Below are 111547 nucleotides of genomic sequence, written 5' to 3' on the forward strand. Positions count from 1 at the left end.
ATGTGATCTATGGAAAGGGGCTGCCTACCATAGCATGTAATAGAACTGTATTGCAGACAGGCCTGGGAGCTTTGAATAGGTTTCGGTCTGTCTCTGCAACAGATTGCCTCCCCTGGATCTTGTTCTGAAGGATGGTGAACTTCCCCAAAATAGCATCCAGTGAGTAGATGTCTTGGCTATGTTTGACCTAGACATTTTGAACAGTTCTCTGCTCTTTAATGCAGTTAACACCCGGTGGGTATGGCTGTCGATCAGGTCCTGAGTGGTTGTCATGTTTAAAGACCTGACATTCTTTGTAATAGTACGGCCGATATCAGGAAAGGGTTAAAGCACATCTCATAATTTTTCGTAATTGAATAGTGCATTCGAATATAAGGAATTTTGTATTACATCTTATTACAGAAATCTATTTCCTTCTCCTTAGGCTGCATTGATCCTCTTTATCTTCAAACAGACTGTTTACATAGAGATCCATCTCCTTACACACAAAATGCTTTGGAGAGGGGATAGTGGAGGAGGTGACTATTAAATAACTTATTGCCTCATTCTGTGCATTATAGTCGTATCTGGAAGATACAGCGATGACAAAAGAGTTGTCTCTCACACCATAAAAGTATGTATCTTTTCTATCAGCCTTCTCCTTCCCCCTCTTCAGAAACTTGAGACTTGTAACAAACATGTCTGAAAACATATTAATAAGATAGATTTCAAAGCTATATTACCTGATCAGGTGTGAGTTAGAATGGAAATCAATGCATCTCTTCATAAATTTATGGTTCCCTGCAACAGTCTGGCTGTTTATTGAGACTTAATACATTTTTAATAATCTCTTTCCTATCCAAATATTGCTATTAGCAAGCAATAAAAATTTATCAACATCACTTGTCTGAGAGATTAAGTGTTTAACTATTACACTTGTTCCAATACAGAGTGCAAGGATAACATGTGCGACCAACAAGATGAAGAAATAGGTATGACTGTTTCAGAATGCTGACAACTTACTTAAAGTGGACCTTTCATGTCCTTGGGCACATGCGGTTTTATATATCGCTGAAAAACCCCCGACAGTGCACTGAATTCAGCGCACTGTCGACTTTCCCGTTATGTGCCCTGGGGCAAGAGATATCAGTGCAGCTAAAGATATCTCTTCACTATTAGAAGGGAGTTTCAGACAATCTAGCAAAGCTGAGAGGAACGCCTCTCCTGACATCCTGACAATACTGTCTGTAGCTCTGTACTGTCAGAGTGGGCGTTCCTTACTGCCCAGGAATGAACGGTAAGGAATGCCCCCCTCCCCAGTACTAGTCTATGGCCAAGTATTGTCAGGAGAAGGGGGGGGGGGGGGAGGAAGTGTTCCTCACTGTTCAGCATCATTCCTGGGTGGTCTAAAAAGACCCCAGAGTATAGTCATTGTTCATGTGTGATCCACCATGAGGCATAATACTGGTGCAGGGGACACTGTGGGGCATAATACTGTGTGCAGGGTCCACTATGGGGCATAGTACTACGTGCAGGGGCCATGATGGGACATAATAGTGTGTACAGGGGCCATGGTGAGACATTATGCTATGTGGATGGGCTGCTATGGGACATTATACTGTTTGGTGGGGCCGCTATGAGACATTACACCACGTGGAGGGGCCACATTTTACTGTCTGGAGGCCACTTAGTACACTATAGTGTGTGTAAATGGGGCTTTATACTGTGTGGGGGCCAGGAAAGGGGGCGCTATGCCATGGGGGGCCCAAGTCAAATGTTTGCTGGGGGGACCAGTCTTTGCTAGTTACACCACTGGATATATACACTATATGGAGAACGGAAGCGGAGTCAGTGGGGGGGACGGCATTTCTTCCGGGTGACCATTTTCTACACAGGGTGAGGAGGGGGATTCACCTCCAAATCCTGTAGAGGTGGATGCACAAAAATCAAGTCTGCATTGATCTCAGCTGTGAGAGAAAAGGGGAAACCTGAACTATATGGCAGTTGATGCCCCTGCAGAACAGATAGCTGAGATCGCTGAGATCTCCTCTTATGAAATGCAATCTAAGAAAGATGTTGCACAGAGGCGCCATTCAAATTCTTTCGTGGTGCGTGACCAGAACATAATAGCCTCCTTAAGTTCGAAGTCCTGTATGCATCAAATTACACCTCTTGGGGTGGAAGTCAGACACTTAGGTTGGAGGGCGATGTGTGCCCTATCCAGCTTAATGCGCTGGTCTGGTGGTTTTTCCCAGAAACATGGTGAAGATTGCCTTCAAGATGACTTTAAGATTCTCCTCACCAGTGGCCTCAGGCAGATCCCTCACCTATATGTTGTGCCACTTGCCTCTGTTATCAAGGCCCTCAAGGTGGCGGTTATTGACTCGTTTTTTTCTCTTCAAGTGAGAAAAAAAATGCCTAGTTTCGTAATGGGCGGTTTCCAAGTAGTCCCCCTGTCCCACAATTTGGCATTATTCTACACTCCCAGATACTATTTGTCTTTTATAGGTCTCTTTAATGTCATCCACCAGGTCTTTATAATTACGTTTAGTAAGAAGTTACAGCAAGTGGTGTTGCCAGTGGGAAAGAGTATCAGGAGTCCATGAGAGTAGTGGACTGGTGGTAGGGTAGCGGTGGCATGTGCAAAGATTGCACTAATTCTTTAGTAGACATCCAGAACTCTGGCACTTCATTAGAAAGAAGGACTGAAGAAGGCAGCAAAGGAGGCATAATGAGCAGCTGGGGACAAGTCCTCGGTAATGTAGGTGTGGGCCAATGGGAGTAGATCAGGGAGAAACAGATGACCGTACATGTTTCCAGCGTGGCAGCCTTCTAGGTGGCTGCTGGAGGGAAGGCTCCATGGAGTAGAACCCCGAGAAAGGTGGCTGGGACCCCAGGGGGTTTGTTCAGGGGTAACTTCTTCATTATTGTAAGAGAAAGGTTGATGAAACTCATTTATAGAGAGGAGACGCTGAGAGCTGCAAAGCTATGTAGCCATTTTGTGTGGCGTCCAAACCATGCCCCCCTACACTAAAGGTTATAGAGATGTACAAATATCAATTTACAACATTATACATGTTAAGGCCAGGTTCACATCTACACCTGAGTCTCCATTGTGAAACTCCATCACAGAGACTGCTGAAAAATGTTGAAGAAAAAAAGTCCTGAGGTTTCCGCCGTTTTCAGTTTCTTTACAGCGGACAACTGATGGACCGCATTGTAGTCAGTGGAGTCCGCTGAGCTATAACTCCTATTGTAGTGGAATGATACTTTAACTGGTCATTTGGACGCCCGAACAGTTAAAAATTACTCAATCATTAGAGTGACTCAATAAGTCATGTTATTATCAGTCATACCATTTACATATGACATGTTTGTTTTTGGAATGTTGTTGCAATATTGTCATAGTTCCTTTTTTGTACAAGTATATAGATATCTTTCAACAGAATCTACTGGAAACAGAACAAACAAAAGCTGAGGTATGTTTGGTCACTATTGTATCTTATTTTATGTTCTTATTTCTAGGTTTGTTTTCTTTGTTATGTTTAATTTCCTGCATAAGCATACATCTATACATTTCTAAAAATGTGGCGGTATGCGTGGGTTCCAAATAATATTTTCCTTTCTGCTAAATCCACTCTTGACTTTGTCTCAAAAAAACAATAACAAAAACAAAAAAGTGTGTCTTAGGCTATAGCCCCACGTGGCCCCCTAAAGTGCTGTGGGAAAAATCGCATCGTGGTTCTTCCCGTAGCGCTTTTGACAGAAGGTTCACAGAGTTTTCTTCTGCGGATTTTCTGCTTCAATTATACCTATAGGGAAACCACCAGCGTTTCCGTAGATACAATTGACATGCTGTGATTTATAAAACCGCAATGGTTTTGGAAATCGATGCATTTCTGCAGCAGTATTTTAACACAAATTGGGTATGGGATTTGCTAAAATCCACTTTGCTGTGACTGTAAAACGCTGAGGTTCGTTCCATGGCATTTCCTCCGCGGGTAAACCGCAGCGTTTACTCTACATGTGGCTCTGGCCTTAAAGGGATTGTATCATTAGAATCCCTTTTTCTACAAACAGCATGTTTGTAGAAAATAATAGAAAGGCTATTATTCTCCTACCCTTCTTTTTCTGATCTGCACCGCCATTCCTGAGAATTTTCTTTTTTACTCCTTATACAAATGAGTCTTCAGAAAGCACAGGAGGCATCCCCTAAGCTCACTGAAGACACTTAAGCAATAAACGCAGGTGTGAAGCTAGCATAAGCATACCTCCCAACTTTTGAAGACCAGAAAGGACGGACATGGTTGTAAACGGACACTTAAGGACACAAACGGACACTAAAGGACATAAGATAAAATCCCATTTAAATGAATGGATATTGTAAACGGACACAGATAGTGTCCGTTGCTAAAATCTTGAATGGACATTAGCTATGGACACTAGCTGTCAGACACCTACGGTAGTGTGAACCCAGCCTAAGTAACACCATGCCTTTATCAGACTGTGCAGTCCAAATTATTTGCCAGTGTTCCCTATCAATCTTCCAGGTGCTTTTGTTTTGCTGCCAGGATGATGTGTTCACCTTTTTTTAAATGTGTGATTTAAGGCTTTATAATTGGTTTCATCTGTAGAGTTCCCACACTGATAGCGGCAAATCTTCTCTATAAAGAGCTATCACATACATCCAAGCAGTGCTGACACAGACAGAGAAATGAGAAAGATGCTGCTTTGGGCGGGTAAGAACCATGAACTATGTTAATTAAAAGTCTATAATGTTTTATGTAACGCATTTGACTTTTGTTTCTATTTTCTCTATGACAAAGGTCTGCTCCTGCTGTTGCATGCTCAACTGGGTAAGTTATTGGCTGACATGATATGCATTTATACACACACACACACATATACACACACACACACACACACACACACACACACACACACACACACACACACACACACACACGAACACACGAACAAAACAAATATATGAGTCGACGAGCTTATATGGCTCTGTTCACATCTTCCTTGTTCACTTCCATTGCATTCCAGTATTGTAAAAGAACAAAAATAATGGTTGCGCCAGATCCCTCATGTGACAGACTAGCAGTACCTGACAGACCCTACTGACTACAATGGGGTGTGTTACTTTTTGTCATGTGTCTGTCATTTACCAAACAAAATACAATATAGCAGCAAGCTGAGCTATTTTGTGTGGCATTTTGGAGTATTGTGTGACAATGGCTCCTATCAGAGCTTCCACTGCAGTAAACAGGTGGTATAAATAAAAATTTAGAGGAAAAGGTGACAGAATTCTGAATTGGACCCTGGACATGTTAGATATGTAACCCCAAATGCAGACATTTGTAACTTATGACATAATACATACATAGAGGTACATTTAATAAAGGTGCATTTTACACTCAGTACGAAATTGATGTTTCTATACTTCTTTCAGGCTCTACCTACAAACTGGTTTGTTACTTTACAAACTGGTCACAGTATCGACCTGACCAGGGGAAATACATGCCGGGGAATGTTGACCCGCAGCTCTGCACTCATCTCATCTATGCCTTCGCCACCATGAGTGAGCATAAGATAGCACCTTATGAGTGGAATGATGATGTCTTATACAAGCAGTTCAATGACCTCAAGCAAGCGTTAGTATTAGAACAATGTTTTCAATATCTTTCTTGGAATCACTTGCAGGCTTGAATACTTTCCATTTCTGTATACTTTGTATCATGCAATGTACATGAATTCTTGTCTGTCCATCTATCTCATGTATCCTGAAAATGGTATAATTTGTTTTTCTTCTCTTGTTCTAGAAACCCAAAACTGGTGACATTACTGGCAATCGGTGGTTGGAACTTTGGAACACAGAAGTAAGTGTAAATACAAAAATATATGTACTAAAATCCTACAATCCCTGTAACCTTTATTTTCTGGCATAGGTTCACTGATATGGTTGCTTCTGCTGGAAATCGGGCAATATTCATTAACTCGGTGAAGACATATCTCCGACAATATAACTTTGATGGAATTGACCTTGATTTTGAGTATCCAGGATCTCGTGGAAGTCCTCCAGAGGATAAGCAGAGATTTACTATACTAATACAGGTAAGTATTTTCAGTCATATCAGTCATGTATACTCATATTAGGCTAAGGCCCCATGTTACGGAAACTCAGCTTTTTTTGTTGTAGATTTTGTTGCATTTTTTTTTTTTTTGCCATAATCAGGAGTAACTTTAAAATGAGTGGAAAACATAAAAGAAGCACTTAGATGTTTCTCCTGTCTTAAATACAGTTTTGACTTTGACTTAAAGGGATCCAATCATTGGAATCCCATTTTTTCTCCCTAACACGTAGGAATAGCCTTAAGAAAGGCTAGTCTTTTCCTACCTTTAGGTGTCTTCTCTGCGTCGCCGTTTGGTAGAAATCCCAGTTTTCTTCTGTATGCAAATGAGTTCTCTCGCAGCACTGGGGGCGGTCCCCAGCACAATTATTTTCTTTTGGCTGCTTATACCATCTTACTGTGTAAGTGGGCAATGGGCGTGGACATGCACAGTCAGCTCTGCCCGAGGCCTGATGGAAGAGCCAACTGCGCATGCCTAGAAGTTTGAAACCCAGGATGGAAGAAGATGTGGAGAGAGGCATTCCAGACGAAGATAGAGGCCTCGCTGGAGATTTCTCTCGCAGTATTGGGGACGTCCCCAGTGCTGCGAGAGAACTCATTTGCATACGGAAGAAAACCAGAGTTTCTACCAAACAGCGGCATGGAGAAGACAACTAACAGTAGGAGAAGAATAGACTTTCTTAAAAATGGGATTCCAAAGATTGGATCCCTTTAAAAAACATGCAGCCTATTATAATTATATCCAAAATTATATTATGGCTGTTATAGACACCCTTATGGAGTCTCTTAAGTAGATGTAACCAAACCCTCCATTGATTATCTATTTCCTTGTCGTCATGTCCTGCAGCTTTTACTTGAATAATATGTATCATACTTTTAAGGTCTTTGAAATAACCTGTATGGTATCAAGAAATTATAAGAATTTATAGTATACCGTATATACTCAAGTATAAGCTGACTTTTCCAGCACATTTTTCATGCTGAAAAAGCTCTCCTTGGCTTATACACGAGTCAGGGTCCATGGAGCACAGAAAACTGGAAAGCCCTTGTAGGGGGAGGTCCTTTAATGCTACTGCTCTGTGATTGGCTTGTCATGAGGTCATGTGACTGTGATGTCATCAAAGGTCCTGTAGCCACTGGTATGTAACATCTACAGATAAGGTTGAGTGTAAATCCTAGTAGCTCCGCCCACACCAGAATCCGATCACATGGTCATGACGTCATCAGAGGTCCTTTAGCACACTAGGATTTAGCATCTACCCTGCAGATGAGTGGCCAGGATTCATTCTGTAAACACACAGGTACCATATTTTACGGACATTCTGAAACACACAGGTACCATATTTTACGGACTATAAGACGCACTGGACTATAAGACGCACCTAGGTTTTAGAGGAGGAAAATAGGGAAAAAAATTTTTGAAGCAAAAAATGGTAAAATCCTATTAATATTATAAATGTGAAAGTTTGTGAGTTTGGATGTTTGTGGGTTTGTGTGTTCGGATGTTTGTTAGTCAATCACGCAAAACCCGCTCGACTGATTTGGCTGAAATTTTCCACAAACATAGTTAATACACCCCATTGCGCAATAGGCTACTTTTCGTCACAATAGCGCACATACATTTTTCCCAGGACCCCCACAAACCCCAAACTCACACCACCATCTCTGCAATCTCACACACTTTGGACCATAGCAAGCCACAAAATTCATATTGCCCTCTACAGCCTCGCCCCTAACCCCACACAATCTCATATACATATACTTTACCACTTTGCCCCTCACCTTAACGATACTTCAGGAGGCTCTCTTTAATGCTCCGGAGCAGCCATGTTTGCCGACCCCCACCGCTCTGACAATCCGCGACACCGCCCACCCATGTCAATACCCCTAAGTGGTCTAATAAATGCAAAAAAAAAGTTTAAAAAGTAAAAAAAAATATTAAAAACAAAAAAAAAGGATTAAAAATTCAAATCACCCCCCTTTCCCTAGAACACATATAAAAGTAGTTAAAAACTGTGAAACACATACATGTTAGGTATCCCCGCGTCCAAAATCGCCCGCTCTACAAAGCTATACAAATATTTTTCCTGTTCGGTAAACGCCGTAGCGGGCAAAATGGTCAAAAGTGCCAAACCGCGGTTTTTTCACTGTTTTGATTCTGATAAAAATTTGAATAAAAAGTGATCAAAGCAATAACATTTTCCGAAAATGGTAGAACTACAAAGTACACACAGTCCCGCAAAAAAAGACGCCCTATACATCCCCGTACATGCACGTATAAAAAAGTTACGGCTGTCGGAATATGGCGACTTTTCAAAAAAATTTTTTTTAACAGTTTTGGATTTGTTTTTAAGGGGTCAAAATGTAACTAAAACCATATAAATTTGGTATCCCCAGAATCGTAACGAAACACAGAATACAGGGGACATGTCATTTTGGTTGCACAGTGAACGCCGTAAAACCAAAGCCCGTAAGAAAGTCGCAGAAATGCATTTTTTCTTGAAATCCACCTCATTTTGAATTTTTTTCCTGCTTCCCAGTACATTATATAGAATAATTAATGGTGGCATCATGAAGAAAAATTTGTCCCGCAAAAATTAAGACCTCATATGGCTCTGGGAGCGGAGAAATAAAAAAGTTATGGGGTTTAGAAGGAGGGGAGTCAAAAACGAAAATCAAAAAATGCCATCGGCGGGAAAGGGTTAACTTCAAATACTTCTGTCCCAAAGTCACTATGTAAAGTTTCTCACAACACCGTATAGCAGCTCAAATACAAATTACCTTCAACACAAAAGTCTCACGTATTCTCTAAATTATAGCAAAAACAAGATACAAACTTACATTTCATATCCCATCCCTTATACACACTACGAAAACCTTACCCACGCCTGTATATACCCACTGCTACAATCACCGCAGACGAAGTTGCGGGTACCAGCTAGTATTTAATATATGGAAGTTGTAGTTTTGCAACAGTTGCAAGGCCACATTGACAGGTGACCCTGCAGCTGTACGGGGACGCATAGAGTGATTTTTTTTTTGCGGGGCCAGATGTACTTTTTAGTTATACCATTTTGGGGAATATCTACTGCTTAGATCACCTTGTATTGAAAAAAAACCTGGTGGTTTATGATATATGATTTTCTACTTTTATATACAGTATATTCTAGGGAAAGGAGGTGATTTAGAACTTTTATTTATTTCATTTTTTTATTATATATTTTTAAAGCTTTTTTTTTTTTACTATTTTATCCCCCCCTCCGGGGGCTTGAACCTGCAGTCACTTGATTGCAAGTCCCATAGACGGCAATACAACTGTATTGCCGTCTATGGGACATTCTGTATATTAGTATTACGGCTGGTCATAGACCCAGCCGCAATACTAATATAGCAGTGACAGGCCTGGGAGCCTTCATTAGGCTCCCGGCTGTCACCCGAACAGGTCGGCTCTTGCGATATCGCCGCGCAGGAGCCAGCCTGCAACTTTACAGGTATGGGGCCGGTGGGGACCGGCCCCGGGGGAGAGGGGGCCGCCAATACAGACCTGGCATCCGCTGTAATAGAGAGCCGGATGCCGGCGAGGGATAGACGCCGGCACAGGTGCCGGGGCCTGAGACATCGTTATGCTCCTCTGCCCTGCAAGAAGCCAGCGGCGGGGGGACGGAGGAGCAGAATAGCATCGCCCCTGCCGCTGCTGGCTTCATGCAGGGCAGAGAAGCGCAGCGATGTCTCAGGCCCCGGCACCTGTGCTGGCGTCTATCCGTCGCTGGCATCTCTATTACAGCGGATGCCAGGCGCCACATTCGGACTATAAGACGCACCCTTCTTTTCCCCCAAAATTTTTGGGGAAAAAAGTGCGTCTTATAGTCCGAAAAATACGGTACCTTCCTTTAGTTACTCTGCCTATTAATGTCAGGCATTTGGGGTTATTAATTTAGTTTCAGTAACTCCATGTGTCTCACATTAATAACAGTTAACCCCATCATGTCCATCATATTAACCCCTGTGTGCCCCATATAAGGGTTACTAATATGTGAGACACATGAGGGTACTAATGAAGGACCTTAATTATGGAGATACCTAATTATTACCTCCTTATGTCCCACATATCAGTAACTCTTATGTGAGGCACACAGGGGGTTAATGTGAGGGACATGATGGGGTTAAGTGCTATTACTATGATTCCTATGGAGTTACTAAGCTGCAATGCACATGACCAGACTTTTTATCTGAAATGGTGGATTCCCCCTCCCAGGCTTATACTCGAGTCAATAAGTTTTCCCAGTTTTTTGTGGTAAAATTAGGGGTCTCTGCTTATATTCGAGTCGGCTTATACTCGAGTATATACGGTATGTATATATAACATGCAACTTTTACTAAATGTCTCGGCTTATCAAAATAACTTACATAATGAACAGGAGAGCTGATTTTGTTAGTTATTATGTCTTGTTTAATTTATTGCTTTTACCCTTATTTCTCTTAGGAAATGCTGGATGCGTTTAATGAAGAAGCAAAATCGTCAGGTCTTCCACGGCTCCTAATCACAGCAGCAGTGTCAGCAGGAAAAGGCACTATTGATGCTGGCTATGAGATAGCAAAGATTGGACAGTGAGTCTAGGGGAATAAATTAAGGGGATACAACAGTGTGACATTATTATTTATTTATATAGCACCATTAATTCCATGGTGCTTTACATTTGAGGGTTTACATATGATACATAAAACATATACAAACAAATATAATACTAACAATAACTCACTGGCACAGTGGGATAGAGGGCCCTGCCCGCGAGGGCTTACAATCTATGAGGGAAGACGGATAGAGACAGAAGGTGAGGGAAAAGACTGTTCAGATGGTGGTGTGGTGACAGTAGTGTTATTGGAGGTTGTAGGCCTTCCTGAATAGTTGAGTCTTCAGGGTCTTCTTGACGATTGTGATTAAGGGAGAGAGTTTTATGTGTCGTGGTAGTGAGTTCCAGAGTACTATTTGGTTCAGTGAAGGTATTGGTTCAGGGGAGCGACTGAAGAAGAATGGAGGGAGAGGTGTATTAAGCGAGTGGCACATTTTAAGGTGAACTGGAAGGGGTAAGAGCTTTTGCTGGGAGGCCGTGGAGAAGGTTGTTAAAGTATTCTAAGTGGGAGATTATGAGAGCCTGGAGTGTGGATTAGCATTTTTGTAGTTTCAGGGCTGAGGAGGGAGTAGATTCGATGGATGTTCTTGAGTTGGAGGCGGCAGGAGGTGTTGAGGGTTTAGCTGTGTGGCTTGAAGGATAGGTCAGTGTCAAAGGTTATCACAAAGCAGTGGACCTGTGAGACTGGTAAAGTGTGGTCCCATTAACTTTGATAGATGGGTCAGGTAGCGGGGCTGTGCGAGGTGGGTCAAAGATTCCATTTTCTCCATGTTAAGTTTGAGAAAGCAGGAAGAGAGAAGAGAGGCTATGGCTGCTAGTCACTCTGGAGTTCTGGACAACAGAGTGGTAATGTCTGGTTCAAAGAGATATATTTGAGTGTTGTCGGCATAGCAATGCTATTGAAAGCCATGATATTCTATGAGTTGGCCAACGCCAAGGTTATAGATTGAGGACAAGAGGGGTCATAGGATGAAGCTTTGGGGGACACCTGCAGAAAGAAGGCATGGCGAGGAGGTGGTGTGCGAGTTCCGATGACTCGTTCCGTCGCCAAGTAGCTTAGTGCAGTTGTCTTGGATACTTCGGGTAGGTTCCTCTTTATCTCTCTCGCACTCCCTCATCTCTTTTCCGAGGTTCCCGAGTATTGATTGTCCGCTGCATGCAATGCCTGTGTGACGGTTTGGCCCCTCGGATTCTCTCCCATGGTGTCTATAGATGCAGAGACCTGGTTGGTTGTTACGCCTTACGCGATGGCTAGTTGTCTGGCTGGTACTTGGAGCTGTGCCCCCTTCCCTCTCTGTTTTTCTCTCTCTTTCTTCCCTCACCCCTCCCCTCGCTAGTTTTGTCTCTCTGTCTTTGTCCGCCCCTGTGGACCTTCTTTTGTGTGCTATGTGTCCGTTCCGCCCGTCTGGACGTGCGTGTTTTTATACTTTGTAGTTGTAGGCCGCTGTTCTTCGGCCTTGCTGTTTGTCTACTTTGTTTGATGCATAATAAATAAAGAATTTATAAAAAAAAAAAAAGAAATCCGATTGGATTGGGTCAAGCGTGCAGGAGATGAGGTGGGATTTTCAAATTAGGGTGGAGAGATTTTCAACGGTGACAGTGGAGAAACAAGTTAAAGATGAAATGTACTGAACAGTGGGGTACAGTGCTTGTTTGGGGTGTGGGTGACACTGTCTTTGATGGTGTCAATTTTGTTTTTGAAACAAGAGGCAAAGCCTTCAGCCAAGATAAGTGACGTCGGAGAGGGCACAGGAGGATGGTGAGGGAGTTAAACGTAGTGAATAACTGTTTGGGGTTGCAGGATAGGGAAGATATGAGTGTGGTGAAGTAGGCCTGCTTTGCAGAGATGTGTGCGTTCTTGAAGTTGAGAACTATCTAATAATAACTGAGGAAGTCCTCCTGGGCTTTTCTTCCAGAGGCGTTTTGCAACCTATGAAGCATGTCTCAGATTTTTAGATATGTCCGTGTGCCAAGGTTGCCTGTTGATCTGTTGGGCTCTAGTGTTTCTGAAGGGGGCCACAGAGTCAAGGGCTGAAGTAATGGTGGAATTATAGAAGGCAGCAGCGGCACCTGCATGCTGTAGGATATGTGAGTGGTAGGAGAGAGTCAGAGAGTGTGTGGATATCAAGATGGCTAAGGTTCCTGTGGGAGTGTGTTGGTTTTGGGGTTGAGAGGTCTATTACAAAGTAGAGGGAAGAGAAGGTTAGTGAGTTGTGGTCAGAGAGTGTGATCGGAGAGTTAGAGCACGTTCACACTACCGTCGGTGTCCGACAGCTAGTGTCCGCTGCTAATGTCCATGCAAAATCTTGTGCGGACATTAGCATAGGACACTAGATGTGTCCAAAAAAGGACAAAAGGAACAAGAAATGACTTTGCTGTTTTTCTCCATAGATTACTGGATTTTATCAGTGTGATGACTTATGATTTCCATGGTGGGTGGGACACTCAGTCTGGACACAACAGCCCTCTGTGCAAAGGGTCCACAGACTACGGCGAATTGGAATACTTTAACATTGTAAGAAAATAAGTCAACTTTATTTATTGATTGATTGATGATTTTAAATTTATATTCAAAAGGGGTATGTATAATAAAACAAACTAACTTATCTGCATTGAAACCATTAAACTTTTGATGGATATTTTTATGTAGTGAACTTGTAACATAGATTATACTGATTTACTGGCCCTTTTTCTTGGGCTGATTATCAGGCAGTAATGAGCGCTTATTAATATTATTATTATTTATTATTATTAGCAGTAGTAGTAGTAGTAATGAGTGCTTATATAGTGTGTCTATCACTGCTCAGTTAAGGCTTGGGCCCCAAGTAGCGTAACCGCCACGGCAAAAACAACAGCGTTTTACAGCCACAGCCATTCCGGGAAGTCCCATCCACACATTACAGAAAATATCAGCAGTGGAAATGCTGCTATTTCAAAAATTTTTATAAATTGCAGCATGTCGATTATACCTGCAGAAGTGCTGCCATATTGGTATAATTAAAACAGAAAGTGCAGGGGAAAACTATACAGACTTTCTGTAAAAAGTGCTATGGGAAAAACGCAATGCACGTATTCTTAGCCACTGACACTTTATAAAATAATTGTAAAAAATTGTCTGGAGAGGTGTACAAAGCTTCAAAAATTGTGACTTTTTTTTTCTAGAATTTTGCTATGAATTATTGGAAAAACAATGGAGTTCCTGCAGCAAAACTTCTTATTGGATTCCCAACTTATGGCCGAACATTCAGGAACCCAAATCCTAACAAGTGTGATGTGGGGATCCCCGTGTCTGGAGCAGGATCAGCTGGGCCATACACCAGGGAGGCTGGTTTCTGGGCATACTATGAGGTACCTTTGATCACAGAACACAAAGGGATCACTGTTATGGGGTCATTTGTTTTTGCGCAGGGATTAACATGTTTTTGGCAAATGTATATAGAGATGAGCGAACACTGTTCGGATCAGCCGATCCGAACAGCACGTTCCCATAGAAATGAATGGAAGCACCTGGCACGTACGCTTTACTGGCGGCCGGTCACTTCCATTCATATCTTTGGGAGTGTGCTGTGAGCATGCTGTTCGGAACGGCTGTTCGCTCATCTCTATGGAGAGATTAACACCACATACAGCCATGAAATTGAGACCTTTTAACATGTTATGAGTCAAGAACTGCATTTAAGGTCTCGCCAAGACTCCAGTTATTCTTGCACTGGAGATTTGCTTTTACTGTCCTAAATACAGTCCAGCTGCAGTCATGAAGCCAACATACAGGATATATATATGCTATACTGTATATGTGTGGCTGACAAACAATGAAGTCTTCCATTGCTAACCGATAACTGTTTTGTTTTTTTCACTTATCCACTAATAGGGAAATGTCTAATTGCTGCGGGTCTGATCGCTGGGACCCAAAGTGCTCAGACACTTATAGAACTTTAATAATATTAGTGTTATATCACACAAAATAGTCTACAGGGCTATATAAGTGCACATCACAGTGCGTTCATCTTAGAAGTTTACGTCATTTTATTTTCAAGTCAGCCATATATTAAATCTGTGTCTTGATGCTACTGAATTTGTCATGCACTAATAAAATGCATTAAACTGTATATTTTACAATAGTATGTTCTACATGTTCCCTTTAGATCTGCACTTGGCTTAAAGGGACCACAATAAAATGGATTCCAGACCAGAGGGTTCCATACGCTTGCAAGGATAATGAGTGGGTTGGATTTGACAACCAAGAAAGTTATGAATGCAAAGTAAGATGATGTATAACTGAAGCTTAATATTGTTAGTATGGTGACTTCTATGTGACTAGTATGACATCCTGATCTTTATACCATATAAGTAGGTATCAAAGAAAGTCATATTTCACGAATGTGTTCAAGAGTGGTTGCAGGAAAATCTTGTAGCTAAGTTTTTAGACTGGGGCATCTGACATTCACTCTCCTGTCCCTTCCCCCTGAAACCATGAGATTTATGCTGCAAACATCCTCCTATTTTAATATTTGCCACTTCCCCCTTTAAATTATAGTATATAAAGCCTCTCCTCTGTTTAATCCTTTCATTGAGAAAAAAATAATAATCTCCCATATATAGTATGATTATATAAAATTTTGCTTTAAAAAAAAATCCATTAAAATAAAGGCTAGATACACAAAGAAATGAATCGGTGTATATGGTAGTGACTCATAGATTACTGATAAAATAAATGCACCTATAGAGCAAAGTAACCCCCAGCAAAATTAAAGTAGGACCCAATATGGCTTTTTAAATTGCAGCATTTCCGCTGCAGATATTTTTCTTCAATGTGTGGATGGGATAAATCAGAATCCCATCCACGTTACAGGCACTGTCAAATGCGGCGAAAAAAACCCCTATATCCCAAATCATGTCATTTTTGCCACGTGGGGCCTGGCTATAAATGGTTTTTCCGTATTTTTAATACTGATGGTCTATCTTTAGAATAGGCCATTAATATAACATCTGCAGTGGTCCAGCCAGGACCTCTGCAGATCAGCTTTCCAGGACAGAGCAGCTACAGGTAATAACAATTCCAGGACCCACACTGCTCGCTTACCATACAGAGTGTACTGGTGGTTTTAGGTAGTACAGTAGTGCTACGCCCCTGCCAGGGGGTTCCACAAGTCATTCTCACCACATTCTTTGGTCTCATTTCTGGTTTCTTTTGATGGCTGCCAGTATGTGCAATGTAAATTTATTATTGGTGCCCTCGAGTGAAACAAGTGAAGATTTAGGATACATAGTCTTCCATGGTCAGAAGGGAAAAAAAAATTATTGTTTTAATGACAAAAGTTGTAGTTGGTCAGCAATATATATGTCCAAAGACGCAGTCTGTGGAAGAGGCTGTGACCTGGAGAACTATTTTCCCCCTGCTTTCAGTTTGTTTCCTGTATTATATACCCTAAATCTCCATGTACTGTATATACTGCACTACTGAGTGGTAGTAATAAATAACTGCTTCTGTTTTCTCTCTAGACAATGGTAGCCTTTTAGCTCCAACAGGTTCTGTTCACATTTGTATCATAGGCTCTGTTAGGAACCTCTATTGCAGATTCCATTGCGTGCAGCGCTATATTCCTATAAAACAACAGATACCTGTGGAAAACCTGATGTACTCCATTATTAGTCAGGTCTATCTGTTAGCCACCACTGATGACTGTAAAGGATGAGCAATTGTCACCTCCTCCTGAGAAAGTTACATTAGTTACATGCCTCCTCCAGTACCTTCCCTAAACTTTGTAATGTGCCTTTACCAACCTAGGGTTATATAAATAAGATATTAAGACAATTTTCTCTTTCTTACTAAAGGTGAAGTTCTTGAAAGAAAGTGGTTTTGGTGGTGCCATGGTTTGGGCCATTGATTTGGATGATTTCCAGGGAAGCTTTTGCAATGAAGGGAAGTATCCACTGATCAGCCACCTCAAGTCCTTATTGGAAGGTACGTAATTATTAGTATATCAGGAGAGTAACTGCTTATCTGTCTTGAATGGCACATGTATATCTACTGCCTCTTGAAATTTACAATTTACATTCTTAGCACTGTAATGATGCCAGGTGCAGTCTCTGCGATGTCTGTTACTCCAACCTTCTCAGGGAATTAAACAGGGCTGCCAGCTCCCCACTATGCCAGTGCTTCCAGACATTACGGCCGGAAAAGCATACCAAGGTTAAAGCCCCACGTTGTGGAAACACAGCTTTTTTTGTTGCAGATTTTGTTGCGGTTACAAAAGGAATTGGAATTTTTATTGAAATTCTTATACTTTTACCTTCTGCTCAATTTACCCCTGTCTTTGGCTCAAAATCTACAACAAAAAAAAAACTGCTTTTCTGCAACATGAGGCCTTTTCCCACTCCCAGTTTCACACTTGCAGGTCACATTGCGCTTCACTTGAGGTAGTTGTTGGTTACATCATATCTTTACAGCAGCTTTGTAGAAGAAATTAAAGCAGTTTCACAGTAGTTATGCAGTCCTTTCAGACAGAGATGGCGTGGCAGGCCTTCAGAAACACAGCAGCATTTTTGAGCGCAGGCTGGTGATTGCAAATCAGTTATCTAGTCTTATGTACATTGGCCGCAATTACTGTGTATTAAAAACATGCAGCTATCCAGTTGTTTAATTCAGATCACAGGCTCAGGCACATATGCACTTATCCTACAATTAAACTCACAGCAATATGGGAAATATTGAACTCTGCACTCCAAATATGCCTTTGAGATAGAATTACAGCAGTATTAAAAGTGCAGTATATAGACCCAAAGGTATAGTTTTACCTTACTTTAAATGACAAGTTTTATACAGCTGTTGTGATGGTCTCTTTAACATCTTGCAAAACCCCCTTTGTTCTTTGAATAAATGTGCGCCATATATTATGGGAACTTCATTAACTTTCATTAAGAGTTTCATGGAATATTTCTTCTACTATTCATTTAGGTTCAACAGTAAACTGTCCCGGAGAGATATGTGGTGGTGTCATTACTCCATCTCCTCCAGATACAACCACCTCCACCACCACCACCACCACTACCACTGCTCCAGTCAATCCTGGAGAAACCACACCAGAGCCTCCAGTTACTACTCCACCTCTGAACGATGTTGATCCTAACTTCTGCGCGGGTAAAACTGATGGCCTTCATGAAAACCCACTGAATGCAAACAAATTTTACATATGTGCATCTGGAATTACCTATTCAATGAAATGTGCAGATGGCCTAGAATTCCAGGCTAGTTGCAACTGTTGCAACTGGCCTTGAATATACATCTGTCTTTTCTGACCTGAAAGTACCAATGTATACTTCCTAATAAATTGTCAGTTCATTATGCTATTGTGGTACGTGTGTGTTTTTTTTTTTATCGTTTCACAATATATGTGTATGAGCAAAACCATTACGGTATTTCAAGACTCTTTTAGAACTGAAGAGCAATGAATTCCTGTACTTCCCTCTATGTGAAACTCTCCTTGTTGCCTTCTTAAAACTATGGCAGCCCAGATTGATGTCTACTTCAAAGTCAGATCTGTGTCAGTCACAGATTCCCCCCCCTCTCCAGAGACACAAACAAGGTATGAGATGGTCCCTTCTGTATATACCACTTCAGTCTTATGAATTCCCTTACGATGCCCTTGTTTTTTTCAATTTGAAGTAAAAAATTTCAAAAATATCAATGAAAACTTTACTGAATCACCGAACACCTTGGAGGCCTCAGAAACACATTCTTGAGGCAGGGTTACCATCCAAGAACAATTGATAACCAAATCACCAGAGCCACCAGGATACCAAGATTAGAGTTATTAAGATACAATACCAAAAAGGAAAACAATCGGGTGCCCCTGGTTGTCACATATAACCCACATCAGGAGACACTAAGAGGTATCACACGCAAACTACATCCACTACTACAAAAAGACAACCGTCTAACATCCATATTTCCAGATCCCTCTCTCCTGTGCTACAGACAGCCACCAAACCTCAGGAATATTGTGGTCAGTAGCTCACTGTCACCCCCAACTAACACAGGATCATTTCCATGCGGTCAGCAACGTTGCAAAACCTGCCCGCACATACTAACGACTGACAGGATAAAGATACCGAACTCGAACAAAGAATATAAAATTACAGGTACGTTCACCTGCAGCACATCCAATGTAGTGTATTTAATAATATGCACCAAATGTTCCACTGATAATCTGTATGTTGGAGAGACCGGACAGCAACTTAGAATGCGGATGAACTCACATCACCATACAATTAAAGAACGAAGGATGGACCTTCCCGTATCAAAACATTTCTGCAATGAGGATCATAATATCACCGATCACATGAAAATTTTGGTTTTGAGAGGGAATTTTAGATCAAAGAGAGAACGATGCATTCATGAGTGTAAATTCATGACCCTGCTTCAGACACTGGAGTGTGGATTGAATTTGTCACAGAGTTTCATGTCTCTTTACAGAAACGTGTGAACTGATAAGGACCTGTAAGTGTTTACATTGTCTCTACCAATTACTAACAACCCCCCCCCCCCCTTCCTCCTGGAATTCTAACACCCTATGTGCCTTCTCTGTATATAAATATGCATCCTTCAGAAATTTTTTAAATTTACTTTGATAAAGGAACCAAGAGGTTCTGAAACATCAGTAATCTGTCATCATTATGAGTTAGCCATTAAAAAGGTATCAACTACTGAAGACTATCAAGTTTTTTTTTTTTTTTTTATATTTCCAACCCACTGGCTAACACGGTACAAGAACGAACATTTTCCTTATACTTAAAAAGAGAAAACACTGAAATTTGACAATAAATGGCTTAAACCACTAACCATGAGTGGAGAAAAAGGTTTTGTGTTATCATTCATATTCTTTGAAAAAGGCGAAAATCCTCCCCAAAACTGCCGGAGTATGTAAACTATTTAGCACAACTGTAGTTTTATATTAAGCATGGCTTATTTTATAGTGCTTTGTAAATTGAAAAATAGTTTAGCACAGGACAGAACTGTAGACAGCTTTTGTTATTACTTGCCAGGCTTCTTCACAGCAGAGGAGAACTCTGGGAAGAAGGTGAAAGGAGCTGGTAGGGAGAATAACATGAAATCACAATGTAATCCTTCTTCAGAAGTTCCTTTCGCTTCCCTGTAATGACCATAAATAGTTACATTTTGCTGATCACAGTGCTAATAAGAAAACTAAGAGCCTTCCTTATCAAGAAGGAACTGCCAAACTATAACCCCTGCATGGAGAAGCCCGCTCTTATCAATGTAAGTTACCAAATTTAGGGTTGTTTAGGGGTTAAAAATTGAAGCTCTTAAAAAAAGAGTGTATCTTATTCAGGTCAGATGATGTAACCCTGTACAATTCCTCATAATACATGAGCAGGGTTCTGCTAATATTGTCTAGGTTGCTATATTGCCAGTGGCGTAACAAGTGTCTTGTGTCAAAATAACACTTACACTCACCTTGCCTTACCACTTCTGGGTATCCAGCAGTCTGCAGCGTCCTCCTCGCTCCTCTTCTTCCTTGCGACTCAGGTCTTGCTCCCAAGAGATCACTACTTCAATTCATTACCACAAAGTGTGAGGAAATGCGGATTAGATGCAAATGAAATATTTCTGAAATTCGAATTCCACTTTGTAAGCTTCTATTTGCTCATCTTTAGTTACGATATCTGTAACCAGTCATTGTCCCAATAGAATAGAAATATCAAGGTTTTGATTATATATTGTGCTAGAATAATACCTGGCACTGCCTGAATATATAAAGTGTGGGTTCAATTTGTTGCAGTTGGATAAAAGCAGAATAAAGTAAAAGTAAAGTTTCAGTGAAAAGGAGATTTAGAGATATAAGTAATTTAAGATAAGTAATTTAAAAAAACTAAACAGAGAGACGTGGCCATGGTGGCACTCGAAAGAGATAGAGAAACATGGCTTACGTTCCAAAAACAGGGGGTCTTAAGCCACATTTCTGGCAACCAGCAATCAGAACATCTGCCTTAACCATCAACATCACTCTGATAGGAGAACTGACATAATTATACAGTGATACTGTGCTAATTTATTTACAACCATCCCTCCTTACTAACTGCAAACATGTACTGCTATGAAGAGAGATAGCAGAGCTGGCATTGTCTGTGAGACAGCAAGTGAAACCCCGCCCACCAATTTACCGAGAAAACCAGGAAGTGAACAGACCATACAGCCTGCAAATAGCCAATGGAACTGCCAACTGCGCATGTTCTGTCGCCCAATTTGCAGTGGTCTCTTACATAAGAACACCAGAAAATGACCTATGCAACATGTGCAGTGGGCTCTGCCCAACACGAAGTGGCAGCTTGGTAGAAAAGGAGTAGACACCTCAGTATGAGAAGAGAGAGGCGGCACTGTAAGCTGTGATGAAGCTCTCTGAGCACAATTAACATAATTAAGAAAAGAAGAAAACTTTAAAAAAAAAAGGTGGCGTGGACCTGCAAAATAAAAGTTAGAGATGAATAGCCTATCTAAAGGCTATTCCAACGTGCTTTTAGTTTAAAAACTTTTTTTTTAATTATAGAATCCCTGTAACCCCAAGTGAATGTGTAAATTTTAGAGCTAAATGAAGGTATTATTGTAAAAACAATGTCTAAATTTCACTTCAATATTGTTTTAATTTACATTAAACTCTTAAAAGGTTAATAAGATTCCCAAATGCTGTTTTGAATTGTTTGAATGGTGCGGTTCTGGAGATAGGATTATCTATGGTGTTTTTAATATCTTTAAAATCTCTCAGGCAAAAGAACAATTTCTTCAGAAATTAAAAAAAAATGTTCTTTAGCCTGAGAGACCACAGTGTCTATGAAATATTTATATAATCCTTTATAATTAATGAAACCATTAAACGTTATGTTTTAGGTTTACTTCAACCCACATTTATTTTTCTGATAGTATTACTCTCTTTTGTGCACTGTTTCAAGGACTTCCCTTTGCTCATTTCTAGATGGTTTAAAGTACAGGGTGGGATTTAACCACTTACGCTGCTCTTTCTGTAACTACCATCAATCTCAATGGAGAGGTCACACATCAGTTAAACTGTATGTAGACTGTACCAGCTGGGAATCAGTCAAAAGGGATCACTAGACCCCTCTTCTCCCAATAGATGAGGTCCCAGAGGTAAATGATCACATGGCTTTCTGCTGCTGATTAGGCCAAGATGATTGGAATGGAATTTCGAGCTGCGGAATCTGTGGCTTAATCAGTCGCTGAATTTTTTCAGCATCTTACTTCAATCTCTGTCTCCCATGGACAGAATTTGCCATGGATTCAGGAGCAGAAACCACACCCAAATTCATAGCAAAGTCCTTAGTGTGAACGTTCCCTTAGTATTAAATTATGGAGGTCTTAAGCAAGGTTCACACTAGCTGCTTCCGTTTGCAATTTGCATGATTTTAAATGGGACACCATGTAGTGTCCTTTAGTGTCTGTGGGTGTCCTTAAATGTCCGTTTACAAACGTGTCTGATTTTTCAAGTGCACAGCTAAATCCTACATGTAAAATCTTTCGTGGACATTAGTATCGGACACTAGCTGTCTGACACCGAAGATAGTGTGAACTCCACCTTAGTAATTATATTCTTTGTACAAATATACTGTACAATAATAATGTACAGTAAATAGATACAAATAAAAATACAGTAAATACAAAAATAAAAATATTAAAATAAATACAGTAAATAGATACATGCTATTTAATGTACCAAAATGTGTTTAAATTAAATTTACAAAACTTATAAGAGTTCTTGGAAAAATTAAATGACAACAGAAAAGTAAAGGGTTGTTGCATGTTAAAAATAAAGACTTATATAATTTAGTTTAAACCCATTTAATCGTAATACAGACTGAAATATGCCACTTGATTTCTAAACTTCCGAAATTCTTTGTCTGTTAGAAGCTGTAAAGAGAAGAAAAGAAAGCAATGAGAAAAGCTAATCGGAAATAAACCAGAAAACCTGAACATTGCTTTCTACTAAGAAGACATAGTAAAAAGATAATGATAGAATAAAATATATATATATATATATATATATATATATACACACACACACACACACACATTTACAGTATGTAGAAAAAGAAATCCAATCTACCAGTGTACTGCCTTTTGAATAAATTTTCGACACAAGTTGCTGGCAGAATGGATTTCTTTTTCTATTAGGAACCCATTTGGCCAGAGAAGGGTTTCTGCTTTTTTGAGATATATATATTTTTTCCAGCTGTATCATAAGCAGTTAAAAGTGTGAAGTGTAAAACTTTTTATAAATTGCAGAACACAAGCGGTATTAAAAGGACATAAAAAGGTAAGCAATAATAAATATTAAATACCCTCAACACAAGTTCTGGGTTGTCATTTTTTATCCAAAATTGCAATTAATACTTCATGTTTTTTCTTCCAGCCAAGTTTTGTGATGATGCAAAAAATGGGGTGAAGGTCAGAACTTGTGGGGTGTACTTACAGAGCTGCTACACATCAGCCTGATCTAATAGTATGTCATGACCATAGTGTAACTTTCTGGCTGGCAGCCTTATCTGTGCATTCAGAACATCAGCAGCTGCTACCCTATTTGATGGAAGCTTTGTGAGTGGATGTTCATTGCAGGACTTCTCCCTGTCTGAAATGGGATGCTGACAAATGGTTGGGAGACAGACTTCATGGGCGCAGTGGAATTTAGACACTACTTTAAGCAGGAAGTATCAGTGATACTTTAAGATAATTCTGTCTTCCAGGATGGTGAGGTATAAGGATTTACTAGAAAAAGCCTGAATCTCACCCGCTCTTCTAAATGTAATAACCACTAGAAGAAGGGTAATTTTTAGAGTCAACAATTTTAGGTTGCTCTCCTCTAATAACTCAAAGGTGGAGTATGATTTAAGTTTGAGTACTAGGGAGGAACCGTTGAATGAACTGCTGGACGCCCAACGGAAAATATTTTGAGGATCAGTTAGTTGATCCATCAATCTTGAGTTCAGAAAGGCATTAAGTACTGCAACCTGTACTTTTAGGGGGTTGGTTTTAGCCCTTGATCTAGGCTTGCTTAATGAAGCTCCAGGATCAGGGAGGAGTCTGGAGGTTAAGATCCATACCCACAGTTCTTAGTATACCTTTGGCTGCTTTCACATGGAGTTAACACTCCATTCATTCTGACACGTAAACATGTTCAGAGTGAGCAGAGTAAAACAGAATCCCATTGACTTCAATGGGTTCTGTCTTACGTGCGCTACCCATTGAAGTCAATGGGAGGCTTTTTTACCTATTGCTTTCAATGTGATACCCATTGAAGTCAACGGAATTCTGTTTTACTCCACTCACTCTGAAAGTGTTTACGTGTCAGAATGAGCGGCGTGTTAACTCCGTGTGAAAGCAGCCTTACAACGGCTTCCCACCTCTTTAGGTTATCTTGGAGCTTTGAATTTTATAATTAGAAGCAGGTTCAGGTGTCTTCTCTTTTCCTTGGCTACCAATGGCTCCCTGTTTACCTATTTTGTATGGTCTTTCAATTAAAAGTTTTATAATAGGAGAAAATGTGAATCCTAAAAATACACCCATACTTACCAACAGCCCATTTGTTCCATCATTTACAAACGTCTGTGTAAGGGAATTGCTAGGACAGCAATTCCTCAGTAACTGTTAAAACCCTGGGGCGGGGCACAAGAGACAGTGAGCCCTAAACTGAAGCCCCCAACTTTCCCTTCCTATTGCCAGACCCTATTCTAGGTAATTTGCGACAACCACGAAGACAGTCCCTCCCTGAATATGTGAATCACAAAACGCAGACAAGACAAACGACAACAATGGGAGGTCAGCTAGCCAGGGTTCGGTAACAGTCGAGCGATGAAGTGCCAAATCGGAGTCAAAAGAATAGTCAATGAGGGAAGCCAAAGGTCAAGGATAATAGTATAAGCAAAAAGGGACAGTAAGAGCAGGTATGCACACGGCAATAGAAAGCACTGGTGTGAATGGGAACCAAGGCTAAATAGGGAGGAAGAACCCGCCCATGGAGTTCACAGGAAGGCAGCTGTCAATCACAGGGCAAGGCCAGATTAACCACTTAATGGACAGAGGAAACATTGGCAGAAGACGGGTGTGGTGCAAATGCAATCACAGAACTAGAGCTGAGTTCACACAGTGCGACCAAAAACTTTAATCCAAGAACCAAATTGCACCCGCCTCCTGCGCCGCAGCACGCGAGCAGAGGGTGGTGCAGTGACCCGAACAGGCAGAGATGTTACAGTCTGTTACTTTCTATTAATGCATGTTGTCTTGTTATGTAGATGTTCTGTTACACCATTAAGTAGAAGAAAGCTGCCAAACATGTTACAGGTTATTTCCTATGGTACACTGTGACTCTTACCTTTGACCTTAGCGTTCTTTTTTCAAGAGATGACACTTCTGACCACTCAGGTGATCCAAATCTTCCAGGCCAAGAGACCTTTCTGCCCAGCTTTGTAGAATGTTCATATGTCCCGGGACTAAAATTCATACATTGGTTTTTGTTATTTAGTAACAAAGGTGAGGAAATTGTTAAACTAGACACATATTGTAATAGAAAAAATTGCGATGAAAATCTTCACTGTGTTACTCTTTCTTACCAATCCCCGTTACTGCTCACGGCCAACTCCGCTTCCCCTTTCTCTACAATTGAGTTCCAATGACCTGATATGGGCCCCATGGAGGGCAGAAGGGGAAACGGAAGCGGCAATGAGCAGGAAAGGGGATTGGTAAGTAAATAGGGCCCATGATTTTCTGGGATTAACTCCACATGTAACAGCCTATTTAAAAAAAAAAAAGGGCCACAGCTGCTATGGCGGTTCTTGTGCATCTTATTACCTTAAATGGGTTGTCCAGAAAAACATGTTTATTCTTTTGAGTATGGGGAAGGTGAAAGTCCCAGTCCACTCCCGGGGTGGAAGTCCCTGCTGCTCATGACCACTGAGGCTTAAGGAAAGGACACAGGACATCACACGCATATGTTACCTGTCCCAGTTCCTTTCCTTGGACACCAGAGTAACGGGGACAGGTATGTTTTTTTTCCCTTTATTTTTCACCTTCCATGCCATCCAGAGAAAAAACATTTTTTTCATGGGCGACCTCTTTAAGTTTTTTCTGGACAGAAATGTCTTTGTTTTGCTAGAGGCTTAAGAAAGACTTAGGTTGCAAACAGTGGTTAGACAGGCCAATATGCCAGTTACTGGTTAACATTACTACATTAAGAACTAATGTTAAGTTCACATGGCGGACAAACGGGCCTAATCATCAGGATGTCTCAAGCTGTATTCAAAGGGAGGCAGATATTGCGGCAGATGATACTTTATCACATGTCTGAGCGGCCATTTTGGTGTAGTTCTCTGGAGAACAGCATACTGCTCAGTATGCTCATCTCTCCAGAGAACTACATCAAAATGGCAGCCCGGACATGTGCAGTACTGCCATTTTGGTGTAGTTCTCTGGAGAACTGAGCTTTGAACTGAACTCGAACAGCGTGACAGAATATCCGGAGAGGAGGAGGGCAGACGGAGCACAAAAAGTGGAGGGGCGTTATTAAAAGTATGATGTGGTGGGGTGCTCAGAGGCCTTGGAGAATGCCCAGGGTGCTCCGTGGGGTTAATTTGCATAAAGAAATAAAGCGGTTTAAAAAAAATGGCGGGGTAACAGAATAAGTAAAGGTAGTAGTACAATATTCTTTTTAAAGACATGTGTTTAGCTCAAAAGCACTGTTTTCAATTATAGACTCACTTTAAGGTGATTATTTGCTGTGTCCTTAGGTGGTTAAAGTGAGTCTGTCACCAGAGAACTGAAATATCAAATAAAAATCATACACCTTTAGATTTTCATTGAAAAATTCAGTTTGAATTAATATGAAACTAAGATTCAAGTGCAATAGGGCGACTAGAACCTCAAGTTTTCATTTGCAGATTAAGGCTAAAGCCCCATGTTGCAGAAACGCAACTTTTTTAGTTGCAGATTTTGTTGCGGTTTTTAGAGCCAAATCCAGGAGTGGATTGAGCAGAAGGGAGAAGTGTAAGAGCTTCTTATATATTTTCAATTCCTTTTTTAGTCATTCTTGGCTTTGGCTCAAAAAACTGCAGCAAAATCTGCAATAAAAAAAGCTGCGTTTCCGCAACGTGGGGCCTCAGCCTTGATTGAGTGATCTAAAGGTATGATAATGCTCAGCAAAAAGTCCCATAAAAAGCACCTTGGCTGTTTGATACCAAGCTTCCATGTTACCTGGGATTTAGGATAGTATCTGTCTTCTTGTCTGGAAATCGTGCAGCTTTGATGTCAAATGGAGCATAGCTTGCTGAAAATGTGCGCTCTCTGGACCAGAATGATTGATATTCCGATGGACTAGGTGAATACATCTAAAAGAATATAACATGTTTACAAAGAATTTAAATGAGTATAAGCTGGTAACATTTAAAGAGGACCTTTCACCACCTGCAACAAGTCTAGCTCTTTACATCAATTACTAGGAGCTGCTCTGCTGATTCAGAATTTTTACTCTAGCCCCCACCTTTTCCCAGCAATCAGTGCTGTTAGTTTTGGTGCCTGATATGTTATTTAATCTCTGCACCATCAGGAGGGTGGTGTCAGGCAAGGGCAGGAAAGTGATGTGTTTCTGAGCTCTGATACTGTCTGCCTGTGACTGGAGCTCTGAATCATGACCCCCTGCCCGACACTGCCCTACTGACATTATAGAGCTTAAATAGCACATCAGGCACCAAAACTAACTGCACTTGTTGTGTGCCATCAAGCAAGGGATTGTGGATGAGCACAATGCTGGCTGTCCCTCACCAGTAGACATTGGATCCGCAGCTTGACCACAGCCTTGGCCCCCAGCTGCATTTCCACTCCCCCGTCCTCGTCCCTTTCCACTAGCCTTATGCATTTCTAGTACATATATATAACTGGAGATGGGCAAGGTATATAGCGCCCAAATACCTCTGTATGTTAGATGTATACAAGCATACTGTCTAGCAAGTATACACCTAGCTTACAACAGTTAGAGAACAGGAGATGGGAAAGGTATATTGGGCGCACAAACCTCTGTATGTTAGATGTATACAAGCGCACTGTATAGCAAGTATACATCTAGTTTACAACAGGTATAGGACAGGAGTTGGGAAAGGTATATTGGGCGCACAAACCTATGTATGTTAGATGTATATAAGTGTATTGTATATTAAGTATACACCTAGCCTACAACAGGTATAGGACAAGAGATGGGAAAGGTATATTGGGCGCACAAACCTCTGTATGTTAGATGTATACAAGCGCACTGTATAGCAAGTATACATCTAGTTTACAACAGGTATAGGACAGGAGATGGGAAAGGTATATTGGGCGCACAAACCTCTGTATGTTAGATGTATACAAGTGTACTGTATAGCAAGTATACACCTAGCTTACAACAGGTATAGGACAGGAGATGGGAAAGGTAGATTGGGGAAAAGGTGGTACAGAATTAGAGCCCTAACAAGGACTTTTGGGAAAATTAGTTGCAAAAAGACTGTATATACAGATGGCGTATAATCTTCAAGCAGTGGTAGATCTAAGTTTAGCTCTCATAAGAGCTGTTGGTGTAAGATTCCTGCCTAAATAATTCTAATTCCTAGCTAACCCTGGCAGAACGTCTATCCCTCTCTACTTCACAGTCGCATCTGAACCGAAACTGACTGATTCTTATAGAGTGGAGGTCACCTTATTTAGCTAGCGAATGACTGTATACGTTTTTTTTTTCAATTCCTACATTGTCGTAGTTCCTGTCCCACCTCCTCTGCATATTTATTGGTGTAAAAAAAGCGCCAGGGAAGGTAGGAGGGGCATCGAATTTTTACTGCGTTTACCGCGTGGTTTTTGACCGAGTACGAATATTTCGAATACTGTAATATTCGATCGAATACCTACTCGCTCGAGTACTACTTACTCATCTCTAATGATAACCCTTTTTTTAAAAAAATATACATTTCTGCATCACTATGAATTCATTAAGACAGAGAATGACACTTGGATGTCATGCTGTGAGTTTGACCCAGTGTTCCTCTTATTCCTGACCTAGTACCCCTTTCCCTCTCCATTCCCCTATCTTGTTCGTTCTAATGTCCCCTTATTTGTCTGTCTCTGTGGATGAGGTTCTATCCTTAAAGTCTTGCAGATTGTGGGTAAACTGCTTATATTTTCATGTCTTCTAGTGATACTGGAACCTCTCTAAATTAACTCTGGTACTGGATTCCTTTTACTACAAATGCACGTTTTGAGGAAAAGTATTTAGTGATTTCCATTTGTTCCTTTAGTTGAATTTCAACCAGTCCCAAATTAGATTTTTATTCCTCATGCAGAAGCTGCATAAAATGCATGGATCCTTTAGTCATTTCCTTCTTCCACTTGCTATGCAAAGTTGAACTATGACTGTTGGGATTAATATAATTGTAAGACCCAGAGGCACAAAATTATTTCAAATGTAACCTTCAAGACACTGTACTTCACACCATGAAATTATATGCTTTTTGTATACCTTAGTGAGTTCCTTAAAGGAAGCACTGAAGGATGGTATGTATTTTTTCTGTATGAAAGTCTTTTAAGAAAATACCTCACTTACCATACTAATGATAAAAAAAAACAATAGCACAACACAGCAACATGTGAAAACATCCAGAAATAGATCAAGAAAAAACTACTGACCCAGTACAGTCCACCTCGATCAGTATTCAAAACAGCAGTGTTAAAGAGTTATTCCTATCTCAAGATCCTATCTTTACTGCTAGCTTATATAAATTAAAGAGTTTTCCTAAATATATTGCTTTAGCTTTGTTTGCCTGTTATATGAAATTATTCCTGCCATTGTTTACACCTGATTTCCATGGAGCTGGACCTTATAAGACAGGACAAATGACATCAATCACTGCTTTCTGTGGGGGAGGATTGAGTAGTCTCCTGCCTGCAGGACAATCAGTTCAGCTAATTGCAATTTGCTGATAAAGCCCTGTCTGTTATCTCTTTATGTAAAAACAAAACAAAGCAAACTCTATATTGTGAGTACGTACTTCATAGTTTCCTGTTCATCAAATAGTCAAAAATCTGCTGATATGGGAAAACATATTAAAATATAACTTTATAACTATATAACTTTAACTAATATAGTTTAACCCCTTCCCGACATGCGCCGTAATAGTACGGCGCATGTCGGGTCTGTAACGGCCCGGGAGCCGGCCGGCCACCATAGCCGCCAGGTGTATACTGCTTTAAGCAGTAGACAACCGGCTCTAATGCCTCCGATCGGTCCCCGGATGCCATTTTCCCGGTGGCGCACGGGCGCCGCCATTTTGGCCGGAATCGCCGGCTCCTGGAGCATACTCCAGGGCTGACGTCCCGTTGCCATGACAGCCGGGAGCCTTGTACAGGCTCCCAGGCTTGTCTGCAAAGCCTCTCTTTTGCAGGCTGGTCTATGCAGCCTGCAAAAGAAAGGATGCTTTTTTGCAATGCATTGCAATGCATTAGCATTGTAATGCATTGCATTAGTGATCAGACCCCCTGGGGTTCAACACCCCTAGGGGATCTAATAAATGCAAAAAAAAAAAAAAAAAAAAAAAGTTAAAAAAAAATATAAAAAAAATATAAAAAGAATTAAAAGTTCAAATCACCCCCCTTTCCCTAGAACACATATAAAAGTAGTTAAAAACTGTGAAACACATACATGTTAGGTATCCCCGCGTCCGAAATTGCCCGCTCTACAAATCTATAAAAATATTTTTCCTGTTCGGTAAACGCCGTAGCGGGAAAAATAGTCGAAAGTGCCAAACCGCCGTTTTTTCACTGTTTTGATTCTGATAAAAATTTGAATAAAAAGTGATCAAAGCAATAACATTTTCTGAAAATGGTAGAACTAAAAAGTACACCCGGCCACGCAAAAAAAGACGCCCTATGCATCCCCGTACACTTACATATAAAAAAGTTACGGCCGTCGGAATATGGCGACTTTTAGAAAAAAAATTTTTTAACACAGTTTTGGAATTTTTTTTAGGGGTCAAAATGTAAATAAAACCAAATAAATTTGGTATCCCTGGAATCGTAACGAAACACAGAATATAGGGGACATGTCATTTTGGCTGCACTGTGAATGCCGTAAAACCAAAGCCCGTAAGAAAGTCGCAGAAATGCATTTTTTCTTCAAATCCACCCCATTCTGAATTTTTTTCCTGCTTCCCAGTACATTATATAGAATAATTAATGGTAGCATCATGAAGAAAAATTTGTCCCGTAAAAATTAAGACCTCATATGGCTCTGGGAGCGGAGAAATAAAAAAGTTATGGGGTTTAGAAGGAGGGGAGTCAAAAACGAAAAACGAAAATCAAAAAATGCCATCGGCGGGAAGGGGTTAAAATGTCATATACAAATACAGAAACTAGTTCCACAAGTATGACACATTAGACACAAACAGGAATGGCTATGTTCTTTATCCTTTCCTCGGTTCTCTGACTTTTTCCACTGTCGTGACCTGGGTGACATCTGGGACCTAGGGACTGCCTTTGCAACCAATACTAAATTCAGGGCACTTCTCAGCCATGTTTCTGCATTGTTCAGCTGTGGAGAGGTACAATAATCAGAAAGTTCATAAAGTCTTAGTTCTGTGATCCTGAGGTCTTTTGAGATGGGACTGCCCACTAATTAGACTACACGAGCAAAAGGTTCTGTACAGCAACCTGCTTCTAACTATAGCTCTAGTTTTCTAGAAAACACAGAAAAGAAGCCATTCCTTCTTGCACAATGAAACAGTGATGACCTGTTTGCTCCAAAGTGTCCATAGTGAAGTATGTAAACACCTTATGCACCATAGCATGTATCCGGAAAACAGCCACTTTCTTAGCAACCTTTATTTTTTCTAAAAATCTGAACAGCCTTTTTAGGATCTTCCTTAAGAACAGCTTCCCAAAAGAGTATATGTATTACATAACCAGAAAATTACACATATTACAATACAGATTACATTATATGCTAGAATAACTTTATATTTAATGATTATGGCTAAAGACTGGTATTTCTGAAACATGTACAGCAGATGTGCAACTACATGGATTTTATATGTATGTGCTGGTCAGCATATTATTAAACTAGGTTTACACAAGTACACAATCTCAGAAAGGAAGGCGAATTATGATAAAAAAAATTCACTCCTAAGGCAGTTATGGTCACTCAAATGAAATTTATTGAAATTCTTCTTTATGTTTCTGCCTAGTATGTCTGCTATTGCCTACAAGATTGAAAATGATAAACTCATACTGTATATTGCAAGGTATTACTCTGCTGTCAAGCTTAATACACTAAAATGTCGCCCATTTCTATGGCCAGCTAGCTTGTAGTTGTCTTTTCTGCTCAGATCGAGCTATTACCTTATTGTCTTTTGGAAAGCGGGGTGCTGTCCTGGCTCCCATTGTGTACCCTTTCTTACTCATAGGTCTTCTTTCCAGAAGATATTCTAGGCTGGTAACCTATTAACGCATAACAACTATAAGTATTAAAAGAAATGGTAAATGGTCCTTAATTTACAAGATTTCCATTTATCTCTTATCACAATGCTTACTGTAGTCTGCTAGACAATCTAACAAGTGTCAGCAGTCAGAGGCTGATGGATTGCTAAGCATTGCTATACTTTTTTTAACTGCCAAATGTACTTTTCTAAGGTTTATGCTTGGTTTTAAAAGGAGGTAAGTGAAAACCGTCTGACGTATATCTCGGACAGAAGGATCACATGAACAGAGCTTCAAAGTCACTATAAAGTCTTGTTCAGATGCTTTAATGAGTTAAGAAAGTGAGTAGGGTTGAGCGATCGGGATCGGAAAAGATCGGATCCCGATTGGTGATCGAGTAAATTTCACGATCACGATCCGGGTTCCGATCCCGCCTAAAAAAGATCAGGAATGGAATTTCGATCCCGATCGCTCAACTTACCTGCAGAGATCCGCTGCCGCTACCGCTCCCCGTTCTTCTCGTTCCTCTTCTCTGTTATTCATATGCCTTCAGAGCGCCATGCGCACCCCCGCCTCCCTAGGGTAGTGTTAGAGATGCTGGGAGAAGGCGGGGCTTGTGGCTTAGAAGAGTGTGGGCGGGTACTGGGAGGGGAGACGTGAGTGAGTGACCGATTTAGCGCAGTACTGTATTGCATAACCAATACATTTCTGGAGAAGTTATTGCTGTGGTCATTTTAGACACGGGGTCATTGACAGATTTATCATAATTTACTCCAGTTTTCTGGTGTGCAAGATGGTTGAAATTTCCATCAGCTACCAGGTGAGCACCCATGTAAAAGTATCAAAAACGCCATAAAAGTACATAAGTAGCATGAATGTGAAGTTAAAGACAGGTGCAGCATTATTGAAGAGGACCTTTCATGTCCTCAGTCACATGCGGTTTTATATACCACTAGAAAGCCGACAGTGCGCTGAATAAAGCACACTGTCACTTTACCCGTTTTATGCCCCAGGTGAAGAGATATCGGTGCAATTACCGATAGCTCTTCAGTGTCTGAAGAGTGCCTGAGAGTCTAACTGAGAATGCCTCTCCTGACAGTACTCTTCTCTTTGTAGCGCTATACTGTACTCCTGTACAGTACTCGTCCATAGACTAGTACTGGAGGGGCGTTCCTCACCACTCAGCGTTCTGACAGTGAAGAACTATCTGCAAATGCACCAATATCTCTTCACCCAGGGCACATAACGGGAAAGCCAACAGTGTGCTGAATTCATTGCGCTGTCAGCTTTCTACTGGTATATAAAACTGCATGTGACTGAGGACATGAAAAGTCCTCTTCAATAATGCTGCACCTGTCTTTAATCTCACATTCATGGTACTTATGTACTTTTATGGAGGTTTTGATACTTTTTCATGGTTTTTTTTTGTACACAGACTTCATGACATACTAGCTGGTACCCGCGACTTCGTCTGCAGTGATTGTAGAAGTGGGTATATACAGGCGCGGGTAAAGTTTTAGTAGTGTGTAAAAGGTATGGGATATAAAATGTAACTTTGTATCTTGTATTTGCTGTAATTCTGAGAATACGTGAGACTTTTGTGATTAATGTAATTTGTATTTCAGCTGCTATACGGTGTTGTTATAAACTGTACATAGTGTCTTTGGGACAGAGGTATTTCAAGTTAATATACTTCGATATACGACATTGTATGACTTGTTATTTTCCGCCAGTACATGTAAGTTTTGGGCACAGGATACTCTTGAGCAAGCCACATAAAGTCTGGCCCTGTGCACGACAGTTTAGTAACTCCATGTGCCTCTTATTAATAGTAATTAACCCCATCATGTCCCTCACATTAACCCTTGTGTAAGAGTTACTGATATGTGAGAGACTTGGAGGTAATAATTAAGTATCTTCATTATTGAGGTCTTTTATTAGTACCTCCATATGTCTCACATATTAATAACCTTTATATGAGGCACACAGGGGTTAATATGAGGGACATGATGGGGTGTACTCCTATTAATGTGAGGCACACAGGGGTTAATATGAGGGACATGATGGGGTTTATTCCTATTAATGTGAGGCACATGGAGTTACTAATACTAAACTAATAACCCCAAATGCCTGACATTAATGGAGAATAGGAACTAAAGGAAGGTAGCTGTGTGTTTCTTACTTTCAGTTTGCTAGCAGCTTCCTGTCCTCCTCGGGGAATGTTTGCAGGATGCAGACGGCAGGAGCTATCACTATAGCAGGCAGAGACCTGAGCGATTAAGCTCCACCCCCTGGGTTTCCTGCACCCCTCTCAAAGGGGAGTGTCCTTATGCCTCAGCTCTAGCAGAGCACTGAAGGGACGCTCGGACTTCATTTAACTCTTGCAGGTCCTGTGCTGCTGGCGTGCCAGTGAAATATGGCAGGAGTGCCATTCTTGGCACGTGTGCCAGGGGTTGCTGACCTCTGCTGTAGAGGGTAATATGAATTTTGTGGCTTGCTATGGTCCAAAGTGTGTGAGATTGCAGAGATAGTGATGTGAGTTTGGGTTTTGTGGGGGTCCTGGGAAAAATGTACGTGCGCTATTGTTTCGAAAAGTAGCCTATTGCGCGATTCAGTGTAGTAACTATGTTTGTGGAAAATTTCAACCAAATCGGTGGAGCGTGTTTTGCGTGATTGAGGAACAAACATCCAAACATCCAAACACACAAACATCCAAACTCACAAACGTTCACCTTTATAACATTAGTAGGATATCATACTGTATATGTGATTTGAGATTTGTCACTTTTGTACATGATTGTTTATTAAGCATCAATTTATCTTACACACTATAAAAAATGCTTGTATAATCCATTTACTGCTTGAATAAGACTTAGATAGGGCTGAAATGTCACTTGTGTATTTGGGGACATAAAACCCACTTTTTTCACTACTTTATTGCAGTGTGCTCTATATTTGTATTTTTATACTTGACCTGTATGTATCCTTGGGCTGGCACACATACCTTTGCTGGTGCTGTCTTTGGACTTCCATATCTCTCTCTCTATATATATGGTACTGAGCTGCTGCTGTACCCTGTGCCTGATGAACGCAACATTATCGGCACAAAGAAGAAGCCACATCAACACTGAGCACCAGGGCCTCATCAAACAGCTAAATAATGGGGGTCCTGTAGGTCAGATTCTCATCAATTACATACTGATGACCTATCCCAAGGTCTAGATCAGTGATGGCGAAACTTTTAGAGATCGAATCCCCAAACTGCAACCCAAAACCCACTAATTTATCACATAGTGCCAACACGACAATTTAACCTTAATACTGTGTGGATCCACAATTGCAGACAATGGGGTTTTACCGAGCTTTCAATTATACAAATAACGTTGTACTGCATCGCACAGATCTGTTTTATAGTGACTGTGCAATGTTGCTATAATCCGTAATAATATCATGTCTACTATAAAACAGATACTGTATGATATACAGTAAACAGTGAAGGGGCCCCCCTTTGTCCAATCTGTTCCACAGAGGCCGCCACACAGTACAATATGCTCCACAGTGGCCCCCACCCAGTACACTTTGCTCCACAGATGGGTGCCCACAGAGAGGGCCCTCAGTACCACCTCTGGCATCCGTCCCATAGGTTCGCCATCACGGGTCTGGGTCATTAATATGTAAGTGCCACAAAACCCCTTTAAGTTTTTGCTAGATGCCCCTATATTTGAATACATACTTGACTAGGTTTACTAATATAGCTGAAAAAGAGATCCTGTTGCATACTGGCCAGAAAAGTACACAAAGGGATTTTCACAATTCCAGCCACTTCCATGTATTGTTTGCATGCTGAATATTCCTACTGCACAAAAACTGCTGAAAAAAAGCAGAAATCTGCTATGTGTGAACACGAAAGATGTAAATACGAACCCACCTCCTCATTGTTGTAACATCCAGGCCCACGGTTTGGAGCTCCTCTGATAGGGGATAGATCATTACCCAGACGGTCCGGGGCACAGGAATAAGGGAAATGTTTTCTTTCCTGGGTACTGCCAAAGCAGACGTTCTTCAAGACTTCTAAAGTGTACAACCAGAATAAAGCATGTAAATAAAAAAAATGGAAAAAACTAATATACAAAACAATGATGCAAAGTGAAATAAAGTGAAATCTGTTTATGTACAGTATTCTGTGAATAAATCTCCCTCGTAGTCACAAAGTTATTTTGAGGAACTAAAAGAGAATTATTATTTTTTGTTCTGAACTAGTTATTTTAAGTAAAATGAGCTAAATAGACTTTAGATGTCCTAATGCAGCTATACCTGGTGAACGCTCCATTCAGGCTACAAGTTTGTGTACATTCCGTTTCTATGGTCACAGGCCCAGGTTATAACTAGGTTTAGTCTCCCCCTGCTGGTCACATACCGGATTACATCAACCAGCACTGTCTGCACATCTTCTGAGTGTCTGTGTGTCTAATGTGAAGTCTACATCAGCATCAAGGTAGTGTAGATTTCAGGTTATGAGATTTCAATCATCATTTACACCAGAAAAATGCCATAGGCCGGGGCCCCACGTGGCATAAACACCGCGGTTTGCCTGTGATGGAAAGTCACTAGCGAATACTATCAACAGATTACAGAGAAATACACGCAGCAGAAACGCTGTATATCAATTATACCTATGGAAATGCTGGAAGTTTCCCTATAGGTATAATTGAAGGAAACCTCTGCAGACTTTCTGGGAAAAGCGCTGTGGGAAAAACTTTGATGCGTTGTTACCGCAATTTTTTCCGGTACACTCTTTTTCTGTGTGATGCTACGTAGGTAGGGCAGTCAATTGGTTTCCGATACAGCAATGTTTCAATTTTGTTGTCCTGTATCTTGATGACTGTGTCCAGGAAATTTATTTCAGAGAAGGAGTAATTGAGCATCAGGTTGATGGTGGGAACTGGTTGAATTGTTCATGGAAGGTTTTCAGCTGTTGTTCAGATCCAGTCCAAATGATTAGTTGATACCTTTTTTAATGGCTAACGAACAATGATGACAGATTACAACGTCTCGAAGCTCTCGGCTTCTTCTTCAGGTATATCTAGAAACAATTTCTAAAGGCTGCATATGTATGTACAGAGGGAATTCTAGGAGGGAGGGTGAAAGAAGTTAGTCAATTTCTCTGGTCATGGTAAGAGGCTTTACTGCTTCTAAGCCTTCCCTGGCAAAATGGATATAAGAGGCCATCTCTGTCTCTTTTTCCTCTCAGGGGCTCCCTGTCCCAGAGTTTGTGTGTGTCCATTCCACCAGGGCGGTTTCTGCCTCGTGGGCAGAAAGGCGTTCTGTTTCGTTAGAGCAGATCTGTACTGCTTCTACTTGGAAGTCTCAGTCAACCTTCATTAAGCATTACAGATTAGACCTGTGCAACTCGAAAGCAACTGCCTTCAGGCTCTCTATTTTGTCAACAGTGTATCAAGAGGTCCCTCGCTACATTCCCATGTGTTGTACTGCTGTTGGACCTAAGGGGAATGGTTGATTATGGATATAATCTGTTTTCCCTTAGTCCAAACAGCAGCACAAGCTACCCTTACAATTTTTTTTGTCTGTTTTATACTTTATAATTAACACCGGGGGGGGGGGGGGGGGGGAGGTTTCTCTGACCTCTTATAGGGGGTAAGTTGATTGATTAAAAGTTCCACTGGTCCTGATCAGCACACAGGGGCAGGAATACCCATGTGTTGTGCTGCTGTTTGGACTAAGGGAAAACAGATTATTTACATATTCAACCATTCTCCCTTCTGTTGTGTGGTAGGTATGGAAGGCTTCTTCTTGCCATTTTCCCTTTGCATTACTTAGAGGGAAGCATTGATGATACGAACTTTTATGTGTCATAATTGCATTGAGATATCTTCTACAAATGATGAGGTACACAGTTGTGAGTTACATCTGCAGACCTCTGGGATGCCAGTAGCAAGCGAGACGCTTATTAAAGGGGAAAAGCTATATCTCTCATTGAAAAGGGGGTTGCAATTTGGCCATGAATAGGCATACCCTCAAGAAAATGTATGCAAAGCAGCGGCTCAGACCAGTGGCTTTAGAGTTACTAGAGGACTCCTGTCATGCAAGAATGTCAGCACCAGAGAATGAGCCAGGAAAATCATTTTTACCCTCAGTAAATGACAGTCAAGATGGTTTCTGTGTCAGTGGAGTAAACAGAGCAAAGGAATTAGTTGAGAAAGTGACAAGTTGTGCAGTGGAAAACCTATTTGTTATCAAAGAAAATAGAAATGCCATGGATGTATCAACAGCCAAAGGGACCTTAAATCCAGACCTGTATATGGAGATGATGATGATGCCATTTTTGGTGATCAGATTATGATACAAGAGTCTGTGGACAAAGGTGATATTAAAAGATTGTATAAATGCATTGATACTGCAAAAGCTACTGGTTTACAAGAAAATGTATTTTTTTTTTTACTAGTAGTTTACATGAATCTTCTCAGGTGGGATTATCAGATGTCCAAAAATGAGGAATTGGTCCAAAAGGGTCATCAGTGGATATTGTAAATGCAGGACCTTCAGAGAAGGCAAGTTGCTAGGTCAAATCAGACGGAGGCAAGGGTGGTCAGCTCACACTTGTAGCTTTATTGAAAGCAGTTTACACAGTCCATCAGTATATAAAACAAAATGGCTTTCTTCAGCAGTAGAATAACTTAAAATAGCTTTCTCCAGCACAAGGATAAATCAAAATAACATAACATAATAACATCCTTACTTCAGGATACAAGAAAGTAAATCCTCAGGGTTTGCTCACCCACCAGGTGATTTTTAGGGCTTTCTCCTCCAGACACACACAGGACAGTGTGTACAACAGGTTTCTTTTGCAAGAGACAACCACACCCCCTTCCCATGGGCAACCTCAGTTCTTTAATAGATGACCACTTGGGTCAGCCAGCAAAATCAGGACTGGATTAGCGGCCTAAGTCCCGGTCCCATACTCCAGCCAGTCACCTTATAGACACCAGCCACCTCAGTGGAAGATACCCGCCATCTATAATTTTTCCTTCTGCCTGTCTTCATATCCCCCCCCTCTGCCCAAAGCCGACGGGCTGGGCACCTATAGAGAAGAGGCAGTGGATCCTAGACAGGGCACCAGCATTGCAATGAGCCTTCCCTGGTCTATGTTCGACCACAAAATCAAAATCCTGTAATGCCAGGAACCACCTTGTTACCTTCGCATTATTGACCTTGTGTTTGCTCATCCATTTAAGTGGGGCATGGTCTGAGATGAGCCTGAACTTTCTGCCCATCAAGTAATACCTGAGAGAGTCTACAGCCCACTTTATTGCCAAACACTCACTTTCTACAGTAGAGTAATTTCTCTCTGCAGTGTTCAACTTGCGACTCAAGTACATGATGGGATGTTCTTCCCCATTAACTTCCTGAGACAGGACAGCCCCTAATCTGACCTCCGACGCATCTGTTTATACCACAAATTCCTTTGAAAAATCTGGGGCCATTAGCACTGGCTGTCTACACAATGCTCTTTTCAGGCTGTAAGGGCCCCTTCACACGGAGGATACGCTGGCTGATTTTGAACGTGTAAATTTTCCAAATCAGCAGCGTTTAAAACAGGTCCCATTGCTTTCTATGGGAGCCGGCATACGTGTGCTCCCCATAGAAATGACTGGGCTGCTTTTTCCCATTAAGGCCCTCAGCCTTAATCACATTACCTGCAGATACCAATTTAGCTTGGAAGTTTGTAATGGTTGAGAATGGAAAGATTAAACACTGGGAACAATGTAACAATAAGTCCTAACCTTCTTAGACTTAGGCCAACCCAGAAAAAAGGCCGAAGCTGGGGTGTGGGGAGGGGGGGTCCGTGGTCGCAGGGGTGGGGGGTTTGTTTCCTGTAAAGGGGGTGGTGGGTGGAAAGGGGGCCGGGATTGCGGGGGGGAGGCGAAAAGGGGGCCGGAGTTGCGGTGGGGAGAAAGAGGGCTGGGGTTGTGGAGGAGGGGTGGTGGAAAGGGGGCTGGGGTTGGTGGGTTGGTGGATAGGGGACACAATGGGGGGGGGGCCCGAGCCGGCGCTGCAGGTGGGTCGCGCATAGCGGGAACGCTGCCGTGGACGAAGTCGCGGGTACTGCTAGTGCACAATAATTTAAAGATTGTGGATCCAAACTATAAACTGCAATATTGCAAGTGCAAGTGCAAACAAATATAAATATATAGGTCAAAATACATTATCCACAAAGTGTAACATTTTACTTAAGATGTATCTAGCTTCATGAATGAATCAATAGATATAGTGCAAGACTAGCATGTGCAAATAACAGATGAAGCACTAGCCACAATTATATATGCCTGGATACATAAAGATATACTCAAACTCCCTAGATACAAGTATATAGAGTATTGTGCTCACCACTGTGACTCCCACTCAGAGCCCCAATGTACATTTCGCACTCTTCGTCAGGGAGCTAGCCTGTTTGTGAGCCCTATATGGGGCTCATAATCTACATTAAAAAAAGGAGAATAATAAATCTAAAATCAGAAAATAAAAATAGATTTGAAAAAAAAGTGATAGATTTCACTGCTTTTTAATAAATACCTTGTAAGAATGGTGATATTTCTTTTAAGTGCTTTTAGCTAAGGTTTGTTTTGGGATGCATCCATTTGGAGTCATTTTATGGACTGAAACACAATAGAGTTACTGTAACTTTAGCTTTTATCTTTGATGTTAGTAAGGACTTTGTGTACCGTGCGTGTTTGGGCAAGGTAAAGGTGACAGCGACCTATATAAGTCACATACACCAGTTTATGAGCCTATCTGAGGGATCAAAATGAACAAGTTTCTGCTTGCCACATGTAGGATTCTCTGCATGTAAATGTTATTATTGCCATTATATTTGCTTATAGTGCTTTACCTTATTCATCTCATCATATCCAATCTATTTCACTAGGTGCTGTGTTATGTCACAACTGTTTGGGCATTGCTGTAAAAATCTCAGTCTATGAAACAGCTCCATGACCTGAAAATCACTTGTCTGCTATATAATACACAATTCCTATAACTATTCCAAACATTATATTAATTTTAGTTAAACTGATTTTCTTTTTAAGGATAAGACTAGTAATAAAATTGTATATTGCAAAAATAAAAGCAAATTATCATGAAAATAAAAACAAACAGCTTATTTTCATTTTTGCTATTGACACCAGTGGTGAAATTGCTTGTTGATTTTCCTTTTGCTTTCATAGCAGCTAAATACACTGTGTGGACAAAGTAGTGCAACATCTACGTTGTCATGCTTGTAGGAAATTTTACAATATCCCATACATTGATATTAAGGGTTAATCCAATATCTAAGAGGATAGACCATTAATATTACAGTCCTATGAAAAAGTTTGGGCACCCCTATTAATCTTACTCATTTTTAGTTCTAAATATTTTGGTATTTGCAACAGCCATTTCAGTTTGATATATCTAATAACTGATGGACACAGTAATATTTCAGGATTGAAATGAGGTTTATTGTACTAACAGAAAATGTGCAATATGCATTAAACCAAAATTTGACCGGTGCAAAAGTATGAGCACCTCAACAGAAAAGTGACATTAATATTTAGTAGATCCTCCTTTTGCAAAGATAACAGCCTCTAGTCGCTTCCTGTAGCTTTTAATCAGTTCCTGGATCCTGGATAAAGGTATTTTGGACAAACAATTCAAGTTCAGTTAAGTTAGATGGTCGCCGAGCATGGACAGCCCGCTTCAAATCATCCCACAGATGTTCAATGATATTCAGGTCTGGGGACTGGGATGGCCATTCCAGAACATTGTAATTGTTCCTCTGCATGAATGCCTGAGTCGATTTGGAGCGGTGTTTTGGATCATTGTCTTGCTGAAATATCCATCCCCGGCGTAACTTCAACTTCGTCACTGATTCTTGAACATTATTCTCAAGAATCTGCTGATACTGAGTGGAATCCATGCGACTCTCAACTTTAACAAGATTCCCGATGCCGGCATTGGCCACACAGCCCCACAGCATGATGGAACCTCCACCAAATTTTACAGTGGGTAGCATGTGTTTTTCTTGGAATGCTGTTTCTTTTTGGACGCCATGCATAACGCCTTTTTTTATAACCAAACAACTCAATTTTTGTTTCCAAAATGAAGCTGCCTTGTCCAAATGTGCTTTTTCATACCTCAGGCAACTCTATTTGTGGCGTACGTGCAGAAACGGCTTCTTTCTCATCACTCTCCCATACAGCTTCTATTTGTGCAAAGTGCGCTGTATAGTTGACCGATGCACAGTGACACCATCTGCAGCAAGATGATGCTGAAGCTCTTTGGAGGTGGTCTGTGGATTGTCCTTGACTGTTCTCACCATTCTTCTTCTCTGCCTTTCTGATATTTTTCTTGGCCTGCCACTTCTGGGCTTAACAAGAACTGTCCCTGTGGTCTTCCATTTCCTTACTATGTTCCTCACAGTGGAAACTGACAGGTTAAATCTCTGAGACAACGTTTTGTATCCTTCCCCTGAACAACTATGTTGAACAATCTTTGTTTTCAGATCATTTGAGAGCGGGCTGTCCATGTTCGGCGACCATCAAACTTAACTGAACTTGAATTGTTTTGTAGAAAGAAATGGTCCAAAATACCTTCATCCAGGATCCAGGAACTGATTAAAAGCTACAGGAAGCGACTAGAGGCTGTTATCTTTGCAAAAGGAGGATGTACTAAATATTAATGTCACTTTTCTGTTGAGGTGCCCATATTTTTGCACCGGTCAAATTTTGGTTTAATGCATATTGCGCATTTTCTGTTAGTACAATAAACCTCATTTCAATCCTGAAATATTACTGTGTCCATCAGTTATTAGATATATCAAACTGAAATGGCTGTTGCAAACACCAAAATATTTAGAACTAAAAATGATTAAGATTAATAGGGGTGCCCAAACTTTTTCATAGGACTGTAGATCATTGGGGATCCATGTCTTTATGGACCTCGGTGATACAGAATTTTTTTGTTCTCCAAATTGTTCCCAAGATAAGATAAGATAAGATAATCCTTTAATAGTCCCATATTGGGGAAATTTCAGCATGTTACAGCAGCATAGTAATACAGGTACATAATAATACAGATTAATATATTACAGACGTAGACACACATAAGCTGAGAAGAGAAGATATACTAGGAGTCCATAGTGTAATACTCAGGAGAGCCAGGGCTGGTATCACGGGTAATATACCAGATGTGGCCGGCTTTCAGGGGGTCCCTGGGTCCCAAATGTGCACAAAATCTCCTTTTTGATGTCCCCGACTACCCACCCCCACTCTGATATCCGACAATGACAACAGACAACCAGGTCTCGGGGGTAGTCGTTGCTGTTTTACTAGCAGGACAAAGTAATACAAATGTACATATGGAGTAATTCTTCACATACAATACAGCGATCTTTGTAGGCAGTGTCCAATTAAGCAGGTGAATTAAGCAGGTGATGGAGCTTGGAGCAGGAATGCGTTGGATAGTTTAATTAGTAGTTAAACTTGTATATACTTGTAAAGATGGCCTGTATCCAGGGGCTTAGTCCGCAACAAACTGGGTACACGTATGTAGAAGGGCGAATACAATTGCCAGCAGCGGGGGAACCTCGATTTCTGCCAGACTAGCTATGGGCTTCTTAAATATAGATTTTTCCCAAAGACTACTACTACTTGAATAGAGAGATACGTGTAGACATCCCAGATGTATGGATAACCAGGTCCATCAACTTTTAGTGCTTGTAGGCTTGGAGCTTCAGAGGAAAACGCTCTCTGAGGAGAATCTTGAGTACAGAGGAAAAGACATCTCTGCTTGCAGTGCTCTAAGGGTTGGCTGCCATTTTCAGCTTTCCATGTCCTGCTAGCTCCACATGTCTTAGACTTGTCGCTCTACACAAAGACAGAGACCAAAAGGTCCCCAACCCCCCTAGAGGGGGCTGTAACCCCTCCTCCTCCAGGCCAGTCGAGGGAGCCTGATAGGTCCTGAAGGTCACCTGCTCATACTGGACATCCCTGTACACTGACAACTCAAATTACAATGGAAAAGTATAGGCAGGTGTAGTTCACAAAAACATCCACAAGATGGAGCATTAATAGACCCCCTGTGTGCTGGCTCTGGTAATATAGAAACATATAGAAGGAATGAAGGGGGGAGGGAATGCTTTACCTTATATGCAAATGTCCATACCATCTCGGTCTGCAAGGACTATTAAAGGGAATTGGACGAGCAGTACCGGGACATTACAATAGCAGCTATGGAAAAACGGAATAGAAAGAGGAAAAACGTCATGGTCATCGTCATAATCATTAGTCCTCTGTGCGGAGAGATCTTCGCTTGGTCTGATGTAGGTTATACAGCCTGGTCGTGGTTGGAAGGAAGGACCTGCGATAGCGCACCTTCTCACACTTGGGGTAAAGCAGACGGTCACTTACAGTGCTGCCAAGTCCCATCAGGGTCCCATACATGGGGTGGGATTTATTCTCCCGCATGGAGGTCACCACAGATAGTATCCTTCTGTCACCCACCACCTGTACTGGGTCCAGGGGGCTCCCCAGGACAGAGCTGGCCCTCCTGATCAGCCTGTCAAGTCTATTTCTGTCCCTGGTTGATATACTGCTCCCCCAGCAGGCCACACCGAAAAAGATGGCTGAGGCAACCACAGAGTTGAAGAAGGCCCTAAGAAGTGTCCTCTGGACTCCGAAGGCCCTCAGCCTCCTGAGCAGGTAGAGTCTGCTGTGGCCCTTTCTGTGCAGCGCCTCCAGGTGATCAGCCCAGTCTAGTTTATTGTTGAGGATCACGCCCAGCTACTTATAGGTCCTGACTATCTCAATACATGTTCCTTGGATCTCCACTGGGGTCGGAGCACCTCTCTGTTTACTAAAGTCCACCACCGTCTCCTTGGTCTTCCCAGCATTAATCCTGAGCTGGTTCTGCTGGCACCATTCGACAAAATCCCGGTTTAAGTCTCTGTATTCCCTATCGTCGCCATCAGTGATAAGGCCTACTATAGCAGAGTCATCGGAGTACTTCTGTAAGTAACAGCTGGATGAGTTGTGCTTAAAGTCAGCAGTGTACAGCGTGAAGAGAAATGGGGCAAGAACTGTACCTTGTGGTGCCCCCGTACTACAGATCACAGTATCAGACACACCGTCTTGGGCTCTCACATACTGAGGGCGGTTTGTCAGGTAGTCTAGGATCCAGTTGGACAGGTGATGGTCCACACCACCAAGGTTCAGCTTCTCCCTCAGTAGCCCTGGCTGAATGGTGTTGAACGCACTGGAGAAATCAAAGAACATTATTCTCACAGTATTCCCAGGTTTCTCTAGGTGAGAGAGAGCTCTATGAAGAAGGTGGATGATGGCGTCATCTACCCCAATGCCCGGCCGATAGGCAAACTGGAGGGGGTCCAGAGCGGAGCTCACTAGGGGGCATAGGTGTGTCAGGACCAGTCTTTCTAGGACCTTCATCAGGTGGGATGTCAGTGCTACAGGTCGGTAGTCATTGTAGCCCATCGGGTTGGGTTTCTTTGGGACTGGTACCACGCAAGATGTTTTCCACAGTCGAGGTACCACTCCCAGCTTTCGACTCATATTGTACATGTGCATAATAATGCCACCTAGCTGGTCACTGCACATTTTAAGAACTCTTGCGCTTATACCATCAGTTCCTCCAACTTTGTCTGCTTTGATCTTCATTTCCCGACACACCAGAGACTCCTTGAGGATCAGATAGTCAGATTGCAGTTGATCGCATGTCGGTGGGGGTTGGGTCTTGGTGTGTGAGAAGAGGGGGGTTGGCTGACATGCTGGTGGAGGGAGCATTGGCTTGGAGTCGAATCTATTGAAGAATAGATTAAGCTTGTTAAGCCACTTCCTGTCCCCTACTGTTCGATGCCCAGTTTTTTTTATTGTGTCCTGATATTGCCTTAAGGCTGTCCCACACCTCCGAAATTCTACCCTCCCCCATCTGTAGTTCCATCTTCCGCCTGTAGTTGGCTCTTCCTTCTCTGATCAATTGTCTTAGCTGTTTCTGCACCGCCCCCAGGCTATTTTTGTCCCCAGACCTAAAAATTCTCTTTTTTTCCTTGAGAAGAGTTTTAATTTCAGAGTTGATCCATGGTTTGTTATTGGAGAAACACCTCATCTTTCTAGTTGGTACCGTGCTGTCCACACAGAAATTAATGTAGTCTGTTATGCAGTGTGTGAGTCCCTCAATGTCCTCTGGAAATGAGTCTTGAAACACTTCCCATAAAGTTATATTAAAACAGTCCCTTAGAGACTCGACACTTCCCTCTGACCAAATCTCACTCTGTACGGGTAACCGCTGGTTCTCTGCGCACCAGTGGAGTGTATGTGGGTTGCAGATGTACCAGGTTGTGATCTGATCTGCCTAGGGGCGGTAGGGCAGATGAGTTATATGCATCCCTTACATTGGCAAACAGCTGGATGTATACAATTCTCCACTGGAACTAAGGGGCCTAGACCTACCCCTGAAAAACACCACAATAGCATTATTCCACCTGTAGCACATTTAAAGCTGGCATGTAATGGGGCAACACGGTGGCTCAGTGGTTAGCACTGCAGCCTTGAAGCACTGGAGTCCTGTCTTTGAATCCTGCCAGGAACAGCATCTGCAGGGAGTTTGTATGTTCTCCCCGTGTTTGCATGGATTTTCTGCCATTCTACAAAGACAAACTGATAGGGAAAAATGTACATTGGGGCTCACAATCTACATAAAAAAATAGAATAATAAATCTATAATCAGAAAATAAGAATATATTTGAAAAAAAAGTGATAGATTTCACTGCTTTTAATAAATACCTTGTAAGAATGGCAATATTTCTTTTACGTGCTTTTAGCTAAGGTTTGTTTTGGGAGGCATCCATTTGGAGTCACTTTATGGACTGAAACACAATAGAGTTACTTTAGCTTTTATCTTTGATTTTAATAAGGACTTGGTGTACCGTGCGTGTTTTGGCAAGGTAAAGGTGACAGCGACCTATATAAGTCACATACACCAGTTTATGAGCCTACCTGAGGGATCAACATGAACAAGTTTCTATTTGCCACATGTAGGATTCTCTGCATGTAAATGTTATTGCCATTATATTTGCTTATAGTGCTTTACCTTATTCATCTCATCCTGTCCCACCTCCCCTGCACAATTATTGGTGCAAAAAAAGCGCTAGGGAATGTGGGAGGAGATACAAATTTTTAGTGCGTTTTCCGCATGGTATTAGATTGGAATACCAATTCGATCGAACGCCGTTCGCTCATCTCTAGTTATGACCAGTCATACCATTTACATATGACATGTTTGTTTTTGGAATGTTGTTGCAATATTGTCATAGTTACTTTTTTGTACAAGTATATAGATATCTTTCAATAGAATCTACTGGAAACAGAACAAACAAAAGCTGAGGTATGTTTGGTCACTATTGTATCTTTGTATTATCTTCTTATTTCTAGGGTTATTTTCTTTGTTATGTTTAATTTCCTGTATAAGCATACATCTATACATTTCTGAAAATGTGGCGGTATGCAAGGGTTCCAAATAATATTTTCCTTTCTGCTAAATCCACTCTTGACTTTGGCTCAAAAAAACAAAAAACAAAACAAAAAAGTGTGTCTTAGGCTATAGCCCCACATGGCATCCCGCAGCAAAAAAGTCCTATGGAAAAAATTGCATTGTGGTTCTTCCCGCAGCGCTTTTGACAGAAAGTTCACAGAGTTTTCTTCTGCGGACTTTCTGCTTCAATTATACCTATAGGGAAACCACCAGCGTTTGCGTAGATAGAATTGACATGCTGCAATTTCTAAAAGCGCAATGGTTTTGGAAATCAACGCATTTCCGCATCGTGTATTTTAATGCAAAGTGGGTATGGGATTTGCTAGAATCCACTTTGCTGTGACTGTAAAACCATGAGGTTCTTTCTGTGACATTTCCTACGCGGGTGAACCGCAGCGTCTACGCTACATGTGGCTCTGGCCTTAAAGGTATTCTATCATTAGAATCCCTTTTTCTACAAACAGCATGTCGGAATAGCCTTTAGAAAGACTATTCTTCTCCTACCCTACTTTTTCTGATCTGCGCCGCCATTCCTGAGAATTTTCCTTTTTATTCCTTATACAAATGAGTGTTTAGAAAGCACAGGAGGCATCCCCTCCAGCGACAACTCTGTCTTCTTTTGCCGATGCCTTTCCACCGTGTCATCAGCCGCGTCATCATCCAGCAGAGCTGACAGCGCATGTCTGTTCGGCCATTTTCTTGTGGCTGTACAGACACTCGTGTATGAGGCCATAGGAAAATAGCCTGATGGACATGTGCAGTTGGCTCTGGTGGAGAGAAGACAGAGGTGTCACACGGTGATCAGAGGAGACGCACCCTGTGCTTTCTGAAGGCTCATTTACATAAGGAATAAAGAAGAAAATTCTCAGTAATGGCAGCACAGATCAGAAAAAGAAAGGTAATAATAATAATAATAATAAATTTTATTTATATAGTGCCAACATATTCCGCAGCGTTGTACAATTTGTAAGGTTCAAATACAGCAGAAAGATACATTACAAAGAAAGTCATTTCACACAATGGGAGAAGAAGGTAGGAGAAGAATAGCCTTTTTAAGGGTCCATTCATACTGAGGAAAATGGTGAGGAATTTGGTGTGGAATTTCAGCGCTGAAAAAAAAGCCACACATTGTCTTCAATGGGTTCCTTTTTCTGCTAGCAGGGTTTTTTTTCAGCTCTGAAATTCCACACCAAATTCCTCAGCATTTTCCTCCATGTGAATGGACCCTAAAGGCTATTCCGGCATGCTGTTTGTACAAAAAGGGATTCTAATGATAGATTCCCTTTAATCCTAAAAGAAATTGAGGAGTTCTTCTGCTGAGTGCTTTGCGTGATGAGTTGTACTTTCAATCGGCTACATTTTGGGGTACGTATACTGTTTTGATTAGCTTTTACTAATGTTTTTTTGGGTCCATGTGAAAAAAAACACAATTCTATCATCATTGTTTGCATTTTATTTTTATGGCATGATAGCTTTGTCAGGGGGTGTTATTAAAATTACTGGGATACCATATTTATATTAATTTTATTATCTTTTACTGCTTTTTCAAATTAAATGTTACTTTTTTGAAAATTAACTATATTCCTGGGGTCACCGAATTCTCATACCTTTAACTTTTTTACTATTATGTTGACATAAGATACATGAGATATGTATGGGCTCTTTATTTGCTTATGGCTTATCACTTTTTATTGCTATTTTTTTGGTTAAATCGAGTTGACTAAAAACGTTATTTTGTGCATTGCAGTATACTTTTTTATGGTATTGACCGTACGGGATCAAAAACGCTATTTTTTGTTTTTGGGTAATGGGGCCTTATACACACAAGGAGGTATCTAACAAGTTTGTATACTTTCTTTGTCTAAACTTTTTGAACTTCTAACTCGGCAGGTAATCCTGGGCCTCAACTATGTACCACAACTAAGTGCCAGAAGTAATGCCGCTGAAACAGCTCCTGTGCCCATGGCATTACAGCGCCATACTATTAATGCCATACTGAGTGTTAACTATATGTTCTGCATGATGTAATAGAATGGCGCAGAGTGGGAAGGGGTTAAATATGAACAATAAAAAGTACACTGTTATTTTTTACTGTAGTACTGAGATGTGTTTTTTCATTGGCTGCTCTGGTATGTGCAAGAGCACCAGGAGCTAGAAAAAGGAAGCATTCTGTGCAGCCATCTCAAGACAGGTAGGGGTGGTAACATGCCATCCACCCACAGACTAGCAGGGTTGAGGGAACTCTGCAGCCAAAATCATGTCAATGAGGTAAAGCAAGGGTTGAGCAAATCAGGAAGCGAGGAGGGGTGAGAACCTAATAAGTATGTACATTCAACCTACTCCTCACTATGTGAGCACATTACTTGTTTATACAGTATACAAAATGTGTGTACATATATGTATGTATATATCTATATATATGATATAAATTGCAGCTGCACTCTTCATAAAGCACCAGGATGTATAAAAATAGAGATCTGTCACGTATGGGCCTTTTTAGCATGTGACACGGGTGTGGCAATCAGGGGTCGACTCAACTCCGCTCAGTCATTCTTGCACTCGCCCTTCACTCAGGCTGCAAATTGAGTGTAAGTCACACCCCAACACTGTCCACGTACCCCAAATACATGCTGCCACCACTACTGATTTGCTGGCTCAGTAGAGACCTTGCAGAGTCGGCGTCAGCACCCAGCAAAGTGCCTGGGCTCCAAGCTCCTGAGGGGACCCTGGATCATATAGGACAGTGTGGTGTGGTGTAATACTGTTTGGAGGCCACTATGGAGCACGTAATACTGACCCAGTATTGTTTACATGCTGGGCGCTGTGCTGCTCACGCACCGTATTCTTGATAACTGCAGTTGTGGGTACTAAAGTTGTATCCTACTAGACTTTAGTTATGCCAATGGCAGCTGCCCTGGGCCTACCCAGGCGCCGCCAATAATATATCTTACACAGACGTCCTGCGCTTGGATGTAAAGGAGGCGGTGGCTCCATTCATCAGGATCCCAAGTAGCTGAGTATAACTTATTTTTATGTTTTTTTTTAGCTTAGTTGTGGGTATTTTAATAGTATAAGGGGTTGTTTGAAATTATAACCGTAAGGGATGGGGCATTATGAACATAAGGGGGGGGGGGTGTCATTTACATAAGGGATATGAGGGGGCATTATGAATACAAGGGGAAGTTATTTATATTAGGAGGCATTATGGTCATTGACATAAGGGGTCATTAGAGGTGCAGTATTTATGTCAGGGGGAATCAGGGTCATACTATGAGGGGCATTTAATTTAATTAAGGTGACATTTGGGCTTTATTAAGACTAAGATCTCATGTAGTGAGCTACAACAAAATAGTGCTGCAGGAAAATCCATGGCAGTAACGCATTGTGTTTTTTTCCGCAGTGCCTTTCACTTTCTGCATCAATGTAAACACATAGGACTAACAGGATTAGGTTATTTGTATATAGAACAACACATATCAAAGAAAATACATAACTGAGGTTGTCTCATCATCGCAAGATCCAAATGGCATTGTTGGCATTGTTAAAATCAACTAAAATGATCCATAAACTACACATAAATTAGAGGTTCTTCATTATACATATTTGATCAAATAGTAAGAAGTTTACACTGCATGAAAAGGTGACCTTATTCAGATGGTATAGGTACAGGATAAGCAAAATAAAATACAGTCTTAACTTCATGGAAAAAGGCAAACAAAACCTGCTCGTTTGAGCACTTACTAAACGGAAAATACTAACGGTACATGTGGCTTACTACCAGCCACACAAATCAACCAAAACAGTAGTACAGTATCATCTCACCAGACTCTCAGTGTCAGTAAGACGCCGATCTATTTAAAACTAATGCTGTGTTGCTGTAGACACAGAGAAGACAGACAACACGTCTGCTTCTCTGTGTGGGAGGCACCATGTGATGACATCACGCGCCTCCTACGCTGAGACGTAGCAGACGTCCTGCGCGCCGTGATCCCGGCTAATGAAGAGGAGACGCCGGCTGCATCAAGCACTCCTAGGTACGTGAGTATAACTTTTTTTTTGTTTTTTAAGGGGAGTTGTGGGTATTAAGGGTCATTAGGAGGAAGCACTTTATTTATTAACAGGAGTTATTTATATAAGGGCTATTAGGGGCATTATTAATATAAGGGGGTATTATTAATAAGGGGCACTATATAAAGAAGACCTTTCATGAGTTGGGGCACATGTGGTTTTATATACCGCTGGAAAGCCGACAGTGCGCTGAATTCAACGCACTGTCGGCTTTCACGATCTATGCCCCAGGTGAAGAGCTATTGGTGCCGGTACCATATCTCTTCAACGTCAGAAGGGCGTTCCTGACAGTCAGTCAGAAACGCCGTTCTTCATAGCAGCGCCTATAGCACTGTACTGTGAGAGCGGGGAGGAATGCCCCCCCAGTCAGTATATATACGATGAATCCAACTTTCCTGGTTGTATTCCACTCCCATATAAAAGTGGTATACAGCTAAATATAAAATAACATCTCTGTTTATGGGCTGAAGCTGAATGTTGGGTCTGACACTGTATACGCTGCTGGGGCAAGTGACAACTCCAAAAGGGGGGTAAGAGAATTAATCCTGGGGGTGGCATGGCTGAATTGACACTAATGGGCACAAAATAACAGCTCTGTTTATGGGATGAAGCTGAATGGGGCATAAACTTAAAATGCAGGGGCCCCAATCTATCTCTAACTCAAGAGAGCATAGACACGCAGGTTCTATCATGCAGTTACAAGTAGAAGAGTGGCTCAGCAAGTGACAGTTGGGGTTCATTGTGGACACTCTATGCCGCCAAAAAGGCTAACTGCGGGGCATACTTGCACCCCCTCGCCAAACTCACCCAAACCTCAGCTGGGGGAATCCTCCACTCACCCCAAGGGCCACAGGTCCAATTTCTACACCCAATACGTTTAAGGTGCAGAGGGATCAGCAACATGTGCCTATATTTTATCATCCTGATGACACTAGGTCCCTCAGTGGCGGTAGTTTGGACAGAGGGGGCATTAACGTCTCCCAGACCTTGGAGAGTGTTCCCCTGGTGGTTGTGGACTGGATGGCAGTTGTTAGCCTCACGGAGGAAATCTCCTCTCTGCCGCCAGCGAGGGTTTACGGAAACATTTCCATCATATTCTGCACCAGATGCTTGTGGCAATCGTTTACGCAATTTTTCCTCTCCCCTACCAGAATGAGTACAAGATTTTTTTCTTATAGCGGGGGTCGAGGATTGCAAAAATACAGTATTGTTTGCTCTCCAAGCCTTGTGTGGGACAGTGACATCAAATGCCACTTCATCCCCCTCGTTTTCCTCTGCCAGCCAACGGTGCAAAGATGACATGAGTGTGCTCTGAATCTTTTCAGCCTAGCAGAGTCTACTTCTTACTTATGAAAATGGCCGCACTTTGACCAGTATATCAGGCACAATTGTGTAGGTTTCAAAGAACCTTTGCACCAACAAGTTGAAAACGTGGGCCATGTGTGCACCGTGTTTGAGTCTGGCAAGCTCCAGATCTGCTACCAGGTTCCAGCCATTATCACATAGGCAAACATGCCTGGGCCCAGGTGCAGCAGGGAAAACCACATTGCTGTCGCATCAAGGATGGCATCCCTAACCTCGGGGGAAGTGTGTTTTCTGTCGGCCAAGCTGATGAGCTTCAGCTCGGCCTGCTGACGTCTCCCTACGCCAGTGCTGCAGCGTTTCCAGTTCGCAGCTGGGGTCGATGTTACGGCGGAGGAAGAGGGTTTGTGAGAGGGTTCCAGCCTTGACTACATTCACCCAGCGTGCCGTGAGTGAGATGATGCGTCCCTGTCCACATGCACTTGTCCATGCGTCCGTGGTCAAGTGCACCTTAGAGCAAAGCGCGGAACTCAGGGCCCGACGGATGTTATGGGACACGTGCTGTCGCAAGTCCGGGATGGCACACCAAGAGAAGTACTGACGGCTAGGGGCAGCATAGCGAGGTGCCGCAGCTGCCATCAGGTTACGGAAGGCCTGAGTCTCCTCTAGCATAAACGCCAACATCTCCAGGGCCAGCAGTTTTAAGATGAGGCCGTTGAAGGCTTGGGCAACTCCTCTTCCAATTGCTTACTCTCCTCTTACTGCAAACCACACATAATCACAGCTTGCCCTGATGGCAACTGTGTCTCGTCATCACTGAGGCCGAGAAACGCCGGTTGCGGGTCCACAACCACAAAATTGTCAGGAAATGGCGGATGCTCCATTATTTGGGCATCAGGACACACAAAGTCGTCTGGTAGCTCCTGGGATTCGGGAAGTGGTTCAACAGAGGGAGAGACAGTAAAAAGACCTGAAAATAAATCCTGGGAGGGGGCAAGGGTGGGATGACTCTGCTGGGAAGATTGCGCATGTTGGGAGGAAGGACTCTTGGGTATAAACACGACTGGAGGTAGTGGCTGACTGGAAAAGCAGCTGGAAGCATTATCCGCTAGCCATTGTAACACCTGTTCCTGGTGCTTGGGCCTGGTCTGCGTTGTATCCTGCACCCTGCTTAACGCAGCTGTCAAATCAGGAATTGTGATGAGCGCATGCTAATGTTTCTTTCGGTTTAAAGTTATGTTTCTGTCCATATTAATGTAGAGGAATGAAGGTTTCCAATTATTTATCCACTTTCATAGAGGTTCTAGTGAGTTTGTAAAGTGTCCAGTGGAAAGGATGGGATAGGATTTCACATAAGTCTGCCATCCATGGGCACTCATGGTTGAGAAACTGAGGGAGCTGACTTTGATGAACCCTTGATTTTTGGATTTGGAACTCCATCAAAGGTCTCTGCTGCTCACACACCCTGCTCAACATAGGTTATATAGGGTTTCAGCGTGTGGTGACCTCGAAAAAACAGCCAGTGCTTCAGGCAGATGTAGGCGTTGCTGGAGTGTATTGAGGCTAGCAGCGGCTACTGTAGGCTTGCCAAAGTGGGCGCACAAGCACCTCACTTTCACCAGTAGCTCAAGAACATTGAGGTACGTTTTTAAAGGCCGTTGCAACACTAAGTTGAAAAAGTGGGCCAGGCATGGACCTTGTTGGAGGCTGGCAAGCTCCAGAGCCGCTACCAGGTTCCGGCCATTGTCACACATGGAAACATGCCTGGGCCCAGGTACAGCAGCAAAAACCACATTGCCGTCTCATCCAGGATGGCATCCCTCACCTCGGAGGCAGAGTGCTGTCTGTCCCCCAAGCTGATAAGCTTCAGCACGGCCTGCTGACGTCTCCTCATGCCAGTGTTGCAGCGTTTCCAGCTCGTATCTGGGGTCAATTTAACGGCGGTGGAGGAGGAGGAGGAGGGTGGTATTTCAGCACTCCTGCCAGGAATGTTGGGCGGGGAGACAAGGCAGTCCGCCACAGTTTGCAACCTGGTCCCAGCCTCAATTAAATTCACCCAGTATGCCGTGATTGAGATGTTGCATCCCTGGCCGCATGCACTTGTCCACGCCTCGGTGGTCAAATGGAACTTTGTGCATAGCGCGGAACTTAGGGCCCACCTGATGTTACGGGACACGTGCTGGTGCAAGGTGTGGACGGCACACTGGGAGAAGTAGGGACGACATAGCGAGGAGCCGCAGTTGCCAGCAGGTCACGGAAAGCCTGAGTCTCCACAAGCCAGGACGGCAACATCTCCTGGGCCAGCAGTTTTAAGATGAGGTCATTGAAGACTTGGGCATGTGGGTGGGTTCCGCTGTACTTCTGCTGATGATGAAAGGCCTGGGAGATGGGGAGTTGCTGGGAAGAGGCGCATGATGGTGCAGGCGAAAGGAGCAGTGGCAGGAAAAGGGGAGGATGAGGGTGAACTCCCCAAAGTGTCAGAGGCAGATGTGGAGGTGACCTGGCTGGTGGTCTGGACTGCAGCGCCAGCACTGGCGTTACTGAGGACGGGTTGCTGGTCCACAACAACTAAATCACCCGGAGATGTGGAATGCTCCAGTGTTTGAGCAACAGGACACACAAAGTCGTTTGGTAGCTCCTGGGATTGGTGAAGTGGTTGGACAGTTAAAGGACCTGAAAACATCTCCTGGGAGTTGGGAAATGTGGGATGACTGTGCTGGGAAGATTGGGCATCTTGGGAGGAAGGAGGACCAGACTGGCTGGCTGGTGGATAAGGAGCTGTAAGCATTATCTGCTAGCCATTGTAACACCTGTTCCTGGTGCTTGGTCCTGTTCAGTGTGGTACTCTACTTAACACAGGTATCAAGTCAGGGACTGTGATGAGCGCATGCTAATCTTTCTTTAGCTTAAAATTTGGGTTTCTGTCCATACAATTGGGGAGGAAGGAAGGTTTCCAGGTGTTTTTCCACTTTCATAGAGGTCTTTTTAAGTGTGGAAAGTGTCTAGTTGATAGGCTGTGATAGTGGAGTAAAACTGTGACTTGGGCATGTTAGATGCCCCCAGGCATGCTTCCCCTGCTGTCCCAGTTGCATTCCAGAGGTGCTGTCATCATTTGCTAAGGTGTCATAGTGGACTTGGTGACCCTCCTTAGTCGAATAGTGGTTTCCCCTGAAACGAACATTTTTCCCCATAGACTATAATGGGATTCGATATTCGTTCGAATAGTTGAATATTGATGGGCTATTTGAATTGAATATCGAATATTTCACTGTTCGCTCATCTCTAGTTACTACCATATTCTTTTCAGTGACATTTCTGACACGATTTAATCACCATAAACCTAAACTTCTGAGGTATATATCAGGAGCATTTACCTCTGACATGCCACTATAATTTACAGTAATATACCTGTGTACCAGTCAATGACCACATTGTAAATATAGAGCATATGTCATGCATATATTGTACATTTTTTGGCAGCCTAATGTATAAGGAAGTGCAGTCTGCTTCCCACAGTATGTAGAAAATAAATGCTGGCTCCACATGAGGCAGAATAATTGACAAGGCAAACATCCAATGTTCAGAAAGTGCACAGGTCACCTTAACTAGACTAGGACATATGAATAAAAGTTGTCAGGTGTTGGACAGTTCGCTTTGAGAGAGTCCTACCCAATGTACAGTTACAGCTCTCCATGCCTGATGTAAGATCAGGTGCTGTTTGTTATGGAGGGAAGCAAGCACCGTTACAGACTATGAACGCCTAGGCGTCTTTTTTTTTTATAAATTTCACTTAATCTGATATGTGATACTAAGGGTGGTGAGACATGGTGTCTGTGGATGTGTGTACAATCGAATCCCTGGCCAGTAGTGTCTTACTTCTATGTAAGTGAAACACTGATTGATTTCTCCTGTATACCGTTATAAACTGTCCAATTTTGTGGGTACTGCACAACTTGTAATGCTATGTAGGAGAATTTAGTTAGTGTTTCACTTACACAGATGTGAGATACTAGAGGCCTAGAGTACTAGAGATTCCTACGTTCACCTTCCTCACACACCTCTGCTGCCTCACACCCTCAGGACAGGCCTTGGTACCTGAACCGCTTCCAGGCTCACTGATACCCTGCTCTCCGCTAGTCTGAGTGGAAACTCTTCTAAGGCTCCGATTTTGAACCCTGCACACCTGGCTACCTGTAGTCTGCTCTGGGTCTCCCGGAGTGCTGGAATGCCACAGATCCACACTCACAACCCCAGGTCCTTGAAGTACCGGTTCAGTTACTCCATCCCGGCAGCCTCTCAGGATCTCTCCAACACTAGCCGCTACCTGAGAGGGCTCTGGGGGATTCCTTTCCTTCCCCTTACATGGGGACATCTCTGGTTCTAGCACAGGTTTAACCACCACCTATCCTCCATCCCAGTCACACTGTCCTCCTGGGCCTATGACCATTACATCATGTACTCGTGTGGGTGATGGTGATACCTTGGGCAAATGATATAGATCATATTCACCCAAACCATCCCCAAACAATCCAGTGACAGATAATGCATTCAACACACCACCTTCTTGGATCCCACCCCCAGCACACCAGTCCATATGAACGGGTACTCCTGGATGGCATCCAACCACCCCTGCCACAGGGAAAGTCTTTCCAGGAATAATGTCCTCAGAGTCTATCACTTCTGGCCAGGCCAGTGAACAACTTGCACTTGAGTCTCTTAATCCCTGCATGACTTTACCCCTCCTCCTCACTGGAACAGTCTCACCCAGCTTAAAGACAAAAGGCTGTGATGAACTCCTGCTTTGCTTCTTCTTCCAGATTGGGGGTCTTTGCAGTGTGGCTCCTCTCCTGGTCTTTGGCATCCTGTTGGCTGCACGGCAGTCTGCAATCTGTAAAGATTAGTCTTCTGTCTTGAGCTCCTGGTCACACACAACCTGGCATATGACACACATGGAGGAACTGCTTTTTGATCATCAAATCCTCGAGGCCCTCAAAGGTGGTTACAGTAAGTCCTAAGCAAGTTGTTAAATTTCTCTGGTTCTGCTTCTCAGACCACCAGCCATCCACTGGAGGTCTTGCCAAATAAAAGATAGGATAGAAATACAAAGAAAAAGGGAGGGAACAGCACCATATCAAACTTTTGCCGTATGTTAAAGCTTGATCTAGTACTGAGCTCGATTCATAGGGTTGCCGCAACCCTCATCTGAGAGATACCGCACCCAAAACACTGTTATTCTTTATCCCACCACGCTGTCACCAATGTGAAGGATCTCACTTTACCAAAGCTGTTTGGCACACTTGAGATCACCTTTCTTACCTTCCACTCATGTCCCGTCAGTGTCTGGGCTCATAAAATGAGCTTTATAAATTGGATACATTTATTAACCCAAGTGGGTCGGTACTAGCCAAAAACATATACAGAAATATACACTTCCAAAAAAATAATGGGAACACTCAAATAACACATCCTAAATCTGAGTGAATGAAATATTCTCATTGAATACTTTGTTCTGTACAAGGTTGAATGTGATGACAATAAAATCACACAAAAATCATCAATGGTAATCAAATTTATTAACCAATGGAGGCCTGGATTTGGAGTCACCCCCAAAATTAAAGTGGAAAAACACACTATAGAGTGATCCAACTTTGATGTAATGTCCTTAAAACATGTCAAAATGAGGCTCAGTAGTGTGTGTGTTCTCCACGTGCCTGTATGACCTCCCTACAATGCCTGGGCATGCTCCTGATTAGGTTGTGGTTGGTCTCCTGAGGGATCTCCTCCCAGACCTGGACTAAAGCATCTGCCAACTCCTGGACAGTCTGTGGTGCAAAGTAATGTTGGTGAACAGTTACATAGTTACATAGTATATGAGGTTGTATAAAGACATCAGTCCATCTAGTCCAACCTATAACCCTACAATCCCTACAGTGTTGATCCAGGGGAAGGCAAAAAACCCCATGAGGCTCATGCCAATTGCCCCATTTCAGGGGGAAAATTCCTTCCCGACTCCAAATGTTTTAAGGACATTACATCGAAGTTGGATCAGCCTGTAGTGTGTTTTTCCACTTTAATTTTGGGGGTGACTCCAAATCCAGGCCTCCATTGGTTAATAAATTTGATGATTTTTGTGTGATTTTATTGTTATCACATTCAACTTTGTACAGAACAAAGTATTCCATGAGAATATTTAATTCACTCAGATCTAGGATGTGTTATTGGAGTGTTCCCTTTATTTTTTTGAACAGTGTATATCAGTGGATAAGCAAATATAGTTACAGTATAATACAGTACATAAAAGAAAATTGGGAATAAAAGAAAAGGTATAATACCAAATGAAGTGATGGTTTGGTTCGCTGGGGCTTCATTCCTAGGCTGCAGGGCACTTTCTTAAATCAGTCCAAAAAGCATGTGTCTTTCACATGCTTGCTGAGTCTTTGCTAAGTAACCCCTTTTTCCCCCCCAGGCAGGGGCAGCAAAAATCATGTGCTGCTCACACAGCGCCGCACCTCCGCGGCATTTTTACTTACCTAAGCCAATCCAGGACAAGCTGTCCTGGACTGGCTTAGCACCGAGCGGTGGATTGGGGAGGCCACTGGAGCAGCGCTGCTCCAGCAGCCTCCCCTCACACTCAGGCAGAGAGCAGGTCATCTCCATGCCTGCTCTCTGCCTGCGAACGCCGCTAAGTTCCGCCCCCTTCTCTTAGCCCTGCCCCCTCTGCTCCATCATGCCCCCTCCTCCTGGGGGGGGGGGGCGGCTTTCTGTTTGTTCGCCTCGGGCGGCGAAAGGGGAAGGTTCACCCCTGTGCTCACATAGTGTTCAAGACAAAAGAGAGAGATTTCCCTCCAAGGTGAAACCATATATTATCGTGGTCTTCTCCCAGAGTGATGTCATTAGGGATATACACAGCCCTCCATCTTGAAACCTAATAAATATGAACAGTCCTAATTCCTCATCAGATGATCATAGTGTCAAACCAGGGGTATGATGGGGTTCGTAGTAAGGTCCCCATCGTGTAGACACCAAAGATGACACTCCAATCCCCTTTGGGTAATGAGTTAAGTGTCTGGACCTCTCCCCTGGTCTCCACAACACAATGTTTGGACTGGAAACGTGCGTCTTGGCTTTGTACACCTGAGGAATTTATCGGGTTGACTGTAGCATGTTTTTCTGGGGAAACAGTCCTAACCATATTTTCTTTTGTTTGACCTAGCTCCATCTTTAGCAGACCCCCTGCTGGAATAACGAGATTATCATTTGTGTGTAAACAAAGACCTGGGTATGTGAATCTCTGGGATACAAAGGGTTTGATTAACCAGAAATATTGCATTTCTGTGATCTTCAGCATGTTGGGTTTTCTGTCCGCTTGAAAAGTCGGACATCTTTACATGTGGACAGTGAAGGAAGGGCACGGAGTGCAAAAGAACGCACCTGATCGCCATTTAAATAAATGACAGGTGTCACGGACACAGCTAGTGTCCGCTCCTAATGTCCGTGCCAGATTTTGAACGGACACTAGGAGCGGACACTACCTGTCGGACACAGACGGTAGTGTGAACGCCCCCTTACTTGTATGATGTATTCACATAATTCTGCAGTATATGAGGTGTAGCGATATAGATGGTAAGAAAGTGCCGTAATTGCCTGTTGATGTGGAATACTTGAATACAGTGAATTTACACGACAGCCAAGAGTCAAGCGGACCCCAAGAGAAATCACAAAATAACTTCAATAATTCTTTTGAATCCTTGATATAGCCTGCAACTCTATGTACCAGAGGCTGCAATAGTTCATCGACCCATGCACATCAATTTTCACTATAGGAGCTAATACTGGCTATTATAGGACGTAAAGGTGGTGGAAAGGTTTGTTTGTGAGTTTTTGGTAACCCATGGAAGACTGGAATTATGGGAAATTTATTGATAAGATTTTGTTTTTGGACTCAGGGATAATACTTTGGTTAACCCCTTCCATAACCAAATCTTCCAGGAGCTTACAAAAACACATGGTGGGGTTGTGATCTAATTTTCTGTATGTATTTCGATCATTCAACAGAGCAATGCATGATTTCTTGTAATCCTCAGAATCCATAACGACCACCTTCCCCCCCTTGTCCGCCATCTTGATAGTTATATTGTTATTAGTTTTTAATTGATCTAAAGCTTGTTTTTCTTTTGTAGTTAAATTTTGATGAGATTTTTTCTCACTTAATGAGTCTTTTAAAGATTTTAGGTCTCTTTCCACATTATGTTGGAAGAGACTAAAGACTGGAGAGCGGGGTAGAAGGTGGGGTTATGAGTCCTGACATTGGTAGTATGTACATCCTTTTCCGAACCCGAATCACTGTGATAAACAAGGTCCATTCATTGTAGGGTTGCCACCTGTTCCTGAAATTGTAAACCCGAAAATTCATTATGATCATTATTTGTATCATCACACGAAGAGACATGTATAGATTTTGAATGATAAGATTTATCATCATCAAAAAAATGTTTTTTTCACATTTAATAAGCGGATGAACTTATTAACGTCCAGCAAAGTTTGAAAAATATCAAAGCTACTAGTAGGGACAAATTTCAGTCCCTTAGAAAGAATTTTCAGTTGATCTGTCGTTAATGAAAAAGATGTTGATAACAGACCTTAGTGCTGATGACCTGGCCACTTATTTCCATGATAAAATTGATAAGATCCGTCAGGAAATTACTGCCCAAGCCCCAGGTGGCATTGATTCCCACACCTACCATAGTACTGATCCCCTCACCAACCGCACTTCAGACTGTCCATTCTCATCTTTTGAACCTGTTACAGAAGAGGAAGTCTCCCAGCTACTTTCTTCATCTCGCCCTACAACCTGCAGTAGTGACCCCTTCCCCTCATACCTTCTCCAATCTCTCTCGCCTGCTGTCACGACTTACCTTACTAAAATATTTAACCTCTCTCTCTCTTCTGGAATCTTCCCATCCTCCTTCAAGCATGCTGTTATAACTCCGCTATTGAAAAAACCCTCCCTGGACCCGTCCTGTGCTGCTAACTATCGACCCGTCTCTAACCTCCCCTTCATCTCTAAACTCTTGGAACGCCTGATCTATTCTCGTTTAATCCGCTATCTCTCTGCTAACTCTCTGCTTGACCCCTTACAATCTGGTTTCCGCACTCTGCACTCTATTGAAACGGCTCTCACAAAAGTCTCCAATGATCTCCTAATGGCTAAATCCAATGGGGAATTCTCTCAGCCTCAATGACACTGCGCTCTCCTGGTTCTCCTCTTATCTCTCATACCGCACCTTCAGTGTATCATTTGCGGGCTCTGTTTCCTCCCCTCTTTCCCTTGCTGTTGGGGTCCCTCAGGGCTCGGTCCTAGGCCCCCTGCTCTTTTCTCTCTACACAGCCCCATTGGACAAACCATTGCCAGATTTGGCTTCAGGTACCATCTTTATGCTGATGACACCCAATTATACACATCTTCCCGTGACATCACCCCTGCACTAATACAGAACACCAGTGACTGTCTTTCTGCTGTCTCTAATATCATGTCCTCGCTCTATCTTAAACTAAATCTCTCTAAGACTGAACTACTACTGTTTCCACCATCTAATAGATCTGTCCCTGATATATCCATTGTAGTCTCAGGCCTTACTATAACTCCTAGGCAGCATGCCCGCTGCCTTGGGGTCATGTTTGACGCAGACCTTTCCTTCACCTCTCACATTGAATCACTCGCACGTTCATGTCACCTCCACCTCAAAAACATCTCCAGAATATGCCCTTTCCTTACCAGAGATACACTAAAGACACTTATTGTCTCTCTGATTCATTCTCGCCTTGACTACAGTAACTCCTTACTAATTGGTCTTCCCCTCACTAAACTCTCCCCTCTACAATCTATTCTGAATGCAGCGGCCAGGCTCATCTATCAGTCTAGATGCTACAGCGATGCCTCTAGTCTGTGCCAGTCGCTACATTGGCTGCCTATTCATTATAGAATAAAATATAAAGTTATCACCTTCATCCACAAGGCTCTCCATAATGCTGCACCTCCCTACATTTCCTCCCTCATCTCTGTCTACCGCCCACCCCGTGTTCTCTGTTCACTCAATGACCTAACACTTACATCCTCTGTTATCAGAACCTCCCACGCTCGTATACAAGACTTCTCCCGAGTTGCACCACTTCTCTGGAATGCTCTACCCCGGACAATCAGATTAACTCCCAATTTCTACAGTTTCAAACGCAAACTAAAGACGCATCTTTTCAGACAGGCCTATCACAATTTCTAACGTAAACCCTTCCGTACTATAATTAGAATCCCCAAAATTTAACCTTTCTCTGTCCCCGCTCCCACATTTCAGGCTAACTTTATAGGTCCAAGCTCCATCCACATGTTAAAGGACACCACTAGTGATGGCTTATAAAGTTTTATGTTTGTGTAATGACAGTAACAAAAGTGTCTGACCTCTGTATAAGCAATGCCGCCCCTGCTACCTCTTGTGTCACCCCCTCTACCTCATAGATTGTAAGCTCTTGCAAGCAGGGCCCTCAGTCCCATTGTGTGAAATGACTGTCTTTGTAATGCATCTTTCTGTCTGTATTTGAACCCTACAAAGCGCTGTTGGCGTATATAAATAAAATTTATTATTATTATTATAACATCATCAAAATTATTTTCATCCTCTGTAGTCTGTGCATGTTCTAAGTTTTCCTGTGATAAGATCTTGTTGAATATCTCTTTCCGGGATCTTTTCCGTTGTTTAACTCTCGCTCTGCGGCCCCGTTTTTTGATCCTCTGTATGGGAGCATTCACACGGTGTTACGTGCCGCGAGATTTGGCACGTAGACGCCGCGTGACCCTTTGCGTGCCGTACACGCTCCCATTCATTTCAATGGGAGCGGGCAGCGTATGCGCCGCGCTAGTTTGCGGCCGTGCATTTATTCACGGCCGCAAACTAGCGCGGCGCATATGCTCCCCGCTCCCATTGAAATGAATGGGAGCGTGTACGGCACGCAAAGGGTCACGCGGCGTCTACGTGCCAAATCTCGCGGCACGTAACACCGTGTGAATGCTCCCTATGAGCGCAAGGAGTTGCCAGGTGAGTTCTCAGAGTAATCCACTGAGCTGTCTGAAGAAAAGTCACTTCTATAACTCTGTGAAGTGTCAGATTCTTTATCATTCGAGCTGAAAGAAACTGCGTCTTTGGTCACGTTTCTATAAAATTGATTTTGGTGTGTATGTTCCTTTAAAGTGTAGTCTCTTATATACAAAACCCGTTTGATAATCATCAGAGTCTCCTGCAAATTTTCTCTTTTTGGTCATCCTAATCTGAGACTCTTGTAGGTCATATCTTTGGTCTATGTGCGGTTTTGTCCTTTGCCTTTGTTTTTTATATCTTATAATATTGTATTTCTTTTTTTTTTTTTTATACTTTATTTTGAGCAAGGTTTTACAATTTTCCATGAGAAAGTGCCAGTATCAAGGCAGAAATAATACAAAATTACAAAATTGTGGAATAATGTAGTCGAGACATATGATAAACAAAGAACAAAATATGAGAGCCTAGTAAACGCAAAAAGGCAATAAGGTAATAGTGCAATAATGTAATATAACACATTGAAAGTATGAGAACAACAGCTCCTATATTTCAGTAGTTGGTATTCCAAGTAATTGAGTGGAAGGAAGATAATATTGTATTTCTGTTGCTTATAGTGTTGTGAAACTACCTTGTAAATGTTATATCAGATTGTAGTTGTTTGTAACTTCCCTCTTGTTATATGATCCTTGGTTAGCCCTCACAAGGGTTAACATGGTGAACATGGGGTGTGGTTAATGGCTCTATTTAAATAAGTTTGTGTATCTGACTTACTTAGCTATGAGTAAGGGACAACAAAAGGAGTTCAGAAACGCGTAAGCTTTGGACTATGCTCTTGTATCCTGGACACACAATGTAAGAGTGTCTTTTTATTTTTTATAAATGAAGTAAAAGTTATATTTAAACTTTTGGTTTGCTGGATACATTTTTCACATTGTTGCATCTTTTTTGTTGGCATAAGGACTTTTTTAAGTACTTCATAGAATCCTGAGCATACTCCTTCATCCAAATTACTTCGCCTCTTATGGTAGGTTCCCCAGAAGGTTCTTTAGGGCGAAACTGACAGCAAGTTTCAGACTGGTAGCAATTAGATAAAGGAGTGTTACAATTCCTACAGGAAAGGTGCTTGCACTTAGAGGAAGTTTTACATCTAAACGAATCGACTCAGCGAGTATGAAGCCGCTTTACTTCCCTTAAGATAGAATAGTGGGACATCTGCAAGGAGCCCACGGCAGAATCTTTTGCCTACCCTAAAGGAGAAAATCTAGAGGAAGAAGACAAAGAAAAAAAATGAAGACCTCCTAAGGCCGGGTTTACACAATGTCTTTTGGCACATAATGTGGCATGTAGACACCACGGGAGCTTTTGCGGGCCGTATACGCGGCGCTATTTTGCGGTGGCCGCAAAATAGCGCCGCGTATACGGTCCCGGCTCCCATTGAAATCAATGGGAGTGTATACAGCCTGCAAAAGCTCCCACGGCGTGTACGTGCCACATTACGTGTCAAAAGACATTGTGTGAACCCGGCCTAAGAGGCTTATCAGGAGTGAGGAGGGATTAAATGAAAGTAATTCAATATGACACAGGAAAAAACAGTTGGGGAGTGTTTTTCTTTCCTTATTTTGGCGAGGAGGGGGTTCTTTGATTTAACTAGTTGTAGGTGTTTTATTAGAAATTCCATTCTGTCCTATCAGCACACAGGAGCAGAAACACCCCACTACTGTGCTGCTGGTGGACATAAGGGAACTTATAAGTGAAGCATCAGCAGCCCCAGCAATAAATATCACTTTGAAGCTGCCAGAAAATACTGTTTGGCAGCACCCTAAACATTTTTGTATTTTGTTTTTCCATATAAATTCTTTGTTCTTACAGCTTTAATTCCTATATATTGTAAGGTACAATATGTAAGCTCTCTGACTGCTTAGAGTCCTGCGTTCTCCTGTTCTTTGATTTGTTCATAATTCAGCTTAGATGATAATTCAAGATACAATTTTTTCACATAAAGGTGACGACACAGCAATGCTGCCCAGCTGCACACTGGTTTGTGTCACTCACATTCAGTTAATTTAATATAAATTGCTGCAAAGATGTCCATAATTTTAATCTTTGGATAAATAGGGGCCATGGAGGGGGTGTTGGTGCAGTATTGCCCTGGGTGGAAGAAACCAACTACACCTCTTAGTAACACCATGCCTTTATCAGTCTTTGCAATCCAAAATATTTGCCTGTGTTCCCTATTAATCTTCCAGGTGCTTTTGTTTTTGTTTAATCTCTTTTTATTAAGTTTTTACAAGATATACAGGAAAAGCAATGAATCCAAAGAAAAAAACATATATAAAGGTTCACCGGTTAAGCAACTTAAAGACTTGGATATATACTAGTAATAAAACATTGCTGGTTACGGTGTCGAAAACAATATAAGTGTCATATAACAACAAGTAAGTATGAGGACGTGTAGGATTTGCATGTCAATAGGAGGGAAACAATATAGAGTAGATCTACACAATAAAAGAAACATGTCAAAGTCAAACAAGTGATACTAAGTGCTGTGGTTCAATAGGAGAAAATTTTCCAAAGTAGAATGGGTAAACTAAGTATGAAAGTGAGAGAGGGAAGAGGGCTTGTAGGAGGGGGGGGGGGGGGGGGAGATCAGGGGTAACCGTGCAACTACCCAATAGAAAGATCATGACTGGACCAGATTTTTACATATTTATCATGCGTCCTCTCCTTCCAAATAACCAGTTCTTCAAAGCGCGCAATTTGATGAACTTTCTCTATCCATAGAGCAAGTGATGGGGGGGGGGGGGCATTCAGCCAATATAGGGGAATTAGTGACTTTGCTGCACCAATCATATGGAACCATAATTCTTGCTTATGTGCACTAAGAGTGCCTGAGAGCAGAACACTATCAGGGAATAGCGGTTGTGTACTTTTAAGAACTTTATGTATGTAGGTTTCAACATCCCTCCAGAAAGGCTGAATCAAGATGCAAGACCACCAGATATGTAACATCGAGCCACTGTCCTTGTTGCATCACCAGCACTTTTCGGAGTCCTTAAGGCTGTGTCTAAAGAGCCAGTCAGAAGTTTGATACCATCTGGTGAGTACTTTATAATGAAGTTCTTGCAATCTGACACATCTGGAGTGACCCAGAGAGTGTTTCAAGATATAATCTGTATCCTCCTCAGGTGCTTTTGTTTTGCTGCCAGGATGATGTGTTCACTTTTTTTTAAAATGTGTGACTTAAGGCTTTATGATTTATTCCATCTGTACGGATCCCACACTGATAGCGGCAAATCTTCTCTATAAAGAGCTATCACATACATCCGAGCAGTGCTGACACAGACAGAGAAATGAGAAAGATGCTGCTTTGGGCGGGTAAGAACCATGAACTATGTTAATTAAAAGTCTATAATGTTTTATATACTGCATTTGACATATGTTTCTATTTCCTCTATGAAAAAGGTCTGTTCCTGTTGTTGCATGCTCAACTGGGTAAGTTATTGGCTTACGTGATATGCATTTATACATGATATTTATACAGATATGCTAATAGCATGCTATTTTGTGTGGCATTTTGGAGTATTGTGTGACAATGGCTCCTATCAGAGCTTCCACTGCAGTAAACAGGTGGTATAAATAAAAATTTAGAGGAAAGGATGACATAATTCAGATTTGTACCCTGGACATGTTAGATATGTAACCCCAAATGCAGAAATTTGTAACTTATGACATAATAAATACATAGAGGTACATTTAATAAAGGTACATTTTACACTTAGTGTGAAATTGATGTTTCTATACTTCTTTCAGGCTCTACCTACAAACTGGTTTGTTACTTTACAAACTGGTCACAGTATCGACCTGACCAGGGGAAATACATGCCGGGGAATATTGACCCGCAGCTCTGCACTCATCTCATCTATGCCTTCGCCATCATGAGTGAGCATGAGATAGCACCTTTTGAGTGGAATGATGATGTCTTATACAAGCAGTTCAATGACCTCAAGCAAATGTTAGTATTAGAACAATGTTTTCCATATCTTTCTAAGAATCACTTGCAGGCTTGAATACTTTCCATTTCTGTATACTTTGTATCATGCAATGTACATGAATTCTTGTCTGTCCATCTATCTGTCTCATGTATCCTGAAAATGCTATAATTTGTTTTTCTTCTCTTGTTCTAGAAACCTAAATCTGGTGACATTATTGGCAATCGGTGGTTGGAACTTTGGAACAGAGAAGTAAGTGTAAATACAATAATATATGTACTAAAATCCTACAATCCCTGTAACCTTTATTTTCTGGCATAGGTTCACTGATATGGTTGCTTCTGCTGGAAATCGGGCAATATTCATTAACTCGGTGAAGACATATCTCCGAAAATATAACTTTGATGGAATTGACCTTGATTTTGAGTATCCAGGATCTCGTGGAAGTCCTCCAGAGGATAAGCAGAGATTTACTATACTAATACAGGTTAGTATTCCCAGTCAGAGCTACTCGTATAAGCCTAAGGCCCCATGTTATGGAAACTCAGCTTTTTTTGTTGCTGATTTTGTAGCATTTTTTTTTTTTGCCAAATTCAGGAGTAACTTGAAAAGGAGTGGAAAATATAAAAGAAGCACTTAGACATTTCCCCTCTCTTAAATACACTTTTGACTTTGACTTTAAAAACACCCAGCGTACTATAATTATATTCAAAATTATATTATGGCTGTTATGGACATCCCTATGGAGTCTCTCAAGTAGATGTAACCAAATCTTAGAGTCCATTTATAATTATCTATTCCCTTGTCATCATTTCCTACAGCGTTTACTTGAATAATATGTATCATACTTTTAAGGTCATTGAAATAACCTGTATTTCCTTATCAAGAAATGATAAGAATTTGTAGTATATATAATGTGCAACTTTTACTAAATGTCTCAACTTAACAAAATAACTTACATAATGAAAAAGAGAGGTGATTTTGTTGGTTATTATGTCCTGTTTAATTTATTGCTTTTACCTTTATTTCTCTTAGGAAATGCTGGATGCGTTTAATGAAGAAGCAAAATCGTCAGGTCTTCCACGGCTCCTAATCACAGCAGCAGTGTCAGCAGGAAAAGGCACTATTGATGCTGGCTATGAGATAGCAAAGATTGGACAGTGAGTCTAGGAGAATAAATTAAGGGGATACAACAGTGAGACGTTATTATTATTTATTTATATAGCACCATTAATTCCATGGTGCTTTACATTTGAGGGTTTACATACGGTACATAAAAAAATATACAAACAAATATAATACTAACAGTGACTGACTGGCATAATGGGGTAGAGGGCCCTGCCCGCGAGGGCTTACAATCTACAAGGAAAGAGGGATAGAGACAGAAGGTGAGGGCAGAGACTGTTCAGATGGTGATGTGGTGACAGTAGTGTTATTGGAGGTTGTAGGCCTTCCTGAATAGTTGAGTCTTCAGGGTCTTCTTGAAGATTGTGATTAAGGGGGAGAATCTTATATGTCGTGGTAGTGATTTCCAGAGTATTATTGGTTCCAGTGAAGGTATTAGTTCAGGGGAGTGGCTGATGAAGAACTGGGGAAGAGGTATATTAAGCGAGCGGCACAGTTTAAGGTGGACTGGAGAGGGGCGAGAGCTTTTGCTGGGAGGCCGTGGAGAAGGGTGTTACAGTATTCAAATGAATTATCAGATTATGAGGGCACGGAGCGTAGATTAACATTTTTGTAGTTTCAGGGGTGAGGAGGGAGCAGATTCAATGGATGTTCTTGAGTTGGAGGCGGCAGAAGGTGTTAAGGGTTTAGATGAGTGGCTTGAAGTCAGAGTCAGAGTCAAAGGTTATCCCAAGGCAACTGGACCTATTGGACTGGGGCAAGTGTGGTCCAACTTTGATAGATGCGTCAGGTAGCAGGGCCATGTGAGGTGGGTCAGAGATGATGAACTCCATTTTCTCCATGTTAAGTTTGAGAATGCAGGAGGAGAGAAGAGAGGGTATGGTCGCTAGACACTCTGGAATTCTGGACAACAGAGCGGAAATGTCTGGTCCAGAGAGATATATTTGAGTGTCGGTGGTGTATCAATAGTATTGAAAACCATGAGATTCTATGTCCCTCACCACCTCCTTTGGTCTCTCCCAATGGTCCTCCTCTGCCACTCATACACACGCAGAATCTCATATTCACCCACCTCTGCTCTCTATCCACCTCTCTAACTCTCCAATCACACTCTCTGACCACAACTTACTAACCTTCTCTTCTCTCTACTTTGTAATAGACCTCTCAACCCCGAAACTAACACATCCCCACAGGAACCTTAACCGCCTTGACATCCACACCATCTCTGACTCTCTCCTACCACTCACTAACATATCCTACAGGATGCAGATGCTGCTGCTGCCTTCTATAATTCCACCATTACTTCAGTTCTTGACTCTGTGGGCTCCTTTAGAAACACCAGAGCCCGACCGATCAACAGGAACCTTGACACATGGACCTGACTAAAAAACTGAGACGTGCTTCACATGTTGTAGAACACTTCTGGAAGAAAAGCCACTCCCAGGAGGACTTGACCAGTTATTATTAGACAGCTCTCAACTTCAAGAATGCACTCGCCTCTGCAAAGCAGGCCTACTTCACCACACTCAAATCTTCCCTATCTTGCAACCCCAAACAGCTATTCACTACCTTCAACTCCCTCCTCCTGTGCCCTCTCCAACATCACTTATCTTGGCTGAAGACTTTGCCTCTTATTTCAAAAACAAAATTGACTCCATCAGAGATAATGTCATCCTGTCAGGACAGTGTGGCAGCTGCAGCCAAGGGGATGGGTCGCAGCCCGCTTCTCTGTTGTTGCGTTTTACCGGCTGTCACCCTTTCCTACTTGATAGCAGCCCTGCTTAGCAAGGATTAGCTTCCTTTCAGCAGCTCGGCTTGGTTGGTTGTCTGACTGACAAGGGCGTCAGCCAATGTGCGCCCGGTGTGGGCAGCTGGGCTGGTTGGTTAGGACCACCCTTTCCCTATTTAAGGAGGCAGGTGGCTCAGCCCGCTGCCCTAGCCTCATTCCAGGATTGCATTCCTGAATCTATGTGTGCATAGTTTCAGTGTTGTCGCTTTACAATTGGCCTTAATTAGAATTTCCCCCTTTAGACAGAATGTCACTTTTAGTTTCCTTTGGTCAGTAAGCTGTTTGTTGTAGATTGCACTCCAAAGCCTCCATAGGCGGGAGAGAAGGGGGTGATGACTCCAAACGAGGTCTCTTGGATAGCTGGGAGATCGAGACCTTCATTTCCCTCATTGACTCCTCAACAAATTCTTTGACCCAGCCAACCACATCTCTGACGGACGTGTCTTCTGACGGGGGACCTTGGCACCCGCGACAACACTGATAAGCGTAGCCGTCAGGGAGGGGCACCTCGCATTTGATGCAGGCCAGGTGGCGGCGTTTGCCGGAAGCTTTCCTCCTGGGATTTTCCGGCATAGAGGAGGAAGACGACATCTAAAGAGAAACATACTCTTTGTTATTTCTCTTACCTTGCTGCTTTACCTCAGGCCCCACCAGAGGGAATACATCACCTTAGACAATCTTTCCAAAAGCAAGACTTCTGCAAGGAAATTCTACTCTCTGGTTGCCCAGGAACAGTAGGAACCTGCAAGCTAAAGCTGACAGGCAAACTGCACTGGGCAGACCAGGTCTAAGTAAGATGGAGAGGGGGCGGGACTAGCACACTCCGCCCCCTCTGTCTTTAGGGCCCATCCTATCCCTGGGGAAACAGTGAGAGCCCCAGCCTAACCTGGGGTCCCCTCCGCCAGAAGGGACCCATCAGGGGAATCCTACGCCCCCTAAAAATTCCCTGCCAAGAGGGAGAAAAACCGTCCGGAGCACTCCTCCGCGGAGACCGCCGGAAGGCCGTGGAGCACAGACAGAGTGCCCGCGGCCGGAAACCAGGACGCTCAGTATAGTTCCTCCCCCTCCGCCGGAGAAGACCTGTTCCTAGGCGGCGGGGGAGCAATGCTGGAAGCAGGTGCAGGACGATGCACCCGAAGAGAAGACCTCCACTACCCCAGGTAAGTGACCAAGGGGGGAGGCCCTGTTCAAAATAATTCAATTGCTGGGAGAGGAGGAGACCTCTCCCTCCACCTGTCCTGGTAACAGGACAGAAAAAAACACAGGGAGGGGGAGGTCTCCTGGGCCTTTTATGGGAGGGCAACTTGTTAGTTTATTAAACTTTCCACCTGTCCTAACAGTACACAGGGGCAGGAATACCCCATCTTGTGCTGCTGTTTGGGCGTAGGGGGAATGTAGTCTTTGAGGGTGTCAGCCATGTTTATGTGATCCCAAAAAAGGAAAATTCACAAGAAATTAATAGGTTATGAATGTAATAAGGTTTATTACGCATGGAATGAACATTCCACAGTACTCCGTTGAGGGCAATGGGAGATGCTGGAGGGGCAGGAGCAAAGAAGATAGGTGTAAGATTTATGGGTTTCCATGCGTTGGTGTCAGTTGTGTGGTAAGAGGAAGAAGATCTAACAGTAGGGATTTGTTGAGGTGATTAGGAGGATTAGGAGATATCACCCCAGAAGTAAGGAGAAACAGAGAAAGTGTAAGTAGGAGAGTGTGGGGAGGTTGAGAGTTTGTGCGGGCAGAAAGCTTGCAGGTGTGGGAGTAGCTGTGCAGAGGTCAGATGGTGGGGTAGAATCGATGGAGAGATTAAGATTTTGTTACTTGCAATGGTGATTTGGGGTGGAAGGAAGGACAGCAGTGATTAAAGTTATAAGCATTCTTGTTTGTATTAGGGCCCCTTCACACGGAGGATACTCTGGCTGATTCGGAACGTGTAAACGTTCCGAATGAGCAGCGTTTAAAGCAGGTCCTATTGCTTTCTATGGGAGCCGGCATACGCACGCTCCCCATAGAAATGAATGGGAAAAGGCAGCCCATTCATTTCTATGGGGAGTGCACGTATGCCGGCTCCCATAGAAAGCAATGGGACCTGCTTTAAATGCTGCTGATTCAGAACGTTTACACGTTCCGAATCAGCCCGAGTATCCTCCGTGTGAAGGGGCCCTTAAGGTAGTTTTTGGTGTTTTTATGGGAAAATTTGTGCAGTTACCGTCCGTTCCCTTCTGGTCCAATTCTGGCCTTATTCTGGTCTGTGCACTTTAGGAGTTGAACATTGAGAGTTTTTAAGATCCTGTAATGGTCTGTTTGAACTATGACTGTATGACTAATCTGTAATTTTTCTGGTTTCATTGTGTAATAGAAGTTCATAAGATGAGCTTGTGTGCACCTAGTGTTACAAATCATAAAGTTTCTTTTTTGTTTGCACAGCTTTGACAAAAGAAACAAGAAATGATTTTGCTGTTTTTCTCCATAGATTACTGGATTTTATCAGTGTGATGACTTATGATTTCCATGGTGGGTGGGACACTCATTCTGGACACAACAGCCCTCTGTGCAAGGGTTCCACAGACTACGGCGAATTGGAATACTTTAACATTGTAAGAAAATAAGTCAATTTTATTTATTTATTAATTGATTGATGTATTGATGATTTTAAATTTATAGGGTTTACATTTGGATGTGTATAATAAAACAAACTAGTGTACTTGTAACATAGATTATACTGATTTACTGGCCCTTTTAAGTGGGCTGATTATCAAGCAGTAATGAGCGCTTATTATTTATTAGTATTATTATTAGTAATGAGTGCTTATATAGTGTGTCTATCACTGCTCATTTAAGGCAGGGTCCAAAGTAGCGAAACTGCTACGGAAAAAAACAATGTTTTACAGGCCCATAGCCATTCTGGGAAATCCCATCCACACATTACAGAAAATATCAGCAGTGGAAATGCTTCTATTTCAAAAACTGTCGCATTTTTATAAATTGCAGCATGTTGATTATACCTGCAGAAGTGCTGCCATTTTTCCTATTGGTATAATTAAAACAGAAAGTGCAGGGGAAAACTATACAGACTTTCTGTGAAAAGTGCTGTGGGAAAAACACAATGCCACTGACACTTTATAAAATAATTGTAAAAAATTGTCTGGAAAGGTGTACAAAGCTTCAAAAATTGTGACTTTTTTCTAGGATTTTGCTATGAATTATTGGAAAAACAATGGAGCTCCTGCAGCAAAACTTCTTATTGGATTCCCAACATATGGCCGAACATTCAGGAACCCAAATCCTAACAACTGTGATGTGGGGATCCCCGTGTCTGGAGCAGGATCAGCTGGGCCATACACCAGGGAGGCTGGTTTCTGGGCATACTATGAGGTACCTTTTATCACAGAACACAGAGGGATCACTGTTATGGGGTCATTTGTTTTTGACAAACAGATATGAAGACTTCAACACCATATACAACCATGAAATTGAGACCTGTAACATGTTATGGAGTCAAGAACTGCATTTGAGACCTCGCCAAGACTCCAGTTATTCTTGCACTGGAGATTTGCTTTCACTGTCCTAAATATAGTCCAGCTGCAGTCATGAAGCCAACATACAGGATATACTCATATATATGCTATACTGTATATATGTGGCTGACAAACAATGAAGTCTTCCATTGCTAACCGATAACTGCTGACATACAGGCTATATATATATATATATATATATATATATATATATATATATCGTCAGGGTCTGGGTTGCTAGGTGGGGTGGCATAGACACACAAGTCCAGTTTCTTTTAATCTAAAACAAAGGTAGAGTTTATTTACACTCAAAAAGGTAGTGGAGAAACAAAGGAAACAATACAAAAATAAATACCTGCCTGGCTAGGCTCTAACTAAACCTAGAATAGGTTACCTCACCTAGAATAACAGAAATCCAAAAAAGCCAGTAGAATCATTCAAGACACAGCTCTGCCAAAGTGTTGCTGACGGAGCTGGCTTCTTAAGTCTCCTTGACGAGGAGACTCTCTGCAGCTGAGTTGCTTCTGGAACATCCCCAAAGTGTGGACTGGAGGGGGGTGGAATGACAGGTCCCACTACCATTCCTAAAAATCCAGCCCAGTACTTAGCATTTACCAAAATGCTCAGCAGACGAAAGTTGTCTGCTGAGACCAAACTTTCTTGGAGTTTTCTCATCTCACCCACCTAAGTAGTCTGGGTGAGATGTACATATACTATATATATACAGTCCTATGAAAAAGTTTGGGCACCCCTATTAATCTTAATCATTTTTAGTTCTAAATATTTTGGTGTTTGCAACAGCCATTTCAGTTTGATATATCTAATAACTGATGGGCACAGTAATATTTCAGGATTGAAATGAGGTTTATTGTACTAACAGAAAATGCGCAATATGCATTAAACCAAAATTTGACCGGTGCAAAAATATGGGCACCTCAACAGAAAAGTGACATTAATATTTAGTACATCCTCCTTTTGCAAAGATAACAGCCTCTAGTTGCTTCCTGTAGCTTTTAATCAGTTCCTGGATCCTGGATGAAGGTATTTTGGACCATTTCTTTCTACAAAACAATTCAAGTTCAGTTAAGTTTGATGGTCGCCGAACATGGACAGCCCGCTCTCAAATGATCTGAAAACAAAGATTGTTCAACATAGTTGTTCAGGGGAAGGATACAAAACGTTGTCTCAGAGATTTAACCTGTCAGTTTCCACTGTGAGGAACATAGTAAGGAAATGGAAGACCACAGGGACAGTTCTTGTTAAGCCCAGAAGTGGCAGGCCAAGAAAAATATCAGAAAGGCAGAGAAGAAGAATGGTGAGAACAGTCAAGGACAATCCACAGACCACCTCCAAAGAGCTGCAGCATCATCTTGCTGCAGATGGTGTCACTGTGCATCGGTAACAATACAGCGCACTTTGCACAAGGAGAAGCTGTATGGGAGAGTGATGAGAAAGAAGCCGTTTCTGCACGTACGCCACAAATAGAGTTGCCTGAGGTATGCAAAAGCACATTTGGAGAAGCCAACTTCATTTTGGAAACAAAGATTGAGTTGATTGGTTATAAAAAAAGGCGTTATGCATGGCGTCCAAAAAGAAACAGCATTCCAAGAAAAACACTTGCTACCCACTGTAAAATTTGGTGGAGGTTCCATCATGCTTTGGGGCTGTGTGGCCAATGCCGGCACCGGGAATCTTGTTAAAGTTGAGGGTCGCATGGATTCCACTCAGTATCAGCAGATTCTTGAGAATAATGTTCAAGAATCAGTGACGAAGTTGAAGTTACGCCGGGGATGGATATTTCAGCAAGACAATGATCCAAAACACCGCTCCAAATCGACTCAGGCATTCATAGGAGGAATAGCCAACACTAGAGAGGAGAGAGAGTGTATTCAAAAGGACTTAGACACACTGGAACAATGGGCTGAGGCGAACAAAATGGTATTTAACAGGGACAAATGCAAAGTTCTACATCTGGGTAACAGAAATGTAAAAAACATATATAGTATGGGAGGAATAGAACTAAGTGATAGCATAGGGGAAAAGGACTTGGGAATAATAGAGCTAAAAAAATTCTGGGATGTATTAAGACAAGCATTGAATCTAGATCAAGAGAGGTCATTATTCCGCTGTACTCTTCCCTGGTCAGACCACACCTGGAATACTGTGTACAGTTCTGGGCGCCTCAATTCAAGAAAGACATCGATATATTGGAGCAAGTCCAGAGAAGAGCAACCAAAATGGTGGAAGGTCTGCAAACCATGTCCTATGAGGAGCGGCTAAAAGAACTGGGACTGTTTAGTTTGCAGAAGAGAAGGCTGAGGGGAGATTTAATAGCAGTCTACAAATATCTGAAAGGTAGTCACAGTGCAGAGGGATCTACCCTATTCTCATTAGCACAAGGAAGTACAAGAAGCAATGGGATGAAACTAAAGGGAAAGAGATACAGATTAGACATTAGGAAAAACTTTCTGACAGTGAGGGTAGTGAGAGAGTGGAATAGGCTGCCACGGGAGGTGGTGGGCGCTCCATCAATGGAAATCTTCAAGCGGAATCTGGATAAACATATAGCTGGAATGATTTAGGAAAACCTGCACTCGCAGGGGGTTGGACCCGATGGCCCTTGAGGTCCCTTCCAACTCTACCATAAGAATAAGAATATGTAGAGGAACAATTACAATGTTCTGGAATGGCCATCCCAGTCCCCAGACCTGAATATCATTGAACATCTGTGGGATGATTTGAAGCGGGCTGTCCATGCTCGGCGACCATCTAACTTAACTGAACTTGAATTGTTTGTCCAAAATACCTTTATCCAGGATCCAGGAACTGATTAAAAGCTACAGGAAGCGACTAGAGGCTGTTATCTTTGCAAAAGGAGGATCTACTAAATATTAATGTCACTTTTCTGTTGAGGTGCCCATACTTTTGTACCAGTCAAATTTTGGTTTAATGCATATTGCACATTTTCTGTTAGTACAATAAACCTCATTTCAATCCTGAAATATTACTGTGTCCATCAGTTATTAGATATATCAAACTGAAATGGCTGTTGCAAATACCAAAATATTTAGAACTAAAAATGATTAAGATTAATAGGGGTGCCCAAACTTTTTCATAGGACTGTGTGTGTATATATATATATATATATATATATATATATATATATATATATATATATATATATATATGACAGGAATGAAGTCTTCCATTGCTAACCGATAACTGTTTTTTTTTTTTTTTTTCCAATTATCAACTAATAGGGAAATGTCTAATTGCTGTGGGTCTGATCGCTGGGACCCAAAGTGCTCAGACACTTATAGAACTTTAATAATATTAGTGTTATATCACACAAAATAGTCTACAGGGCTATATAAGTGCACATCACAGTGCGTTCATCTTAGAAGTTTACGTCATTTTATTTTCAAGTCAGCCATATATTAAATCTGTGTCTTGATGCTACTGAATTTGTCATGCACTAATAAAATGCATTAAACTGTATATTTTACAATAGTATGTTCTACATGTTCCCTTTAGATCTGCACTTGGCTTAAAGGGGCCACAGTAAAATGGATTCCAGACCAGAGGGTTCCATACGCTTGCAAGGATAATGAGTGGGTTGGATTTGACAACCAAGAAAGTTATGAATGCAAAGTAAGATGATGTATAACTGAAGCTTAATATTGTTAGTATGGTGACTTCTATGTAACTAGTATGTCATTCTGTTCTTTATACCCAGTGGCGTAACTAGGAATGTCGGGGCCCAGTGGCGAACTTTTGACATGGCCCCCCCCCCCCCCCGACCGACACCAACAACCTCGACCGACCCCTCCTACGCATTCCTGTGCGTTTTATTATGCCCTATCGTGGCCCCTTCACATAGTATAATCCCCCATAGTGGCCCCTGCACACAGTATTATGTCCCTTAGTGGCCCCTGCACACAGTATTATCCCGCATAGTGGCCCCTGCAAACAGTATTATCCCCAATAGTGGCGCCTGCACACAGTATTATGTCCCACTGTGGACACCCATAAACAATTATTATACTCTGTGGTCTTTTCAGACCCCAGAGTATAATAATCAGAGACCCGGGGGAATAAAAACATAAAAAACTATTGTTTGTTACCAGTCCCCCGGCTCCTACTCTGTCGGCCTCAGCTTCCGTCCTTCTTCAATGATGTCGGACGTCACATGACCCGAGACGCAGGCCGGGTTCATGTGACGTCAGAGACGTCAGACAACTAGGAAGGAGGCCTGGCCAGGATCGTGGAGAGGTAAGTAACAGTGTTTTTTGCTTTCTTACCGAAAAGACCCCTGAGTATAATGATAGCAGTGGTAGCAGCTGTCACCGGGCCCCTAATGTCCCAGGCCCTGTGGCAGCTGCCTCTGCTGCTATGGCGGTAGTTACACCACTGTTTATACCATATAAGTAGGTAACAAAGAATGTCATATTTCACAAATGTCTTCAAGAGTGATTGCAGGAAAATTTTCTAGCTAGATAAAGTGTCTGTTACACTTTTGTAACACTCAGGAGGGCCAGGGTTGGTATCACAAGTAATATATCAGATGCGGCCGGCTTTCAGGGGGTCCCTGGGTCCTAAATGTGCACAAAATCTCCTTTTTGATGTCCCCGACTACCCACCCCCACTCTGATATCTGACAATGACAACAGACAACCAGGCTTCGGGGGTAATCGTTGCTTTTTTTTTACTAGCAGGACAAAGTAATATAAATGTACATATGGAGTAGTTCTTCACATACAATACAGCGATCTTTGTAGGTAGTGTCCAATTAAGCAGGTGAATTAAGCAGGCGATGGAGCTTGGAGGAGGAATGCATTGCATAGTTTAATTAGTAGTTAAACTTGTATATACTGGTAAAGATGGCCTGTATCCAGGGGGTTAGTCCTCCACAACTGGGTACACGTATGTAGGGTAGCGACTAGAAGTGCCAGCAGCGGGAGATCCTCAATTTCTGCCAGACTAGCTATGGGCTTCTTAAATATAGATTTGTCCCAAAGACTTACTTGGATAGAGAGATACGTGTAGACGTCCCAGATGTATGGATAGGCAGGTCCGTCAACTTTAGTGCTTTTTAGGCTTGGAGCTCCAGAGGAAAACACTCTCTGAGGAGAATCTCGAGTACAGAGGAAAAGCCATCTCTGCTTGCAGTGCCCTGAGAGTTGGCTGCCATTTTTCAGCTCTCCATGTGCTGTGTCTGCAGCTGTCTCTACACAAAGGACCAAAGCACAAGGTCCCCAACCCCCCCCAGTCCTGGAGGTCACCTGATTGTACTGGACACACCTTCACACTGACAACTCAAATTACAATGGCAAAGTATAGGCAGGTGTAGTTCACAAAAACATCCACAAGATGGCGCATTAATAGACCCCACTGTGTGCAGGCTCTGGTCAAATAGAAATGAAGGGGGAGGAAACACTTTACCTTATATGCAAATGTCCATACCATCTCGGTCTGCAAGGACTATTAAAGGGAATTGGACGAGCAGCACCGGGACATTACACTTTCATGTTAAGGGTCTTCAGACCTGAGTAACATTTCTCAACAGTTTTTTCTTTTGTAAAAAACATTGCATCTGCACTATACTGAAGCCTTGTACCATGTGTATGGAGCTGTATATATCTGTATGCAGTAAGCCTCCCTGCCCCCAGACACTGGTGTAACTATAGGAGTCACAGTTATGACCTGACCCATAAGCCAAGGAACAGTGGCATAACTAGAGTACAATGAGCCCAGGACTAAGGCATCTGACGTTCACTCTCTCGTCCCTTCCCCCTGCAACCAAGATCTTTACGCTGCAAACATCCTCCTATCTTCATATTTGCCACTGCCCTCTTTAAATTATAGTATATAAAGTCTCTCCCTTGTTTAATCCTTTTATTGAGGAAAAAATAGTAATATTGCATATATAATATTATAGTATTATTATATAAAATTTCTCTTAAAAAAAAAAATCAATTAAACCAAAGGTCTAGATACACAATCAATCAGTGTATTTGTTAGCGACTCATAGATCAGTGATAAAATAAATGCACCTATAGGGCAAAGTAACCCCCAGCAAAAATAAAGTAGAGCTTATAAATGGAATAAAACTTCCTGCACTCCAATGCTTTGAATAGTTGAGTTAAAACATTACTTTTATTGTTGTTTACAGTACAACTTAAAAATCATGGAAGAGATTATATTTTTTTTCCATGGTGTGCAGAACGGGGTGTTTCATGCAGAGCCACATATTATCCCCTAACAGCTAGGGTACCAGCCTTAGACCAATTTCAGACCGCCATAGAAAAAGATCTGATTAGGGGGCGGAGCCTGACCGTCGATGCCGATGGAAGCCTGAACCTGCAGCTCCGTTGGACATAGAGTTAAAAACCTCCCTGAGATACGCAAACAGAGGCTAAAATGGAAAAAAATGGCAGAGAAAGGAGTCTGGATCCTCCTGGAGCTCTCAATGGGAGAAATCAGCAGGCAGAAATGCAAAAATTCTTTAGGAAGAAGACAGCCCGTTCTCCCGCTCTGGCCTGTGAGATGGCGCAGGAAGAAATACAACAGGGGGATGCCGCTGATGCCTTGGACATGGAGAGCGTTACTAGTGTGGACAGGTCAGACACCATTTCTACTACTATCACCAAATCTTTCCTACGCAAGGTTTTGGCCCAAGCAGTGCCGCACCTCCCATGAGGCGACCTGAAGCGACCGCTTCAGGCGGCGCTATGCCAGGGCCACGGGGAGGGCGGCATTTTTGCTGACCTAAGCCAGTCCAGGACAAGCTGACAAGACAAGCAGGACAAGAGAGCAGGTCATCTCCCTGCCTGCTCTCTGCCTGCTAAAGCTCCGCTCCGCTCGGCCCTGCCCCCTCCACTCCGCTTCAGGCGGCAGAAAGCCATGGTTCACCCCTGGGCCCAAGCAATTGCCCCAGTCATGGCAGAGCTTGCCGCTCTATGTGCAGACATGCAGGACCTGGATCACAGAGTAGACTCCCTGGAGCTAGCTTGCACAGAGCTCACATCTCACTCACACACTGTGGAGCAGCATGTCATCCTGCACCACACACAGATTAATAAAGCCTGCACATTCTTGAGGACCTGGAAAACAGGAATAGAAGGTGAAACATTCGTCTAAAGGGCCTACCTGAGTCCTATCCCCCAGAAGACCTGAGAAACATAATGGCATCCATTTTCACATTGCTTCTGGGCCAGGAGAGGGCTGAAGCCATTCAGATGGAGCGCATGCATCGTGCTATTAGGCCTAAACCCCCGGCTTCAGAACCACCGAGACATTATCTGCAGCCTGCTGACGTCGATAGACACAGTAGCGGTACTCAATGCAGCCAGAGAGAAACGGCTGCTTTATTATGAACAATCTGTTTTACAGCTGTATCAAGACCTGGCTCCTACAATGCTAGCCAAAAGCCGCATACTAAGACCACTACTAGAAGCATTGAAGGAAAAAGGACTGCAATTGGCTATTTCCTTTCGGGCTTGCCGTACTCAAACAAGGACGCAGAATTGTGATACGTTCTCCAGAGGACTTGGCGGCAGCCTGGAATCAACTGGATATCCCTCCGATCCCTATTCCATCGTGGCAGGCCTTGTCAGTCGACATAAATGCATGGCCGCAACTTCCAGAGGTGGAGAGAAAAGATCATAACTGCAAACCTAAATCCCCAAAGGCGAGGAAGGTGATTGTATGCTGAAAGCATATCATCACAGTGCATTTGGAAGACATAGTTTGTTTGCCCAAGGACCTTGTGTAACTTACATACCATTGAACAGGTACACGTTTTTGTTCTTGCTGTCTTAGACGTTATACCTATACTTATATCTAAAACAGCCACTAAAACAGACCTACCAGTTCACTTTTATCTCACTTTGGCTTTTGGACTTGACAAGATGATCTGTGGGTATTACCATCCTATCCACCACCGACTTAATGGGGGTGTTCACCTTGAATGGACTAATGGCTACCTGTTATGTTTTTACCAAGTAATTACTATACTTCAAGTGGACTCGCATACTTTTCTTTCCAGGCCTGGACATATGGCCAAGGTTCAGTTTTGTACATTTTTCTCTTTGACAAGTTAGTGCTCCCCTTTTAATGGAGCTTACGCTTTTAAGAATTGATTTGAACATGAGAGCATATGCATTCTTAATTTTTTCAGACATAGCCAATAAGAAAAAATATTAACCCACACCTTAATTGTCAATACTGTTTATTAAGTTGAGTCTCATAGGATTTAGTTTAGATCTTTTCATGTTCTGTAGATTTTGTGTATCCTTGGGGGGGCCCCGTCCGAGTCTCTGGGGTCAATTGGTGTGCTCCGCGGGCTTGGATTGCAACCTTACCCCTGACTGTGCAAACAGTTTTAAAGGGGCTCTATCACTAGGAAAAGTCATTTTTAACTAATCACATCTTTGCATAGCCTTTAGAAAGTCTATTTCACACCTACCTTTAGTATATAGATTGCCTCAGTGGTTTCTGAATAAGTCCTTTTTTTTCATATGCTAATTAGACTGGTGCACGATAGATCGTGCACTCTCTGCTATTGTTTTCTATGGGAGGCTGCTGCTGCTGCTGATGACTCAGCTTCCTGTTTGCTTCACACACATAGGAGATAATAGGAGAGAGGAGGCTGCTGGGAACTTCCTGTACTGGCTGGAAGTTCATTAGCATATGAATAAAAACGGACTTATTCCGAGACCACTGAGGCAATCTACATACAAAAGGTAAGTGTGAAATAGACTTTCTAAAGCCTATGCAAGCATGTGTTTAGATAAAAATGACTTTTCCCAGTAATAGAGCCCCTTTAAACGGAACGGGACACTAGTTAATAGCTAAGTTGCATTACTGTTTAAAATGAGTATTAAATTCGCATGTTCCCAGTTGTCTTTGATAGGGCTGATAAAGAATAGCACCAATTTAAACGTAACTTTCATAGCTGTGCTTAATTACACTGCATAGAACTCATTTATTTTTTAGCACAACTCTATAGTTTATGTTCCCTTGGGGGGGCCCCCGCCTGGGGCCCAGGGGTCCTGTGTCGTGGCCCCTCGGCCTTGGGTGGCAATCTTCCCTCGGACTATGCGAATGGTTTGATCTTGGGGAATAGTTGACTCATGTCCGAGAGTCATGCGGTTTTTTTATTATGTGGTTGGGGTAATGTTTTGCTCAAATATAGTCATCAACTGTTTGTAGCTTTAATTCTAATTGACCAGGTATACTCTCACTATCCCTGTGTGTTTTTGGTGTCTCCTCGGCCCATCTACTCTACTCAGTACTTGTGTTATGACCTCCCTCCATCGCAGACTCTCACTGCACTACTAAATTCTGACTCCTTCACTTTTTTCCATTATTGTTGTTTGTACTCCCATTTTACATTATATTGTACCTTTCAGGGAGGTGACTAGCTGTCACGTTTAGGATTCTATCTCCTCCCCTGATTTACTGTCTGATAGGACAGTGTTTATTACAGTTAGCGGATAACTAACAACTCCAATCGACTGGCATCACCTACCTGCCCCATCCCCCCATTATCCCTCACCCACATATCTCTCTATCTTATAAAAATGAATTTCTGTCTGTCTATTCTCTATGTGCGACCAAACGACTGGACCGATCTTCACCAAATTTGGCACACAGATACTTCAGGTATCCGGGAAGGTTTAAAGGGGTATTCCCATCTACATAATTATTTTTAAATTTGTAGATAATTAAAAGTTAAACATTTTTGCAAATATAAGTAATTAAAAATTCTGCAGAGTTTTAAAGATTTTCTCTAACTTTCTTAGTGGTGAGAGTCTGTTATCTTGATCGGTTGCCATGGATACGACCACTAATGCAGAAACTTTCTAAGGTCAGAGAATCAGCCATGATGTCCTTATTGTGGTCAGGATATTTTCTCATACTTGTAGTTTTCTTGCCTGATAACCCAGCTACAATAAGGACATCATAGCTGGTTCCTGACAAGTCCCAGACCATAGAAAGTTTCTGCATTAGTGGTCGTATCCATGGCAACCGATCACGATAACAGAACGTCACCACCAAGAAAGTTAGAGAAAATCTTTAAAACTCTGCAGAATTTTTAATTGCTTATATTTGCAAAAATGTTTAACTTTTAATTATCTACAAATATGGATATGATTATGTAGATGGGAATACCCCTTTAAGATGAGAACCCAACTCACTCGGACACACCATTCTGGAGATACAGCTTTCCCAAAACCCTGACCCCCCATTAGCCAAAACAAACCTGCAAGTCTTTCACTCATATTCCAACTGCCATATACACGGTCACTCCACATGTACAATCCAACACTGTTATCCAAGCTGAGATACACGCATCACAGGATTAGATACACAGGTCAGCACACAGTAGCACACGGCAGAGGACTAGATACACGCGTCTGCACACAGTTCTACACACCAGAGGATTAGATGCGTGTGTTTGCACAAAGTAACACACGCCAAAAGATTAGATATGCGCGTTTGCACACAGTTCCACATGCCAGAGGATTAGATACATGCATCTGCACAAAGTACCACACGCTGGAGGATTAGATACACAGGTCAGCACACATTATCACATGCCAGAGGATTAGATACTCACGTCTGCACAAAGTACCAATCTAAGGAGGATTAGATACGCACGTCTGCACAAAGTACCACATGCTGAATGATTAGATATGTGCGTCTGCACACAGTTCCACACGCCAGGGGATTAGATATGCGTGTCTGCACAAAGTACCACATACTGGAGGATTAGATACACAGGTCAGCACATAGTATGACATGCCAGAGGATTAGATAAATGCGTCTGCCCACAGTACCACATGCCAGAGGATTAGATACACGCATCTGCACAAAGAACCACACACCAGAGGATTAGATACGCACATCTTCACACAGTACCACAAGCCGGAGGATTAGATACACACATCTTCACACATACCACACAGGGAGGATTAGATACGCACATCTGCACACAATACCACATGGGGAGGATTACATACACGTGTCTGCCAGAGGATTAGATACGCATGTCAGCACACAGTATCACATGTGGGAGGATAAGATACGCACGTCTGTACACAGTACCAAATTCTGGAGGATTAGATACACAAGTCAGCACACAGTAAAACATGCTGGAAGATTAGATACGTGCATCTGCACACAGTTCCACATGCCAGAGGATTAAATACACACGTCTACACACAGCACCACACACTGGGGGATTAGATGCACAAGTCAACACACAGTACCACATGCCAGAGATTAGATACATGCATCTGCACAAAGTACCACACGCCAGAGGAAAAAATACACAAGTCAGCACACAGTATCACACGCCAGAGAATTAGATATATGCATCTTCACACCACACGCTGGCCGGAGGATTAGATATGTATGTCTGCACACAGTACCACACACCAGAGGATTAGATACACACCACTGCACACAATACCACATGCAGGAGGATTAGATACAGACATCTGCACACAGTTCCACATGCCACAGGATTAGCTATGCGCAACTGCACACAATACCACACGCCGGAGGATTGGATACGTGACAATGCACACAGTTACACATGCCACAGGATTAGATACGCGGATCTACACACAATTCCACATGCCATAGGAGTATATATTCGCGTCTTCACACAGTTTTACACACCAGAGGATTAGATATGTGCATCTATACACAGTTACACATGCCGCAGGATTAGATACGCACGTCTTTACACAATACCACATGCTGTAGGAATAGATACGCAAGTCTGTGCACAGTTCCACATTCCGCAGGATTAAATACACCCGTCTGCGCACGGTTCCACACGCTGGAGGATTAGATACGCACATCTTTGCACAATACCACACAATGGAGGATTAGATACGCGCCCCTGCAAAAAATTCTGTACGGCGAAGGATTAGATACGCACTACTGCACACAATACAACACGGGGAGGGTTAGATACACATTTATGCACACAGTACCACATGCCAGGTGATTAGATACACATGTTAGTACACAGTACCACACACCAGAGGATTAGATACGTGCGTCTATACACAGTTACACATGCCAAAGGATTAGATACGCATGTCTGTACACACATCCACATGCCGGAGGATTAGATATGTACGTCTTTGCACAATAGCACATGATGGAGGATTAGATACGCGCCACTGCACACAATACCACACGCTGAAGGATTAGATACATGCTACTGTGCACAATACCACACGGAGAGGGTTATATACACTCATCTGCACACAGTACCACACGTCAAAGAATTAGATACACGTATTTGCACACAGTACCACACACTGGAGGATTAGATATGCGTGTCTGCACACAGTACCACATGCTGGAGGATTAGATACACAAACCAGCACACAGTATCACATGCCAGGGGATTAGCTATGCGCGTATGCACACAGTACCACATGCTGGAGGATTAGATACACAAGTCAGCACACAGTACCACACATGAGAGGATTAAATATGCATGTCTGCTCACAGTACCAACCGCCAAAGGATTAGATACATGCGTCTTCACACAATTCCACACGCCAGAGGATTAGATACGCACCACTGCACACAATACCACACGCCAGAGGATTAGATACACGGCTCTGCACAGAGTATCACATATTAGAGTTTTACTCCAGGTTTCCATAGCAACCCAGCCATTTGTCTTCACTGCCTTATGTCAGCTTTAAAGGGGCAGGGTACTGTGCACTGTTATACAAGGTCACATGCACACAGCTTTACTCCAGGTCTCCTTAATAACCGATCGCAGGTTTTTCACTGATATCCGAATTGAGATGCTTGTGGAAACACACAAATCATATACAAAATACACCAGTGCAAAACTGGACAATTCTTATGGGGCCACTACACAAACAAAAAATGAAATATACCCGTGCGAATCCGGGTCCCCCTGCTAGTAGATTAATATATTGGGCTTAACAAGTATCTTTTGCAATATGCTCTCTTACCACTGGCCATCAGCCTTGTTCACCTTGCTGCTCCCAAGTCTTCTTTCCTTCTGGACCAGTTTGGTCTTGCAATGTTTTGAGAACCTGAAAAGAGAGCTGAGAAACTTACTCTGGTATGGTGACCTCCAGTGTTGAGGCATGTTCCCTAGGCTTTTCTGCAGCTGGTTTGGCGGCAGCATCTGCCTTTGCGTTACCTCTACTTTCTTTTGTAACAGCCTTGGTGGGTGCCTTGACATTTGACTATACCCTCCTGTTCGGGTAGAAGTAAGGCCTGCATCAGTTCCTGAATAGCCTGGAAGTTCTTTATAGGCTTACCATTAAACGTAAGGAAAGCTCTTGCTCTCCAGATCAGACCATAGTTGTATTCTATATCAGGGGAATAGCGGGCCTACCCTCAGCTGTTTTACACCGTTTCAGTGAGGCCTGTTTCCAACTCAGCTTCTTGAGCTGAGGCCTGTGGGGGTAATGGTTCTGCTTGCTTTACCTTGTTTTCAGTGACCACAGCATATCTGGTGCAGGATCCGCCATTTTTCCAAATCCAAAACATCTATAAAAGAGCTCAAAATCAAAATTAGCAATACATTCATCATTTAAATACAGTTCATCGGAAAATACATGTATGTACAGGTTATTTTACTGCTGTCCTTTGTCCTTTCCCCCTTGAATCTATTGTTAACAGGGTAGAGGGATGAAGTGTGTCATAAATACGGCACACTTAGTCTGGACCTGAGACACTATATACTATGTATATCGGCATTTTTCTCCAGGGACTGTTAGACCGCTGTTACAGCCCTAACACAAGAAGGCTCTCCTCTGGACACTGGGTCTAATCTAGAAGAATAGTAAGCTACTGGTCTTTGTTGGTGTCCATAGCTTTGAGTAAGCGCTGCTGCTTCATATCCTAAAATCTCAAGTACAGTAAAGAGAAAAGATCTTATCATAATTAGGAAGCTCTAGGATGCATTACTGATCCACTGTCGACAGCAGGACACAAGGCATAAAAATTTCCTAAGTTATGTCACGCCATTAGGGGGTGTGAGCTCTTGTATGGCTGAAGTCTAGCACCTGAATGACATACAAAAATAACCTTAGTAGGGCAGAACTGCAGACTTAGACTTGGATGCTTTACAAGCTGTTAACAAGCAAGACAGAGATATTGATGCTTGCATACATATCTCCTGCCTGGGGGCAAATCTGGTCATCCACATACTGGATTAGCACCACGCTCAAAGGCAGCATCCAATTACTCTTTTCCGGACTCCTCCTCCCCAGAATTATCTTTCACTCCCTCACCATGGAAATCAACCTCCTCTTGTAGTGTAGGTGTGGGTCTGTCTGCAATAGAAATTAGATCTAACTCAGGGTTTTAATGGCCCTTCTTTCGAGGCATTTAGCACCCCCCCTCCTCACATGGGATTGGAATATTTCTCGTAAAACCTTTGTATAACACCTTATTTCCATTTGTCGTCTTTCTACATCTTTTTTTTTCTTCATCACTTCCTTTATTACTTTCATCTATATTTTGAATTGTTCAACTGGTTTATCATCTTTCAACCATCTCTGCCATACTTCTTATGAAAGTTTCTGCCACACTTCCAATCAACCAGGCTCCAAACAATTGTCTCCAAAATCAATTAGATTCCTTTCATTAACATACAAAGAGCTGGCCTTTATCTCTCTTTCCCATGTGGTCAAACTGGTTTAGACACGCATGGCACATAGCATAGGAATTATATTTACAAAGGGATTTATACACTATAATTCACAGTTTAGCCATGTTTTAAATTGTCAGATCATTCAGACTATCTGATATAAGTAAACATAACTTTCTCAAGCTCCCACACATCCACAAGTACAAACAACTCAATGACGTTAGTGCCAATCAGTGCACCAGGCAGAAGAAATGGGAGAGCTTATAATATGGATTAAAAATCAAAAATAATTTTTTATCGTGGCCACTGGTCTCCCAAATCTATCTACCATACCACCTCTGTTCTTACTAATCAGGCACCTACTCAAATCCTAATAAAATTCCAAATTTATAGACAATATACTGTCTATAAATGACAGTATATTGTCTATAAATCTACCACTTTCTTGCAAATCATAGCCTTCATTCGGTCACACTCATAAATTCCTCATTTGCTCTCAATCTCTATAGCTGGACTTCATCTATTTCTAAAATCAGCCTACACTACCCAGGCAAACCCTCCATGATTTGCCTAATCTTCTGTGTCGAACCTCACAGGGATACAAACGGTACCATACCCCTTGGGCCTCCTACGCTTATGGACACACTACTTGTAGTAGATCCTCCAAAAAGATAACTCTCGGGCGTCCTAAGCGCTTAATTCTGGCAATGTCTTACCACAAATCCTCGCAGAATATCTTTCGGCACATAAGTGTTAACTACTCACAAGAAAACCATACACTAGCCCCGGGCTACTAGACTCTAGATAGCAGTGGCCTGATCTTTCCTGGCTAATCTTTTCTTAACATTCTACAGAGTCCAACACACAAACAAACTAAATGGGATGCATATTCTTCAAATACGGATACTTCTTCATAAAACAGAGTTCTTTAAAAAGACCAGAGGATTTACATTTCTTACAACTCACCCGGCATCCAGAGAGGCCACATGGACAGGAAAAAGTGGAAACATGGAAATTGTATGAATATATCTTCTTACCTTGGCAGCTGCTTTTTTTTTTTTTTTTTTTTTGAACCATTTTCCTACTTTTCCATGTCCTGGTGTCCTTTCTGTGTGTTTTTTTCTGGATGCGTAGTAATTGACCTCTGGCCCCACATTGGGTGCCATTTTCTGTGAGCACAATCCGCTCTAAGTATCACCGTATTGAAGTCCAGATTAATAAAGTTGTCTTTTCCCTTTTCATAAGCCAGGCTCAGAGAAACTCACTCCACAAACAGCTTGTGTGTGTAAAGTGTGTTCTGTCTTTAATGGTAACAATACAGCAGTATATAACACATTGCATAGACAAAACAGGTTTGGCTAGGATAATTAGGATAATTAGCATAACATGATTGGTGGAGGAGTTGTAACAGTAGTCCTGATGCATGTCTATTGGATAAGGTCACACCTGCCTGAGGGCTGAGGGGGGTGTGAGTTCTCTTGAACAAAGGTGAGTTGTAGTAGACCACATGGCCTCAAAGTCCAAAATGGAGTCTGTGAGCACATGGCAGGACCACATGTCTGAAATCTAAGATGGAGGTTACACAAGCTGCCATCCTCCACACTGGTAATGACTGGCTGGTTCTATTCTGGCATTAGCTGGTATCCCTTTAAGGGAGCTTAAAAATACATTGTAACTGGCCAATAGATTGGATACTAATATCATTGGCTGAGGCTTCCTATTGCATAGACCCACTGTGATTACGAAACATGGGTGGGATAAATTATTAATCAGATTTGTGGATACCAGCTTTATGTACACACCCACTTGTTCTTTACTAAGGTAGTGTTAAGTGTATACACAACCGTATACTTTTCTTATTTTGTGGGGTTGTTTTGGTGGTTTTGTTAGGAATTTTAACTTGATTATCAATAATTAGAGATGAGCAAACACTAAAATGTTCGAGGTTCAAAATTCGAATCGAACAGCCGCTCACTGTTCGTGTGTTCGAACGGGTTTCGAACCCCATTATAGTCTATGGGGAACATATACTCGTTAAGGGGGAAACCCAAATCCGTGTCTGGAGGGTCACCAAGTCCACTATGACACCCCAGGAAATGATGCCAACACCTCTGGAATGACACTGGGACAGCAGGGGAAGCATGTCTGGGGGCATCTAACACACCAAAGACCCTCTATTACCCCAACATCACAGACTAACAACTACACACTTTACACACTCAATACCACCTCTCTGACAGTAGGAAAACACCTTGAAACATGTGTATTTGGCACTTGCAGTGAGGAGAGCTTGTCATCAGCAGTGAATTTGGCCTTTGTAGTAAGTTGAGGTTGGCACCAACATTTGTTTTGAAAATCAGAGTGGATTGAGCCTCTAACCAGCAGAGTTTGGGCAAATTCATGGTGGAGGGAGCCTCTAAACACCCCAGTTTGGGAAAATTCATGGTGGAGGGAGCCTCTAAAAACCCCAGTTTGGACCAATTCATGATGGAGGGAGCCTCTAAACACCCCAGTTTGGGAAAATTCATGGTGGAGGGAGCCTCTAAAAACCCCAGTTTGGACCAATTCATGGTGGAGGGAGCCTCTAAAAACCCTAGTTTGGACCAATTCATGGTGGAGGGAGCCTCTAAACAGCCCAGTTTGGACCAATTCATGGTAGAGGGAGCCTCTAAACAGCCCAGTTTGGGCAAATTCATGGTGGAGGGAGCCTCTAACCAGCCCAGTTTGGGCAAATTCATGGTGGAGGGAGCCTCTAAAAACCCCAGTTTGGACCAATTCATGGTGGAGGGAGCCTCTAAACAGCCCAGTTTGGGTAAATTCATGGTGGAGGGAGCCTCTAACCAGCCCAGTTTGGGCAAATTCATGGTGGAGGGAGCCTCTAAAAACCCCAGTTTGGACCAATTCATGGTGGAGGGAGCCTCTAAACAGCCCAGTTTGGACCAATTCATTGTGGAGGGAGCCTCTAACCAGCCCAGTTTGGGCAAATTCATGGTGGAGGGAGCCTCTAAAAACCCCAGTTTGGGCAAATTCATGGTGGAGGAGCCTCTAAAAACCCCAGTTTGGACCAATTCATGGTGGAGGGAGCCTCTAAACAGCCCAGTTTGGACCAATTCATGGTGGAGGGAGCCTCTAAACAGCCCAGTTTGGACAAATTCATGGTGGAGGGAGCCTCTAAAAACCCCAGTTTGGACCAATTCATGGTGGAGGGAGCCTCTAAACAGCCCAGTTTGGATCAATTCATGGTGGAGGGAGCCTCTAAACAGCCCAGTTTGGGCAAATTCATGGTGGAGGGAGCCTCTAACCAGCCCAGTTTGGGCAAATTCATGGTGGAGGGAGCCTCTAAAAACCCCAGTTTGGACCAATTCATGGTGGAGGGAGCCTCTAAACAGCCCAGTTTGGGCAAATTCATGGTGGAGGGAGCCTCTAACCAGCCCAGTTTGGGCAAATTCATGGTGGAGGGAGCCTCTAAAAACCCCAGTTTGGACCAATTCATGGTGGAGGGAGCCTCTAAACAGCCCAGTTTGGACCAATTCATGGTGGAGGGAGCCTCTAAACAGCCCAGTTTGGGCAAATTCATGGTGGAGGGAGCCTCTAACCAGCCCAGTTTGGGCAAATTCATGGTGGAGGGAGCCTCTAAAAACCCCAGTTTGGACCAATTCATGGTGGAGGGAGCCTCTAAACAGCCCAGTTTGGGCAAATTCATGGTGGAGGGAGCCTCTAACCAGCCCAGTTTGAGCAAATTCATGGTGGAGGGAGCCTCTAAAAACCCCAGTTTGGACCAATTCATGGTGGAGGGAGCCTCTAAACAGCCCAGTTTGGACCAATTCATGGTGGAGGGAGCCTCTAAACAGCCCAGTTTGGGCAAATTCATGGTGGAGGGAGCCTCTAACCAGCCCAGTTTGGGCAAATTCATGGTGGAGGGAGCCTCTAAAAACCCCAGTTTGGACCAATTCATGGTGGAGGGAGCCTCTAAACAGCCCAGTTTGGGCAAATTCATGGTGGAGGGAGCCTCTAAAAACCCCAGTTTGGACCAATTCATGGTGGAGGGAGCCTCTAAACAGCCCAGTTTGGGCAAATTCATGGTGGAGAGAGCCTCTAAAAACCCCAGTTTGGACCAATTCATGGTGGAGGGAGCCTCTAAAAACCCCAGTTTGGACCAATTCATGGTGGAGGGAGCCTCTAAACAGCCCAGTTTGGACCAATTCATGGTGGAGGGAGCCTCTAAACAGCCCAGTTTGGGCAAATTCATGGTGGAGGGAGCCTCTAACCAGCCCAGTTTGGGCAAATTCATGGTGGAGGGAGCCTCTAAAAACCCCAGTTTGGACCAATTCATGGTGGAGGGAGCCTCTAAACAGCCCAGTTTGGGTAAATTCATGGTGGAGGGAGCCTCTAACCAGCCCAGTTTGGGCAAATTCATGGTGGAGGGAGCCTCTAAAACCCCCAGTTTGGACCAATTCATGGTGGAGGGAGCCTCTAAACAGCCCAGTTTGGACCAATTCATGGTGGAGGGAGCCTCTAAACAGCCCAGTTTGGGCAAATTCATGGTGGAGGGAGCCTCTAACCAGCCCAGTTTGGGCAAATTCATGGTGGAGGGAGCCTCTAAAAACCCCAGTTTGGACCAATTTATGGTGGAGGGAGCCTCTAAACAGCCCAGTTTGGACCAATTCATGGTGGAGGGAGCCTCTAAACAGCCCAGTTTGGGCAAATTCATGGTGGAGGGAGCCTCTAAAAACCCCAGTTTGGACCAATTCATGGTGGAGGGAGCCTCTAAACAGCCCAGTTTGGACCAATTCATGGTGGAGGGAGCCTCTAAACAGCCCAGTTTGGGCAAATTCATGGTGGAGGGAGCCTCTAACCAGCCCAGTTTGGGCAAATTCATGGTGGAGGGAGCCTCTAAAAACCCCAGTTTGGACCAATTCATGGTGGAGGGAGCCTCTAAACAGCCCAGTTTGGGCAAATTCATGGTGGAGGGAGCCTCTAACCAGCCCAGTTTGGGCAAATTCATGGTGGAGGGAGCCTCTAAAAACCCCAGTTTGCACCAATTCATGGTGGAGGGAGCCTCTAAACAGCCCAGTTTGGACCAATTCATGGTGGAGGGAGACTCTAAACAGCCCAGTTTGGGCAAATTCATGGTGGAGGGAGCCTCTAACCAGCCCAGTTTGGGCAAATTCATGGTGGAGGGAGCCTCTAAAAAACCCCAGTTTGGACCAATTCATGGTGGAGGGAGCCTCTAAACAGCCCAGTTTGGACCAATTCATTGTGGAGGGAGCCTCTAACCAGCCCAGTTTGGGCAAATTCATAGTGGAGGGAGCCTCTAAAAACCCCAGTTTGGACCAATTCATGGTGGAGGGAGCCTCTAAACAGCCCAGTTTGGGCAAATTCATGGTGGAGGGAGCCTCTAACCAGCCCAGTTTGGGCAAATTCATGGTGGAGGGAGCCTCTAAAAACCCCAATTTGGACCAATTCATGGTGGAGGGAGCCTCTAAACAGCCCAGTTTGGACCAATTCATGGTGGAGGGAGCCTCTAAACAGCCCAGTTTGGGCAAATTCATGGTGGAGGGAGCCTCTAAACAGCCCAGTTTGGACCAATTCATGGTGGAGGGAGCCTCTAAACAGCCCAGTTTGGACCAATTCATGGTGGAGGGAGCCTCTAAACAGCCCAGTTTGGGCAAATTCATGGTGGAGGGAGCCTCTAACCAGCCCAGTTTGGGCAAATTCATGGTGGAGGGAGCCTCTAAACAGCCCAGTTTGGACCAATTCATGGTGGTGGGAGCCTCTAAACAGCAGAGTTGTGGGAAATCAGGGTGGAGGGAGCCTCTAACCAGCAGAGTTGTGGGAAATCAGGGTGGAGGGAGCCTCTAACCAGCAGAGTTGTTGGAAATCAGGGTGGAGGGAGCCTCTAACCAGCAGAGTTGTGGGAAATCAGGGTGGAGGGAGCCTCTAACCAACAGAGTTGGGGGAAATCAGGGTGGAGGGAGCCTCTAACCAGCAGAGTTGGGGGAAATCAGGGTGGAGGGAGCCTCTAACCAGCAGAGTTGGGGGAAATCAGGGTGGAGGGAGCCTAGTATTAGCAGAATTGTGCAACGCTTATGGTGGATAAGTATGAGGATGCGGAGGAATTGGAGAGGTTGAGCACAGACATGGAGTTTCATGTTGGGGTGCTTTACACAGGTGGGCACGAAAATGAAGGCTCTATCCAGTGGTGGTTCATTTTTATCAAAGTGAGCCGGTCGGCACTCTCAGCTGACAGACGGGTGCGCTTGTCAGTGATGATGCCACCGGCTGCACTGAACACCCTCTCAGATAGGATGCTGGCGGCAGGACAGGACAGCACCTCCAAGGCATATAGGGCAAGTTCAAGCCACAGGTCCAACTTCGACACCCAATACGTGTAGGGCGCAGAGGGGTCGGAGAGGACAGGGCTGTGGTCGGAAAGGTATTCCCGCAACATGCGCCTATACTTCTCACGCCTGGTGACACTAGGACCCTCCGTGGCGGCACTTTGGCGAGGGGGTGCCATCAAGGTGTCCCAGACCTTAGACAGTGTGCCCCTCGTTTGTGTGGACCGGTGAGAACTTGGTCGCCTACTGGAGGAACTGCCCTCCCTGCCGCCAACGTCACATGCTGGAAACATCTCCATCATATTCTGCACCAATTGCTTGTGGCAAGCATTTATGCGATTGGCCCTCCCCTCTACCGGAATAAAAGAGGAGATGTTGTTTTTATACCGGGGGTCAAGGATAGCAAAGATCCAGTACTGGTTGTCCTCCATGATTTTGACAATACGCTTGTCGGTTGTAAAGCACCCCAACATGAACTCAGCCATGTCTGCCACAGTGTTAGTTGGCATGACTCCTCTGGCCCCACCGGAAAGTTCAATCTCCATTTCTTCCTCATCGTCCATGTCTACCCATCCGCGCTGCAACAATTCGGGACGATGGGACGATTCGAAGTTGCCCGGAAGCCTCCTGTATCACCATCACATCATCGGACAACTCTTCTTCCTCCTCCTCCTCCTCCTCCTCCATTAAACGCGATGAAGCGGACAGATGTGTGGACCTACTCTCCAGCTGTGACGGATCGGATGCTATCCCTGACTCCTCTGTGTGATCTGAGTTATCCCTGATGTCAATCAGGGATTCTCTCAGAACACACAAGAGCGGGATTGTAAGGCTCACCATCGCATCCTCAGAGCTCACCCTCCTTGTGGACTCCTCAAACACCCGTAGGATGTCACAAAGGTCTCCAATCCATGGCCACTCATGGATGAGAAACTGAGGCAGCTGACTTTGTGGCACCCTAGGGTTTTGTAGCTGGTATTCCATCAAAGGTCTCTGCTGCTCAACCACTCTATTCAACATCTGAAATGTTGAGTTCCAGCGTGTGGGGACGTCGCACAAAAGCCGGTGTTGTGGCACATGCAGGCGTTGCTGGAGAGATTTTAAGCTAGCAGCGGCTACTGTCGACTTGCGAAAGTGGGCGCACATGCGCCGCACTTTCACCAGTAGCTCTGGAACATTGGGGTAGCTCTTTAGGAAACGTTGCACCACTAGGTTGAAGACGTGGGCCAGGCATGGAACATGTTGGAGTCCGGCAAGCTCCAGAGCTGCTACCAGGTTCCGGCCGTTATCACAAACGACCATGCCTGGGCCCAGGTGCAGCGGCTCAAACCATATTGCCGTCTCATCGAGGAGGGCATCCCTCACCTCGGAGGCAGTGTGCTGTCTGTCCCCCAAGCTGATCAGCTTCAGCACGGCCTGCTGACGTCTACCAACGCCAGTGCTGCAACGTTTCCAACTCGTAGCTGGGGTCAATCTAACAGCAGAGGAGGAGGCGGTGGCGGAGGAGGAGGCGGTGGAGGAGGAGGAGGAGGGGGGTGTTCTTCTTGTGTCCCTGCCAGGAATGTTAGGCGGGGAGACGAGGTACACTGGGCCAGTTTGGGGAGCAGTCCCAGCCTCAACTACATTCACCCAGTGTGCCGTCAGTGAAATGTAGCGTCCCTGTCCGCATGCACTTGTCCACGCGTCGGTGGTCAAGTGGACCTTTGTGCAAAGCGCGGAACTAAGGGCCCGCCTGATGTTGAGTGACACGTGCTGGTGCAAGGCGGGGACGGCACACCGGGAGAAGTAGTGACGGCTAGTGACAGCATAGCGAGGTGCCGCAGTTGCCATCAGGTCCAGGAAGGCGGGAGTTTCAACAAGCCGGAACGCCAACATCTCCTGGGCCAGCAGTTTAGCGATGTTGGCGTTCAAGGCTTGCGCATGTGGGTGGTTAGCGGTGTATTTCTGCCACCGCTCCAATGTCTGAGAGATGGTGGGTTGTTGTAAAGAAGCGCCTGATGGTGCCTTTGATGGTGCAGGAGAAGGAGATAAGACAGGAACAGGGGAGGATGAGGAAGAAGTCAACAAAGTGGCGGAGGCAGATGAAGTGGTGTCCTGGCTCGTCCTCTGGAGTGCATCGCCAGCACAGTCAGCAGTAGCAGTGGCAGTGGCAGAGGCAGAGGCGTGAACGGCAGGCGGCCTTTGTCCTGCCGTTGCTGCCTGCCACTGATTCCAGTGCTTGGATTCCAAATGATGGCGCATTGAAGTGGTGGACAGGTTGCTCTTCTCAGAGCCCCTAATCAATTTCGAGAGGCAAATTGTGCAAACAACACTATATCTGTCCTTGGCGCATTCCTTGAAAAAACTCCACACCTTCGAGACACGTGCCCTCGAGGTAGGAGTTTTTCGGGGCTGGGTACGAACTGGAACATCTTGGGAGATTCCGGGTGTGGCCTGGCTTCGCCTAAGCTGCTGACCTCTGCCTCTGCCTCTAGCTACCCTTTTTGGTGCTGCTCCTGCCTCAACATCCACACTACTTTCCCCGCTTGACATCCTCCCCTGTCCAGGTCGGGTCAGTGTCCTCATCATCCACCACTTCCTCTTCCAACTCCTGTCTCATCTCCTCCTCCCGCACAATGCGCAGGTCAACTGGATGCCCTGACGGCAACTGCGTCACATCGTCATCGATGAGGGTGGGTTGCTGGTCATCCACCACCAAATCGAACGGAGATGGAGGAGACTCTAGTGTTTGAGCATCTGGACACAGATGCTCCTCTGTTAGGTTCGTGGAATCGCGACGTGGAGGGGCAGGTTGAGGGACAATGAAAGGAGCGGAGAACAGCTCTGGGGAGCAGGGACAGTTGGGGTTATTGTTCTGTGAAGCTTGGGAATTTTGGGAGGAAGGAGGACAAGACTGTTGGGTAATAGGAGGAGAGGAGGCAGAGTCTGACTGGCTGCTGGACAATGTGCTGTAAACGTTATCCGACAGCCATTGCAAGACCTGTTCCTGGTTCTCGGGCCTACTAAGGTTTGTACCCTGCAGTTTAGTTAATGTGGCAAGCAACCCTGGCACTGTGGAGTGGCGCAATGCTTGCTGCCCCACAGGAGTAGGCACGGGACGCCCTGTGGCTTCACTGCTACCTTGCTCCCCAGAACCATTCCCCCGACCTCGCCCACGGCCTCGTCCACGTCCCTTTCCGGGAGCCTTGCGCATTTTGAATTCCCAGTCAGAAACTGGCACTATATAGCAGTAGCAAGAAATGAGGGTATTTGTAAACCCAATATATTCCTTGAATTCCCAGTCAGACAATGGCACTATATGGCAGTAGCAAGAAATGAGGGTATTTGTAACCCCAATATATTCTTTGAATTCCCAGTCAGACAATGGCACTATATGGCAGTAGCAAGAAATGAGGGTATTTGTAAACCCAATATATTCCTGGAATTCCCAGTCAGACAAAGGCACTATATAGCAATAGCAAGAAATGAGGGTATTTGTAACCCCAATATATTCTTTGAATTCCCAGTCAGACAAAGGCACTATATAGCAGTAGCAAGAAATGAGGGTATTTGTAAACCCAATATATTCTTTGAATCCCCAGTCAGAAACTGGCACTATATGGCAGTAGCAAGAAATGAGGGTATTTGTAAACCCAATATATTATTGGAATTCCCAGTCAGACAATGGCACTATATAGCAGTAGCAAGAAATGAGGGTATTTGTAAACCCAATATATTCTTTGAATTCCCAGTCAGAAACTGGCACTATATGGCAGTAGCAAGAAATGAGGGTATTTGTAAACCCAATATATTATTGGAATTCCCAGTCAGACAAAGGCACTATATAGCAGTAGCAAGAAATGAGGGTATTTGTAAACCCAATATATTATTGGAATTCCTAGTCAGACAATGGCACTATATGGCAGTAGCAAGAAATGAGGGTATTTGTAACCCCAATATATTCTTTGAATTCCCAGTCAGACAAAGGCACTATATAGCAGTAGCAAGAAATGAGGGTATTTGTAAACCCAATATATTCTTTGAATTCCCAGTCAGAAACTGGCACTATATGGCAGTAGCAAGAAATGAGGGTATTTGTAACCCCAATATATTCTTTGAATTCCCAGTCAGACAAAGGCACTATATAGCAGTAGCAAGAAATGAGGGTATTTGTAAACCCAATATATTCTTTGAATTCCCAGTCAGAAACTGGCACTATATGGCAGTAGCAAGAAATGAGGGTATTTGTAAACCCAATATATTCTTTGAATTCCCAGTCAGAAACTGGCACTATATGGCAGTAGCAAGAAATGAGGGTATTTGTAAACCCAATATATTATTGGAATTCCCAGTCAGACAAAGGCACTATATAGCAGTAGCAAGAAATGAGGGTATTTGTAAACCCAATATATTCTTGGAATTCCCAGTCAGACAATGGCACTATATGGCAGTAGCAAGAAATGAGGGTATTTGTAAACCCAATATATTCCTGGAATTTCCAGTCAGACAATGGCACTATATGGCAGTAGCAAGAAATGAGGGTATTTGTAACCCCAATATATTCTTTGAATTCCCAGTCAGACAATGGCACTATATAGCAGTAGCAAGAAATGAGGGTATTTGTAACCCCAATATATTCTTTGAATTCCCAGTCAGACAAAGGCACTATATAGCAGTAGCAAGAAATGAGGGTATTTGTAACCCCAATATATTCTTTGAATTCCCAGTCAGACAATGGCACTATATGGCAGTAGCAAGAAATGAGGGTATTTGTAAACCCAATATATTCCTGGAATTCCCAGTCAGACAATGGCACTATATGGCAGTAGCAAGAAATGAGGGTATTTGTAACCCCAATATATTCTTTGAATTCCCAGTCAGACAATGGCACTATATGGCAGTAGCAAGAAATGAGGGTATTTGTAACCCCAATATATTCTTTGAATTCCCAGTCAGACAATGGCACTATATAGCAGTAGCAAGAAATGAGGGTATTTGTAACCCCAATATATTCTTTGAATTCCCAGTCAGACAAAGGCACTATATAGCAGTAGCAAGAAATGAGGGTATTTGTAACCCCAATATATTCTTTGAATTCCCAGTCAGACAATGGCACTATATGGCAGTAGCAAGAAATGAGGGTATTTGTAAACCCAATATATTATTGGAATTCCCAGTCAGAAACTGGCACTATATGGCAGTAGCAAGAAATGAGGGTATTTGTAAACCCAATATATTATTGGAATTCCCAGTCAGACAATGGCACTATATGGCAGTAGCAAGAAATGAGGGTATTTGTAAACCCAATATATTCCTGGAATTCCCAGTCAGACAATGGCACTATATGGCAGTAGCAAAAATAGTGGGTGTATATAGCCCCAATTCTATTGCTAGGGGACTTGCAGGGTATTTCTGGGGTGAAGGTGGGGGGGCACACCGTTGGAACGGGGATTTGGGGTGTATATATAGGGTATACGGGAATACACTGTCAGTGTATTCCATTCAGGATGCTGGGAAAGCTGGGTTGCGGCGATTGAGCCTGTCAGTGCCACGTTACACTGACAAGATTCTCCCTGGAATTTAGCTCTTATAAGAGCTGTTGGTTGTCTTCTCCTTCCTATCCTAGCCTGTCCCTGCCTACCCAGAATCTAAGCCCTAGCTAACTGGACGGAAACCTCCGTCCCCGGTGAATTGCAAGCTCAGAATGACGCGAACCTGGGCGGCGCTGTTCTTTTAAATTAGAGGTCACATGTTTTCGGCAGCCAATGGGTTTTGCCTACTTTTTTCAACGTCACCGGTGTCGTAGTTTCTGTCCCACCTACCCTGCGCTGTTATTGGAGCAAAAAAGGCGTCAGGGAAGGTGGGAGGGGAATCGAGTAATGGCGCACTTTACCACGCGGTGTTCGATTCGATTCGAACATGCCGAACAGCCTAATATCCGATCGAACATGAGTTCGATAGAACACTGTTCGCTCATCTCTATCAATAATGTGTTGTTTTTATTCAAAACGACCTAGTGGGATGGTTGCACTCTCCTATCTGTAGTTTTGACATTGCAAATTAATTAATTAAACTAATTTATTTGTTATTTTGCACCCCATTATTAGTCAGGTCTATGTATTAGCCACCACTGATGACTGTAAAGGATGAGCTATTGTCACCTCCTCCTGAGGAAGTTACATTAGTTACATGCCTCCCCCACTAAACTTTGTAATGTGCCTTTACCAACCTAGGGCTATATAAATAAGATAATAAGACTATTTTCTCTTTCTTACTTCAAGGTGCGGTTCTTGAAAGAAAGTGGTTTTGGTGGTGCCATGGTTTGGACCATTGATTTGGATGATTTCCAGGGAAGCTTTTGCAATGAAGGGAAGTATCCACTGATCAGCCACCTGAAGTCCTTATTGGAAGGTATATAATTATTAGTACATCAGGAAAATAACTTCCTATCTGTCTTGAATGGCACATGTATATCTACTGTCTTTTGAAATTTACACCCTACATTGTAATGATGCCAGGTGCAGTCTCTGCAAAGTCTGTTACTCCAGCCTTCTCAGGGAGATAAACAGGGCTGCCAGCTCCCCACTATGCCAGTGCTTCCAGACATTATGGCCGGAAAAGCATACCAACACGTACAAGTCCCAGTTTCCCACTTGCAGGTCACATTGCACTTAACATGAGGTAGTTGTTGGTTACATCATGTCTTTACAGCAGTTTCCTAGAAGTTAAATCAGTTTCACAGTACTTATGCAGTTCTTTCAGACAGAGATGGCATCGCAGGTCTGCAGAAACACAGCAGCATTTCCGAGTGCAATCTGGTGATTGCAAATCAATTTTTCTTGAAACAGTTGTCTATATATAGTAGTCCTATGTACATAGGCTGTAATTACTGTGTACTTCAGATCACAGGCTCAGGCACATATGCACTTATCCTGCACTTAAACTCTCAGCAATATGGGAAATATTGAACTCTGCACTCCCAATATGCCTTTGAGATAGAAGTGCAGCAGTATTAAAAGTGCTGTATACCTGCAATATCTGTCTCTGAAGAAACATAGACCCAGAAGTATAGTTTTACCTTACTTTAAATGACACATTGTATATAGCTGTTTTAATGTTTTCTTTAACATCTTGAAAAAAATCACCTTTGTACTTCGAATAAATGTGCACCATATATTATGGGAACTTCATTAACTTTTTCCATTGAGCAATTTTTCTTTTATATAGGGAAGAGTTTCATGGAATGTTTCTTCTACTGTTCATTTAGGTTCAACAGTAAACTGTCCTGGAGAGATATGTGGTGGTGTCAATAACCCATCTCCTCCAAAAACAACCAACTCCACTAATACTACCACTACTCCAGTCAATCCTGGAGGCATCACACCAGAGCCTCCATTTACTACTCCACCTCTGAACGATGTTGATCCTAAATTCTGTGTGGGTAAAACTGATGGCCATCATGAAAACCCACTGAATGCAAACAAATATTACGTATGTGCATCTAGAATTACCTATTCATTGAAATGTCCACATGTCTTAAAATTCCAGGCTAGTTGCAACTGTTGCAACTGGCCTTGAAGATACATCTGTCTTTTCTGACCTGAAACTGCCGATGTATACTTTCTAATAAATTGTCAGTTCATTATGCTATTGTGATACATGTGTTGTTAATCTTGTTAATTATATGTGTATGAGCAAAACCATTATAGTATTTCAACACTCTTTTACTACTTTCCTCTATGTGAAACTCTCCTTGTTGCCTTCTTAAAACTATGGAAGCCCAGATCTATGTCTGCTTCAAATCATCTAGATCAGTGTCAGTCACAGATGCTCACCCTTCTGTATGAGATTGTCCCTTCTGTATCTACCACTTCAGTCTCATGAATTCCCTTATGATGCCCTTGTTTTTTTCAATTTGAAGTAAAAAAAAGTCGAAAATATCAATGAAAACTTTACTAAATCAGTATAGGAGCAGATCTCCAAATTTCCTTCTTACTTTCGCATCACCATAGATTGCATAGTCTGCTTTTAGAGAGTACTGTTGCTTCATATAACTATTCAAACTGAATATATTATTAAACTAGCAGGAGGACCTGGCTTCACACGGGTATATTTCATTTTTTGTTTGTCTAGTGGCCCCATAAGAATTGTCCAGTTTTGCACTGGTATATTTTGTATATCGTTTGTGTGTGTGTCCATAAGCATCTCATTTTGGATATCAGTGAAAAACCTGTGATCGGTTGCTATGGAGACCTGGAGTAAAGCTGTGTGTATGTGACCTTGTGTAACAGTGTCATCCACAGCGCCCTGCTCCTTTAAAGCTCACATAAAGCAGTGAAAAAAAAATGTCTGGGTTGCTATGGAAACCTGGAGTAAAACTCTAATATGTGGTACTCTTTGCAGAGCCGTGTATCTAATCCTCCAGCGTGTGGTACTGTGTGCAGTGGTGCGCATATCCAATCCCCTGGCGTGTGATACTCTGTGTTGACTAATTCTCTAGCATGTGGAACTGTGTGCAGATGTGCGTATCTAATCCTGCAGCATGTGGTATTGTGTAAAGACGTGCGTATCTAATCCTGTGGCATGTGTAACTGTGTATAGATGCATGTATCTAATCCTCCAGCATGTAAAACTGTGTGAAGATGCACGTATCTAATTCTCTGGCGTGTGGTACTATGTGTTGAGGTGTCTATCAAATCCCTTGGTGTGCGGAACTGTGTGCAGACTCGCGTATCTAATTCTCTGGCATGTGGAATTGTGTGTAGATGCACATATCTAATCCTGCGGCGTGTGTAACTGTGTGTATAGGTGCATATCCAATCCTCCAGCGTGTGGTATTGTGTGCAATGGCGCATATCTAATCCTGTGGCATGTGGTATTGTGTGAAGACGTGCATATCTAATCCTCCAGCATGTGGTACTGTGTGCTGACTTGTGTATCTAATCCTGCAGCATGTGGTACTTTGTGCAGATGCGCATATCTAATCTTCCGGCATGTGGAACTGTGTGCTGACTTGTGTATCTAATCCTCCAGAGTGTGGTACTGTGTACAGATGTGCATATCTAATCCTTCCACGTGTGGTACTGTGTGCTGACATGCATATCTAATCCTCTGGCATGTGGTACTGTGTGCAGACGCGTGTATGTAACCCTTTTCGTGTGGTATTGTGCATAGATGTGCGTATCTAATCCCCGCTGTGTGGTATTGTGTGCAGTAGCACGTATCTAATCCTCCATTGTGCGGTATTGTGTGCAGATGCGTGTATCTAATCCTCTGGTGTGTGGAACTGTGCGCAGATACCTGTGGTATTGTATAAAGATGTGCGTATCTAATCCTGCGGCGTGTATAACTGTGTATAGATGCACGTATCTAATCCTCTGGCATGTAGTACTATTTGTTGATGTGCGTATCTAATCCTCCAGCGTGTGGAACTATGTGCAGACTCGCGTATCTAATCCTCCAGTATGTGGAATTTTGTGTAGATGCACGTATGTAATCCTGTGGTGTGTGGAACTGTGAGCAGTTGTGCATATCTAATCCTTCAGCATGTGGTATTGTGTGCAGTGGCGCGTATCTAATCCTCTGGCATGTGGTATTGTGTGATGACTTGTGTATCTAATCCTCTGGCATGTGGAACTTGTGCAGACACGCATATCTAATCCTTTGGCATGTGGTATTGTGTGCAGTGGTGTGTATCTAATCCTCTGGCATGTGGTATTGTGTGAAGACATGAGTATATAATCCTCTGGTGTGTGATACTACGTGCTGACTTGTGTATCTAATCCTCTGGCATGTGGTTCTTTGTGCATACGCATTTATCTAATCCTCTGGCATGTGGAACTGTGTGAAGACACACGTATCTAATCCTTTGGCATGTGGAACTGTGGGCAGACGCATCTATCTAATCTTCTGGCATGTGATACTGTGTGCTGACCTGCATATCTAATCCTCTGGCATGTGGAACTGTGTGCAGACGCACGTATCTAATTTTTTGGCGTGGGGTACTTTGTGCAGACGTGCGTATCTAATCCTCCATAGTGTGGTACTTTTTGCAGGCGCGTATATCTAATCCTCTGGCGTGTGATAATGTGTGCTGACCTGTGTATCTAATTCTCCAGCATTTGGTACTTTGTGCAGACACATGTATCTAATCCTCTAGCATGTTGAACTGTGTGAAGACGCGCATATCTAATCTTTTGGTGAGTGGTACTTTGTACTGACGCGCACATCTAATGCTCTGGTGTGTAGAACTGTGTGCAGACGTGTGTGTCTAATCCTCTAGTGTGTGGTTTTTGTTTAAACGCATGTATCTAATTCTCTGGCTTGTAGAACTGTGTGCAGACGCACATATCTAATCTTTTGGCATATGGTACTTTGTGCGGACATGTGTATCTAATCCTCTGGCATGTGATACGGTTTACTGACCTGTGTATCTAATCCTCCGGCGTGTGGTACTCTGTGCAGACGTGCATATTTAATCCTCTGTCGTGTGGAACTGTGTGCAGATGCGCATATCTAATCCTCTGGCATGTGATTCTGTGTGCTGACCTGTGTATCTAATCTTCTGGTGTGTGATACTGTGTGCTGATCTTTGTATCTAATCCTCCAGCATGTGGTACTTTGTGCAGACAAATGTATCTAATCCTCTGGCATGTGGAACTGTGTGAAGATGCGCGTATCTAAACTTTTGGTGTATGGTACTTTGTGCAGATGCGTGTATCTAATCCTCTGGTGTTTGATACAGTGTGCTGACCTTTGTATCTAATCCTCTGGTGTGTGATACTGTGTGCTGACCTTTGTATCTAATCCTCCAGCGTGTGGTACTTTGTGCAGATGCATGTATTTAATCCTCTGGCATGTGGAACTGTGTGCAGAAGCGCATATCTAATCTTTCAGCATGTGGTACTTTGTGCAGATGCGTGTATCTAATCCTCTGCCGTCTGATACTGTGTGCTGACCTGTGTATCTAATCCTCCAGTGTGTGGTATTTTGTGTAGACGCATGTATCTAATTCTCTGGCATGTGAAACTGTGTGCAGATGCGCGTATCTAATCCTTCGGCTTGTGGAACTGCGTGCAGATGCACAAATCTAATCTTTTGGCTTGTGGAACTGTGTGCAGAGTGATCGCGTATGTAATCCTCTGACATGTGATACTGTGTGCTGATCTGTGTATCTAATCCTCTGGTGCGTGTATCTCAGCTTGGATATCAGTGTTGGATTGTACATGTGGAGTGACCATGTGTATTGCAGTTGGAATATGAGTGAAAGACTTGCAGGCTTGTTTTGGCTAATGGGGGGTCAGGGTTTTGGGAAAGCTGTATCTCCAGAATGGTGTGTCCGAGTGAGTTGGGTTCTCATCTTAAACCTTCCCAGACACCTGAAGTATCTGTGTGCCAAATTTGGCGAAGATCGGTCCAGTTTGGTCGCGCATAAAGAACAGACAAGACAGGAATTCGTTTTTGTAATATAGAGAGATACATCTTTTAGACCTGTTGAGGCTGATGTACCAGGGGTGATCCAAAAGTAATGATAATCGGTTATTTCTAATGCACACAAAAATAAAAATAAAATGCCCTCAACTCGCTTAGGTACCCACTAGTTTAGGAAAAAAAAATCACTTAAGTAGGCCACGATTCCCGGGAGCTACATTCATTTGAATACGAACTGCCAAGGAGTGAACATCAAATACCTCTGCTTGAAAAAAATGTCTACCAAAGACATACACAGCGACTTGGTGGAAACATTGGGAGACTCTTCTCCTCCATATTCCACAGTTGCACGCTGGGCCAAGGAGTTTAAGCTGGGAAGAACATCGACGGAAGATGAACATCGTGAAGGATGCCCATCCACATCCCTAACTGAAGATAACGTGAAAAAAGTTGTAGAAGTTGTATTGGCAGATCGAAGAGTGACTATCAGGCATGTAGCTGAGGTCACAAGGATCTCATATGGCAGTATTCAAAGAATCCTTGCAAACGAATATGAGAAAGGTCTCCGCGTGTTGGGTACCGAGAATGTTAACCGACGAGCAAAAGGAGAAACGAGTCGACATTTCAAGAGCAAATCTCGAAAAGTTCCAAGCACACCAGGAGAATTTTTTGTCACGTTTTGTGACCATGGACGAGACCTGGATCCACCACTTTGATCCTGAAACTAAACAACAATCGATGACATGGAAACAAGCCAACAAACTGGCGCCAAAGAAATTCAAAGTGTCTAGCTCAGCAGGAAAGGTTATGGCGTCCATTTTTTGGGACGCTGAAGGAATTATTATGGTGGACTATTTGGAGAAGGGAGCCACTATTACGGGCTCCTACTATGCAGAATAAATAAGAAGATTGCGGGAGGCTATCAAGGAGAAAAGGCGCGGCAAACTGCGGGCTGGAGTGCTGTTTCACCAAGACAATGCGCCGGCTCACAAAGCTGCAGTTGCCGTGGCTGCCGTTCAAGAAGCGGGCTTTGAACTGGTGGAACACCCCCCCTATTCACCAGATCTAGCCCCCACTGACTCCTTTCTCTTTCCTCGGCTCAAGGAACACCTCCGGGGCAAGAAATTTGACAACGATAGCGACGTGATAACCGCTGTTGGGGATTTTTTTGAGAGTCAAGATCAAGACTTTTTTTTCTAAGGGAATTCTAAGTTTAGAAAAGAGATGGACTAAATGTATAGACTTGCTAGGAGACTATGTAGAAAAAATAAATTATTTTTACTATATTCATTGTGTTTATTATTGATTATCATTACTTTTGGATCACCCCTCATTGCATACTGACGAAAAACGGATTATATACCGAACGACGGCCTGGAGAAGAGATCTAAAGATAGGAGACGAATAGACTTTCTTAAGGCTATTCCTATGTGGTACCTAGAAAAAAATGAGTTTTAATGATAGGATCCCTTTAAAAAGAGAAAACACAGAAGTTTGACAATAAATGGCTTCAACCACTAATCATGAGTGGAGAAAAAGGTTTTGTGTTATCATTCATATTCAAAAAAAACCCAAAAAACTGCCAGGGTATGTAAACTAAATGAGGAGAAAATGAGGTAGCCCTGTACAATTCCTGTTATGTATGTAGTACAACTGTAGTTTTATATTAAGCATGGCTTATTTTATAGTTAGCATAGGACAGAACTGTAGACAGCTTTTGTTATTACTAGCCAGGCTTCTTCATGGCAGAGGAGAACTCTGGGAAGAAGGTGAAAGGAGCTGGTAGGAGGAATAACATGAAGTCACAATGTAATCCTTCTTTAGAAGTTCCTTTTGCTTCCCTGTAATGACCAGAAATAGTTAAATTTTGCCAATCACAGTGCTAATAAGAAAACTAAGAGCCTTCCTTATCAAAAAGGAATTACGGAACAATAACCCCTGCATGGACAAGCCCGCTCTTATCAATGTAAGTTACCAAATTAGGGTTGTCTAGGGGTTAACAATTGAAGCTCTTAAAAAAGAGTGTATCTTATTCAGGTCAGATGAGGCAGCCCTTTACAATTCATTATACATGTGCAGGGTTCATGGAGGCACTCCAAAGAGATAGAGAAACCTGGCTTATGTTTCAAAAACAGGGGGTCTTAAGCCAAATTTCTGGCAACCAGCAATCAGAACATCCCCTTTACCATCAACATCACTCTGATAGGAGAACTGACATAATTATACATGTGACATAGTTAATACAAAAAAAATAGTTAATTCTGAAAAATGTCAGACTTGATAAATGGAAGATATTCTAAGTAATTACATAATAGGTAAACATTCTTGAAAGGCAAAAAAATGCGTTTTTTGTTTTTAAAAAAAAGGCATGTTAGTGTTTTTTAATGGGTTAATAAATGCACTCATATCTTTAGCAGGGTTTTGAGTGATTTCTATGTGTCTCTGGGAGCTCCTGGCTTCTTCTGCATTTGTTGACATGGTTCAGCTTCCTGCTATGTAACTTCCATGCTAGCTCCCTCTCATCTCACTCCCCATCTTCCTCTTTCTTCCTTCCCTCCCTCTTTCCCTCTCTCCCTCCTATACACTCCCTCCCTGTTTCTCTAGCTATCCTGCTCACAACTACTAGCCCTTCCCTACCTACTCAGCTAAACCCCCGACCCCATTATATACTTACCTCTCTTCTTTTCTTTGCTATAGAACCAGCGCTGCTCTGTAGCCGACAATCCATTTATACTGCACAAGTCTCTGATGCTGCTCCCACGCCTACACAGTACAGAGAGATTATCAGCTGTACAGAACAGCGCTGGGTCTATAGCACATGCAGACAGACATCACAGAAGGAGGAGGAGCCGTCCCACAGGAAAAAACTTGCAAGGAAAAAGATAGGTAAGTATGACAGAGTGGATGGAGGGGGGGGGGGCATAGTTGTGATGTTCAGTTTCTGGAAACGGGGTAACAGTTTTTACAAGCAGCCACTGTAAATCAACTGGAACGGAGCTGTTTTAACACATTGGTCAGCCCTGTGCAAAAGTTTCATAAGTGGATCTCAGTTACCTGACCTGCACAATTTATAATGTCCCATCAATGGTTCAAAGATAGTAGAACATGCCTTATAGTGACTCTTACACAGTATAATGCCTCCCTAGTGGCCCCATACAATGTCCCTATATTGTCTCCTTCCAGGTTGCCCCACAGCTTCATGTCCCCTTCCAGGTGTTCCCCCACCCCCTAGGTTGCCCCTACAGTTTCATGCCTTCCTTTAGTTGCCCACACTGTGTATATCAAAGAAAAAAAAAAGCCTTAATATTCAACTTTCCCCGTTCCCCCTTTCACTGCTCTCTTGTCTCAGAGTCTTGTCGTGGAGTCTTCAAGGAACAAGTGACATTACTACATCACACCTCCGGCTCCCAGGACACCGGCTCATAGCCACACCGGCTAAAACATTATTTAACCTACATGTTGAACATCATGAAAAAAATGGAAAAAAAAACTCTGTAAGTAATGATTTTTTGTCATTTCAACTCTCAAAAAATGTTATTAAAAGTGATCAAAAGTTCATATGTACCTGAAAACCAACTCAACCAACTGTGCCTACAGAAAAATGTTACACCTCTCAGAAAGTGGCAATAAAAACTGATTACTTTCCCCAAATGAGCTTTGTTCTACAAAATTAGTAATGCATAAAAAACAATATAAATTAGATATTGCTATAATCGTACTGACCATAGACTAAAAGTAACGTATTGGTTTTGCTGCACGCAGAACTACAAAAAATGTAAAAGGTAAAAAGAAATGCGAATAGTGATTTAGAAAAAAAATCCACTAAGAAAGAGTTTGTATAATTTAGTCAATAAGTTATAGGCACCTCAGAATGGTGGCACTACAAAATGCATATTATCAAACAAAAAATAAGACTTCGCCAAATTAAAAAAAATATAGCTTGTACAATGGGACGAAAAAAACCTCAAAAATCTCCACAACTTTGGAGCAAAACTGGCTACAGCAGGAAGGAAATGTATAAGCTCTTTGAGTGTGTATCTGGGCACACCTCATATAGAGCCTACAAGGAAAAAGGAAAAAAAATAAGGACCCACATAAACTGTAGGCTTAAATAACCAAATTTTACCTCTCATGCTTATTAGCAAGAAAATAGCCTAAGGGGTAGTGAGGTATGAATGTGGGGTCAAAATTATACAGAGTGAAATTGTAGCCCTAGCTGGGCAGTTTCTACTCTTCATTCCTGGATTCACTGCTAGAAATTTTAAGAATTTTTTATTCCCTATGTATCTCTTATCTTCGTAAAATTAAATATTAAGTTTTATAAGTCATGAATGGGAAATTTTAGTCTATTTACTTGCTAATAGGCATGAGAGTTAAAAAGAAGTGACTCCCC

At 42.9% G+C, this 111547-nt stretch overlaps 3 protein-coding genes across 3 annotated transcripts; 2 read left to right on the forward strand and 1 right to left on the reverse strand.

Annotated features, from left to right (window-relative positions):
* The first annotated feature begins 4638 nt into the window (after positions 1-4638).
* Positions 4639-18079, forward strand: LOC142193707 (acidic mammalian chitinase-like). Its single transcript, XM_075262700.1, has 11 exons — positions 4639-4718; positions 4806-4835; positions 5438-5639; positions 5808-5864; positions 5934-6099; positions 10600-10724; positions 13139-13262; positions 13910-14095; positions 14893-15009; positions 16583-16712; positions 17706-18079. The coding sequence occupies exons 1-11, from the start codon at positions 4694-4696 to the stop codon at positions 18023-18025; spliced, it is 1482 nt and encodes a 493-aa protein (XP_075118801.1). The 5' UTR covers positions 4639-4693; the 3' UTR covers positions 18026-18079.
* Positions 18080-22616: 4537 nt separating this feature from the next.
* On the reverse strand, positions 22617-39652 carry CIMAP3 (ciliary microtubule associated protein 3). Its single transcript, XM_075263098.1, has 6 exons — positions 39598-39652; positions 36184-36326; positions 32178-32276; positions 27018-27151; positions 25144-25261; positions 22617-22685 (listed from the first exon to the last, which is right to left on the reverse strand). Exons 1-6 carry the CDS (start codon positions 39650-39652, stop codon positions 22617-22619), a joined length of 618 nt encoding a protein of 205 aa, XP_075119199.1.
* Positions 39653-67662: 28010 nt separating this feature from the next.
* LOC142194886 (acidic mammalian chitinase-like) lies at positions 67663-103302 on the forward strand. Its single transcript, XM_075264315.1, has 11 exons — positions 67663-67687; positions 67775-67804; positions 68123-68324; positions 68497-68553; positions 68623-68788; positions 69337-69461; positions 73689-73812; positions 74405-74590; positions 78268-78384; positions 102006-102135; positions 102992-103302. The coding sequence occupies exons 1-11, from the start codon at positions 67663-67665 to the stop codon at positions 103300-103302; spliced, it is 1473 nt and encodes a 490-aa protein (XP_075120416.1).
* The last annotated feature ends 8245 nt before the right edge of the window (positions 103303-111547 follow it).

The sequence above is a fragment of the Leptodactylus fuscus genome, chromosome 2, assembly GCF_031893055.1.
Source record: "Leptodactylus fuscus isolate aLepFus1 chromosome 2, aLepFus1.hap2, whole genome shotgun sequence".
Classification (NCBI taxonomy): domain Eukaryota; kingdom Metazoa; phylum Chordata; class Amphibia; order Anura; family Leptodactylidae; genus Leptodactylus; species Leptodactylus fuscus.

Coding starts and splice junctions, on each gene's coding strand:
- LOC142193707 (XM_075262700.1), top strand. CDS start 4,694: ATGAGAAAGATGCTGCTTTGGGCGG. Junction 6,100..10,599: donor GATTTACTATACTAATACAG/GTAAGTATTTTC, acceptor TATTTCTCTTAG/GAAATGCTGGATGCGTTTAA. Junction 16,713..17,705: donor CCTCAAGTCCTTATTGGAAG/GTACGTAATTAT, acceptor CTATTCATTTAG/GTTCAACAGTAAACTGTCCC.
- CIMAP3 (XM_075263098.1), bottom strand. CDS start 39,652: ATGTACTTGAGTCGCAAGTTGAACACTGCAGAGAGAAATTACTCTACT. Junction 27,152..32,177: donor GCTTTCCAAAAGACAATAAG/GTAATAGCTCGA, acceptor ATATTCTTTTAG/ATGTATTCACCTAGTCCATC. Junction 25,262..27,017: donor GATACTATCCTAAATCCCAG/GTAACATGGAAG, acceptor TATGAATTTTAG/TCCCGGGACATATGAACATT.
- LOC142194886 (XM_075264315.1), top strand. CDS start 67,663: ATGAGAAAGATGCTGCTTTGGGCGG. Junction 74,591..78,267: donor GTTTCTGGGCATACTATGAG/GTACCTTTTATC, acceptor TGTTCCCTTTAG/ATCTGCACTTGGCTTAAAGG. Junction 78,385..102,005: donor AAGAAAGTTATGAATGCAAA/GTAAGATGATGT, acceptor TCTTACTTCAAG/GTGCGGTTCTTGAAAGAAAG.